Source organism: Cydia pomonella, chromosome 1 (assembly GCF_033807575.1).
Source record: "Cydia pomonella isolate Wapato2018A chromosome 1, ilCydPomo1, whole genome shotgun sequence".
Lineage (NCBI taxonomy): Eukaryota > Metazoa > Arthropoda > Insecta > Lepidoptera > Tortricidae > Cydia > Cydia pomonella.
Window position 1 is genome coordinate 11,717,250 of NC_084703.1, and position 131,994 is coordinate 11,849,243.

Here is a 131,994-nt window from a genome sequence, read left to right on the forward strand (position 1 = left end):
TTTGAAAATTGTGTGACGTCACAGTTTACGGTTTGACACATAACTACATTCACACGTAGAAGATACGAACTGTCAACTGACATTTGTCATTTGTTGTTTATCGCCTAACTGTCAACAGTGTCAATCCGAGAGTTGTGACGTCATCAGAATCTTCAAAGACGTTTCGAGTTTGGTCACGTGACGTGTGCCAAAAGATATTTTAAATTTTATATTTACAAAAATATGGTCATTACAGGTCCCCTAAAAGTAATTTAACATGTTCTTATAATCCAAATGAATTTATTGGGATACAATTCTGCCCTAAGATTTGTAGATGGAAACAACCCTATTGAAAATATCAAATTTGGTACCCAGTCGTCAGGAAGCTGCACCCCGACCCGGTACAAACCGCTTCAGTCATTTCCTCTCGGGGCGTAGAAAATGTTTTAAGAGAATCTCGAGAGCGTCAGATGCCGCGTTATTGATGGATCCAGGAATGGTAGCTAATTAAACACGCCGAAGATATATAGAATATAGATTAACAAAATTTTAAATGAATAAATCGTTCAGTGCAAACATGAGAAATCCAGAACGTACAAATAGCGCACATTGCTGCAGCAATAACTGTACGCTCTTCATATCTGACCTGAGTTGCTTTTATATACTAAATCAAGCTAAGGAGCCGCACTAAGATGACTTTATACAAGATAGCTTCTTATCTGTAATTCGACAAATTCTGAATCAGCAATAACATTTTTACCTTTCCTGAACCCACCAGCGGAGCGGCAGCTGACATTTACTAGGCTTTATGATACATCTCACATTATTACATTATATTGACTTACTATTACATTACATACCTATTATATTACATTTATTAACAAAGTAAAAAAAAGAATGCTTAATAAGACCTTCAGACTAGATAATGAGACAATCCCAAAGCGCCTTTACATTTAATATACCTGATAGGTTTCTTTCTTACAGACTATTTTTCTATCTGTCAGTTACGTTACCCATAAATCCGTTAGTTTTAGTCCCGTACGTATTGGCTTTGTGCAAAGTTCGTGGTGGGGAAGTTCAAACGACAACACATTAATTTAATACTTTTTGACTGTCAGAAATCCAATGTGTCCAATACTTGCCAGGGCGACGCTGCGCACAGAGCGAATAAGTAAATTATTATAAGAGTGAGGGATGTAAGTAATAAGAATGACTCACGCTAACTAATACGGCACGGGTTGGGGCCGAGGCGGTCACCCTAAGAAGGAGCCTTCAATGAAAACGGTAACTTTTTCAGCTAGTATTTTTTAACAAAGTCCATTTTTTAAGCAAAACCTAATTGTAATTCAAACTATTGGTCCAATTATGAGTACGAGTCGCTTAAATCACGTTTGCTTTAATGCCGAATTTCTTTTTCATCTTACGTACGTATAGTAAAAGTAGATTTTTTTAAGAACACAAGCAGCTTTAAGATTATACAAATAATAGGTACACGATAAAAAGACAAGCTAAAAGAGTCAAGTGTCGATTTTGTAACGGTGGAATGCTCCAGAAAATGAAGTGTCATACCTACGCCTTGGCCCAGACTTGGACCGTTCTAGCGTGTGTCATCCTTTACTTCTAACTTATATTGATAACGTTACTTTGCATAGAATTAATACTTATATCTAACAATGGCGGGTTTATGATTTGTACGTAATTGTTGTAATTGAGTACGTAAACTTGTGCCCTATTTGCTAAATAAATACTAGAGTTAACGTTTTAGTTTGTGTTTTATAACTTTGGGCTTATAGATTATACGCTTACAAATGTTATAATTTATAGGCGGACTCAGCTTACATTTATTTTAATTTAGTTCTAAAAAGGTTCATACAAAATGTCTTATACAGTATAGCGGCTGACTGATTATTTGTACAGGCAGTCACGCAGTTAGTAGGATTCTATCAAAAAACCTGCAGAACATGCAAATGAGCAAATGCCTGCCTCATATGCTAATACATTTTTATATTTTATACAGTACGGCTCATCACCTACGAGATCTGTCCCACCATGGTTGTATCAAAAGTGACGTTTTGATTAAAATGAAAAAAAAAAAACGAGTTATTTCGCGACAGACAACAACTGCTATGTACCCTTCTGACACTTGGGTCGCAGATCTCTAATTTGGTGGAATAATTAAAATCTGTCTCGTACCTCGGGCTAGGTAATCATTAATATCTAAATATTTAACATTTACATCTTTGTTTAAATTAGTTTCCACTTGCAACCAATTTTTTACACAACGTTTTCTCTTGTATTGGCCAAGCTTTCTCCCGCCGTTAAACCTGTAATAAATGTTAATTATAAACAGTTAACATGTGTTTTGAAATTGGTTCTCTATTATTCCTAATTAGAACAATACTTAATAAAATAAAATAAACACATTGATAAGCTTGAAAAAATCAGATAAGAAAGATATATCGAAAATTGATAAAAAAGCTACCGTCAGGGTAACTGTACCACCAAGTCACATATATGTAGTTTATTATAGCAAATCATTAGTGATACGATTCAAAATATAATGCCAAATAAAAAATTCTTAAATGCCAAATATCTTAATGGCCCTGTTGCTTAATGGTAATAATGTCCTTTATAAAACAAAAAACCATCATTAAAACATGACGGCAAGGACGTGGGTGATTTCAATTTGAATGTGACGTTTGACCACATTCACTACGAAAATGATATATTGATATTCGTATACCTAAAGTAACTAGTGTTTTTGCATCTTCGCTGTAAGTATAAAATGCTGGCAGAAGTTCAGGCATGATATTTTAGGGTGAATTTCCTGGTTCCGTTCAAGTAGTAACATGAATCAATGCAACTTAAATGAAAGCCCTCTTGCCCTTTGAATATGGTCACGAGTGTAATCCCTCGTCATCCGTAAAGTTAACGCAAACACGTCCCTCAAACATCACGACAGCGAACATCATAATTTATTCCTACGAGCATCGCACTAATGTCCCTTGGGTTAGAACGCATACCTACCAAGTAAACCCGCGAATATCGACCGATTACTTTCTTACTCTCATATCTCCGTATAATGTTCATATGAAATACAAATCCTTTGGCGCAAGGAATAGGAATAATTTTATAGTGTAAGTAATCTAGGTAGCTAACTCGGATTAATCTAATATAAGCTATAGTTTGAATGACATATAAATAAAATATAAAGGGAAATCAAACGATTCTGAGTTATCTCACTTTGATCTTAGTTACCAAGTAGCCGATTTTGAAGTTAATAAAATAATGTCGTTTGAAAACCAAACTGCCTGTTCGAACACCGTTTTGTAAAAAAAATAACGAAACGGTGGTCGTAGGCAGCATACATAGCTTTATAATAATAACATAATTGTTTAGATTGATCCTTTAATTTACGCTAAAACAACTTCCAGGTTTTTACAGATTTTACCGGCTTTGATCCCCGGTTGGATGTGAGGTTGATTTTAATCTTGCAGTTGTAGTTTAATTTATTATCTCAAAATAGGCTCTGGCTTTAGTGAAAATGCTAATTCTTATAGTTTAGGATTATTTCCTTCACTTATACTGTAGCCGTGAGAGATTCCAAGAAGTCGACGTGACAGGAAATTCGACACAGCTTTTAGTGTAACATTTATTCGATTTAAGAGTCCTTATTCCTACAGACGAGCGTATTTTGTAAAATGCTTCCTTTTTCATTCAAGATTACGACGTAACTATTAGTATTTATTCAAAAACTGATAACGTACTTAAATAATCGTTTCCTAAACTAGGGGCTCCAACAGTTCAAATTTTCATTTTCTCTTTTAAACCTCTTTTTTAATGAGGTTTTTTGGGAGTCTTTTCCAAATTTTGCAGTGAGATGTGGCGTTTCGGTTCTCAATTTTGCTATAAACAAGAATCATTTGGTACATGAATGACTACAATATGATTCAACATATCTCGTACGAGGGGCTGGAATGATTAACAATCGAAGATTCATTTGAAAAAACTGATAAAATACCTTCCGAGTTTTCTTCATTTTTTTGGCGAAAACAGGGTTTTATTATATTTTATTTCCGCAAATTGTACGCATATTTTGCTTTAAAAATAATATTATAGCAAACTGTAACTTTATGTTAACCTATAAAAAAAAAATCGTAACTATGGGACCTACATTGCCGTAAATTTATATTTTTTTAAAACACGTATAAATCACGCAGCAGCGACGTCCCGCTCTCAGTCCGCGCGGAGCGCGCTTAGAGGACGGACCTGTGCTCGATTGTCAGGCATTCGTTGCGATCGTAATCAGCTACGGAGTTCCGAGAAGTGCTATATACTGCGATTAGAAAATCTTAATAAAAGTTCATTTTTTACAGTATGCCTAACAGACTGGCTTATTGATGGATTTTCAGTGTTACTTTTTTTTAAATACTAAGTCGGTGGCAAACAAGCATACGGCCCGCATATGTACGCCTGCAACTCCAGAGGAGTTACATGCGCGTTGCCGACCCTAACCCCCTCCCGCCCCTCGTTGAGCTCTGGCAACCTTACTCACCGGCAGGAACACAACACTATGAGTAAGGTCTAGTGTTATTTGGCTGCGATTTTCTGAAAAACGCATTTTCACTTGAAATTACGTTAGGGTTTGCATTATTATTTTTGACCCGGATGAAGTCCAAGTTCTCATGATGGAGTCAGGAGTTGGTCACCAGAACTCCTAATCTACTAATTATAATCCCATCGTGTTTGGGCTCAAAAGATTTGCCCTGACGAACACCATCGATCTAGATGAGGTCCAGGGTCTCATGATGGAGTCAGGAGTTGGTCACTAGAACTCCTAATCTACTCATTATAATTCCATCGTGTTTGGGCTCAACAGAGTTGCCCTGATGAGCACCTTCAATCTAGATGAGGTCCAGGGTCTCATGATGGAGTCAGGAGCTGGTCACCAGAACTCCTAATCTACTCATCATAACTCCATCGTGTTTGGGTTCAATAGAGTTGCCCTGACGAGCACCATCAATCTAGATGAGGTCCAGGGTCTCATGATGGAGTCAGGAGCTGGTCACCAGAACTCCTAATCTACTCATCATAACTCCATCGTGTTTGGGCTCAATAGATTTGCCCTGATGAACACCATCGATCTAGATGAGGCCCAGGGTCTCATGATGGAGTCAGGAGTTGGTCACCAGAACTCCTAAACTACTCATCATAACCTCATCGTGTTCGTGCTCAATAGATTTGCCCTGACGAGCATCATCAATCTAGATAAAGTCTAGGGTCTTATGATGGAGTCAGGAGTTGGTCACTAGAACTCCTAATCTACTCATTATAATTCCAACGTGTTTGGGCTCAAAAGATTTGCCCTGATGAGCACCATCGATCTAGATGAGGTCCAGGGTCTCATGATGAAGTCAGGAGTTGGTCACCAGAACTCCTACTCTACTCATCATAACTCCATCGTGTTTGGGCTCAATAGAGTTGCCCTGACGAGCACCTTCAATCTAGATGAGGTCCAGGGTCTCATGATGGAGTCAGGAGCTGGTCACCAGAACTCCTAATCTACTCATCATAACTCCATCGTGTTTGGGTTCAATAGAGTTGCCCTGACGAGCACCATCAATCTAGATGAGGTCCAGGGTCTCATGATGGAGTCAGGAGCTGGTTACCAGAACTCCTAATCTACTCATCATAACTCCATCGTGTTTGGGCTCAATAGATTTGCCCTGATGAACACCATCGATCTAGATGAGGCCCAGGGTCTCATGATGGAGTCAGGAGTTGGTCACCAGAACTCCTAATCTACTCATCATAACCTCATCGTGTTCGGGCTCAATAGATTTGCCCTGACGAGCATCATCAATCTAGATAAAGTCCAGGGTCTCATGATGGAGTCAGGAGTTGGTCACTAGAACTCCTAATCTACTCATTATAATTCCAACGTGTTTGGGCTCAAAAGATTTGCCCTGATGAGCACCATCGATCTAGATGAGGTCCAGGGTCTCATGATGGAGCCAGGAGTTGGTCACCAGAACTCCTAATCTACTCATCATAACTCCATCGTGTTTGGGCTCAATAGATTTGCCCTGATGAACACCATCGATCTAGATGAGGTCCAGGGTCTCATGATGGAGTCAGGAGTTGGTCACCAGAACTCCTAAACTACTCATCATAACCTCATCGTGTTTGGGCTTAATAGATTTGCCCTGACGAGCATCATCAATCTAGATAAAGTCCAGGGTCTCATGATGGAGTCAGGAGTTGGTCACTAGAACTCCTAATCTACTCATTATAATTCCAACGTGTTTGGGCTCAAAAGATTTGCCCTGACGAGCACCATCGATCTAGATGAGGTCCAGGGTCTCATGATGGAGTCAGGAGTTGGTCACCAGAACTCCTAATCTACTCATCATAACTCCATCGTGTATGGGCTCAATAGAGTTGCCCTGACGAGCACCATCAATCTAGATCAGGTCCAGGGTCTCATGATGGACTCAGGAGTTGATCACCAGAACTCCTAGTCTATTCATCATAACTCCATCGTGTTTGGGCTCAAAAGATTTGCCCTGACGAGTACCATCGATCTAGATTAAGTCGAGGGTCTCATGATGGACTCAGTAGTTGGTCACCAGAACTCCTAATCTATTCATCATAATGGTAATTTGATGGTGCTCGTCGGAGTAAATCTATTGAGCCCAAACACGATGGAGTTATGATAAATAGATTACGAGTTCTGGTGACCAACTCCCGACTCCATCATGAGACCCTGGACTTCATCTAGATCGATGGTACTCGTCAGGGCAAATCTTTTGAGCCCAAACACGATGGAATTATAATGAGTAGATTAGGAGTTCTAGTGACCAACTCCTGACTCCATCATGAGACCCTGAACATCATCTAGATTGATGGTGCTCGTGAGGGCAAATCTATTGAGCCCAAACACGATGGAGTTATGATGAGTAGATTAGGAGTTCTGGTGACCAACTCCTGACTCCATCATGAGACCCTGGACTTCATTTAGATCGATGGTACTCGTCAGGGCAAATCTATTGAGCTCGAATACGATGGAATTATAATGAGTAGATTAGGAGTTCTAGTGACCTACTCCTGACTCCATCATGAGACCCTGGACTTCATCTAGATTGATGGTGCTCATCAGGGTAAATCTATTGAGCCCAAACTCGATGGAGTTATGATGAGTAGATTAGGAGTTCTGGGGAGTTCTGGTGACCAACTCCTGACTCCGTCATGAGACCCTGGACCTCATCTAGATCGATGGTGTTCGTCAGGGCAAATCTTTTGAGCCCAAGCACGATGGAATTATAATGAGTAGATTAGGAGTTCTGGTGACCAACTCCTGACTCCGTCATGAGACCCTGGACCTCATCTAGATCGATGGTGTTCGTCAGGGCAAATCTTTTGAGCCCAAACACGATGGAATTATAATGAGTAGATTAGGAGTTCTAGTGACCAACTCCTGACTCCATCATGAGACCCTGAACATCATCTAGATTGATGGTGCTCGTGAGGGCAAATCTATTGAGCCCAAACACGATGGAGTTATGATGAGTAGATTAGGAGTTCTGGTGACCAACTCCTGACTCCATCATGAGACCCTGGACTTCATTTAGATCGATGGTACTCGTCAGGGCAAATCTATTGAGCTCGAATACGATGGAATTATAATGAGTAGATTAGGAGTTCTAGTGACCTACTCCTGACTCCATCATGAGACCCTGGACTTCATCTAGATTGATGGTGCTCATCAGGGTAAATCTATTGAGCCCAAACTCGATGGAGTTATGATGAGTAGATTAGGAGTTCTGGGGAGTTCTGGTGACCAACTCCTGACTCCGTCATGAGACCCTGGACCTCATCTAGATCGATGGTGTTCGTCAGGGCAAATCTTTTGAGCCCAAGCACGATGGAATTATAATGAGTAGATTAGGAGTTCTGGTGACCAACTCCTGACTCCATCATAAGAACCTGGATGGACTTCATTCGGGTCAAAAATAATAATACAAACCCTAACGTGATTTCAAATAACACTGAAACTCTATAGCACTAATGTGCGCAAACGATTGGCATCTTGACTACGCAGCATGGGTGCGTAGCCACCATACCAATCGATACGACAACGAAACACTATCTGTCTCTCTCTCGTACTAATATGCACAAACGATTGGCATCTTGGCTGGGCAGCATGTGTGCGTAGCCAACATGCTTAACGTTTACGATACGACAAGGAAACACTATCTGTCTCTCTATCGCACTAATATGCGCAATCGATTGGCTTCTTGGCTAGGTATCATGGGTGCGTAGCCAACATGCCAATCGTTTACGATACGACAACGAAACACTACTCTCTCTCTATCGCACTAATATACGCAAACGATTGGTATTTTGGCTAGGCACTAAGCAAGTGTGTGGCCAACATGCCAATCGTTTACGATACGACAACGAAACACTATCTGTCTCTCTATCGCACTAATATACCTACTTTATTTATACCTGCAGTCATTTAGTAACTTCTTCATTTTCCATTGGTGTGAAAGAGACAGAATAAAGAGCAAGGGTTATAGTACACTCTGTAGTCTGTACACTTAGTAGTAGTGTACATAAAAAAAAAACTACTGTGCATATACAATAAAATAAAGAGTGCCCATATGATATCATATGACACTAAAATTAATGTTGCTTGAAATTACCTATATTGAAAACTATCAAGATTATTCTAGTCTGCATTGAAACGCGCGTCGCGTTGCCGGCGCTCGCGTACCGAGCGCCAACGCCATCTATCGAGCGTTATTTCGTGAAATCGGAGAACGCTCCAAGGATTAAGGGCTCTTAAGGAGAGTATAACCTAAACATTTGCAACAAACACTTATAGCCGCAGACTACGACATTTTATAGGTAGGTAGTTTCTTTGCCATGCATTTCACATCTTACTTACCATACTTATGTCATTACGATCTCACAATATTTTTTGTAAGAAAAATAACAAGATATCCTAAATATCATTAGTATCCAATACTTGCCGCTGTGACTAGGGAGTAGTTTATTTATAAGACGCAATTTCTTTATAGACCAGGTAAAGGAAACTGTATTGACAACACTTTGCAATAAAACTAAGTGCTTTTAGGTGTTAAATACTGATTTAATTATCTTAAACGAATGAATAAAAATTCACAAACACGATGTATCTTTAATTGTTTATCTCAATCCCGATTATTCCGTATATACTTACAGATATAATAATAATAAAAACCGAACGTAGGTTACCCAAAGATTAAAATAATATCAATCACTTTTATAAATAAAGCTAGAAATATCCAAGATATGAAGTTTAATTTAAACGCCCGTATGACGTTCGTTAAATGGTTTTTCTACTCGTCGACTTTCACGGTTGAATTAAGACTTCGTATACCTAACTGTAATCGCATATTTTCACTATGGGCTTTGGGCTCCCGACTTAACTACATATAATTACTTCTTTCGAAAAACGCTTTAAGTAACTGTAACGAATTCGACCAATCACGTGTCGCCAAAGGATAGAACAAAAGACATCAACTAGCTACTATTTAATGAATAAGAAATGAGTTGATGTCTTTTGTACTATCTTTCTATCTACTGATATACTTACCTAATTTATTTATATTTTATATGACTGGTAAAAAAGTATTGTACTTATACAATAGTGATATAATCAAGCTTTTCAATCTCGTAATTTACTTAGATCACTCAACGGTAGCAGTATGGTTCCATTTTTACCACCTGTCACTATGCCCGTCACTTTCGCACTTACATACTTGTTAGAACGTGACAGGCATGGTGACAAATGATAAATAGCCGACCATCTTAGCCCTACTGAAAAGCTGTCTATTATATCATGATTGTATAAAATACTATTAATTTATCGACACTAAGATATGGTTATATTATAAATAAGTATATAGTAATTATGATTAATTATATACGTGATTAATCGGCAGTCAAGTAATAGAAATTGTTTTTTCATTAAATAAATACTTTTATAAGGACGTAGGTAATTACATGTTTTTGTTTACAGCTGTTTGAAGTGGCCCCCTTGTTGTGTAGGTATATTGACGGGCTCTTTTTATTATTTTAACTTTCAATTTAAATATTTTTGTAATTGGTCATTTTATTAAAAAAAAGCTTTTATTATCTTTTAGCCTTTTGAACGCCAAGAGCCACTAAAGTGGTCGTGTGCTGTCGTGCCTACCACGCCAACGACCACTAAAGAGGTCATGGCAGACGCTGTCAAAGCAATTTTACTGTTGACAGATAAGGTTTAAATTCGTTTCTCAATAGTTGACATATTGGCGTGTATGCCACATTTTGATGCGAGGGAGAAAGCGTTGAAAAGGTTAACAAAATGATAATAGTTAAACGTTTTTGATATATTTTATATTTACAATTCAATATACAGGTTGCTTTTGTTATCATCAGATACCGGAATTCTTGTGGCATTTTGAATTGTCATTAAGGACTTCTCATTTATGGACTTTCGACATACCTAAGATATCGATACAATATAGAATACAACATATTAAAAATATGTAAAGGTTAAAGGGAAGTATCGCGATATCGGGGTTGGCTCCATAGTAAAAGTTGTTCAGTATGACCTACGGACCTATATATTCGCCCTTCAGAGTTTCGTCAGTGATAACCAGGGGTCGGACAAAAAGTGCGGATGACGTAAAAATGACGTAATCTTGCACACAGGATGATGTTTGAGGTTGTATTTAAACTTCCGTGTGACATGTAGTAACAAAGTAGTATAAATGAAGTAACAAAATAATCGTAAATAAATCCATGGAATTAATAATACAGGTGGTAGGGTGATGTAGTGAATAAAAGAAATTTCACGAAACTTGTTACCTACCATAAGGTATAATTATTTGAAATTAGTTAGAACAAGTCTGTGGGATTGCCACAATATTCGAGTAAAGATGACATTTTAGAGCGTTTTCTTATACATTAGTAAATATAAATTTTAGCTAAATATAATCGTGAAGATACAATAGCTAAACAATAACGAAGTCAATTTATTGTTCATCTGATTGACAATGTGTCAGTCAAAAACGTACTTACTCATTTCAAGTGGCGATATCGTTTAATAAAGAGGTTGATAAATGATAAGTGATAATTGTTTATGAAAATCAAAAATACTATTTGAAATCATCCTATAAGTGGTTTGACGTCATCCGCACTTTTTGTCCGACCCCTGGTGATAACAAAAGCACCCTGTAGAAACTTCAATTTTTTCCATTGAAATTCTCCAAGTCGTCTAAGGTACTTTGTATTTACTCAAATAAGGTTGTAATAAGTTATATTATCATTTCGTTTATTGTAGAGTCGGCACAAGTGATCGAATAAGTTTAAAGGAACGCACCCTAAAATTGGCCTTGGCCTTTTCATAAAGACATAAGTACTGGAAGCTCATATACATAACTATAGAGATAGATGTCGTAGTCTGGCGGCCTCAACACAGATACACACCACGTACGCGCACGCCGCCGCTTCCTTGTGTGCGTGTGACAAACAACAACATTTGACATACTGTCGGACCACGAAAATGTTCTTGGCTTTCAAACTTTTATAATACAGTCGCCTTCATAAAAATGTATTTAATTTCCATCTTATATTACAAAAATAAGGTGAAAACAATAATATACGCAAGCCTTAATCCACAGTTTGATACATTTGATTTGCTTATCATTTTCGAGGGACTGGTCGTCCAAATATATTGCCAATTGGTTGAAAAGTTGAATAAGAGTTATATTTTTGGATTCTGGTTATTTACGATTACGCTATACGATAACATTAAACAAAGAGCAATGACGGTGACGGTTGGTCTCGGAAGTTCGGTTAATTACTTGTTACCTTGTGGAACGATGGGGGTAAGTGAAATATTGTACGAGGGTTTATATGTAATTTCGCGACTGCCGCAGACTGGAGTGAATTAAAGACTCGAGTAACAATATTCTTACCCCCGGAGTTACACACAATGTTTTTCATCACACTTGCGAAGAAAAAACTAAATTTTATGCGAAATAAATGACAATATTTCAATTTTCTGACCCTATAATTTTATTGGTTCTCTACATTTTAATTGAAACGAGGAATACGCTAATAGTTTATTTTTTCCACTTGGATTTGTATTTAATTTATTATATATTTTTTAATATGTACTTATTCTAAAATGGCGTAACTCCAGTTCTTCTTCTTCCTCCTGCTCTTATCCCACGTTATGTGGGGTCGGCACAACATGTTCTTCTCTTCCATTCTCCTCTATCTTTCGTCACCTCAGCACTCACTCCTTTCTTTTCATATCCTCTTTCACACAATCCATCCATCGTTTTTTGGGTCTACCATCCGCTCTCCGTCCATCAACATTCATTCCTAACATTCTTTTTCCTATATGGCATTCATCCCTCCTCATTAAATGCCCATACCACGCTAACCTACCACTCCCTATCTTCTCCGCTACCGGTGCTACTTTCAAACTTCCCCTTATATACTCATTCTTAATTCGATCCTTTCTCGTCACTCCACACATCCATCTCAACATTCTCATTTCCGCTGCGTGCACTCTTCTTTCATCCGTCACTTTCGTCGCCCAGCATTCTGATCCATACATTACAACAGGTCTCACGATCGTCCTGTAGATTTTCCCCTTAAGTTTAAGGGGCATTCGTGGATCGCAAGTTGTTCCAGAGACCTGTCGCCATTTCATCCATCCCGCATTTATTCTATTTTTCACGTCACGGTCGATGTTGCCGTCACTTTGGATCAATGACCCAAGGTACCCGAAATCGGAGCAGACTGGTAGGGATACACCGTCTAAGGCAATATGGGAAAAACTGGATAGACCACCGAAATCGCAGAACATATGCTCCGTTTTGGATCTGCTTATTTTCAGTCCCACACTTTCCAGCTTTTCTTGCCATTTTCCCAGTCTGCTCTGGACCTCAAGTGCATTTTCTCCGACAAGAACAATGTCGTCAGCAAACAGCATACACCAGGGTGCTTCCTCCTGTATGTTCGATGTCAGAGCATCCATAACCAGGAGGAACAAATACGGACTTAAAGCTGACCCCTGGTGTAAACCTACCGCCACATTGAACTTGTCGGTTACTCCAGCTTCAGACCTGACGTGAGTACTGGCTCTATCATACATGGACTGAATAAGCCGCACATACTTCTCTGGCATTCCTTTTTCTCTCATAGCCCACCAATGGCGTAACTCCAGTTCTACGCTAGAAGCTAGGTCGATAGAAAAAAAAAACATGACTTAATTAATCTGACGTTGTCTGTCATTGTCAATGTTTTTAAAACAGTTTTGATAAAATATCAGTTTTTCTACGACGATTTGGATATTATAACGGATACGACGGATCGACAGATAAACACTAACGAATGTAATGTAATTAAATGTTTGTACCGATATCTTCATCGAATCATTTTTGATATTTTTGCAGTAGGTAAGGAACGAAACAGTATTTGGTATACTTTGGAGGAGTATATACGAGTACCTCATCTATCCATACGGCTTTGTCAATTTTAAAAACGATTAGTAGATAGTAACTTAATTATATAAATACATTTCTGTTTGTTTTGAAATTCAATCAATACGTCGTATTTAATTGACAATGTCAAATCCAATATTATGACAGCAATTTTTTTTCGTGATGAATGGCAATGGCATTTCACGTATTGTGCCGTAGAATTGGTATTTTCACAACATGTTTTTTATTCTTTTGTATTTTTTGTAATAAGTCATATTAAATTTATATTAATATATTGCAGTGTTCAGGAAGCAAAATACTTCCAAATCATTATGTAAAGCCAGGTTTTATAAAAATGAAATGTTGTCAATTCTTAAACAGTCAGAGAACAGACTGTGGAAATTGAAATAGAGGGAAAGAAAATAAAATCAAAACCAAGAACGTTTTCAAATGTAGGAGTACCTCAAGGGTCAGCGCTAGGCAACACTCTATTTTTGCTGTTCATGAATGATCTTGCAGAACTAGACATAGATGGTAAATTTATAATATATGCAGATGACACAACTATAGTCGTGAAAGGCAATACCAATCAAATAATATAGAAAAAATATAATTAATAATGGAAACTGTGCGTACGTGGTTTAACGATAATGGCCTTACTTTAAACTCAGACAAGACCCATGTTATGCTCTTTAACGGAAAGACTGCTATCAGTGATGAAGTAAAAATAGATCTTTCAAATGGTTCCTGCTTAAAAAGTTCTAATATGGTTAAAATGTTAGGTTTTACCATTGATCCCGCTCTGACATGGAAAACTCATATAGACCATGTATGTGCTAAAATGGCAACTAGCGTTTACGCCCAATTATTATTAATAAGTACAATTATTTCACGTGAGTGTCTAATTCAATCATATTACGCTTATGTACACTCCATTATGTCATATGGTATAATACTGTGGGGAAACTCATCAGACCATGAGAGAGTACTGAAAATGCAAAAGCAGGCTATAAGAGTGATCATGAATGCCGGATACAAAGACACGTGCCGAGAATTTTTCAAAACCCTGAAAATCATGACGTCAGTAGCTCAATACATATTTGAATCTATTATGTTTGTTCGGGAGAATATACACATGTTTCGAAAGAAAGGAGCATCTGAGCGCCCGAATCGTTATCCAAACGACCTCTGTTTAAGCCCCCACAAACTCACTATGTCAAAAAAATGCCAGGAGTTATTGGTCGTAAACTGTATAACAAAAGACCTACGTTGTATAACATTAATGAATTTAATCAAGTGTAAATGTTACAAATTATGACATGCATGCACTTTAGTTTAAAAATGCCTGACTAATCGCACTTGTTAGTAGTAGAGATATTATGTACATGATGTATATTTTAAATGTACCTATTAACATGTGTGATGAATAAACTATTATCTATCTATCTATCTATCTATCTAAATATGGTGACACATCAAACAGTTGTACGCCATAATGTCATGTTTTGACAGTTTACGCATTGAAGGCACAGACCTATCCGACGTTCATTTTCTTAGAAAATTGTGTAAAATTATTTTAAACGGCTATTAAATTAATCAAATCAAATATTTTTAAACATGAACAAAAATACTAAATTATAAACGTTAATATTTTAAAATATAAACTCATTTTTACTTAGTTATTTCGTACGAATTAGTAAAAAAAAGCTGTAACTCCCTACAGCTTTTTTTCACAATCCTTAACTCCCGGGAACAATGTAGGCCTTCGTCCTTCAGTACACCTGACAGTGCATGAAATAAGATCATTTTCGAGCAAGTGTGATGAAAATTTAGTTTTTTCAATTTGTTTTGTGCTCGGCTATAAACTTTACCGAGCACAAAACAAGGTGCAATATACCGATTGAACATAGTTCGATTGTACGTACACGTTGGTTAGGTACATACCTCTAGTGTGTGATTAACTTGAATTTGACTTAAAAAAATAACCATATTATTATCACAATCACAAGCTAGACGTAATTAACCTGGAAACTAAGTTGGGTAGTAATTAATTCTTCTTAATCAGACAGTATAAAGCCATACCATGTCATTTGTACATAGAACATTAAATAAGGACATCAATGATGATATTGTAACACTTTGTTATTGAATGCTTGTTCCAACTCTAATATGTACTCTTTTTACTAACTTTGTTTGACTCTATGCTCTCAGAATGAATTATCTAATAAATAAGACGTTCCAAAAACTACTGTATTTTTATAGGCGCTTCTTTAATATTTTAGCCTACATGAAGTTAATTACTTTTTAAACTAGTAAAGCTTTGTTTTTGTTGCCATATATGCAAATGATGCAACGTATGGTTTTGGCCTCGATGGAACGTTTAAATTCTTAGAGAGCGACTTTTATAAATAGGTGGTCTTTACATTGGGGGGCGTCCATTAATCGCGTCATATTGTATAGGGGGGGGAGGGGGTCAGCAAAAAATCACCAATGATCACCACAGGGGACGGGGGGGTATGGACACGTATCACGTGTATTTTTTTTTTCATCTGTGCTATACTGTATTATAGTCAATAAAATAAAAATAATAGTTAGGTTCATTTGTTAGAAAACTGTTCTTTAGTTATCGAAAAAAATACACGTCATATTGGATGGGGGGGGGGGGGGGGTTCCTGAAAATATCACCAAAGATCACCATGGGGGAGGGGGGGGTCTAAAACAAGCCAAAAACGTATGACGCGATTAATGGACGCCCCCTTGACTGCGGCGCTGCTCTAGTGCGCGAGCGTGACATTGCCTTACATATATACGAGTATAGCGCTGATTCGTTTACACACCGGAGCGGCGTGCTACTCCGCATCAATGTGTTAACCGCGTGCGTGCTAGTAGTGAAAGAGACTCAGTCTTTTGAGTTAGACTCGACTCCAATTTAGACAACTCAGAGGTTAGAGTTCTTTTGAATCTACATAAATAAAAAAATAAAACGCCTTCAAGGACTTAAAGATCTCAAGTCGTTTTCTAAACGGGTTTTGTATGATATTCAAGCACCTCAATCCTTACATTACAATGCATTGAACTTGTATACATTTGACTCAAAAAATACTGATCATACCATTTTGATATTACTGTTTCGAGTTATATTGACGCAAACGCTTAAAACGTTTCACGACTCCGAGTCAATGGCGTGAGTTCTTTTAGTTTTTTATGCCTTTGGCTACGATTCAGTCTTTTAGGCCTTTATTTGCTAGACTTAAATTAGTTTTTAGTTTCAGTCTTATGTCTAAAGACTAAAAAGGATATATAGGACTAGTCTAGTCGAGACTTTCTGATAGGACTAAACGCACTGAGTCTATGATCACTAGTGAGAGCAGAGTGTTAGTAGTAGAGGTTGTGGGGTAGGTACCTGTGAGCGCGATGGCGTCGTTAGCGCGGACGACGCGAGACACTTGCGTGCGGACGGCCACCATCACGTCGTGGTTCGTGAAGCAGAACAGGAACGAGACGCACAGGCCCTGGATCCAGACAATTGCTTTAGTGACACTATCTCGTGCTAAAACGGACACACAATAAATCATAAAGTAAACTATGATATAACTCCAGATAGTTTATAGGCGTTACAAAATTGAAGCGTACCGTACGTTCAAATTGTATAAGTTGCCTTTGGTCGCGCCTAGGTAAGCGAAAAATGTGGGCTAATGAGCTCCCACACCGAAAGAGACAAGCTAATGTTTAACGAGTATAACAAATATGAATGGTATCCAACAAAAACAGATAAATTCGAAGGTAATGAAATAAATATGGAAGTATTTTCTGTGGTCTTATGTTATGAGTATACTTAACATATGTATAGTTATGGGTATATGAAAATAAATGGATTTTAAATTCTAAATTACTCGCTAGAAAGGGAAGGTTTGAACCTCCTATTTCATAAAAGCTTTTCATAAAAGTATGATGAAAGCCTTAGTCAAAAAGTATTCAAACTATTACACAGTGGACAATAAAATATTTTGCGCTCGTTTTTCTGGACGTTTTTTTGGACGTGAAATGGTGAAACCATTTTTATCACTTCCACTACAAAGGGAGGGCGAACTACGAAGTTGATAAGTCCAAAGAGTAAAGTAAGTATATAGTTAAAGAGAGCCCTCAAGAGGGCTCTTGAAGCATTATAAAGAAACTAATTTCGAAGCGGTATCCGTTATTTTGATCTGAATATAACTATGTACCTATGTGTGCGTGCACATCTACATATGCATCCATATGTGTAGGTACTTTATATTAGGTCTACTTGGGGGCTTTATAAGTAATTTTTTTGGTTCATTTCTTGTAACTTACTATAGTTTTTTGTTTACAAGATATCAAACAACATATTGACGTGTGAGCTGCCCAAGTAGACCTAGTGTAGAAAGGTTTTAAAAGAATGACATCCACTTAAAAATACATACTTTATAGTAAATCAAGTATGTTTATTGCTTTCAATTTGCTATACAAGATAGTAATGGACTAGGTGTTGTAAGTACTTGCAGCTTCTGATTCTCTTTGGAATTTCTTCTTTTTTACCTTTGTTCACATCTGTGTACAAAGCTGCATTAGCTTCGTCTTCTGTGACTTATGTATCAGTCTGACCTAGAACTCTTTCATGTACGTATAACTGACTTGCCTAGTTCTCAACTAAGCGTTTCTTCTTTGACCTTAACATCCAACTGGAATCCAGAATCTTGCACTTGCACATTAGGAGAATTCGTGGATATTTCGCCTCGCTCTGTAGCTCCTTAAACCGTTCGCTCCAGATAATTATTCTTTAAAATAAACACATCACATGAGTAATGATGTCGTGATTCGGGTCCTTCTTGTAGCCGATGAATTTCACGCATAAGTCGTATGTCTTGACTACGTACCTCCATAGATGCACTCTAGTTCGTTTTACTTAGCGGAATTAAATCGCACAAATATTTGCAGTGTCATCGCCCATCGGATATGTTGGTCGTAAAGAATATTTCATATTAAAAGTCTTTATGAACGCCAAGGATAGTATTTTCTTCTTATCTTCGAGAATAACTAAATCTCCGGGCATTGCCTTGAGCACTAATAAAATTTAAAACCTCCAGGTTTTGTAACATTGGGACTATTGGAATTTTTTCCCTATTTGAATTTTACTCGTGTTCAATGTTTGCTCCAATTTTACTCTGCTCTGCAGTTTAGAATTAATAGAGAAAGTATATTGAATATTGGTAGATCTGTGGTCCACCTGGGGCCCTGTTATCTTACAGTTATGCCATCGAATTTAAATAACTTCGTTTATACACATTTAATGAGGGTCTACGATGACCAAAACTCGAAAGGTAACAACCAAAATAATATTTGGAATTAGGTGTTTCATTTACAATTCAACCGCCCACCTACGCAGCTCCACTTCCATTACGCATGCATAACAACCGAACGTGACATTGTATAACCTTTAACATTAAAACCTATACGAAAACCATGTTGACATATAGCATTTTTGATTTTATAAAAACGAACTCAATCGATTCATCGATTGAGTTCGTTTATACAATCGAATCGATTCATCCGTTACGAAGCTATGCCATGATGCCACCGACAACGACGTACACACGTTAATAACACCCTTATATTTCCGTCGGGGTTTAAAAATTAATATGAACTTAAAATTTTGATTGCGCATAAGTACTGTAACAAAAGTTGCATGTGTTTTCGAATGTCATTTACTGATATTTGCGTGGTGGTACAGTTTGCTGTTTCTTACTTGTTGCCCTTTCTAGTGTTACTTAGTAGTTAATGTCGCCTTACGACTTGTGAATACTATGTCGCAAGTGATTTGTTACGTTTAAACCTATTCAGTGCACGTAGGCTGTACGTTTACGGCATCTTTAATATTCGGGAAATTAAACAGATTTATTTAGGTATCGAAAACTTTTATATTTATTATCATTGCCTGCCTTTGTGACGCAGTGAGGAATAAGTAAACAAATATATCACACCACCGAATAAGTAAGTGATTTATGTTATTATTCTCACGCAGACACAAGGAAAGAAAAACAGAGAAGACAGATAGCCGTATGATATGTTACCTACAGATTGTGAATGATGGCCGATTACGAGAAGACGCTTAGCCCTACGTTATGTTGTGAATTATGGCATTGATGGCCGACTACGACATTTCAGATAAAATCTGCAGCAAGTAGACACATCCCTACTACTTACTATTATAATTGCGGAAGTAGCCTGTCTGTCATCTCTTCACCCTTAAGCAGTTTGCTGAACCGATTTAGATGAAACTTGGTGGGGAGATAGTTTTTATCAATCATCATCATCCTACGCAAACGAAGTCGCGGGCTCTGTTTTTATAATATTAGAAATTTTATAACCTCTATACGAGGTGGTAATTAACTTTTTCTTCCGAAATGTTAGGGTTCCTTTGATATCTAATATTGCGGTACAATAATATATTAAACGACACTGTAATTCAGTGCATAGGTACTCAGGTTTAAGTTTGGAGGAAAAAAGTTATACCACTACTTTTGAGGTTATAAAATATCTAATTTGAGAAAAAATCGGACTAGTTATAGTGACTTAAAAGGATAAAATGCAGTACGTAGTAGAATTATCTCGGAAGTAGTTATCTTAAAAGTAGCTTCGCTGTCAGTCTCCTCATTCCAATAAAATATCCATTCCATTATAGGGGTGTAAACTATAGTAAACACCCCTATAATGGAACAGGCACCAGTAATGAGATGGTATAGACAAATCCTGTAAAAAAAGTATTTACCATCAGTTTTTAATCACTGGTAACATCATTTTACCATAAACAAGAGTCTACAAGAGAGACGAATTGGATATTCAACTTTTAATTTAACCAAATATCAAACATACGTTAACATATATAGTATAAACATTTACTTCTATATTCTGTTTTCTTTAACATTAGAAAGAGGATCTAATCATCCTGTTTTTGCATTTTAGTACTAAAATTACAAGTCGGTTGGACAAATAGGCAATCGAACTGTGATTTTAGTATCTGGGATTTCAAAACGAGGTGTTTTTCTTTCAAGTATCCTTGAAACGAGCACGGCGTCATGGATTAGGGGCCCTCACTGGAAAAAGTGCGGTAACTGTGTAAGCGCGGTTACTTCTTACCCCATCGCCATATATTCTTGTGTTCTATAGCAGGCCCAATTGTCTAAACTGACTTTACTGCTGTTGCGTAATTTCACACGAGCAAATGTAGTTGTTCTGCGTGGGTCCTGTCATTTACAACTTTAGTCAAGCGTTTAAAAGGTTCATAATAAGAAACTAGCATCATAAGTGCGGTCTCCGGTTACACATATTTATGACGTCGGTATCAAGAGAAAAAGTGACGTTCTTAAGTAAAGTTTTGTGAATTATGTAGCTAACTTGGACAGAACTGACCATAGTCGTTTAATCGTTGGCTCGATGCCCAGTTTCGGATCATGGCACTATAGAATACTATTTTATGAACGGTGAAGACGTTTATAGAAGCGCCTGGCGATTGGAGTCGTGTATGTGTCAAATAGCAAATTTTCCAAAGGTCGACAATATAATCCAACGCAGAAATTAGCTGTTCCTAAATCAGAGATCAGTGTTAATTTTGGGATCGGATTAAGTAGGTAATACCATTTTAAAGTAAAATTTTAATTGTAGTACGTACTTATGAGTAATTGATTAAGGCGTTACGGTTTTAAAATATGAAATCGTCCCAACCGCCAATTTGCCTTCCTTTTGTTTGAAACCATTGGTTATAAAAAAAATTCGTCACAGATAGGCTGAAAAAACACGAAACCGACAATCACTATCCAGTGATGTGTGGTATCACTATCGCGTTGGAGTTACCTTGCAGTCAAAGGCTTATAAAACAACGAGAAAATTGGATGAAATGTGAAGTTACCTGTAGGCTAGTGAGCAATGCAGAGAAGACCTGGTAAACCTTCTCCCCGGCAGCGCCCGGCGATGGGTGGAGCGGAATCAGCACGAAATGTAACCCGAACAGGGGTATCTGAGAACATACATATATTGTCGAATATACTCAATTGACAATTGATCCATTTTCGCATCAATCAATTCTCAATATATCCGGTCTAGGCAGTACCTTTTCTTATATTCTGCTATCAGTACAATTTACTCTAATGGCGTACTCTAACAGCATTTTAGATTTGAAAGCTGTTTATAGCTTTCAAATCTAAAATACCGTTGAAATTCGTGTAGGTATCGTTACCAGTCAATTTTACAGGCGCCATTTTTTATGATATTGATCACCAAAACTTTAACGCATTCACTGCCACCGACGCATATATGCGTTCACCGTCATACAAGTTTGTTCCTAGGCCACGCCTCCTGGCAGTGAATGCGTTCGCATTTATGGTTCTCTAGCGATACTTAATTAACTAGAAATCCCACCAATCGCTTTACAATATTTATGTAACAGTAATAGATGGTAAACTATTGCTATTTACGATCGGACGTTTTGGTATCAACGTTCCGCAAGGCCACAACGAGCACTGCCGAGTACACAATAACACTTACAAGTATAAGCGCAGCTCTGGCGGCTTTCCGCGCGGCAAGACGAGCTTGCTGGTTGGGCGTGGGGGCCAACTTGGTAAGCAGCACGCGGACCACGTTTACAAGAAATACTGCCAAGTAAGAAAATACATGTCATTAGGTACTCGTTAGTCGTTATATTTGGCACCGAGAAAACTGAAACTTGTTGTAATAAGCTGAATGTTAGAATTGTGACGCTTAAATTCAAGCTTACTTACATTGTGACATCTAGTTTAGATTTCATTTTGATGTCACATTGTAAGTTGAAATAGGCCTCCAAAATAGGTTACCGAATAAACGCTCTGTAAATCTATGATGAGATCCCTCGAACCGTCCTTGCATGAAATCGTTCATTATGATTATTCTATTGTTGGCGTGTCCAAGCTTATTTTTAGGGTTTATTCCCGAAAATATTAACTTTATCAAAGAATGGTATTTAAGTTTCCTTTTGATAGATAGACCTATCCAACGACACTCCACGCCTTGCCAGTAAACATGATGAATACCCCTCGTATCGACCATACACGCTTTATTTACATAAACATTACTAAAACCGAACAGTTTTGTCCTTTGATCAAATTGTCTATCTATTCTACTCGTATACTAAAATACCTAACTATGCAGGTATTTTTGTTCTATCTAATCACGATGCCAACTGACTAGTAAATAACACACAGAATCAGGAATTATGTGTTTACGCGGGTCATCTGCAGCTTATACAGACAAAATAAACTACCTGTCAGGACACAGTGGTCGGGAGTGTAGAAATCACGATTAGGCGAATCTTTGAAACTACTAGTTCACTCCGAACTAAGAACTTGTGATTCGCCAAAATCGTCCAATTGAAAAAGCTAGTCTGTTTGGTCACAGAATTATATAGGCAGATATTTTCGACGAGATGGAATATAAAATTGGATATTCAAGTAGCCGTATCATGGCCGCGTAGCCAACGTGCCAATCGTTAATGCTCCGTAGCATATAGTAGTCATCTCTCTTTATCACTCTTCCATATTAGTGCGACAATGACAGTTGCGTTTCGTTCGCTACGAAGTTTTAACTATTGGCACGTTGGCTACGCGGGCATGAGCTGACACTTGACGTTTACTTTAGCGGCTGCGTAAACTCGATCGCAGTCCATCTCATCATCATTGGTATGGAAAGTGGAGGTAAGGAATGGAATCTCCATGTACCAAAATGTGTAACAATACCTAGAATACTTGAAAAAAAATCAAATCATAGACAGTGCACTTCACTCCGTCAATAACGCCTAGGTTCTTAGCTACTCTAGCGCTACTCTGGAGAGATTTGGAACTATTATTTATAGCTGACAGCTGGACACTTTTGCAACAGTTCTACCATAAGAGATGGCACTCCTTTTAATTCCACACTCCATAATCATTGGTGCGATAGAGAGGGAATGAGATCGATTTCACGCAGACGCACCCGTAAAAGGGTCTTACAAAACGCACGTCTTTCCTGTAGACATACCCAAAAGTTGCTATTATCACACTTATCCAAATAACAGGAGTACCCTTTCATGTGGATGAGGGTTAAATAAGAAAATTAACTTTTATGTCCCTTTACTTTTGGGTCCTACTTCGCCAACCTAGTGGCAGCCGTGAAGATGGCATCTGCCTGCTGCCGGGCAAACAGATCTAGATGTTCACCGTATTCTGGCCTAGTAAATTCTAGTCCACATTGTTATGCGTGGTGAGGGAGAATCTGCGCCATGATAAATTTAGGTTCCCTCTGTCCACACTCCGTAGGTATATTTTGTGAGTGCAATCATTAATTTTTCGTTACATTCTCCACGCCTCTCTTACTACAAATATGTAAATTAATAAACCTACGGTTACTACGAGTACATACGCCGCGCCGCCGGAGCACTTGTTTCATACTGGGAACGGTATTCAGATTTTAAAATATGAACCAACTTAATTTGTTATTAAGTTAATATCATCATCAATATAAGTATGTTAGTTATTGATCATAATACTATTTTTATTCTCGCACATGTTGCGCTATGGTGTAGTCATGCCAAGCGACTGTCGAGTCAAATTGGGCCCCTGATTGTTCTAATGTTAGTTTCTCGAATGACACAGTGTCGGGTCACATGTTGTTACAGTTACTTGAGAATTTTCTTCTCAATGCTTGGGCTTTAACGGGCTCAAGGGTTTTTGATAATACCTCTCATGTTACTATTTGTTTGAACTTAATCGCATCAAGTGATTAGGTTTAATTTTTTTAATTAGATCTTAGGTACAGCTTTAGTATTTTTTAGGACACCGTAAACTATAGTTAATTTGATTCTTATGGCTTTGTTGATGACGATGCTTTGCCAGGTTAAGGAGAAGAGACAATAGATGTATATATTGTAACTGGATTTACTAAATTCTTTTCGGTGTCTTGTTTTTTGTCCCGAAAAATGTGACGGCGTGTAGCTTTTTATATGAGATAAAATTTAGGTTTTAATTTCTCTCATAGTAAATGTAATTTACAGCTAAAAAGACATACAATAGCACTCGTCTTTTTTTGATGAAATACAGAAATACAAGCGTGACAGGTAGGTAGAGTGGTCCAAAACAAATCAAGAAAAATAATTTAGACCCTCAGGTAATTCCATAAAATTAATAAAGTAACATACAAGGTGTAAAAATAGTGGGGATCCGTTTAAGGGTATATTCGGTATCGAGTTCTGATTAGGAAAAGTAGAAGAACTTTTTTCTTGACGGGAAAAAAATGACCTTTGTATGGAGGGTTGGCTGACTTGCACGGACTGTCCCATAGAAAAAAAAACTTTCTTTTTTCTCGACAAATTCTTTTTTACTTTTTCCTAATCAGAACACGGTACTGAATATGCCCTTAAACGGATCCCCACTATTCTTGTTACACCTTGTATAAGATTTAAGTCAGGGGCACGCCAGCACTAAGCGATCTCGTTGTAAATTTAGGATTCATTAAAATATAATGAATGTATTTAAAATATACTAATTATATTTCTCACCGAAGGAAGATATTAATGACGCCAGAACCGGAACCACGATAATCCAGAATGTATCGCTTTGATCCATCCAGCACCTGGAAAATAGCAATCGTATAATGCCTTGTTACAACTTGGTCAGGTTGTAATTGCTAATATTTGTTTGTGTTACTTATTTAGAACGCTGGGCCGAACTATCTGAACAAATCGCAGTGGAAACGTGCTGGACCCATAACCTAAAGAATAACACTTCGTGGGTACTTTTTCAGACAACTAAAATAAAACAAAAACGTTTAGAAAATAGAACCTTTTTTTTCATAAAGCTTGAGAATGAGTCTGCCTGTGGGATAGACAGCACAAATAATAAATAACAGTATTTCATATCAATTACCCTGCATTAGTTATACTATTAATCTTACTTAGATTTTTATATGTCGGAAAAGTTTAATAGGTAATGTTTTTTTGTTAATATTAATACATTACTATAGAGACCGGGATACGAAGGGTTGCAGGCCAAGTAGATATAGAGACCGGATAGGGATACGCGGCCGGCAACCCCGTTTCCCGCTGAGATTTGTCTAATACGATTCTCAAACTTGCAATAAAATAAAATAAAATATACTGTAGTCGATTAGTTTTATTCATAGGTTTACGCAGCTAAAATAATTACGAATCTACTAATATTTCATGGTTGAATACCAAGATGTTGAGTGACAATTTGACGTTTAAAACCAAAAGAAGGTTGCTTTACAGGCCACAGGCACAGGGCACAGGTGCGTAAGGCTTACGAAACTCCTTTACATATCATCTTCCCTCATCGCACCGGATACGTCGTATTTCCGGACACAATTTGAAGTAAGTCATGTTAACATTTCATTGCAAATTTGAGAAAAAATATTTTCTATTTCATTAGTACTAATAGTTCTATTCACGTCAATTGTTTACTATACTTACAATAAAAGATTGCCTGTTATCACAGCCTTACAATTATACTTATGGAAGTATACCCAACATATATTAATAAAGAATTACTTAGTAAAGTTATAGACAACCATATTACAGACTGGTTACACAAAAATACTTCAACAAAAAAGTAAGAGTGGCAGGTGAACAATCGTTTCTGCGAATCATTCTGTAACTGAAGAGAGTATTTTATCTTTGCGGCCATTGTTTTCTTAATGCCCTTAAAAACAAAGAACAGTAGGAATACTACGCCGTGAAAGCGGTCTTTTTACACCGTTAATATTTCATTAAACTTCCATGTTTTTTTATTCAATGATATATAGATCAACATAATATGAATGAGAAACCACAGGCGACATTATCAATTATTAAAGTGTGTAGCCATAAACGTATTGTATATACTATATACGTCAACCTAATTGACGACTGGGGTTGTATACCCCTCTCTCACTCTTGCGCGGCTGCGGCAAGTTTTACAACCCCGGTGGGAAGTTTGTTTCACAGATACTAGCATGTAGGTAGTTACAACAGAGTACGGCCGAGTCGGCCTGAATAGGTGGCTCATACGTACTTCGTATTTTATACTAAGTTATTAAAATGGCTTTTTATATCATATCTACAAGTACAGGCCTTGGGTCGCGCTGTCCGAGCCGAATCGGTACAAGTTACAGTTACCCGCTGTTATCACAACGACACGACGTACATACATTTTTTAAGTTGGCGTTCAATGTTCATCACATCACAGAAAACCGTAGCAAAGACAGAAATGAAAACTGGCTGAAACTGGCTCAGACTCAACCAAATTTATTTCAATGTTGTCCATGATATTAAAGGCTCCGTGGATTCAGGTTCTTCTTTCACTCTCATTGGGCGTAAGCGAGACGGTTCGGCATTGCGTGCCCGCGATCATGGATTATATAAGGTTTTTGATTTGGTATTTTTAGTAAGTTTAACAAAAAAGTAATCGATAGGTTCGATTAAAAATAAATTTTAGAAGCAAACTGACACTTTTTGCAAAAATTGTTACTAATTTTTATGGTGCGTTTTAGACCCTTGTTCGTGATTTTTTTTCTAGCAAACGAAAGTCTCGAAATTAGGTTCCGAATCGCTTAAGTAACTAGAGAAAGGCCTCAAGATTGCTATTCATATTTTTTGCCAAACGTATTATGATCTAAAAAAGCGCCACGATTCAAAAACTTTGCTGGCTGAACCCACTGCACCTTAATTCACCGGATATCCATTCGGCGAACGGAATTTGCACTTCCAGCCACTGTTATAATTATCTTTTAATTAATTTAACTCTAGATGAAACTATGAATTGACGTCCTGCCCTGGAGCGTTAAAAACAATTCATCATTAAATTTCATTTTTAATTCGCAATCAATCAAGCCACGCCACGCGTACGGATTTAATCGATCACTCGCAATCGCAACAGACTGGTCGGAGAACTAAATCCCGTAATTCTCTAGAAACTGTAGTCGTGTGTTGCCCACAGAACACGCGCGTTACGTGCTTATAATTAGTGGAGTCAGTATAAAGTTTAAGTTATATTAAATGCAGATCCAAATTTCTCTACGTGGGTGAATTCTATATTATCATGTTGAACCGGACAGAGCGCCTACTACGAACATTGAAGTTGATCAAACGTAATTTAGGTTATAAGTAATAAAGTAATCAATAAAAGTATTATGTGTCATTCCTACAACAGTGCAATTACGTCAACGCTCGGAAATAAGCGTAAGAGTTCCGAGGTCTCGCGACAAGACTGTGGATGCAATAGGGTTGTCACCACAATTAAAAAGTTGTTAATTAAGATTTTTTATTTATTTAATAGCTATTGAAACGATTCAATACTTCCAGGAAGGTCCTTAGTTTTCTTCCAACCTGTATATCTATGCAAAACTGTAGCTCAATCGGAAATCGGGAAGTTGATCAAATTTAAACAATATTACATACATACTAACAGGGCAAGTTAAATAAAAGCTTGTAAAAAAAAACTCGTTGTTATTAGCTTGGCAGCAGCTTATACATTCGCTCTAGCATAGATGTATCATGAAACGGTCCGAACGGTTCGGGGTCTGAGGAAGTGGGAAGGCGTGCGCTGCGGTTGGGTATCAGTAGCGGGGTTGTGGAGAGAGGGGGGTGGAGATAGGGGTCAAGCGTAGATTTTACTTTTTCAGACAGTTGCCATAGGTCTCAGCAGCAATTCAGCTGCAGAGACTTATCGTACATCTTATAATACTCATGATGTCATTCCTAAATTAAAAGCTTAAATGCTGTATAGCGTTTTTATTTACATACGGGATGTTTTTTCAAACTCACATTGCGAGGTGAATATATCGTAGGTATCTTCATACGTACGTACATTCGCACCGCATTGTACGTCTTTTTACTAAGAAGAGAAGACTGACTCAATTATTTCCTAAAATATTAACTTTATTGAAAACTGGTTACTTGGGTTAAAGCGAAAAAATAAAATAAAACCTTTTAGATGGGAAGTATTTTTTTTATACTTTTTATTTTACCATTCTGTGGCCATGCATGATTTGTTTCCATACCAAATTGCAGCTATCTGGCAAAAATTATCACGGAGCAAATCCGCGGACAGGCGGACATGCCGAAACTAAAAGCCAACCAATACCAATTTTTTGTACTTTTGATTATATTTTTAATTTCGGGGTTGGTATTATATATTATATATATTTATGAATACATCATATACATCATAGTACAACTTGGTAAGATTTATATATTCACCTCGTAGAAATGGACAAGGGTTGAAAAAATATCTTATATAGCATTTCAACCCGAGAAGGTATGCACGCGGAACATGCACAAAAGAGCTCGTTAATTACGGTTAATATAAAAGCTTGTAAAAGCGCCCATAGTTCTCATCGGCGTCCATTTTTCTTCTTCACCCATTTCCCGAGGCGACAGCGCGCAATTAAAGGAACCAGTATCCATTAATATCCATTCGGGCGAACAACAACAAAAAATAAATATTTACATTTGTGCATTTTTTAAAGAGCGATGGTATCCTTCTCATCTTAGCTGTTTCCGGTTACATCCTAAAAGCTTAAGCAAACTTCTGTGAAATTATGACGTTTACTTAACACTTGCAAAGTCTGTGCTAGCTTAGTCTGACTCTAACCCAATGCCAAGAATCGGCGCAAGCATTAGGTTTTACTCTGAGTTTCCAACTCGTCGGGGATATGTAAGTCTTAATGATATTTTATGTGTAAGTGGGGTATGGGACATAGATTTTTAGGTAAGTACTTTAATTTAGTAACTTTACTTCGTTTTCAGTTATTTTTTGTAAATATTATGAGATTTATGTTGGCATCAAAATGCCTTATTGTGTATTAGGTACCCAACTGTTTAAGTAAGAAAAAACCTGATTCCCGGCAGAATTGGGTACTTGACACATGTTGAATATTATAAAAAAAATTAGTTAAATGGATAGAAAATGAGCCATCCATTATAAAAAAGTGGAATTCAAAATATTATATTGAGATTGTAAAAAAATACAAGGCTCCAAAGTCTTCAAAAAAACTTTTTGTCTTTCAAAAATAGATAAAAACATGGTACCATACGATTCCATACATTTTATTGAAAAATAAATTGTATGACAACTATACACATAAACGCAATATTTCAGAGTTAAAATGGCAATTTCCTTGATCTTCCATACATTTAGGACAGACTTACATGATGTGACGTCACATCACATTATCATTTTGTTAGAGGCGTTTCAATCGTCGAATGCGGGCGTCAGACTTTAACTCTCATTTCTGATCTTTGTGTTGCTTAAATGTCATGAGTCCCATATAGACATTTGATCCTCAGGAAAATCAAGATCGTTTGACATTATTTACAAAAAACTGTCAATTAGCCAATTTTCATTTTAACAGCCGCAGCCTAGGAATGCCACGCAACCACCAAGGAAAACTTATACATATTTAAAGTAAAAGAAAAACGCTTGGAATAAACGCGTCAACCAAATGCAATTAAAGGTATATTGGACAGTCTCAAGAGGATTTTATTTCCGTGACCTGTCGCTATTATCCTATCCAAGAAATACTGGACACGTTTCTTTATGTTATTTACCGACAGGTTCATATAAGTATGTACATTCAACCAATTTGAATCCTAGGCCACTACAGAATCTTGTCGCTTTAACTACTCTGTACGTGACATGCATCAATCAATAAGCACTGTCGTAGAAGTCATTATGACATGGTTCTATAGTGGCCTAGGAATCAAATTGGTTGACCGTACAAGATCTCAATTATAAGGAAAACCAATATCGACTATTAGCTTAATTAAAACCTCTTATGCTGCTAATTGCTGTTATAGGTACAAACTCCTTAAAAACAAATAAACCAGCGTCTACTCGTAATGATGTATGTATATTATCCTAACAACAACACCCTTAAGCGGGGCTAACGCGAAATTGTAGTATTTAACGCTAAGAAAACTATATAGAATTTTTATACGTATCAAGGAAAAATGCAATGAATTAATTTTTTAAGGAGTAGTAGTAGACTATATTTATCATAATCAGCGTGTAAATAGTAATTATAATTTCTTACGAAATATTATTTTCTCAAAATTTACTTTTAGGTTTTATTGTGTGATGCACACAGGCCTTATTAATCGAATTTTTATACGACTAATTCATAAGAAGTACATAAGATATTATTATTTGTACTGGATAGTTGTTAGCTTTTAATTATATCAGTACCTGGGCGACCGAGCTTTGCTCGGTTATAACTATTTATTGTGATATGGTGGTGTATAGGTATAGGTGATAATCTTAACTACATTTTTGTACTAAATTAAACTTGTCTAAAACAATAAAAATTAACAAATTATATATAAATTGAACATATAAAAAAAAACAAAAGTTGTTCACCGGGCGAGATTCGAACCCGTAACACTCGTTTAGCAGTCCGCGTCTTAACCCGCTGGACTAGACGGACAGTGGCCGGCAACACGAAATTAGCGGCCATATTCTGCGTTGAAAGAAAAACGCATGAAAAATCGAAAACACGCGTTTTACCAAACATAAGACTAATCTAGATCGATTGTTTACCCCCAAAAACCCCCATGTACCAAATTTCAGCAAAATCGTTAGAGCCGTTTCCGAGATCCCGGAAATATATATATAGTACCTGGGAGATCGAGCTTTGTTCGGTTATAACTATTTATTGTAATATGGTGGTGTATAGGTGATAATCTACATAAACTTAACTTAAAAAGTAAAATGTGAACTGACAATTATTATTATATACGTAATCAGTATAGGTAAATGTTAGACATATTTATGAGAAATATATATATTGTTATCTCAAACATTAACTACATTTTTTTACTAAATGAAACTTGTCTAAAACAATAAAAATTAAAAAATTATATATAAACTTGAACATATAAAAAAACAAAAGTTAGTCACCGGGCGAGATTCGAACCCGTATCACTCGTTTAGCAGTCCGCGTCTTAACCCGCTGGACCAAACGGACAGTGGCCGGCAACACGAAATTAGCGACCATATTCTGCGTCAAAAGAAAAACGCATGAAAACTCGAAAACACGCGTTTTTCCAAACATAAGACTAATCTAGATAGATTGTATACCCCCAAAAACCCCCATATACCAAATTTCAGCGAAAACGTTAGAGCATATACAAGAATTACTCGTTTAAAGGTATAAGATTCTATATGTTTCTTTAATAACCAAAACGGTTACATTGCTGTAAGTAAATTATTTTTCAGGTAGGCCTTATTAAACTATATGCCATATTACCTCAATAAGACGTCATTTTCACGTCATCCGCACTAAAAATTGGACCCCTGATCATAACATACCATAGCAGCATACCATACATACCATAGCAATATAATTTAAATATATAAAATAGCTAGTGATATAGACAAGGAATATGAAATTATTTAGAAGTAGAGAAAGTTATTATGCCGGGCAAAGTTGAAGGCACCAGACCGCAGGGCCCTCCCCCTACTAGGCGGTGTGCTCAAATTACTGCACATATGCAATTAAAACTGCACGAGACCATGCGCTTGGCGAAGAATAGAAGCCTATGGAGGAATCTGGTCTTCAATAGAAGGACATGATGCCACGCTCCTCAGCATTAAGATACCGACAGAAGAAGAAAAAGAAATCACAACTAGGTAGATACATATTTTAACAAGAAAACTCTGATAGTTGCCACTATTAGTAATATGGATTTAATATTGTATAATGCTATTAATTTAAATCAATGATAATAGTTTTAAGTACCTTCATAAATGAAAATAAAAAGAAATGAAAATGATTTATTGGTACACAATAGGTTTTAACTAGAACTAAAACAAGACAAATACTTGTGCCAGAAGGCTCCGCTTAATAGGTACTTTAAGTTTTAAACTAATTTAAATTTTAATACATATTACCATGCAATTTGACATGCGAGTGTGTATGTGTTGTTTGCGTGCGTGTGCATGTGTGTTTGTGTATGTGTGTGAGAGTGAGTGTGTTGGCGTGTGATATTTGTTTTTAACTTTTTAATTTAATTGCAAGATGGATTCAATTTCTATATATGTTAACATTTTTAGCCATTCAGTAACTATTTTTTTACAGTGTTTTTTTAGTTGTTGTGAGTAGATATCGAGTTGATCGTTTATGTAGATTAGCAGCTTGATGATGAGATTGTCTTTTGGCAAATTTAGTTTGTTGGAGGCACTTGTGCAGCTTTGCGCTTTCTCCTACGAGTTACACTATTAGTATTGTACTTTATTGTCGTGTAATAAATAGGTATAAGTACATAACATTAGCATTGATACCTCGGACAACTACAGCAAAAGCTAATTAAATTACATATTAATTTATTCTCATTGTCGTATCCGTCATCGGCTACGTAGTAATTAGTCTGCTGAAAATTTAAAATAATTAAGCTAACTACTTATGCGCTCGTATCCGACGACCGAACGACGACGCCTGCCTCGACTCGTAATGTTATTAAAGATTAGATTTGACAAACCTGCGCGTCATCGTGGATAACACGAACTTTATGGAGTTGGAGGTATATAAAAACTCGTATTGCAGTAGTATTATGCAAAACCATCTGTTCAAATTACACAGCATGTTGACTTACCGATCTGTTGCGCCGGGTGTGAGGTACCGTGCTGTCGCGTACGCTGCCACAATCACCAGCGACAGCCCCCAGCCGAGCGCCACGAATCCGCGCATCGCCACCTCGTCCTTTATGAATACCTGTTGGCCATTTCCATTCACACACGTAAATTACAAGCTTAAGGACAAACTGTTTACTTTTTAAGCTTCTGACGACTGACGTCCTACACGTAGTAGGTACATATGCTCCAATTAACTTTCATTCTGACTGATAAGTTTTGACTCTTTGTCAACAGAGTTAAATGGAAAGGGGAGGAAGTCACGAAACCGCTTTTCTTTACAAACGTAGTCCTGATTGTCCTCTCTGGATATTAACATTATTGAAACAATTTGAATGGTATATTTCACATCACCTCACCTTCTGGGATTGAGCAAACTCGAATTACACGTATTTAGGACCAAATTAAGGTGTTAAAACGATATAAAGCTTGCTGGAATTTAATTCCTCAAAACACTTTTATTGGATCTAATTGGATTGGCCTAGAAGCAATTTTCAAGTTAGTTCTTGTACAAAAATTTGTAAAACACTTATTGATGAGTTTTGTTCGTGAAGTTTGTAGTTTTTATATCGAGTGAAAGTTGTTTTATCAGGTTTCGGATCGACGAAGTTACTGATGAATGGCCTCAAGATTGCTATTTATATTTTATGGAAACCTTATTATGATCTAAATAAGCACTATACAATTTTTCAACAAGTCTGGTGGCCCACTACACCTTAATGTTCATATTAATTAATTTTCCTGGTTCACCGTGGGTTGTAATACCCCGACTGACTTAAGATATTGCGAGCAAATAATTATATTACTCTAATTATTCTTATCGCCCACCATACAAAATATATTAATCAATTTCTTTTCTGGAGGTAATAAATCAATTTCTTATTATTTTCGACTCTCTCTTAAGCCGCAGTACAGGTTCAGCACACGCCAGACTATTACCAGCAGTTTCTAGGGACTCCGGACAGAATGACACTAATTCCGTGGAAGATGGGACGGTTGCTGGCATCGGGCGCTTCTTGTGTAGACACCCTAGCCCCGTCTCATCTCCACGGCACATCTGCTAAAGTCGGCGCGGCGGCACAAGCGGCCGAAAAATTTAAAATGACCAAATATAGGGGTCTTGGCGCCGAATACAATTTCATACCTTTTGGCGTCGAGACTCTTGGCCCGTGGGGTCCAAGTGCCCTTAAGCTCATTAAGGAACTTTCAAAACGGTTAGAAAAGGTCACCCGCGACCGCAGAGCTGGCAGCTTCCTCGCTCAAAGAATTAGTCTTGCAATACAGCGAGAAAATGCTGCCAGCATCTACAACACAAACAAGGGGATATTTTTTTGTATTTTATTTTAAGTTTAGTATTATATATTTTTAGATTTAGGTCTAAGTTTTATAGTTTAGTTATATAATTGAATTTGTATTTCTTATTATGTACTCTAACTGACATAGATTGTGCTTCGATAATAACTGACATCGACTAGCGCATGTTTACGTAGGTATCGTATTGATTACTATACGTATAAAGAGTATATTTAGAGGTCGCATGTTTTGTTAAATTGAATCAACACATACAGGGTGTAAACGTCAAAAGTTTACAGGCGGTTCTTCCAGAAATATAAAATATGTATATCAAAAAACGTTTAATTAATAACGTAAGTAACTAAGTACTTTACCCGTTATTACACAGTAACTTATTTTTAATAAAGTTACAAATGTCCAATTATATTATATTTATATGTCGGGCTTTGTTTTAACAATTTTGACAATGAAGAGCGCTCGTCAATTTAGACAACAATGGTGTCACTTAGAGCAACTGTAAAGAAAAAAAAATTATTACTTCCTTAAGGAATGCTTAAGCGCTCAGTTGTAGGGCACGGCAAACGTATTTCGTTGATCATATGTGTTTAACGCTGCGTTTTCCACACAAATCAGCCGCGCGCATTATAAAAAATAATATATTTTTGCTTGATATCTGAATATTATATCGGCGGGATTATTGCATGTGAACACATTGTTATTCAAATCGCACGATTACACCATGTATATCTTGTATAATAAGCGTTTTGACTTTGGTTACTGGCTGAACGTCTATGAAATACATATAACGTATGTATTTATGTGTATATACACAATCAGATGAGAATGTAATCCAAGATTAAAAATCATGGATGAACGAATCGACGACAACGAACAACAAATTAAAATTGTATGGACGAACTCGACTGTAATGTAACTCCTCATTCAACGTTTTAGCAAACAACTCGCGGGTAAATAGATTTACATATGTTCTTTGTGCCCTTACTCATCAGTTCGTGTTGAGAGCCTCGTTTTCTCTACAACTCAAGTTTATGAAAGTAAGAGAAGAATGTGGGCACAATATTATTTGAATGGAATCAGGAAGGAATCAGGTACTTTGGGATAGTTCAGATAATGCATATAGGATGTAACGAAAATAGTGGGGGTCCGTTTAAGGGAGATTCGGTATCGTGAAGGATTTTTGACGCAATAAATTTTGGCATTTGTATGGAGGGTTGACCGACTTGGACGACCTGCCCCTTAGAAAAATAAATCATTTTTTTCGCGTCAAAAAATTGTTTCTTCTACTTTTTCCTAATCAAAACACGATACAAAATATGTCCTTAATCGCATCCCCACTATTTTTGTTACACCTTGTATACCAGCACGGCTACCATCACGAGCTTGACATTGACCTGACACCGACATATTCGCTAGCGTGTGCGTAACTTTCTATGCATCTCGCTCCTTGTGGTATATTAGTCCGAGTGACATACATAGAAAGTAAATAACGCAGAATTATTTGCGAAATATGTCAGTTTCAAACTCGTGATAGCCGTTCTATTTATATTCTGAAGTCATTAAAAACATACTCTTGGAAACCAGTGGTAAGTCAAAGTGAACTTTTATAGGAATTCCCTCGGCATACTCTTACGGAATTTTCCCAAAGCATCTTAATACCTATTGACACAAAATCCGATACATATAACATATGTATTAGGTATACGTACCACAACTAGAGCGATGTGCAAATGTAAGCCTTCGCAAAACATCCATAAGTAGCTCGTCACCATAAAGTAATTTGTGACTATGTGGAGAACTTGACACCATTCCTACGAGAAAAACATTTTTAAGCGAGAGAATGTCGAAAAAATCGAACTAAAATTTATCCCCAAAATGATTTAAAAAAATCTGTCTACTCTACGTGATTTTACAGTAATTACAAAATTAAGGTGCCCACAACCCGCCAATGGTGATACCCTAGTTTCGGGTACCTTTCTATGTGCTGTATATGATCCTACCAATTATTGATAAACTTCATAATAATAAAGGTATAGTAGGTGTATTAAATTTGCACATCCATTGACATAATTATATCGTTCCTTAATTAAAGTTAAACATTAGAAAATAGGTAAATGTCTTTCAAGAAAAAGTTAGGCTCGAGTCTACACCATGGATGGCAGGTAAAGTGGGGAGGCGGCGTAATAGGTTTCAGGTTAGTTTTTGTTCATGTCATCTCGGATATGGGTAAATATGGTATCAATTCATTCAGTATAATGTCTTGAACACAAATATATGAGATGACAAGCGCGAGAACGGTGGGGGTAGTTCCTGTGATGTCATAATAAAGTCGGCCGTACAAACTTTTTTCTTTTTACATACTATGTGTGGCACCACATGAAAGTACTTTATGAGCAGATCAAATATATAAAACATAATGTAGTTTTTTCATTATTTGGTCTAACAAATTAATAGAAACCGTTCAAAAATATCACAATCCAGAGTTGACTTTGAACTGCTCTAAACTGAAAATGAGTGAATGGATTATTCCTCATATCATACCAAATGACTGTGAATATCTTTTATATAATGTCTAAAAGTAACTAACCAGATATATCAATAAATAAAAAAGTATATCGAGTTGATAAACAGTATAATTGTCATTGTGGTATGTATATATATCTATTTATTTGGCACGTCCGACAGCCCAAACGGCTGGTCTCTTTTTTAAATATGAGCGGTTGATTTCTTCAGAATTGTTGTAGTGACATAGGTTATATAAATTTTGAAAATGGCGCCCGCAAATGTTTCTTAATATAGCAATATGGGTACTAAACGAAAGTTAGTGAAAATACCATTTCCAAATATATGTTAACAATGGGTTTTTTGTTTTTTTTTTGCAGTTTCATGCAACCAATTATACCTTTTTCAACTTGATATACTTTTTAATAGCGATTAAAAAACTCGCAAGTTCGAGTAAAAATAGCACATTATTACTGCTGATTTCTACTTACCTCATTGTTCCGGACCACGTCGACTTCGTTGACCACAGTCTTGTACCAAACGACCCACAGGATGTTGTTTAAAGCGAAGGACGTGAACAAGTGCATGTGGATACGTATTCTGGTGCACCGAAGTGACCTAAAATGTGCCTCCAATTGGTCTATAATACGCCGGAATAAACATAAACATTTTACGGCATAATAAAATTATGAGGGATTACGTTTACCCCATTTTTGAATGATCACTTTCAGTACTTTAAGAACAAATTAAATTACGTTCTATGAAAATATTTTAATATGTGTCATTTCAAGTAGACACACTACTGTTTAAAGTATCAACCAAAATAAATGTCATATATAAAGGAAAAAAATAATTCGTATATGACATTTATTTCACAATTAAAAAAAAGAATTGCTAGGATGTTGCTGTCATCCATGTAACATTTCGCAAAAAGGATCAAATTAAAGTACCAGTTACAAAATTTGCAACTGTTAATATTTAACGTCAACATGACGTGATCCAGCGGCTGTAGCACGGTCGCATTTTTATCACTTGTCACTATGCCTGTCATTTTCGCCCTTACATACTTGTTAGAACGTGACAGGCATAGTGAGAAGTGATAAAAAAACGTCCGTACTACAGCTGCTGATATGGTAAATAGATATAGTGGCGAGCACTGGCAAGTAACACTTATATATTGAAGTTTTCTTTATTCTGCAAAGATTAAACCTCTAGGAAAGCTTGTCTTAAAATCGATTAAATATCATCAACAGGCATTGACAAAGAAAACAAAGTGATCTTAATGACCCAGAATATACTTAGTTTAAATGGCATACTTGGACCTTTAGCTACGTATTACTTGTAGTATTGAAAGGAAAGGAAAAATACGTGGTTAAAGTTGGTCAGGTTATGGTCATTGATTGAAATGAAAATCTTTATTTTCAGGCAACTATGGGCCCATAGATAAATACTTACCTTAAAACTAGCATACATATTATAAATTATATCTTAAAAACTAAAACACACACTATGGCTGCGATTAATGACAACACATATAGTTATAAGTATACAAGACATACATATCATAAATAGTATTATGAAAGTGAGATAGGAAGAAAAAACCGTACAAGTGCGAGTTGGACTCAGCCACTGAGGGTTCCGTACAAATTTAGCTTATTTTTAATATTATTATTTTCAAATTTAGTTTTCAGATTTTTCCCTATACTAGTGTAAGACGATATTACTCGCCATATGTCATAGTACTAGGTCAACGGGAAGTACCCTATAAATTTTGATTCCTATGAGTGTCGAAATATAGGTTTTCTTCGGCGTTAACGTCAGTATCTCAGAATTAATTTTAATTTTTATACAGCTGCAAGGAACTGTAGACCTGAGTATATATTTAAATTTCAACTCGATATATAAATTCATAATAAATAAATAAATATTATAGGACATTATAGGGTTCCGTTTTTTCCTTTTGAGGTACGAAACCCTAAAAAGAGAAACAGGCTTGCAGCGTTTCTCTCTCTCTCTCTCTCTTTTAAGTAATAGTTAGGTTTCATCAAAAACCTCACCTTACTCTTTTTGTGTACCTAATTATAAGGTGACCAGAGACAAAATAGGCACTAGATAGTAATCAAATAAGCAATAATTGAAAGTATCAATGAATTACCTACAAGCAAACATTCTATGTCGAATAAAAAATAAGCGTTTTAACGTTAATTACACATAAATGCTTCTGAATACTTAGGACCGATGAATACGCTTAAAACAAGCGATGCACAATATACTCAAGTAAATTTATAATAATAAAATTACGTACACAACTTCAAAGAGACTAACTGAAATGGTTTCTGAGAGCGGGCAAGCGAGCTATATTCAGCTAATTGTAAGAAAGCCCTATGTGTTACGAATTCCTTTGCTTATACTCCCCTATAAATTAGGTACCGTGGTCGCATACGGTATCGCCTTTCCTTTGCAAAGAAAATGCGTTAACAAAATCCAATATGGAACCGCAAAGCGAAGGAAAACAATTTGTAATAAGTAAAGTATATGAGCATCACAAGTAACGAAGTGTGGTCACACTTCGTTACTGGTAATGTGAACAGTAATTAAATATTTATAAAATGGTTACTACTTAAGTAAATGGATATTTCCATAGATTATTAGAACCAATTTTAAGTGGTATGTAAGTGATAGTTTTGTTTGAAGGGTCATAGAGGCAAAGATAAAAAGTTGTAGCAAAAATGACCAAGGGGTTGTCACCAATCGATTTTTCTATGTACAGTAGGGTTCAAAAGTGCATGGACAAGTTTTGAATGAAACATTCATAAATTGTCCATGCAAATTTGAACCAGAAAGTACCTATCAGATTAGTATAAAAGTGCAAACTTATGCCTTTCGTGGGTGCACATATTGGTTGGCTTACCGGAAATAGAAGAAGATCATTAGCGAGAGTATGAGTGCGGCGACGGAGAGCGAGTAGCCGGCCACGTACACGTCGTTGACGATGCTCCGGAACTGTGAACACACTCGTCACGTGAAATGGCTGCTTACTCTAATAAAATAAATAACATTATTACTGTAGTAGAAATATATCGCTAATAAAGTGTTTAACTATTAATAAGTATTTTGTCTAGGAAAAAGTTTAATTGTACTGTAAATTTGCCTAAATAAATACAATAAATTATTTTCTTGACCAAATTCGCTAATATTCATTTTGGGATATAATTATAGTTATATAATTCATTGAATAAAAAAAACTACCAGTTTAAAAATGAGTATATTTATACGAAAGCCCGTTTTCAGCCTACCGTTGTCGTAGCGCAAAGGTGAGGAGATAACACATTCACACGTTCTGGGAAGAAACGAGCGAGATGCCCGCTTATTCTTTATACGTAAAGTACGTATTAAAATGATGGCATTCGCAAGAATCCTACTTATCAATAAGCAGCTTGTGATGGGTTTGACTCATATCGTGGGAAATAGCAACGAATGTCTTTACTATCGTGCTTTTTGTGTGCATTATATGTATACGTTATAGCTTTGCGTCTTTCCATTTCTCATTCTTACTTGATCATGAAAGTTATTTTTAAAGAAAAAAAAAACAACAGACGCGTCTAGTCTGTCTCAAGACAATACTAAAACGTGTCATTTCAATTTTCGTCCCCTAGTAATTCATCATCCTAAGACAAATTAGGTTGAAGTTTTTATTGGTAACTGTCAAAGGCGAAATATCAGCGCTAATCGTTTACATTGTAACAATTATTATTATTATTTGTTAGGTCTTGATTTTAATGGTAGTCGTTCGTTACTTTATCAATTTTATCATTAATCTTTTATTGGCTTGGTGTTTACTTATTAACTTACGAGTTGGCTGGAACAGAATAAGTTAATAGTAAGCGCGTTGCCCATTTTGTTTACCGGGAAAACCCGACGAGAAAATGAATAATTCTGTACCAGGGAGATAACGCTGTAAGCAAATGTTTTTACAATTTAGGCCTTGGAATTTTGTTATGCATTTTACTCCGTAAATATGAAAAACGAACCCACTTTTAGGGTTCCCCACATGTGTGCAAGCTGTACATAATTATATTGTGTATTGGGCATTATCGTCGATTGTGTCATACGTCACAAATACTTTATATGTATATTTAGGAGTTAAGAAATTGTCGGCCACTATAACAGATGATAAAAGTGCGACCGCTACTATAACACCGGCAACACAGGTTATTTGGCCAGCCATTGATACCGCCTCGTAACAAATATTGCTATAAACATTATTTTTATCCCAAAATTAATTCCCTAAAGGGGTGGAACGGGGGATAAACGTTTATGTAGGTAAATTTGAGATAGGAAAGGGATAGTATATAGGTTCTATATAGACGCAAGAAATAATTAATAGATTAAAAGAATAGGTACTTACATCTAAGTCTTCCAGGTCGACACAAGTATTGTAATTCGTCCACGGTTTTTTATCTTCTGGACGCATGTACCATGTCCCATTTTCCGTGCATCTATTACAAAAACGAGATTTGAGTAATGAGGTTGAATTCCCTAATGGGCTTATACTACCGTATTTAATGGAGATAATGAATATGAATGAATATAGCGGCATTATAAAAGTATCTATATAATCTAATCTAAATGTAGGTAAGCTTGAACACGCTTAAAGGAGAGATAGTCGATTTTGGTCCCCACCGCATATATTATGCAAACTATTATATATATTACGTATTTTATTACGGAAATAAACCTAATATTAGGTGTATATGCAACAGCGGCGGTATCATGGTTCCATTTTTATCACTTGTCACTATGCCCGTCACTTTCGCACTTACATACTTGTTAGAACGTGACAAGTATCGTGACAAATGATAAAGAGCCGACCATATTAGCCCTACAGAAATTAAAAATACACAATAAAAAGATATTGTGTTGTTTATTTCCGTAATTTAATATATTTATTTACACAAGTTTTGCCATCGTCAATATCTTTATAGCATTGACATAAGGCTGAACTCTACCTAAGCTGTAAGGTTTTTAGGGGGATTATAATCTCTCTGTAGGTACTAAACTTTATGGTGCGTAGACAAGTCTGTATTACCTATTCTAGTTTGACACTAACTGCCATAATGTATGTGTTGTGTGTAGCGTATATTGGCGTTATTCATAAACGCGTTACTGGCCTGAATCAGCTATGAATCGTTTGTCTTTATCTGTCATTTTGACTTAAGTATTTGTAAGAAAGGGATAAAACATAATTAAACTAAATCAGGCCCGTAAAGTTTTATGAATATGTGTTTAAAAGTTTGTTTCGAGTATCATTTTTTCAATGCAGGATTTTCCAAGACTCCGGTTTTTTTTTATTTTATGATTCTGTTTTTACCATCATAATCTAGAGATTATGACGATTAATAAGACGTTCGTTTCAATCCAATACGTTCCAGTGTGTTCTGGGCCCAAGTGGCGTAACTAAATCGACGGTATCCTTTGCCATGATTGCTGTAGTTTTTTTTTTGTGTACGAGAAATAAATAATAACATAATAGTTGTCAATTCTGTAAATAACGAGCTTTAAACAATGAAAAAGCGAAATCACTTTGCATAAAACGTTTTCAAAATTCGACTAGACTAAAGAAACTGTATTGCAAAAATGTTAATACATCAACAATTGATTCGTTTTTGTTTTCGAAATGTTGCGGATGAATATAACAAATAAATCAAAATAACAAAAAAATAGAAATTTGGAACATAAAGTACATAGGTGACGACTGGCCGCCTAGTGGGTAGTGACCCTGCCTATGAAAGCGATGGTCCCGGGTTCAAATTCTGGTAAGGGCATTTATTCGTGGGATGAGCACAAAAATCTGTTCCTGAATCATGGATGTCTTCTATGTAATTAAGTATTTATATATTATATATATCGTTGTCTAAGTACCTTCAACACAAGCCTTATTGAGCTGACTGTGGGACTTAGTTGATTTGTGTTATAATATAATGTCCCATATTATTTATTTATTTATTTATCAAGACCGAAATTTATATTTTGTTATCTTATAAAAATTGTGTTACATAATATTGCGACATTTGTACATTTACAAATATCGCAATGTTATATAACACAATTTTATTTATTATGAAATTATAAACAATTTTATAAGCCCAAATTTGGGCTTATTCACGCTTAAGGTAGTGGCCATATTTGTTATTTGGAACGAGTATACACCTTGCTTGTGAGATTTGTATTCTTAAATCGTAAGATTAATATAAATAAAAAACATGAATCACGCACGCTGAAAAATTTTCATAATTTTTTGGTTCTGTTCATAGTCGTTTTCTTATTTCTTTTTTTTAGCAGTGGTTAAAGGTGTAGAATACAAATGTATGCTGTGCTACAAATACACATATCCTCAACAATAATGGACATTCAAAGGACGACGCCTAATAAAAAAGACGCACTTAAACTCGTTTTATTGTGTCCTTGCCGTCTTGGGATGAGATATGTCTATCTCAACATGTTTTACGGTCCTCAAGTAAGGCTAAAAAGATATACGATTAACTGCCGTACCGAAGTCGACCGTGAAGCTCTAACAAAACACAATCTAAGATATCAATAAGTTCGTTCGAGTAAGTACTTAATCCCACCAGAAACATTGTCATATAAAATGTTGCCAAGATGAGACAAGAGAGCTCGCACTGTCAATTAGATACATCGAAAAAAGAAACGTGTCCACCTCACCTCTAACTTTTGAACCATGGGTCCAATAAATATGAAAAAAATCATGAAACAGAAGCTTAACAAATACTTTCAATGAAAACTATAGCGAATATTCTCTTCTTAGTAAAAGGACGTACAGAGCGCTGCGAAGGTACTAATAGCCATTCCATTAATAATAGCCCCCATTTGGCCTGTTTTAACTGAATGGTAACTACGAAAGTCGAAACCCACACATTGAGCATTGCCCGACATGCTCTTGGCCGATATTTACGATGACCTTTGTGAGGTATTGGAGTCTAAACTAGGTTAGACCTGTAATGATGTTACCGTGGTGGTGACAAGGGTAAAGTTAAAAGTAAGTATTAAAAAAAAACGTTTTAAGAAAGTAGGGTAATGTGCACTTTTATAGACCGTATTCTTACTTTGAGCAATGATTTCTATATTACTCAAGAGTTACGTTTGCCAGATATTCTGTTTGTGAAAACCTAGAGAAATTATATAGCGGATGTTTGCAATTCATTTCATCGTAAATAAAATCGAACAAGCTTCGTTCAGTTTAAATTTTAAACGTTAACACCATTTAATTCAATGTAATCATTCAAATAATAATTTTAAAATATTTTCTTGGAAGTTTATAATAATGTTTCTATCTTACATATTCATATTTTTTGTATGACTTGCTCAACAGTCTTCAAGTAGGTATATTAAGTACCAGAGTATGGTTTTTTAAACGATAATATTTGTGTTGAATTATTGTTACTGTAGTAAAATGATTATGCAAATTTAGCATTTATACAATTTCAAAAGTACTTACCTCTTAAATACGTAGCGTCGGGGGTCGAAACCGATGACAAATTCTGGACAGCGTTGTTTTGCGATTGCCGACGCCGGTGTCGGGTCCCAGCAGGCAAATCCGTCAAACATCGCCGGACACCAGGGACCCTCATCTAATAGTCAATCAATTTCATGTTTAAAATTATACGACAATTTAAGGATGACTCAAGCTAGTACGGTACAGCCCGGGTCCAATCGGCGTCACGTGATCACCCATCATATATACCGAAGTGTCCCGTGAGCCCGTGACCGTTCTAGCGTGTGTCCTCCTTTAGTTTGTACACAGAGTCACTTATAATAGGCGGTCCACACACTCGCTCTGTGTGGACCCGCCTAATAACATAAAAAATAAGCCTAGTGGAGGTCGATTAAATACTTATATTTCCAAGCTTTATTTTTAACAACATAATGCTATCTTCATTACAGACTTCGTTCGGACAGTTTGAGCACAGGATGGTGTTATGCGAATTATGGTGTGATGGACGGGATGGTGTTATGGAACCGGTGGCGGTGAAATGGTCATTGGAACCATTGCAGCCTATAAAAACATGTTAGATTGGCAAAAAAAAAATGCACGTAATGTTATAAACAAATAAAAATATACTCGTAGTAGTCTTAGTATAAGTATGTTTACTCATGTAAGTGAATTGTAATATTCTTATGAGTAATAAAGATTCTTTAAATCTAAATCCCAATGTCGATCACATGCTTGTTCTCGAACTGAACACTTAACTGTACTGATAGATGTTGTTGTCAATTATGCAACGTAATTTAATTTAACAATGTAGGTTAGATAGGGATATCGTAATTATATTTCTGGAGCGCGCATTTCAGTTCCGGGTCGCCTGGGACCAGGCACTCGTGTCTTTGCAGACATCGACAGGTCTCATTTGGTCTGGGTACAGATTTCCATTACTATGGAAATTGTTAAATCGATTGACAGCGAGGACTGAGAAAGTAATTTACATATTATTTGTGTACACCCAAAAAAAAAAGAAAACAATAAATGTAAGAGTTTAAAAGCAAAAAAATATCAAAATGTTTTCTATTGTTCATATAATGGTTTTCTGCTTTTATACATCCTTTAGTATAGGCTACTCAAATTAGATCCAAAAAAAGCGTTTTGAGGAATTAATTCCCAGCAAACTGGAAATTGTTTTAATACCTTCATTTGGTCCTAAATGCGTGTAATCTGAGTTTGCGCAATCGCAGGAGGATTCCCAGCTTGCTGGGAATAACTTCGTCGGAAAATCTAATTTGATTGGCCTACTTTGTTGTTTGTTGTTTATTGAAATAAAATAAAACCGGTCCACGAGATTCGCCCTTGGACGGTTACAAATGTAACGATGGTGTACATTTTAATTTCTAATTTCCTTAGGTTACTTTCCATTTTTTTCCTCACCCTTGAGATTTATTGGCACAACATGGTGATATGGAGCGATTGTAGAATGAGATGGGACAACGTGTCGCAGATATGTCGGAAGCGAAGTTGTTTAAAGGGCTGTCCGCACTCATGCACAAAACCGGGCGCGAAGCAGAGAACGCGAAGTGTGGCGTCGATTTCGCCCATTGTTCCCCGTTTTTGTCGGTTTTTGGTCCTGCGTCAAAGGAGGTGCGAAGTGCGAACTCGGCGTCAATCTCGCGATAAGTTCGGTCCGCGAAATCGCGCCGTGATTCACGTCCATAGTCTGGAGGGGGAACTAAAAACATGACCGCCGGTTTTTTTTTGATATACGCGGATATCAACCGATTACAATATTTTTGTAGAAAGTTTTGAATAAATAATATATGTATACTAATTTAAAGTCTCACGATTTTTATTTATTATAATAGCAGTATATAAGAAAATGTAAATTAGAGGAAAACTATAACTTTAGATCAATAATATTGGATATTTTTATATAATTCTTCTGCATTACTTGAAATTGTTTCAAAATTAACTGTAACCTTTACTTAAATAATATTGCAAGTAAAAAAAAACTTCATGAAAATCGGCTTTTTTACTAACTTGCGGAAATTCTTATAAAAACGTAAAACCCTCCGAAATAAATACAATTGTGTACTATAATTGTAATTTAGTATCTAGTTTGTGATTTTTATTTTAAGACCTAATTTTACTGTTTTTAGGGTTCCGTAGCCAAATGGCAAACAGAAAAAAAAACAATAAATTTTGGGGGTTCCCCATACTTAGAACTGAAACTTAAATTTTTTTTTCATCAAACCCATACGTGTGGGTTATCCATGGATATTTTTTTCTAAACTGAATAGTTTGCGCGAGAGACACTTCCAAAGTGGTAAAATGTGTCCCCCCCCCTGTAACTTCTAAAATAACAGAATGATAAAACTAAAAAAATATATGATATACCTTACCATGCACACATCCACCGAAAATTGGTTTGAAGGAGATCTAGTAAGTAGTTTTTTTTTAATATGTTATAAATGGTACGGAACCCTTCATCCGCCGCCTTTTTATTATATTACTTGCTGAATAAAAAATAGATAATATTTATGTGAAAAATAATTATATTTATATCGTCAAATTTTAAATTTGTTTGAATCAATAATGTGAAAATAAGTTATTTGTTTAAATATATGTTGAAATCTACTCATCACATGTATGGATAAGTACGAGGGAAATTCACGATAACTATACGTATGTGACGTTCCACGGAAAAGGTACCTTATGGCGGCTGGCGTTTACGCTGTTATTCACCACGCTCATATACGAATACGCTGCTACGCGTCGTAAACGCCAACAGCCATAAGGTACTTTTACCCATGGGACGTCACAAATGACATCATTTGAAAGTCATTTTGATGTCAGTGTACGAATTGGCCTGTAAACATTTTATTACAAAGTGAAAGTTAAATTCAACAATAACACGCCGTAGGCATGATATTTTTTTTTGCTGTCACTGACCTTGATTAATCTTCGTTGTCGAAGTAAATATCGTACTATGATTGACATTTCCAAAATAGCACTCTTCTACGAGTTTCGTAATCCACTGTAGTTTCGGATCCCCGCTGTCGATTGTTCGATTTGAATCTTGCATTTTCAGTTTTTGGACATTGTAGTGATTGTCCGATGCGGGACTGTTCAGTTGCTCACGCCACCGCCGGCTGTCACATCTGTAACAAAAGATTATGATAACTTGTTATCGCGGTTCAGTCAAATGTTTTCAGTAAACATTGGTACCAACCAACTTATGATATGTATATATTTATAGCTGTTCATTCATAAAAATACGCTGATATGAATCGTGTGACACATACGATGTAGCTGTGCTGTATGCCTCACAGCAAGTGTCAATTTCTTGTAAACATTTTAAATGTTATCGATCTTAGTGCTATTACATTTTTAATATTTGTTTAGTGCGGTGCGTTAATTAGTACATTATGATACAAGTGTGCTACGTTAGTCATTGCATGCGAGATGATATAGTGTGCGCGAGCTGGAAGCGAGCGCGCAATAAGAAGGCCGATATGAGTAAAATGACCAATGCGCACGCGTATCATACGACTGATATTTTAATCAAATTTTAATTATTAAAACCTACAATTCTTTATACAAGATACGTTAAGCACGCTCCATAATTGAAGTACTCTCCTTGTGACAAAATCCTCTCAGTTTGCCTGACGCAAGCGAGAGGTGTACACCGGCTAATACGTTTTCACAAATAACAAGAATTATGCAACAAAATGGCGACCTCCGTTATGTCAAAATGTTCGAGTTATCCGCAGAAGTGCATAAAAATTGATAGCGTATCACTCGTAAGTAAGCTAAAATAATCCGTTTTTCTTCGGTTTAATCTTTAATTAAACAAACCGGACGCCATTTTTGGTCGTATTAAAGAAAGAGACAGGCTTATGTTCTTTCTTATTATTAGCGAGAGCGACAAAGACGCACCATTTGCGAACGTAGATTATTCGGTTTAAAGAATCTTTATTGTCTAAGAAATTGCAGAAATTTTTAGTACAAATATTTGTAGTACAAATAAGGTAAATAGATTTTAACTTAAAATTTCTTTACTCAAACTATAACTAAGTACATCAATTGGAAAATTAATAGTACTTTACTCATCACACTACATCACACTTGCGATGAAAAAACTAAATATTAAGCAAAAAAGAAATCTTAAATACGGTGACATTTCAAACATTCGTCCGCCATTTTGTCATTCTTTGACAGGTTAGGTAACGAAGGCATAGACCTTTCGGCATTCAGCCACGAATGCCACTATTGAAAATTATGAAAAAATCATTTTAAACTGCTGTTAAATTAACCAAATTAAATATTTTGAAACATAAACAAACAGATTAAATTAATAACGGCAGTAATTTTGAAGTAAAACTCATTTACACTTTGTGGTTTCTATGAAATCGTGACATAATTTAAAAAACTCTTTAGGGAGTTATTGCTTTTTTTTTCACAATCCATAACTCCCGCAGGAACAATATAGGCCTTTGTCCTTCAGTACACCTGCTTGAAATAAGATCTTTTAAGATTATTATTGGCCATGTTATTGTCCGGGTCGCGTCAATTAAGTAAATATTGGTACAAAGTTTAATACATAATTTTTAAGAAAAAAAGCGGCCAAGTGCGAGTCGGACTCGCCCATGAAGGGTTCCGTACCATTTATGACGTATTAAAAAAAACTACTTACTAGATCTCGTTCAAACCAATTTTCGGTGGAAGTTCGCATGGGAATGTATATCATATATTTTTTTTAGATTTTTCATTCTGTTATTTTAGAAGTTACGGGGGGGGGGGGGGGGGACACATTTTTTCACTTTGGAAGTGTCTCTCGCGCAAACTATTTAGTTTAGAAAAAAATGATATTAGAAACCTAAATATCATTTTTGATGACCTATCCATAGATGCCCCACACGTATGAGTTTGATGTTTTTTTTTTTAATTTTAAGATGTATTAAAAAAACCTACTTACTAGATCTCGTTCGAACCAATTTTCGGTGGAAGTTTGCATACCAATGTATATCATATATTTTTTTTAGATTTTTCATTCTGTTATTTTAGAAGTTACGGGGGGGGGGGGGACACACTTTTTACCACTTTGGAAGTGTCTCTCGCGCAAACTATTCAGTTTAGAAAAAAATGATATTAGAAACCTCAATATCATTTTTAAAGACCTATCCTTAGATACCCCACACGTATGGGTTTGATGAAAAAAGATTTTTTGAGTTTTAGTTCTAAGTATGGGGAACCCCCAAAATTTATTGTTTTTTTTTTCTATTTTTGTGTAAACATCATAATGCGGTTCATAGAATACATCTACTTACCAAGTTTGAACAGTATAGCTTTTATAGTTTCGGAAAAAAGTGGCAGAATCGGACAGACAGACGGACATGACGAATCTATAAGGGTTCCGTTTTTTGCCATTTGGCTACGGAACCCTAAAAAACCGACTTCAATGAGGGAGACCGGTGAAAGAACGATTATTTTGATTTTAGATTTCATACAATGAAATTAAAAAGACAGCGTCCTACGCCTAATTATGTAGAAAAGGAGGTAACATGTTTTTTTTTGTGACTGCACCTTACTTGACCCATTTCAAATTTGCCCTATGGTTGACTGGTAAGGTACCCCAATAGGGTATTCGACTGTATTTAAGATAAATTATTTCACACCATGCATGAAATAAAGCACCAGAGCAATAGTTATTAAAAAAACTAAATAGGATAGAAATATAAAAAAGTGCCTTGAAAACCTAACTGCTTGGCAAAGAGAACAAATTGCCAAACGTGAACTATGCATCATTGAAGAGTTCCGTTCTGTTCATCATCAGCAGTTCCACTTCATCAAATGTCACTTCTAAAAATGTTAATACTTGATTTGTTAATGAAAATACTAAGTTCACTATATATATATATATATGCATTTATAAATTTGAGGAGTTCCCTCGATTCCTCATGGACCCCATCGTCAGAACTCGAACTTGACAAAAATTTGTCTTGAAAATCTAATTTGCTTAACAAACACAGCGAAGAGGACAAATCGCCAAACGTGTACTAGGCGTCATTGAAGAGTTCCCTTTTGATCATCATCAGTAGTTCCACTTCATCAAATGTCATTTTTTTAAATGTAAAAGCTTGATATGTTAAAGAAAATACAAAAATCACTATATGTATGCCTTTCACATTTGAAGAGTTCCCTCGATTCCTCATGGATCCCATCATCAGAACTGAGTTTTGACAAAAACGAGACCAATCTGTAAATATATCAATTCAAACAAAAAAAATATCTTCAAAATCGGTTCAGAAATGACGGAGTTATGGAGTAACAAACATTAAATAAAAACATACAACCGAATTGATAACCTCCTCTTTTGAAATCTTGAAGTCGGTTAAAAATTTGGATTTATTCCCAGATATTAGATTTTGTCACACAATAACAATTATTACAAAATATAATTGTTAGATGCAGTTAAATATAAGGGGTTTTGTTTTTGAGTTTGCTTTTGTTATATATTCATTCCTATTAATTTATTAATGAAATAAGTACATTTTAAAGTCAACATAAATGTGAGTTACTAATGAATTGACAACTATTGATCCGTTGTTATGTTATTTTCATTAAATATGTATACTCTCAATGTGTACAATGATTACTCTATATTTAGGAAAACAATCCTAATAAAAGTGACAATTATAAGTAACTATGATATATGTTTTATTTACACTCTTTACTTCGGTTGCGAGTACATTACTAAATACATACAAGGTACAAGGTGTTTGTTTATTCACCTACAATAATTTACGGGGTGAATATATAGGTCATACTTATTACTAAGCAACTTTTACTATGGGACCAATCCCGACGTCGCGAATAAAAATTGTCAGATTTATACATTTTGGCTATACCCTGTAGAACTGTACTAAAATGATTTGCAATTCAGACAATTATCTTTTTCTTTGATTTTTTTTTTCTTAAAAAGTTATAGGCTTCGCTACATCTGAGATACTTCATTCGGTTCATGTCTCATTTAATTTCTTGTCTTTTAAATATTTTTTATAAGAATTCAAGTCTTGAAGACCCTTTACATCTCTAAGGATAATTTAATGATTTTGTTTTTTATATTTTATAACTGACACATAGAGACTTATACATCTCTAAAGAATTTTAGTATTGGTTAGTTTAATTCTTTTGTGTAATTTGACATTTAGAGACAGTATACCTATTTAATAAACTATATATTATTTCATCGATTCCATATTTGTAATTGTATTTTGTAATTTTTTTTTTGTTTGTAAACATTGACACGAAAAACTGCCCCTGTTCAGTGCCTACACCAACGCATTATGTAAGTTCGCCCAAATATCGCCTCCCTTCTATGTTAAAATTAGGTTGTGAGCCAACCTGGCTTTTTTCTACCGAGCCACTGTTCCCTCCTTGACCCCACATTTTTTTAATAAAAGGTCCTCTCTAGCTTTATTTTTTTATCAGTGAATTGATATAGATATGACTGATTCGGTTTTGTAGAGTATTTAGATTAGTTACCAAATGTCATCCGCGTGTTTGAAGAATTTATCTTGGCTCTTGTAATACGGCAAACTTTAAGCCCCCTTTTAACCTCTACCAAATAAACTCTTCTTCCTTGCATTTGCCCCGGCTTATTGCCACGGCTCATGGAAGCCTGGGGTCCACTTGGCAACTAAGCTCGAGAATCGGCGTAGACACAAATTTTACGAAAGCGACTGCCATCTTACATTTCAACCCTGAGGAGAAACTAGGCCTACACCTTAAGTATTGGGATTAATCAGAAGAGACTGGTAAATATCAAATGATATCATTCGTACATACTCGTATGCTCCGAAAAACTCATTGGTACGAGCCGGGGTTCTCGCAACCTCCGGATTGAAAGTCGCACGCTCTTAGCGCTTGGCTACCAAGGCATTTTCCTCCTCCTCTACAAAAAAAACTATAATTATTTTTCCTGCATTTTAATAGATTGCGTAGGTATAGTCAGTACCAGGCAGCTTAGCATTACTTCCAGAGTCGCTTGCGACTCCATACTTGAGGTCGCGCGTGACGCGCGACATTATTATGGCGTTGCGCGCGACAGTGTAAGTCATGCTAAGCGGTATGTATGAGTATTGTAGCAAGCGACTAATTATGTAGTATATTTGCGGGAACGAAATGACAGTTACTTTTCTTAATTACTAATATTTAATTGTTATGTTTAGCACGATTTGAACCTACTTTCCCAATAGTGGATTTAGTATATGGTCAAGACATATGTGGTTCTTGCTATTTGCGATTCTGCGTAATATATTTTTATCAGTATATAATGCCTCGGTGTTTTTTATACAAACGCTTTTCTGCCTATGTGCGGTGTGCACAATATTGATTCTTCACAATAGGAAAACTGTACTGGTTTTAAGAACTTTTACATCATCGCGTTTCTGCCTAGTTACCAGCGATTACATTCCGTCCGTTTTGTATTGCGAGATTGCGGACATGCAAATATTGAAAATTGACCATTTTGAAATTCAAGATGGCGGACGTGAACTTTTTAGTATAAGTGATTATAGAACTCGTTTCCAGAATTTTTGGGGGTGCGAATATCAAAAATGATTTACTATGATGAAAACGAAAAATTTACGATAAATGACTATGACTCATCTATATAAAATATGGAAGAAGAAGTATTAAAGTGTTCTGGTGTTCCCCATCTTCCTTTATGGTGCAGAAACGTGGACTATTCTGGCTCGTGAGAGGATGAACACTTTACATATGAGGTGCTGGATGCGCATGTTGCGGAGGTCTTCGACCGCCACACGCCCCAATCAGTCAATCCTTTCGTAACTTTAAGTCATGATCCGTCTTTCTACGATATCAGAAACAAATTGCTTCTTATTTCGGCCACATAATACGAAAGGTAGATGAGAGCTTAGAAAATTTTAGTTTGGGAACACTGCAGGTAACCGCTGAGGCAAGTCGTACCAGATGAACAGGGATCAATTAAAGGCCAAGGAAGTTCACCCGTTAGTGGCCACGGTCTACACTTACATAAAAGTTCACGACCGCGCTGATGGAATGTGATGAAAAGTGATTGTATAGTAATACCTAAGTACTGTGAATAATCAATATATTGCGGGGTAAATTATTTTTTTTAACAGCTGAAACGCCGGCGAACGATTAAGCTTAGAATAAATATAAAAGTGGGAAATTCCAGGGGCCGTGAGTTCATGTCTCACCCAAGGCAGTATTTTTTCCACTTTTAAATTTATTTTAAGCTCCAGAGTAGGCAGAAAAGCGTCTGTGTAAAAATTACTACTGCGACGAAAAGGAAATGCGCTAAGGTATATTGGGTAAATGCGGATAATTCAATTATCAAAACTCAAAAACTCATAGTTTTATTTATTTAAAAACTAAGCGTTATTTTAATTTTATTACCGGCGTTTCTATCGTCTGTTCACAGCTCTGCTGATCTCATAGGAAAAATCCTAAGGGCTTTACCCACAAACTTTGAGATCTCAGACCTGGACGATGCTAGAAATGCCTGGCTGTCTGCCTGCCCGGGACCCTCCTTATAATCCAAAATCACAGAGAAGCTGGGACGATGCTTTATCGAAATTAACATATAGCACATGTCTGGATAACAACGAAGGAGCTGAACGCGCTCGTTTGATCGCAGTTAGTTGTAGGGAGGCTGGCCACTGACTCAACGCATATCCCTCTCCCAATACTGGCACTCATCTAGATGGGAACACCCTCCGTGTCGCAGTTGAGCTGCGCCTGGGGGTATCAATCTGTGCACCGCATAAATGCCAATGAGGGAGTGACGTGGACGAGCGGGAGCATCATGGTCTGTCTTGCCAGCGAAGCGTGGGGCGATTGTCACGTCACGCCGCGCTCAATGACATTATCCGCAGGTCTCTTGTCACCGTCAACGTGCCTGCGATACTCGAGTCGGCCGGTATAACCCGGGACGATGGCAAGAGACCTGATGGTATGTCACTGATAACGTGGAGGATGGGCCGAGTGTTGGTGTGGGACGCGACCTGTGTGGACACACTGGCACCGTCTCACCTTCACGGTACTACAAAGAAAACGGGTGCGGCTGCCGAGGCTGGCCAATAAAAGGCGGCAATACGGCGGTCTCGACGCCAATTATAACTTTGCTCCTTTCGGTGTAGAGACCCTCGGTCCGTGGGGCCCGGGAGCTCAGAGTTTCTTTAATGATTTGGCCAAACGGCTGGTTGACGTAACAGGGGACAAAAGAGCTGGCAGCTTCACCAGCACGCCGCACACGCCAGCTAAGCTACTGGTCGCCTTCACCGCGACCCCGAAATCTGGCCCCGCTCAAACGGTATCACCAGGGTAGGGGTCGTAGGGTTGGATAACGATCGGTAGCGAAGAGCTGGCCCACACCAGCCACACATACCGTCCCCCAAATGACGGCCAATTGACCTCCCGGACGGTGGGAAGCGACCCGCGACAGCCGCCGCAGCCGAAAGGCGGAAGCGGCCCCCCCTTCCCCCCCTAACGGGGGGTATCGAACGACGTCCAGTCCCAGCTGGCAGCTTCCGCTCTCAACGAATAAGCGTTGCGATTCAGCGAGGAAATGCTGCCAGTATCTTTGGCACTATGCCCCAAGGGCCCTCTTTAGATATAGATTTTTAGTTTTTAATTAGTTTAAGTTTGTATTGTACCTATATTTACATTTAACTCTAATTATATTTAATTGTTAATGGTTCTAAATTAATAAATAAATAAAGACACAAACAAAAAAAAAAGCGTTATTTTCGATTGAAAATCTTCCAAAACCATTCTCTTGACTTCCATGTCACACTTGGTCGCATAAATTTTAAGCGACGGGTTGTTCGTAAAAGTTAAATATTTTAAGACATTGCATTTTCATGAGTTAGCCTGAGATCCGCACTTTCGCGTGGTGAATTTCCAAATTAGAATTAGAATGAAGGTTTTCCCGCGTTTTTGTATTTATTGCACATTCATAGGTATTATTCATTAAATACGTGTTTCATACACGTAATTTCGTATAGTATGCTGGACTTATGAATTATGGTTGAAATTGGATTTCCACATTTATAAAAAAAATATTTTATATAAAAATTAAATTACGTTATTTTTATTTTCCGGGACAAGTGCGGACTAAATTGAACTGATTCCTTTATAAATGTATGAATTAATTAAGAATTCCTAGTAAAAGATGGAGTAGCATTATTGAACACTTGGTATTATTCAATTGGGCTCATATTAGGTCTCAGACTCCGACACGAACAAAGTAAGCAAACGGCCTGGAGCCCTGGACCCCATTGACCACCCCATGATCACCTCCATGACCAATCTTATATTCACCTTCATGATCAACCCCACGATCAACCCATGACCGCCTCCAGGAACAACCCCATGACCACCGCACGACCATCCTCATGACCAACTCTATAACCAAACCCATGACCACCATGTCCATACCATATCTTTACCACTACCCATTGGTCGGCACTCAAACCAACTCGACCATTTACTTCTTGGTTTTAAAGACTCTTCATAAGTAGTAAAAACCCGTCAACTGCTAAGCTGCGTATCTCATTTATAGTTTTTAACGGACAACAGGTGTTCACGACGCGACGAGTGATTCATCCCAGAGATACGAGTTACGGCCGGCGTACTATAATATGCTCTATTAGTAATTCCTAATTAATTTTATTTGCATGTTGAATAGCTAGGCCGTATGTATGAATATTGTATCCCTATTACGAGTGGAACCGTAGCTGCATAATTTCTAAGACGATTTGGTGAATAAATAAATAAATAATTAAATATTATAGCGACATTCTTATTCAAATTTACTAAGTCCCACGGTAAGCCAGGAAGGTTTGTGTTGTGGGTACTTAAACAACGATATATATATATATATATATATATATATATATATATATATAATATGCAAATACTTATATACATAGAAAACATCCATGACTTAGCCCTTTACCGGGATTCGAACCCAGGACCCTCGGCTTCATAGGCAGGGTCTACCCACTAGGCCAGACCAGTCGACTAAAATGTAAATGAGGACTACCGCGTATGAATTTGCCGCTAGAGGCGCCATTGTTACGGGCCTTTATTACAATTATCTGAATAATTCTTAATAATTTTGAGTCCTTTTTGTAATATCTCTGATTATATATTGAAAATATGAATTACGGGTCAATGAGTTTCAGTACTTTACAAGTGGAGTTAAGGAAAAGAGGTGTAAAACTAAGCGGGTCGAAAGAGCTATTTATTAATAGGTAAGCCAATAATTTTTTTTTTTTTACGTACTTAATTTTAGTAGTAGGTTTTAAGTTTTGTTATTGTACTTGTTTTTATTAGTCCTTGGTACTTAATTGTGTTTGGTGTTTGGTCGAGTAAATTAATAGGTTAGTTTTTTACATGTGGGGTTATATTTTGTAAACAATGACTTTGACAGCTTTGCTTTGGACCTTACTCAAGAGTGGCTCCAACTGGTGAGCAAAAAAAAACAGTAGTCCACATTGGTTCATTTTTCGGGTGAAATTTGTAAGAAACGTCCACAACAAATGCGGTTTAATACAAAAACTCCGTAGTCACGTTTAAGTTGTATATGTCAACTGCTCAACACAAGCCTTATTGAGCTTACTGTGGGACTTAGTCAATTTGTGTAATAATGTCCTATAATATTTATTTTATTTATTTATAACTGCTCGTGTCTTGTGAGTTATTAGTGAATTACAGTCTTGATGTCCAAAGACTGTGTCAAAGCCTACGATTTATCATTCGAAAGCCTAGATGTCGAGTGTAAGTACTAAAAAACATTACCATACCAAATACCAAGTATGTACTCGCACAATAAACAGACTGTTAAGTATATACATGCTTTCGTATGGTCAGCTTCATACGAGTCTTAACATTGTAAAAAGTGTATTACCCATTAGCCACACTCCATTAGGCTTCTATATTTAACTGAAAATAAACAATCCACGGCACTGTGTGATTGTTTGTGAGTTTTGGTTAGCTGGTCGCCGTTTGCTGTCTGTGTTTACCCCAACTACAGACACTTTAATATTATACACAACTGTCTGTGTATACGAAAGTAACAGATCTGAAGAAGATGATAATAAAAATCTATGACAGCCATCGTAAATCACGGCGCGCAGTTTATATTGAAAAATGAAAAGCGTCAGAGGCGGCTCGTCGCTAGGCCGGCCGCCCGCGTAAACATTCCCGCTCAAGTACAAATAGGAAACGTCTAAGTGTAGTTACACAAAGCAACTGAGTACCTACATACAAACTGAGTAATAAGGTATGTTATGAACTGACTTCAAAAACTATAATTGGAACGCTCTCGTGCTTTGTCCAACAAAATAAAGTCGCAAGAAAAGTCGAAGTAATGTAAAATTGATAATATTCCTCGAAGAAATTCAGGACTTTACACTCATTATTAGAAACAAAAAGTACTTGTTCCAGTAAGAACGTCTTCTTATATGTAAATATTTATTTTCCTTTTTAGGGTTCCGTAGTCAACTAGGAACCCTTATAGTTTCGCCATGTCCGTCTGTCTGTCTGTCTGTCTGTCTGTCTGTCTGTCCGAGGCTTTGCTCCGTGGTCGTTAGTGCTAGAAAGCTGAAATTCGGCATGGATATATAAATCAATAAAGCCGACAAAGTCGTACAATAAAATATAAAAAAATAATTTTTTTGAGGGAGGGAGGGAGGTATCCCTTACACGTAAAGTGGAGGTGAATTTTTTTTTGCTTCAACCCTACAGTGTGGGGTATCGTTGGAAAGGTCTTTCAAAAATAATAGGGGTCTTCAACAAACATTTTTTGATAAAGTGAATATATTCGGAGATAATCGCTCCGAAAGAGAAAAAAAATGTGTCCCCCCCCCTCTAACTTTTGAACCATAGGTCCAAAAAATATGAAAAAAACCGTGGAAGTAGAGCTTAAGAAAGACATTAAATGAAAACTATAGCGGACATGATCAGTTTAGCTGTTTTTGAGTTATCGCAAGAAGTTTCTCCCATAGTAAAAAGACTTACTTTAATTAGGTACTGATTATGCAAATTTGCATATTTGTTTAACTCGCGTGAAAGGTACCGTTTCATCCCTTGGTTAACAATTTACTATACTTTAAGCTCCAGTTTAGCTTATTGTGATGGAAGAATAACTACGGAACCCTACACTGAGCGTGGCCCGACATGCTCTTGGCCGGTTTTATTTATTGTAGAACGTACCACATTACAATCTATAAATTGTATATACAGATGTCAATCACAATGAAAAAATCAACAATGATCAACTCTGGTCAACGTGGGACTCGAACCCACATCTTTGGATAGCCGGTCCAATGCGTTACCAATTTTCATTGTTGATTTTTTCTTTGTGATTGACACCTGTATATACAATTTATAGAACGTCTTCTTATCTTTAGGAATACGATATTAAATATTAGAAAAAGGACTTATTTAATTTTTCCGATGGTCGTTTACGAAAAACCGCGTGAAGCACTGAATTGTGAGCTCGTATATGTAAATTTTGAGAAGTTTACTCTGCTAAAGGTGAATATTTTACGATACGATATTTTTCCTACATGCCTTTGAGAAAGAGAAAATCAAAGTAAAATGAATTCAATTTTCTCTTCGAAACAAGTGTCAATTCCTACGAAAATCTACTTCATATCGAAGTTATTTTCATACTCATGAAATCTGCAACATTTGCTTATACTGTCGATATGCATTAATGAATGATTATGAAATTCTACTATATTTTATTTTTTATTTTTAAAATAAACCCGAATTACGAAAATCACCCATACGTGCGCTCGTATCTCAGTACAGCGGCAGAGCTTGTAGAGGTAGGACGTGTGTCGGTCGGCCCGGCACGTTTTCAACGGTGACGACGAGGTTTTTGCTGCGGCGGCTGTGTGCGGCGAGCGCCGTGTATAGGCCAAAATCAAGAAGTGGGCGATGCTTTTACTGAGTTTCATAATTGGCGGGTGTTACTGCATCAACATTGTTTTCCAGAATATAAAAAGAAAATGAACAATAGATCAATAAAGTTAAAATGGCTGACAAACGGACTCAGGAAGTCTACGTAGTAGAAATAAGAGGCAACTATATTTAAAGAGCATACATTAAAAGAGGAACAAGTAGGCTCATAAGAAACAATACCAATTGTACAATTAAATATTAAATCTCAGAGATACAAAATTATTAACAAACAATATAATAAATGTAAGGCAGTTTGGAAAGTAATACAAAACAATGTAAGTGGAAGATTAAACATCAGTGCGTACATAAAATAATAGAAAATGAAGTGACATAATGACAGCATGGATTTTGCTGAAACATTTCATGATTGTTTTGTGAAATTAGTGACATCGGAGTCTTCAGGAGATATAAGACATAAATTAATGAAAAGTATCAAAAACATTAAGAACACCAATAACGAAACTATTTTTATTCAGCGCACGGAAGGAAACGAAATATTGAAAATTATAAGATACCTTCGTAATATTTCATCAACAGGATATGATGAACTAAATACATATTTAATTAAACGATGTGCTACATTTATATGTGAACCTTTTAGCTATATTATTAATCTTTCTTTTGAACAGAGACGATATCCAAAAGCGCTCAAACTAGCGGTTGTCTATTCAAGAAAGGCGATAAAACAGAGTTGAAAAACTATCCGAATTAGACCGGTCACATTAATACTAATTATTGGCAAAATATTTGAACGTACAATGTATAACCGGCTACTAAAATTTGTCGCAAAACATCATCTTTTAACACAGCAGTCGCAGCATGGTTCCATTTTTATCGTTTGTCACTATGCCCGTCACATTCGCACACTTGTTAGAACGTTACATACTTGTTAGAACGTGACAGGCATGTTGACAAATGATAAAGAGCCGGCCATCTTAGCCCTACAGAGCAGTTCGGTTTTCGAAAAACTGTTCAACTTCAGTGGCGTGTTTTCACTTACTAAAAATAATAACGGAAAGCTTGAATAACAAAACTCCTATCGTGGGTATATTTTTAGATATGCTAAAAGCCTTTGATTTTGTTAATCACGATATTTTGCTTACGAAACTAGAAAAATACGGAATGAGAGGTGAATGTAAAGAGTGGATGGGAAGCTATCTTACGGACCGCAACCACTGTATAGAAATTACAAAACATGAAAACGAAAGTAAAGTGACGAGTAGATCTCAACTAAAACCTATTACAACAGGAGTGCCGCAACGAAGCATATTGGGACCATTACTATTCTTAACCCTTTACCAGGCTAAGTGATATATATTTCCCACATGCGGCTCTTCAAACATGTGTTCTATTTTCGATGAGTAAGACTGACATTCGATTGTCATTTTTGAACTGTCAGCCTGGAAAAAGGTTAATGTACATCAATGACCTCCTAATTCAACGAAACATGAGTGTGTCTTATTCGCTGACGACACGATCTGCTCGTCAAATCTAGAAACGTTCGAGGAAGATATAAATACGGCTATACATAAAAATAACATGGCTTAATGATAACAATTGGAAGATCAACAAAGCACAAACAAATTTTATTCAATTTCATAATTACAGGAACAATCATTTGCCATTGAAAGTACAATATAAAGACAGAACTCTGGAACAAGTAGATACAATAAAGTTTTTAGGCATAACCATTGATGAAAATTGTAAATGGACACATCATATAGACACTATAAATATGTAACAAACTAGATCGCTTCGTATACTTACTGAAACGACTACGGCAAGATTGCATCAATAGAAACAGCGCTGAATGCATATCATGGCTATGTTTATATGCATAGCTTCGGTTTTATCATATGGCCTATTGATATGGGAAAACTCAGCCGACATAACTAGTGCCTTCAGACTACAAAAGAAATGTATACGTGCGATTTGTGGAGCATGGTTCTTAGAAAATTGTAAACCACTATTCAAGGAAATGGAAATTTTACCTCTGCCATGCATGTACATAAAAGAGAACTGCCATTTTGTCAAGACACACACACGTTCAAAAAGAGCTCAGAAGTATTTCAACGACAAGTGAAACACAAACATGCATTTTATATAACTCTTCTTGTTCAACGTTGTACAGTACATATGGACCTTGAAATTTTCGACATATCGTCGGGGATAGTGCAATACCGCGTAAATAACAAATGCAGTAAGGTCCAATTACCTTGTACATTGTTTGAATTTCGAACTCTTTCGATTTTGTTAGTGACGCGGTATTGCACTATCCCCGACGATATGCACGTATGGTGCTAGTTACCGCACTAGGGCGGTAAAGTACCATATGCACTGTAATAGTATATTACGATACATGTGCGAAAAATAGAAAATTCGCCACGAGTGGCGACAAATTCGAACACGACCGAAGGCAGTATTTTAACTTTTCGCACGTGTATTGTACAAAGTTTTAGAGTACAGTCAGCATCAAAAGTAGCGGATCAAATAACGTTTCATAAGTATCTACCATTCTGTAACAGCTCAACAAAAAGTGATGTCTTTAATATGGAACAACTAAGACTGTAAAAGATATACTTTTGAGCGCGAATTTTAGAAATGTATCTATATTTGGAAAAGGTATCTAGAATATCAGATACTTTTGAGGCGTTGTTTCATTCGCTACTTTTGATGCTGACTGTACATATGGCCTTTGAAATTGTTGACACAGTTACGTAATATGCTAATGAAAAAAAAAATAGGGCCTTATATACTATAAAATGTTGTACAATACACGCGATTAGCACGCTATTTTACAAATTAATTCAATACAGTGTTGCAAACTCTTTTTAAATTTGACGCCTTTTATACTGACGACCTGTATATTATTATGTAATGTCTTTAATAAAGTAAACACGTTAAATTAAAATAGGAGTACGCCAGAAGATAAAATAAATAACGACGTCTAATTATTTGGAGGAAGTTAAGTAAGTAAATAAATAATATTCTATCCATAAAATCTGTGCATAAAATACTTAAATATATAATAGCGCTTCCTACATCTTTTATAAATAGGTAGGTTATTTATTAGCCTATTTTAGTGTCTCAGCAAAGCTGCTGAGCAAAGACTTCCCACATTTTTAGGGTTCCGTAGTCAACTAGGAACCCTTATAGTTTCGCTATGTCCGTCTGTGTGTCCGGCAGCGGCTTTGCTCCGTGATCTTTAGTGCTAGCAGACTACAATTTAGCATGGATACTACATCATGCATGGCGATGGAACGGTAAAATAAAAACTACATTTTTTCTTAGGTTTAATTAGGTATTGATTATGAAAATTTGCCTATTTGTTTCACTCGGATGAAAGGAACCATTTCATCCCTTGGTTAACAATCTATTATACTAATAGCTCCAGTTTAGCCTATTGTGACGGAAGGGTAACTACGGAACCCTACACTGAGCATAGCCCGCATACTCTTAGCCGATTTTGTCTATTTGGCTTCGCTTGACATTTTCCACAATTTTGTCGTCAAGCTCACTATACTTATTAACCTATCGAATGAGCTAATGCTTTTACGGATACTGGAAAGCGATATGTAAAATGTACTACATACCTATACGAGGCCTGGATGTTAGTGAGATGACGATATGAGTTGTGCTGGTGTCCAACTTTATTACCTACATATAACATGAGTATCACATGATTATCCACCTAGTTTCTTGAGCTTAATAGTCGCCTCCAAACCTCCCCTTATAGCGACCCCATTCCTCACACAAAGTTTACCTTAAGTTCATACAGGGTGGCCAAATAAGAAGTATACATTTTGTTTTTAAATTTTAACTGTATTAAGTTCAAAAATTATTAGGTATTGTTTTAAAAATATATTCTTCAGGGTTGGCAAATTCATGCGAAACATAATGTCTGACATATGTCCACCTCTAACAGCAGGCAAATGTAAGCCCTTATCATCCCAATGTTCAGCATCTATTCGCACATTTTTGGCATTATCTTAGTACATTTGTGTCGAATAGTCGGTTTTAACTGTTTAAATTTCATCAGCTCGTTAGCATAGACACGTAATTTTAGATAGCCCCACAGAAATAAGTCAAGAGGTACAAAATTTGGAGAATTTGGGTGCCAATCACTGTCACTTTTTTTCAAAATTAATCGAGCAATCAACGTGTTTTAAACAACAGAAACATTTGAGATAAAATTGCTTGCTGCTAGTGGTATACATTTGGCAGAAATTATCTTCCGTATACAATTGCCAACCCTGAATAATATATTTATGAAAAAATATTTAATAAAATTTCCACTTAATGTAATTAAAATTTAAAAACAAAGTGTATCATTCTTATTTGTCCACCCTGTATTAGCCTCACTGGATCACTGTTCACTCTGAGTACTGATAGCGTTGGTCACAATATACCAGAGACACATCATTATTCTAATAACACCATAAGAACGTTGTTGACTTGATCTAAAAGCAAATATCACTGCCGCGTCGATCTGTTCGCACACAACCTCCTTTTTCCTACTGTCGTTCTCATCTACCCTCTCAACTTCCCTCAAAAAATCCCTATAACCTAGAAGCGGTTACTTAACTTAAACGTGACTACTAGCGCCATCTACTCCATGACGTTGGCAAATATTAGCTGGTTCGCAATACGTTCGCGACAAATTTTGTGTCTAATGGTGCTCCCACGCTGACTGTTATATCATACGTGGGAGCAGCTTATGTCGTCTCGCTATCTCCTTTTTGGTTTACCTTTGAGACATGCGGCAGACTTGCACAGCCCAGTCCCACTTAAATAAGCTTATATTATGCGGTCTTAACATCCATATCTACAATTCGAGTTCTGGAGCGCAGTTCCGTTTTCGTGATTTGATCAGTTCTTTAAACAACTAGAATATGTACGACGCTCCATCGCTCGCTGGTAAACTTGATTTGGACTCAAAGTCCAAACCAGATTAACTGAAGCTCCAAAAGCTTCAAATCAACTCAACCAACCAAAGACGCTTAGAGTCTGAAACAAATTGCCCAATCTCGCATAGACAGTAACTCAGCGAATATGTAGTACTCATACATAATGGTGCCTGATTTTATGAGCGCTATTGTCTGACTTTATTACAGCATGAATGAAATTATCCTTGCTTACGACGTTTTTGTTACGATGTTGTTTTACTATAGGTATATTATTTGGGCACCGTATTTAATACGAACAAAACTTCAAGATGGTGTCGCTTGCAGTAGGTACGGATTACATCAAGGCCAATGATTGAGAATCATAAAATGTTACCGATTTGACTAACATGTACGTTCAGCGATTTTTTTTTGGGGCGTCATAACTATCCTTAGGGTAGTACCCTTTTATAGATAAGAAGACCCATGAGCTAAAATGCTCAAAGTAGGGAAAATACGGACAAAATTACGAATTAAATATAATTCTTAATGCGTCTTGTTTACAATTGGACAAAATGACATGAGATACATCATTTAGGGTCGGCAACGCGCATGTAACTCCTCTGGAGTTGCAGGCCTACATAAGGTATGGAGAATGCTTACCATCAGGCGGGCCGTATGCTTGTTTGCCACCGACGTAGTATTTAAAAAAACCTACTGATATGTCTTAATTTTACTACAATGGGCGGTTATTTTAATTAAATATAATTCTTAATGAGTATTGTTTACAATTGGACAAAATGACATCATCATAAATCGACATAGTCTATGCCATACAAAGTATGACGCCAACTGTCCCTATAATAATCGCAATGAACTCAATCCCGTTCTAAGCCCGGTGAAAGCTAATTACGATGTAAAAATTGTCCTCGTTGGGCTTATGCTTCATGTGCTGATGTTATAAAGAAGACCAAACATTTTTATTGTAAACTTTGTCCTTAGAACTTTAGTATGCTATTACGTCCATGCTTAGTGTGTCATTTTACCCATATTATATGGACAAAATGTATTTTTCATTCCTGTATATTTTTCTGCATAAATCCTTTCCTATTTAATGTTCCTATTCAATAAAAAGGCTGTTTTAATGTTAGTCAATGAACCTATGATCAGCATTAATAACTGAGACTAATTATAATTACTTTAAATAACGAGATATGGTTCAAAAACAAAACACCCTGTCATTTTATCCGTACTTCTCCTATGCCTTATAACTACCGTGTGCGTGTGACAGTGCGCAAATAGTGATTCCGCAGTAGATATAGTAGTAGTGGTTCATACAAATACAAACGCTAAAGACCGATCGAGGGAAGCAAAGCAAAGATCATACGTGAAACTTAGGACACATCTCTCAGCTAGGGCTTATATAAGTACTATTTAGGTACTTATATGAGCAGGGTGGGGTTATGGAATTGTGGGGTTATCTAAGCGGATTCCTCGCGGGGCCAGAATCGGCGTGGCGACTCACCTCGTACAACTGAGACAAAGACTGGCACAACCTGATGGTTTTTCCGTATACGACATTGCATTTTAAAGACGACGATCAGAATCTATCACTGACGCAAAAAATTAAAAATTCTGTTCCGCCGGTTGTACGAGAAGGCCGCCCGTTAACCCTGAATTCGACCAAAATCATTGAAAATAAGTTCAGTCACGGAGACCTTAAAGGTGCTGCTCGCCTCCCATTTCCCGGACAACCCTGGCACTCTATTGGCCCTACAGGCTAAGCGTCCTACCGCTCCTGCGACCCCCTATTTCTTTGATCCTCCGGTACCGACCGAGTCATGCCTGCACATCACAAAATCACATCTGCACAAATTGTCTATTTTATCAGAAATAGTTATTTATTGCAACAAGAGACCCCGTGTAAGGGAACGATTTTATGTTAATTTAGAATGTTGAGCATAGCAAGAGAATCAAAAGCACCAAATATAAATCGAGTAGGTACCAACATATCACAGTTTATGAGAATATTAATTTTAATTACTTGATTTTACACTTATATCGCTAAAATTGTTTAAATATTATTGATCAATTTTAGAGCAGTTTACTGAAACACTAGTCGACATGTCTAAACGAGCAATTCTTGTATAATTGTATATTTCAAAGTTCTCGGAAACGGCTCTAACGAGTTTGATGAAATTTGCTATATGGGGGTTTAGGGGTCGATAATCGATATACATACCTAGGTCTTATCTCTGAGAAAACGCGCATTTTAGAATTTGTAACATGGCAAACATGCAAAATGCAGCAACCTCGCGCATTGGCCAGTGGTAAAAAAACTAAGCCTATCCGCGCGTCTTTTGTTTGTACGTCAGTCCTATTTGTACGCCACTGGTTTTTCTCACAAAATGAGGCCTGAAATAAGTTTAAAACGGAAATTTAAGAACGCATGATTGTTGCAGCCCTTACTTCTTCTTTTATCTCGAGACGTATGACGGTCGCTACTTATTTACCCGTGATAAGCACACTAACACATGGTAACAAATGGAAAAACAATCCCAGTAAGTAGTTAGAAGTGTTTTGGGCAGCACCCTTTAGGGTTAGGATTTTTTATAATGTGTTTATATGTATTTTGTATGTGTTTTTATATTTCACTATTATATTCACATTATAAACAACCTAATCTGAGATTTAAATTGAATCTTATTATTTATGCCTTTAAAATAGCCATTCTTCTATATTTATATATTTCGGGGATCTCGGAAACGGCTCTAACAATTTGGGTGACATTTGTTATATGGAGGTTTTCGAGGACGAAAAAAATCGATCTAGCTACGTGTTATCTCAAGGAAAACGCGCATTTTTGATGTTTTATATGTTTTTTCTAGCAAAGCTCGGTCTCCCAGATATTAAAATAGTAATGATAGTAGAATTAAGTAATTGGTCAATTGCAATTAAATAATTATTTATTTATTTAAACTTTATTGTATAAAATATATACAACAATATAAAAATGATGGACTTAATGTCAAATGGCATTTCTCTACCGGTCAACCAAGGGTCAAACAGAGATACATAAAATTGGTGTAGAGAGAAATAGTGCAACGAGAGAACAAAGTTAGTTGTTGCTACGAGTGCTTATTTTGAGTCCCGATGAAACGAAAGATTCTATAGTTTAGAATCTTGTGCGAGGCACCTTAAATAAATAAATAAATATTATAGGTCATTATTACACTAATTGATTAAGTCCCACAGTAAGCTCAATAAGGCTTATGTTGTAGGTACTAACTAACTAGGTAGGGAGACAACGATATATATAATATATAAATACACAGAAAACACCCATGATATATCCGTGCTCATCACGCAAATAAATGCCCATACCAGGATTTGAACCCGGGACCATCGGCTTCATACCACGGGGGTCACTACCCATTACCCACAAGCCACCACCTTAAGGCAAAAACTTTGATGTAGCACATACAAAAACATATAGGTAAGGGAAAAAATTAACCCATGCACCTAAACAACCATTGGCCGAAACATCCATTCTCACAAACACTCATTCACCCAAAGACCCATTCATCCAAACACCCATTCCTCCAAATACTCATGTACACTTCCACCATTCAAATAAACTTTACACTTTTAGATAAATGTTGATATTGATAATAGAGTATATTTTTCTTATCGACAGTAATAACTCCCGTTAGTACGAATATAAAAGCTCGTGGGGTCGCTTAATTACGATTCGCTAATTAATTCGGATAATAAAGAACTAGCAATCCGCTGCCACACGGTTAATGTTTAGGTCTTAAAATGGATATTTTAACGATCACTACTCTACGTCTAGGTTCTACTACCTTTTTTTTATTACGAAAAGTTAAGCATTTGACCACAATCTCACCTGATGGAAAGTGCCGATGCAGTCTAGGATGGAACATGCTTACCTAAAAGATGGCATCCTTGAGTGTACCTAACTTCCCAATAATTCCACAGTGGCGGAAAGTTTGGTTAACTATAAATCTCGTACTAAACATTTAAATAGGATAAATTGTTTGTATGTAAAATAAGTAAAATAAATCTAAAACTTTGTCACAACTGACAACGGACCTGTTTCATGAAAGCTTGTTATGAATTGGGCTCGCATGTAATTATTTAGATATATTACAAATTCATTGTATTAATCATTATTTACCTCATCAAATTAAGTTCGGATTATATTGGACATTGTTTTTATATATTCTGAACATAATATGATTTTGATATCTAAAATATAAAAAGGTTAATTATTCATTACGTAAAATGTATTTATGAGTACTTAAAATAAAGACTGTAGACAGTATGTTTTGTGATATAAGTTACTGAATACTATAGTATACATCAGATATTTAATTTAGTCGTTAACATATTTAGACTTTTTCTCGTAATAAATGCTTAAAAAGTAAAATGTTGATTTACATCAAAATAGATGATATCGATTGGGGATACATTTCCTTTACACCGGACAAATATCACGTTTTGGTGTGCTCTTGTATTTATTACATTACGTAATGCTTGAAAAATGTAATAATCAACGCGGTTTCATAAATACTCGATCTCGTGAAATTGATTGTTTTTGTCTTTAAGTTTTTGGAGAAAAAAATGTTGTAATATTACAGCAACAAAAGGAATTTCGTACATACAATCAACATTTTTAAAATATTTTAACGAAATCGCAGCGTTCCTAATAAATGACAAGACATTGTTTATTGATCTCAGTAGGAAAGTATTACGTTAATTAATCACTACCAAAATAATAACAGCCTTTAGATCGATGACAACAACAATCAACTTGAATTGTTGAAATATATTTTTTCTTGTTCTGTAGATAAGTAACGGTCCGTTGAAGTCAGTGTTTAAATTAATAGTCCGATAATTAAAAATGTACTGAAGTTATCGAAATCGCTGTATGTTATCACTAGGATCCAGATAAGTAGTCAAAAATAAATAAAGTTTACAATCCACACGGAAATCTGCCATTAACACGATAATAACTTAACCAAATTACCTTAATAAGTAGTCCAACCATTTAAGAACAAATATGAAAAAAATGATTAAGTCGAGATGTATATTGTCTGAGCAGTAAAAGTTAGACGCAACAGGCGGTCGTCTTAGGGCGGGCACTGCGCGCTTTCGCGGCAAGACGTAAACTGAGTCTGACTCATACAGAGACGAGTTTTTCACTCAGCTCGGTTCTAAGCAGAGTTGCGCGTCTATACAATATAAGCCGTACGTGTAATCGCTTACCGAACGCAAGTGAGTCCAACGATCAGGCAAACCAGCAAGACAGAGTTAAACCTAGATATAAGTTTGCAACGATTTTGATAGCACACGCAGTGGAAATGTTATTTATATACGTCATAATCTCATAGAAGTTTGACGGTTACAGTAACACTTGCACTGCGTGTGCTCTCAAAATAGTTGCAAACTTGCTTGTTTTGACTTTTAACCTCCCCCCCCTCCAAACAAGAATTGCGGCCCGATTCGAACTTCGAATTCAAAAGTGACGTTTTCGTTGGAAGAAACTCGACCTAGGTACATACCAACACTAATAAACAAAGTCAATAAAGGACGTTCGACAATTTTAAGTCTCGATTAAAAACATGTCAGAATTTTAGACGATTTTTATATCAGCTCAATAGCAAAGTTTCAGTAGGTCGGTGAACTTTTCATAATGAAGTCCATTGCTCACGAGACTCTTTAAAAATAGTATTATAAATTTATTCGTCTAGAGAATAACCTCTTACAACAGTGACGTCTCAAGCTAACATAATTGTGCGGTTTCGATTAATGATACAGATACTAACAAAAGAAATTAAAATTAGCAGATTCGCACAACAACTAGGTTTTGTTGTTGGGGTTGTAATATTTTTATTTTGATGGCCTTCTTAATAATAAATAGAAAAGTTCCAACTTGTGTCTAAGTAAGAATGGGCCATGTGCTTTTAATATTAGTTCTATTGTTAATATACAATTTAGTAAAAAATATATGCGCAGTCTGAAAAAGTTAAAAATCATTTACCAAAAATACGTGTTGTAAATCCAACATTTTTATATTCTTAAAACTCACAGTTCGCATCATAAGTGCGCTCTTCAATCAGACATGGTTGTTAGAGCTCGAGGTCATAGTACCACTGGTTTTACGCTTGGCAAGCAATCGGAATAATATAGACCAACCCAGAGTTGTTCAGATTTCCATCTCTCACTAAGTTCATTGATTCAGGCAAACCACTATAAGTACGTGTATATAAACCTACACGTACATGTGAAAACTGATCACTCGCAGTTGTGATGGGCTTCGAGTGGGCGATGGTCGCTTGATAGGCGTTGCGAATACTCCATTAGAAGTTGTGTATACGTTTCGTTGCGTTTATAAAACAAATCAACTGTTAATTAATTCTGGTAGTAAATTCGAAATGGCTCGAACATCGATCAAAATATTTAAGTGTTCCTTTTTTTTCACAATTAATATCGAATGCATATTGAAATTTAAATTGAAACCACCCTTTCTTTATTTCCTTTGCTATTTTACTAAATAGTTCATTTAAATAATTTTAGTACTTGGCACCATTGTTAGATAGGCGCCAACCTTTGTCCAATAAGAACTTACAGCTTGGTCTACTACATATAAGCGAAGAGAAAAGAAAAACCTTTCTATTTAGTTATGCCTGGCAGTTTCCATTGGCGGAGATAAGAGTCCCAGACTGGCAAATTAATATTAATAACGATAGTCTGGTACACTATCTCAGAAGTCAGAACAGCAAGATTGGGGGAAGAAATAGGAGAATGAAACTTGCCACGATTTATTGGTTTGTAATTAAATACAAAAATCTGCTAAATCATTTTTTAATTAACCAATAAATAATTTAGTTCCTGCGGAGTTTGGAATGTTTCTATTTTAAACTTGTATATCCTATACTATTAAACGAGTAACAATATTGTATTATATTCAGATATTATCTAAATCCCTAAAAGAGAGTTGTTTGTGATTAATTAAAACAGATACCCATAGAACAAGCAGGCTCTTGTAAAGGATTCTCTACAATGGATCACAACCAAGTCATCGAACAGCTTATAGAGAAACATATAGAATTTAATAGCATAATGTACATAGCTTTTATTGATTTTCAGAAAGCTTTTGACACTATATCACACGAAGCCATATGGAAAGCACTATCAGAGTATAACATTCATAATACATACATAGATATCCTAAAATACGTATATAACAACTCTACAAGCAAAATCAAACTCGAAAATACAGGTAAAAAAATTAAAATAGGAAGAGGAGTCAGACAGGGGGACCCGATATCACCAACTCTATTCATTGCTGTTCTACACATCATCACGAAATCGCTTAGCTGGAGAAGTAAAGGCATCAAAATCGACGGAAAAAGTTTAAACCATCTCTGTTTTGCAGATGATATCGCAATATTTTCGAACAAGCCCGAAGATATACAAGATGCAATCACTTCAAACAACCAGCAAACGCATTGGCCTCGAAATGAATATCAATAAAACTAAAATAATGACTAACGGAAATAGAGTCAAAATATATATCGACACAAAAGAAATAGAATATGTAGAGAGCTATATTTATTTAGGCAAGCAAATTTCATTTGAGAAGGACAAAGGAGTTAAAGAACTGGACAGACGAATAACAAAAACATTGGAGCCTAAAAGAGGTCCTAAAAAGCAATCTGCCAACAAATCTAAAGAAAAAAGTTTTAGACACTAGTTTATTGCCGTGCTTGACCTACGGCTGTCAGACTTGGACTTACATCAAAGACATAAGACACAAGATTCAAACTTGCCAAAGACCCCAAGAACGAAGTATACTAAACTTAAAAAGACTAGACAGAGTGAGAAATACAAAAATACGAGAGAGGACGAGTCATCGACGCATTAGAACACTGTCTGAAAATGAAATGGCAATGGGCGGGCCATATAGCGAGAATGAGCGACCAAAAATGGACCAAACGTGTAACACTTTGGAAAGGGCCACATGGAAAAAGAAAATCTGGCAGACCAACCACAAGATGGGTCGATGACGTCACCAACATCATACCGCACAAATGGCAAGATGTAGCGCAGGACCGCTCAGAATGGCGGCGGTTGGGGGAGGCCTTTACTCGCGAAGAGGTCCACTAATCATAGTGCTAGTTAGTAGTTAAATTAAGTTATAATAAAAAAAATAAAAATTAAGAATGTAACCTAGAGATATATATTTATTAATCATTGTTATTAGAGTGGAATTAAAGGCTTTTTTATTTATTTTTATTTTAATTACAAATTAATTAATTTCCCATTTCATGCCGTAAAACGTGGAACATAGGAGATAATGATAATATTTTGAATTAGTCGCGTTTTTCAGGTTTAATTTCCAAAATATCGATCCTAGAAGAAAAATTGTGAGGACCAAACTTGTAGCGAATCTTTCCTACAGTTTTTGTCCTCACGGTTTTACTGTAAAATAAAAAATTGCCGAGTTATTCAAGAGAAACCGTTTTTTTGGAAAAAATCTTTTTTTGAATATACACGAGCCTGATACGGTCTACTTTTCCCAGTGACACCCCCCCCCCCCCCCCCCCGAGGGACTTCCGAAAAAAAAATCCAAGAACTGATTATTCACGGGTAGGGTCGGTTTTTTGGATATATTGACTGTACTAAATCTATTTAATGAACATTCGTATTTAATGTCAATATCATTAAATGTCAGTTAAAATATCTTATTTTATATGATCGTGGGAATCTGTAGTGACGTTATAGAATCTTCTCGGCGTAATTTTTATTTTATTCATTCTAGGGGCGAATTTTATGCAAATTTTTTTTTTTTTTTTTTCAATTATTGTATATACAGTGTGTCCCTAGCCATTGGACAAAGCCGAAATGTACAAATGCATTAGGGTATTTAGGACCAGTGTACAAAGTATCATAACAACGTTTCGAAGAAATTAACAAATTACCATTTTTTACTTTGGAGCAGCCTGTATGTGTTAGTAGCTCCTAAAGTAATATCCTCAAAGAATAGTATGGAACCTTCTTCGACTTTTTTATTTATTTATGACACTAATAATAATAAGCTTCTGACTTTTGAAAAATGTCATCATTATGAAATATTTTGAACAAATTGTCAAAAACACTGCCAAAGATGAACACAGTGTGTTTCTTTTTGTTGTCGATTATTGCAAACAGTATACAGTGTGTCCCTAGCCATTGGACAAAGCCGATATGTACATATGCATTAGGGTATTTAGAACCAGTGTACAAAGTATCATAACAGCCAGTGTAGCAGTTTCGAAGAAATTAACAAATTACCATTTTTTACTTTGGAGCAGCCTGTATGTGTTAGTAGCTCAAAGAATAGTATGGAACATTCTTGGAGCTTTTTGATTATCTTTTTTTATTTATGACAATAATAAGCTTCTGACTTCAAATATTTCGAACAAATTGACTAAAATACTGCCAAAGATGAACACAGTGTGTTTCTTTTTGTTGTCGATTATTGCAAATAACTTTTGTTTGAAAAAAATATTTTTTTATCCTTTGTCCTAATTAAAAAAATATTAACGTCAGAGCATTCCCGAAGAGTAACCCTACGTGGGATTTCAGGGTTTGTCCAATGGCTAAGGTCACCCTGTATATCACATTTTATTGGGTCAGTTCGTTTACATATGGCCGGCAGAGTGATGGGTTCTTCTAGTCTAACTCCCCTCTAAGTCACCCGGCGGTGCCGACCGTCTTGCATTATCACTCCTGATATGGAGGAAGAGTACGTATTAGCTAAATCGACATCCCTTAAAAGACCCGCGATGAATTTAAAAGAGACCTCGACTGACATTCCTAAAAAAACAAAAGTAAGTCAATCCATGAAGATCCCAGCGCCAGCGTCACCCCCTATTGGTAGACAGTGCTACACCCAATCAGACGTTCGTCCATATGTGATTCACGTGGAGATTAATTCAGATCCATCTCCCTATAATGCACATGACGTTTCACTACACTTCGTGAAATTTGGGCAGTATAGTGCTCAAATAATGTTAACGTAAGGTTAAAGGTTTGCTTGAAGGGGGAGCCCGAAGGAATCGGTTAAGCCTTGCCTTTGTTAACGGTCTTTCTGCTAACAGGTTCCTAGAAACAGTTAATAAAGAAAACTGCGTTTATTCCGACCTTCAACGTGGCAAGAATGTTTATCATACGAAGTGTTCCCAAGAATCTGCCCAATGAAGAAGTAGCAGCGGGTACTTTAACGGCTGAACGATTTGGTAAGATTACTAAGGCAAGACGCCTTAATGCAAAACAGAAGGTAGGTGAAGGTCATGAATGGGTTTCCACGGACACAGTGGCTTTAACTATCGATGGGAAAAAATACCTCAGAGCATGTTCCTATTTCACAACTCTTTTCTTACTGAAAAGTACAATTTGCCGGTAATTAAATGCCGGCAATGCTGCTGGTATGGCCATGTTATGGCACACTACAGATCACAGCCTCGCTGCTCAAAATGCAGCCAGTCACACCTAAGCACGCATCCCTCATCAAAATGATCCTACGCTGAAGTTGCTGAATCTGCTCCTACATCATCTTACCAGGAAACCCAGAGCCCCTCTCCAATCGGGATATAATAAGATAGCCCAGCAAGCAATAATAAATAGTTACAGAATCCTTGATCTTCAAAATGGTTGTGCTCTCCGCGAAATGCCGAATGCAGATTTAGGATTTCACTCTGACAGTGTCAACTCTTTCTTGCCTCCTTCTTCCCGTCAACCCCAGGATTCTTCTAACTTCCCTGTTGATGTTTCGAAGTTTAGACAATTTACCGTACCACGCTGCTTCCAAAATTGAATCCCTGTGCATCATGCTTAATAAAAGACTTCAAGATGTGTACAGCAGTACAATGGAATTAACGAAGTATTTTAAACAAAAAGTCGGAATTAACATACTTACCTATACAATAAATATATACCAATGCTTTTTGCAATCAGCGAATCTTGGCTTGAACCCCAGCAACTCTTCATATTGTCGGGGCTTCTAGCACTAAGAGACGACAGAATATCCATTCTGGGATGGTACCGCCCTTTTAATTAATAACAAAATCCCTTTATTAACCGACTTCACTCACTGTCACTTTTCACTTTCACATTTCACTTTGTGTCACTTTTTTAAATGTAAATGCTTGATTTGTTAAAGAAAATACAAAAATCACTATTATGTATGCCTTTCACATTTGAAGAGTTCCCTCGATTCCTCATGGATCCCATCATCAGAACTGAGTTTTGACAAAAACGGGACCAATCTGTATATATATATAAATTCAAAAAAGAAAATCTTCAAAATCGGTTCAGAAATGACGGAGTTATGGAGTAAGAAACATAAAAAAAAAACATACAACCGAATTGATAACCTCCTCTTTTGAAATCTTGAAGTCGGTTAATAATATAAGTCTTTAAATAATTCGTATGTATACAGCTACATGCGTTTATTGTTAATGTAATATTATTTAATCTTTCATGTTATGTATATACTCGTAATTCTCTATGTTCAAAATTCTGGGCTAAATCATAAGTGCACTCTTCAGTTTGTCCCTAATAAACTTGACGTTGGCAAAGTGCAACAAAAGCCGTTCTTACAAAAAAAAAGTGATCGTGTGAACTTATTTTAATTTCAAATTTGCAAATACCTATATATAAAATTGTTGTAATGGCATTGCTATCTACAAGTCAATGCAATGGGACTATAGAAAGTGATATCGATTTTATTTAAACTCAGAACGAAAAAAAATATTTCTCGCTGAGAATCAGTTTTGTTTAACTGTACTTAACAAATGCAAATGGGACGACGATTTGGAGGTGTGTTAATAGAAGAATTTGCAAGGGTTCTGAATTCCAGCCAATTAGTAAAATTTCATCACATACATCATCTGAATCAAATCAAGAAATCCCTGATCTGCATTCTAAAGTTGGTGCCTTATATAATTGTCGTAAGAAGGCATTTCAAGTTTCAAGTGAACATTTTAAAAGTGTCAATGACTTTGTATTGACAAGTATACTGACGACACGTATTTTAATTCATGTTGTTTAAAGCTGATAACGAAAACCCCTGTCACCGCCACGGACTTTTGAGTACACGTTCGTGACATATAGACGCGTGGTCGCTTTGGTCGTGACATTCTTAATTCGTTTGATTAATATAGAGGCATATGCACTTTTAGAAATGGATGTTTATTAGCTTTAGATCATTTGCTATTATTACCTGACTGCCAAAGCAGAAAAATGTCGCGTGTATATGTATGTAATTATGTATGATGTGTATCCAATACTATCCAATTCTTTGTCACGCTGTCATTTCGTAATCATGGGAGTGACTTAGGCTATGTTCAAACTATTATTTAAATCAAAATAGTGGAGTTGGCCGCCAAAATACCGAATATCACGACTGAGGGACTCTTTGTCACAGCCGTGTTTATGTACTCATTTTATTTACCTTTCTTGAGGGTATTCAGTTTGACCATATGCATCAGAAAATTGGTTTTTTGTATGTATGTTTGATAAACGTAACAATACATATGTGAAAAATAAAAACTTCTATAAAAAAAAAGTTCTGGATACAATTTAAGAATTACCCTATTGTATCATCTAAGAGGAGACTTCCGCAAAATTGTAGTTTTTATTTTGAATTTTTACACGTTTAAGTTATTGGAAAATGTAATTATAATTTATTTCTTCTTTATTGCATCCATGGTTTGTACTTGTATAATTTTAATTGTATACCCTGCATTCTGAATTCCAAAACAGTATAATTTTAGTATAAAGTATCTAGTGATACAGCCGAGGGATTTGATTTGACCAGCGAAATTTTAATCAGAAATTATATTTAGGTAAAACGTCCAAACCCGGCCGACCATCAAATCTTTCATCGCAAGTTTCGCTCGGAGCACTGTATTTTCTGTTCCTTTCTAATTTCATGACTTTACGCGCCCTTTTGACGAATTTACACAAAACTCTTCAAAACAAAAGTAACTTTTTTTATGTATGGTAACTTTTAAAAAGGGACAAGGGACGACGGAGGCCCTTTTTAGGCCTGTCCCTTGGGACGGTCTCTACGGGATTTGTTGTCGAGTGAAAATAAACTCTAAGTATGTGACGATATATTGTACATTTTACTTAGTATTTTTTTCTAGTAATGAATTTTGTTTTTATAAAAGAGGGATTAATTCGGCAATCGGTGGAGGAAAAATGTCGGTCATATTTTCACGAGCCATCCTATTTATCTCCGAAACAAGTACTAATATCCATTGATAATGCCTGTGGAAATCTACTCAGCTCTTCGCTACACATACAAATTGTAGAAACGGGGAAAGTTCTTGGAGCTAGCGGAGCCTTCGAAACCTGGAAGCCGAGGCCTAGTAGTGTGGGCATTTGAACAATCCCATTCAACCGCATACTCCTCTCTAGTACAGTTCATAATCAATGGAGTCTGGGTTTTATTAATCTTCTTCAAAAGAAAGAGCCATGATCCCCACCGTGAAGGTGTATGTACGGTTTTTAAGTGTTAGGACTCTTCCCCACTGAACATTCCATTTTTTGCGGACAACTACTAAAACGGGATCCTGCAGAAGCCCGTACCCGCAAAAAAGGGTTACTATCAAAACGACTGAATCTCAAAATGACCTGTTTAGCATGAGGTCCAGAACGCAAAACGACCACAGTATCAAAAAGCCTATATCTCATAATAGCATGGTAGCAAAACGACTAACGAGTAAAAGGCCTTCGTCTCAGAATAGCTTAGTATCAAAACGACTTGTTCGCAAAACGACCACTCCGTGGAACGTCTACATCTTTAAATGCCTTAATAGCAAAAGGACTAGATCGCAGAAGAACTAAATCTCAAAATGGTTGAATAGCTAAACGACTTCTTGTTGAAAGGGCATGTAACACGTACTTTCATCTTGGTTTTTCTTGGTTCACGGCAGTTTTACGAAAGTGGCTTTTGGTTTTAGTTTCATGACGATGTTTTCTGGTACCAAAGAGTTTTTTTGTAATAAATTCAGTTAAAAACCCTATAATTGTTTTTAGATCTTCGAAACTTACTTTAATTTAGGCTCCAATGTCTAACCTCAGTCCGAACTATAACATGTTATAGGTGCACAAAGGTTTGATACAATATAATACTTGAATAATATTATATACTGGCCACTTAAAATTTATCATTACAAGTCCTTATGACTCTCAATGACAGGCAATGTTATATTGTCTTAAAGTTTTCTGATTGAATGCTGAATTTATTTTGTGAAAATATGGAAAGAAAAAAAATTGTGTATATTAAAAGTAACAAAAATAAAAATGCGTGCATATACGGCGACTACAAATATAATCACGTATCTAATAACGTCAACGGACCTTCTTTATGGAGATGCAACAAGCGACAGGAGTGCAGTGCTTCTATTACTGTAAAACGTGAAAATGACACAGTTCTTCGTGAATCACGTTTGTGAAGCAGATCCAGACAAAATTATACGGGATATCATTGTTCAAAAGGCAAAGGTCAATGTGTGCGAAAACATGAAATCCATCAAACAGAACTACGAAGAAGCCTGTCTTAAACATATTAATGAATGCAGCGAGCCCGAGCAAGTCCAATTTCCATGTTTTGAATCTGTCAAAGATTCTTTGCATCGAGCAAGACGTTCTTATCTGGACGTCAAAACGACTGAGTTTGCAAAGTCTGGCAGTGTTAAAATACCAAATATTATAGGCCATGACTTTTTAGGAGCAGAGTATAAGTTGTGTACTGAAACCAAATTGTTTTTGTTTTGTTATAAGAAAAACTTAAATCTGATACAATATTATGCCAGCCACAGCAAACATTTTTTCGGAGATGGTACTTTTAAAAGAGTCCCTCAACCATTCTGCCAGATTTATACTGTACACGTTGATTCAGGGACCTCTGAAATTGCAACTAACATTGTGCCGGCTTTGTTTGCACTGTTGCCTGACAAACGTCAGAAAACGTATGAAGCAATGTTTTTATTAATACGCGATGTACTGAAAATTAATATAAGAAGATATAAATGTGACTACGAATTAGGCCAAGTTAGTGCCTTTAAAAATATTTTTGAAAACTCGAGCGTAACAGGGTGTTACTATCATTTTAATAAAAATATATGGGATAATGCTGAAAACTTTGAAATGTCGGTGACATCCGAGCAAAAAGAAATCGTGAGAATGACAGCAAATCTGCCTCTTCTACCAGCGTCCTTGATTTGCGACGGATGGCAAGGTATCGTTATAAATGCTCCGACTGGCACTGAATTTGAAAAATTTAAAGAGTATGTCGAAAGATTCTGGATAAAAAAAACAAGTTTGATATCTTGTTGTAAAGAACGACATCGTACAATAAATGCCTTAGACGCGTGGCATCGGCGTCTAAATGTTAGAGTACAGCCAAAGCCCACTCTCATTCTATTTTTGGAAACTCTGAAAAAAGAAGCCGCTATCCAGAGCCTGAAATTACACAGATCTCTATTCCATTCAACAAACCGCAAAAAAAGAGACATTATATTTGATCGAAAATATAAGATGGAGCTGGAATCGCTGAAGGATGGAGATATTAGCCCATTTGAGTTTCTCAAAAGTATATCGGAAAAAAACGCCAATTAAAAATGTGCCAATGATTTTATTATTATGATATAAAAATCATTTGAGCTATTAGAGTTGGGAAACTCTGTTTAAAATGTCGTTATAATTTTAAAAATTTCATTGCGATAAGTAAAAGCAATTTTTTGTTAGTAATGAGTAAGCATATTTATTACCACGACATATATTGATTTATCTTTATTTTCTTTTGTTTTATTCCTTGCGATTTGACTATTAAGTAATTCTTTAACATACTTCATCTTCATGCATAATGTTATACAATTAGGTATCCATAGATGCCCGAAGAGAAATAGTGTTTCATGCCCTTTCAACAAGAAGTCGTTTAGCTATTCAACCATTTTGAGATTTAGTTCTTCTGCGATCTAGTCCTTTTGCTATTAAGGCATTTAAAGATGTAGACGTTCCACGGAGTGGTCGTTTTGCGAACAAGTCGTTTTGATACTAAGCTATTCTGAGACGAAGGCCTTTTACTCGTTAGTCGTTTTGCTACCATGCTATTATGAGATATAGGCTTTTTGATACTGTGGTCGTTTTGCGTTCTGGACCTCATGCTAAACAGGTCATTTTGAGATTCAGTCGTTTTGATAGTAACCCGCAAAAAAGACATGTTCAGTAGGAAAGAGCCTTTAATATGCGTTCCGCACTAGTCTAGTGACTATGAATTACGATTTTGCCTAAATCACGAGGGAAGAAAAGAGTACATCATCACATCCTGCATTTCCTGTTTCTGAAAAACCAGTCGTATGTATATCTTCTGCTTTAGTCCGATTGTTATTGAATGGTAAGTAAATTGCCAGCTAAAACAATATTAGATTTTACATCTATGATGAATTTTTAATTTCATTGTAATTTCGGAGGTGATATAGCGTCCGTGGGACTTAAGGGGGTGGTAAGATTAAATTTATATATTTGAATTTGGTAATAGTACGATGATAGTACGCTTATTTTATTTAAAGATTAAGATATTTTTTACCTTGAAATAATTGTTGTTTCTTGGTTTAGTACAATGGATTATACTTTAACTCAGGCAGTGCGGAGACTCTATGCAAATATATTTCAAGCAAATAAATCGTAAGTTAATCTTCTTCTTTTAAAAAATGGCTTCCATCAAATCTATGATGATTTTGCCAATGTCAAGTTTCGTTGTAAGTTTTAAGTGTGCTCGTAGAGCATGACGTTGTTCGGTAGTTGCTTTTAGTAAAGAGATAGCTGGACTTTACTAAAAGCCACGATGGATCGCCGGATGTTGATTAAAACATGGTTAAACGCGTTTCAAGATTAGTTTTTCATTAACTGCACACTTCCACGATAGTTCACTGCATAATAAGCTATCAATATTACACTTTGAACAACATAAATGAGCAAAACACAAAAAAAAAATTCTCGAGACGTCTTCGCCATCTTGAATCTCAACGACAACCGTAAGTTAATCATTTTATATGGAAACTTTGATATATGGAGTGTGTGTGTATCTCCTAGTGAGTATTATATTCTTTGATCTCTACCTTCCGTACTTTGATAGTTTTGCGACAATGACTTTATTGACAGCATCGACATTGCAGACTTTTGTCTACATCTAACCGGCCAGACCAAGGCCTGTCGACTTCCTTAGAAAGACGTGACGCTACATAATTGCGCATGTGTGGTCTGACATTCTGGAAATAGATACCAGTTATTAATATAAAAATATTTTGCTACAGCAACATTGCTCCTATCTGACTTTGTCTATTCAACTTTGGGAACAAATAAAATCATTATTATCAAATATTTTGATTTATGTCACACTACCATATGTAAATTATTATTATTTTATATAAATTATTACCCATTTCAGTTTGTCTTTGTCTATGTTCATAAAATCTATGGAGGTCAGAGGCACATATACCCTCCATAAAGCCTTGCACTTGGGTCTGGCCGGTTAGAACATAGACAAAAGTCTGCAATGTCAATGCTGTCAAATTCATTGACGCAAAACTATTTTCATTTTCAAAACTATCTGTTTTCATATAAAAAGATTAAATAACGATTTATGTTCTTGAAATAGATTTATTGATTAATTTTTAAACTTAAAAATCCACCGCACAGTATCTCCGCTCAGACTCGGTTAAAGTTTAATCCATTGTACTAAACTAAGAAACAACAATTAATACAAGGTAAGAAATATTTTAATCTATAAATAAAATAAGTGTACTATTGCCGAATTCAAATACATAAATTTAATCTTACCACCCTCTGAAGTCCTACGGACGCCCTATCGCATCCAAAATTACAATCAAAATTCATCATAGATGCAAAATTTAACATTGTTTTAGCTGGCAATTTAGAACTCTGGTAGCTCTTAGCAAGGTTAGTAATTAGGGAGATAGGTTATAGTATTGTTTAAAATGTGACTGTTTTGTTTTAGAGGGTGAACGTGAGAAAATAATCCTTGGCCGTCATATCATTTCCTTGGAAAGGCTCAAAATCAAAAGGCACGGATCCGCCACATAATTCCGACTAGTTGTAGTTTCCCGGTGACCATCAACAAGACCGCTGCACTGAGCTGTGGAGCAGAAAGTGTCCGACAATCGGATAGATGTAATAACAACTTTGTCTGTCATATATTCATGATATATATGATATGATTAAAATTTACACTAATTGCAATTGTGGAGTAAAATCAGATGTGCCAAAGATCATGTTTTAGATATATAAAAAGCTATATTAAATGCAATAAATAGTATAGTATATGTATATATATAAAATTGTTTTTATCATGAAGATTTTAATGACTTCTATTTATTGTTATGAAGGTAATCTGGGAATTAAAACATGTGCTAAAAATATGCGACCTAAACATAAATAACGCCTTAAAAAATCAAAAGATAATAATCACACGCACAGGATAGGTTAACTATTTGGTACCCACATCAATAATGAACCGAAATTACCGACCTGTCTCGTTGAATAAAATTCATATAGGTATGTAATATTATATGGAAGTGTCACAATTAGTTCAACAAGCCCCGTCCGATACATAAATTTGTATCGAAAATGACTTTTTTTCCTGCCTATTGTATGTTTTTCGAACGAATTAAGCTCTTTTGATCCTAATATATAGGAATAAAAATATTTATAACTTGATAATAAACTGTATTGTTACCTTTTATATTGAAAAAACTTCAAAATATAGATATTATTATCTCTTAGGACAAAAGATGCCTGTGATTTTGATTAATATGTGGCACAATATTTTTCTTTTTTGGTAAATACTAATTTGAAAACCTCACCCTAAAAAAACAAAAAGGAAAAAATACAAAAAGAAATTCCGTCGCCGGGATTCGAACCCAGAACCACTAGCTAGAACTGGATCACTACCTACCAAAACCCGCCAGGCTAAACCGGTTGTCAATTTTAGTACTGAGATACAAAGAGAGCGCCACTAGTATAAACGAACTTTTGAAAGGGACATTTTTTTGTATGGAGTTAGCGTTCTTCTCCTAGTGAGTATTATATTCTTTGGGCCAGACCCAAGTGCAAGGCCTTATGGTGGGTAGGCGTGCCTCTTACCTCCATAGATTTTATGAACATAGACAAAGTCAAACTGAAATAATTTACATAAAAAATAGTAATTTACATATGGAAGTGTGACATAAATCATAATATTTGATAAAAATAATTTTATTTGTTCCCAAAGTTGTTTAGACAAAGTCAGATGGGAGCAATGTGTAGCAAAATATTTTTATGTTAATTACTGGCAAATATATCCCCACCATTAGCGCAATTATTGAATTTCATGCTTTTCTAAGGAAGTCGACAGGCCTTGGTGAAGCTCCGTGCAACAAGTCTGCTTTTCTAATGACGCTGTCAAAACGTAGTGATTATATGCTCTTTGACGCTGTCATCGAGTCTAATTTTATTTCTACGTACCATTTTGTAATCTGTATACCTTTTATATTGGTTTTCTTTCCGATCTTCCGAGTCCCGTTTTTGCCTATGCTCCGTGATTTGTACCTCTATCTCTCGTCTGTCGTGACTATTCTGATGTTTATTTCTGTTTCCCCTATTAGGTTTCTTTGTGTTTCGTTCCTCTTCGCATACAAGCCCTTCATAGTTTGTATCTTCGTCCTCAAAATACATTTTCTCTATGACCTTATGAGTCTTTTGTGTCAGTTTACCTCGACTGTTTTTTTTTTAAAACGAAGGTCTTCCTGCCAAAAACGTGAAGATAGTTTCCGGATGGTGTCTTGTTCATCCATTTCGTGAACGATATGGTGCCATTTAATGATTTCGAAGGGCTACGTTTTATAAGGTAATTTGCCGTAGAGTCCGCTTTTGCCCAGAACTTTTGGGGAGTATTGGCTTCTATCAACAGGCATCTGGCCTTATCTAATAAGGAACGATTCTTCTTTCCGCCTATCCCGTTGATTTGGGGCGTGTAAGCACAGGTCAATCTTCTTTGAATGCCATGCAAAGCGTGAAAGTCGAATTCCTTGTTGAGGTATTCTGTCCCATTATCAGATTGCAGGTGTCGAATTTTCTTGTTATGGAGCGTTTAAATTTCATTTTTGGAAGTTTGAAAACATTTCAATACGTCGCATGTCTTCTTGATGAAGTATACGTAGCAGTTTCGAGTAAAGTTATCTATGAATGGTACGTAGTATCTTGAGCTTGTCAGTGACTCACATTCGAAAAGTCCACAAACGTCGCTGTGTATCTTGTTAAGATGCCTTTCATTTATGTGGCTTAGTTTTAAATGCCACTCCAGGATGTCACATTACCCTGATGTGTAGTTTGCAGTTGCTTCTATCTTAAATTTAAGATACTACAGTTCATCTCTTCTCTGTGCTTTCAGTAATATTTTGCCATTCTTCTGTGTGATGAGAGCTTTATCTTTGTTGAAGATGACTAAATCCTTTGTCCGTGATCTTTCCAACAGACATTAGGTTTACAGATACATCAGGGCCCAATAAGGTGTCATCTATTTTGTAATCATCACCTTTTTTCTGTCTTTTTTTTTTATACTACGTCAGTGGCAAACAAGCATACGGCCTGCCTGATGGTAAGCAGTATCCGTAGCCTATGTACGCCTGCAACTCCAGAGGAGTTACATGCGCGTTGCCGACCCTAACTCCCTCCCACCCTCGTTGAGCTCTGGCAACCTTACTCACCGGCAGGAACACAACACTATGAGTAGGGTCTAGTGTTATTTGGCTGCGATTTTCTGTAAGGTGGAGGTACTTCCCCAGTTGGGCTCTGCTCTAGATCTGGAATGACATCCGCTGTGCTGTGCCCTACCACACAGAGCGAGATGACATTCACAATGCCCATACCTCTCTTGTGGACGTGTCTTGACTGTTACCTCAGAACTATATCGAGATAGAAGGAAGGAGTGTACGTCCCTCGCCGCGCGGCTTTATGTTTGCCGCGAACATCAATTAGCTCCCGACCGTTTTCCGTGTGAAAAGTCAGATTTCAAAATCAAAATGACAGTTTGTTCAATAATTAAGTGTTCAATCACCACAAATAAAGTTGGAGCTGTTAATCCTGGTATTTTCTTTCATACGTAAATACGCTTTGTCCTAAAATAACTGTTATTTAATTAAAAAACAATTTATATTGTTTCCGTGTATTATTTTCATCATAACAGGAGCTGGCGATTGCGTGTTTTCATTGCGGCTTGAATTTGCCGAGCCAGACTTAGCGTGCGTTCAAAACCAGCGATGTATAAAGTCCATTCGTCTTTTTTTCTTTCAAAAGTACGAATAGTGATGTACGCTGTAATTTTCTCACTCGATTAGGTAAAATCGAGTTTGAAATGAAAGGAAATATTAATTAAATTTATGTATATTATTACGTACCTACATATTATACGTAGTGAAAAGCAATAGTATGTACGTTGTCTTAATAATTTTATAATTTATGGCGGTAAACAAGATTTACGAACGAGTGGAAATTGAACAAACTAACAAACTTAATACGTACGAATTCGTAATTTTTCATCACGGTTGTATAGAGTATTTTAAGTATCCGGTAACTTAAGTTACCATTATTTCTTTTTTCATACTAAATGATTAGTTCTTACTTTCAGACTTTTAATGTACTTTCGCACTACTATCTCTTAAATCTACTATCCTCTGTCGGTTCTTATCGATATCGACGCCGATGCCTAGAATCGGATTGCCGCGTTCTAATTGATGCTTTGAAATCGTTTTCACGCGGCTTATTTTACCCATCACTAAATGTCACTCGCGACGTCAAAGTGTCTTCGCAAAATGTTACACGCTCGGTCCCGTTACAAATCGATCAACTCTTTTCTTCTATCTCGATAATTATAGTTTTGTGACTGTTATTCTTCCTTTTCCTTCAATGTTACTTGTGTGTTTCTTTGATCACAACTTCAGCGTGCCGCTCTCAGAGGTTCTTTTGGAGAATTTAGATTTGTGGCCAATGTGGGAAGAAAAGCCGCGGTCTAAACACCAAATACTTCTCTGGTGCTTGAATTTACGGTACTAACGCGTACTTAATAGACAGACGTTGGAGTTGCTCGTCTGGTTTCTGTTCGTCTTCTCATTTGAAGTCTTTTTTTTTGCTCCAACATGCCTGAGTAGTGTGACCTTTCTTTTTGTAGCTCATGCAGTACGGTTTCGAGTTATTTTTCTTGAAATGGTATGCTTTGAAGCTCTCTGGTTGTTCACCACCACTCCTGGCCTGATATTCTTGTAGAATTTTTACCTTTAGGTCGTCAGGATCGGGCAGGGAAAGTTTTCAAATGTAGTTGGTAAACTGTAGAGTAGCATTATGCTGAGCAATTCCGACGGTATTTTTATGTCCACGTCGTCTAGCTTGTCCACGTCGTCTAGCTTGTCCACGATATCAATGAAATTATTTAAGGAATCACGAATATCTTCTTCTGTGATCATTCGTTTTAGAACCAATTGTTTTAGCGAGGTTGCTTTTTTCGCAGGGCCGGTGCTTTGATAAATCGCTTAAAATTTGTCACATACGGCTTTTAATGACGTGCAGATCGCAGTAGAAGCGTGCTGGGCCCATAAGAACTGGTAACAATTTTCAGTTATCATACGTAGTTTTATACCTCCTTAGCTTACTTTACTAGCAGTAATAGGGAGATTGGTCCCCTGTATTTGATAGCAAGGGCCTTTCTCCCACAAAACACACAGCTTAAAAAAAAAACCTCTTATCTTCAGTCTCCACTAAGACCAGTTCAGTCAACGGTTGTAGATCCCTCTGACCACCTATGTATGTGTGCTGTTTATGACCACTTCACAGTCACAGAGCACGGTTTGCAGCTCCAAAAGCGAGATAGATGCCTTTCCTAAGACTCGACGAAGGATTTGTTTTAGGAATCCTATCAATCTTTCTCTCCAAGGAGGAAACCTGCTGTTTTTCATTCCAATCTAGGGAACTAAACGCATTGTGCAGGTTGCGAAAATGTGTAGCGTTATCACTGTATATCGTTTATACCCGTCCTCGCCGCGCTACAAGTCTCCGCAGTGCCGTTAAAAACTCACCAGTTAACAGCGACTCCTTATCTTCTAGGTGCACAGCACGGTATGGAATATTGCATGGGATTCCGGGCTTTCTATGAATTCGGTGAGACATCCCGGATGTATGAAGCCGGCCTTATTACGGCGAAGGAAAACCTCCTTGCATTATGCCGTTATTCGGCAAGCCATAAAATATAATCTTAAACATATATATTACCTTTTCACATGCTTATCCATAGAGACACCATAGAGTAACTTATATATGTATACTGAGAATTGCTTGACATAGCCCACTGACAGCCGGTAACAAAACTGCCAATTTTTGACAATAGTGAAACATTCGACTAGGTATTGTGTATAATTCGGTTTATAGTTCGTCTTGGGACAAAAATACTATAAAAATCTAAAACTGCATAGGACGTAGAATAACTGTTACGGCTAAAATAAAAAAAAATAAACATTTCGCAAGTTTTTCATAGCTGATATTTCATAGTTGTATTATTCCAAGTGATAATTCCACACAATGTCGGCTTCATTGGATTCATCTTTGGACCCCATGGAGGAAATTCGCTTCCGAAAGAAAAATGGACAAATGTGGGCAGAGATACAGAAAGAAACGCATTTTACGTTTGATGAAATAGAACGTAAGTAGACGGCATTTCCCCCAAGTCTTCTAAAAATCTATTTTGGCACGAATCATCTCGGATATGGGTATATTTTGTATCAGTGCGTTCAGTATGATGTCCTGAACGCAAATTTATGATATGCCCAGTGCGAAACTGTGGGGGTAGTAACTGTGACGTCACAAAAAAATAAAATTATCTATTAAAGATACCATGTGGGGTATCAAATGAAAGGGCTTTGTAAGCAGATTACAAATATATAACACACTATAAAATTTTCACTATTTGGTTTAATCAAACGAACGAAACGTGTTAGAAAACGTCCAAAAATATTACAATTCCGAGATGAATTTGAACCGCTCTAGATTGAAAACGACTGAATGAATTATTCCAAAATACATACCAAAGTGACTGTGAATATCCTCTATATAATATTAAAAAATAATTAAAGAAAAACATGTATTCTATGAACCGCATTAAGATGTTCACACAAAAATAGAAAAAAAACAATAAATTTTGGGGGTTCCCCATACTTAGAACTGAAACTAAAAAAATCTTTTTTCGTCAAACCCATACGTGTGGGGTATCTATGGATAGGTCTTCAAAAATGATATTGAGGTTTCTAATATCATTTTTTTCTAAAGTGAATAGTTTGCGCGAGAGACACTTCCAAAGTGGTAAAATGTGTGTCCCCCCCCCCCCGTAACTTCTAAAATAACAGAATGAAAAAACTAAAAAAAATATATGATATACATTGTCATACAAACTTCCACCGAAAATTGGTTTGAACGAGATCTAGTAAGTAGTTTTTTTTTTAATACGTCATAAAATTAAAAAAAAATTTTTTTTTCTTCAAACCCATACGTGTGGGGTATCTATGGATAGGTCTTCAAAAATGATATTTAGGTTTCTAATATCATTTTTTTCTAAACTGAATAGTTTGCGCGAGCGACACTTCCAAAGTGAAAAAATGTGTGTCCCCCCCCCCCCCGTAACTTCTAAAATAACAGAATGAAAAATCTAAAAAAAATATATGATATACATTACCATGCAAACTTCCAACGAAAATTGGTTTGAACGAGATCTAGTGAGTAGTTTTTTTTTAAAACGTCATATAATTAAAAAAAAAAAAAAATTCATCAAACCCATACGTGTGGGGTATCTATGGATAGGTCTTCAAAAATGATATTTAGGTTCCTAATATCATTTTTTTCTAAACTGAATAGTTTGCGCGAGAGACACTTCCAAAGTGGTAAAATGTTGAACAAAATCTAGTAAGTAGATTTTTTTTTAATACGTCTTAAATGGTACGGAACCCTTCATGCGCGAGTCCGACTCGCACTTGGGCGCTTTTTATTGTTTTTCTTTAATTATTTATTTAGACAACAAAAAGAAACAAACTGTGTTAATCTTTGGCAGTATTTTTGTCAATTTGTTCGAAAGAACCTATATAAATTTGAATACCTTTTTTGGGATATAGGAAATTAAAGTACATTTTTTTTGCAGAAGACATACCCACATGGTATGGTATATAAATGAAAGGGGCTTTGCGAGTATATTACAAATATATAACAAACTATAACATTGTCAATACGTGGTCTCACAAATTACCTATTAGACAACGTCCAAACATTTCACAGTTAGTAGTCCACTTTGAACTGCTGTAGATTGAAAACGACTGAATGGATTATTCTAAGTTACATACCAAGTGACTGAATAACCTCTATAAAATAGTGTCTAAAAATAACAAACCAGATACAGATATATCATAAGAGGAGTACATCAATTTGAATAACAGTATATGTTCCTGATTTTACAACAATTACCCTGCGACAAATAACTACTATAAATTCGGTTACTTTGCCTATCAAATGTAATAACGTTCATCCATCAGTTTGATTGATTAAAATAACAAAGTTACCCCAAGTATTGCCAAGAAGAATAATATAGTAAAATAATTTACTATTCAAAAATATTTTTGTTTTCTTACAATGTAGGTAAAAGGTCGTTTGGTAGTTTCCTATAACATAAAATATAATACTATTATTCAAATTGATGTACTTTTTTTATTTTTTGATATAATTGGTAAGGTACTTATGTATTTTTAGACATTATATAGAGGATATTCACATAGACACATTGCAAATAGGTTGCCTATTGCGTAAGGACAGATTTTTTTCTTTCTAATTTTGCTGTTTTGTTATTTAATCGTATATTAAATCAAATGAAAGCTTATTTTATATATAATCTAACTGTAATAGGTTGCCATAAAAAAAATTGGTTAATCTAGGTAACCATGGACTGGACCAAACTTTTTAATAAGGCAACCAACCATTATACAGGGTGACTTTAGCCATTGGACAAACCCTGAAATCCCACGTATGGCTACTTCTCAGGAATGCTCTGACGTTAATATTTTTTTCATTAGAACAAAAGATAAAAAAATATTTTTTTCGAACAAAAGTTATTTGCAATAATGGACAACAAAAAGAAAGAAACTGTGTTAATCTTTGGCAGTATTTTAGTCAATTTGTTCGAAATATTTGAAGTCAGAAGCTTATTATTGTCAAAAATAAAAAAAGATAATCAAAAAGCTCCAAGAATGTTCCATACTATTCTTTGAGCTACTAACACATACAGGCTGCTCCAAAGTAAAAAATGGTAATTTGTTAATTTCTTCGAAACTGCTACACTGGCTGTTATGATACTTTGTACACTGGTTCTAAATACCCTAATGCATATGTACATATCGGCTTTGTCCAATGGCTAGGGACACACTGTATACTTCTATGCATAACAGACGAGGGTAGTTATTTCTTGTATCTCCTAGTATTATAATACATTTGTAACTTAATGACTATTGGACTTATTGTCTCTAGACGTTCTGATACTTGGACATATATGCGACTAAAGGCGTGTGCGAGCGAGATATCGCTATATACGAGCTCAACCCTGTAATGCTCATGGATAAGACGAATTTGCATTCTTACGAGTATAATAACCGCGTAAGACAAATCTGTGATTTTCCATCACGTCGAATTCCTCGTGTTTACGCACGACATGCACATATACACTAGGTACTAGGTAAGTAGGTACAGTCAGCATCAAAAGTAACGGATGAAACAACGCGCCAAAAGAATCTGATATTCCGTATAACTTTTCTAAATGTAGATAATTTTCTAAAATTCGCGTTCAAAAATATATCTTTTACAGTCTTAGTTGTTAAAGACATCATTTTTTGGTAAGCTGTTATAGAATGGTAGATACTTATGAAGCGTTATTTGATCAGCTACTTTTGATGCTGACTGTACCCTCTCAGGAGTTATGAATGGTTGAATCTCGATCACGAATTTGTGAGTATTTACGAGTGCAAAATTGGCTCGACATGAAGTCATGATGTCAGTATATATTATCATAGCAAATTTACCTCTGATTATTATGACTCTGTCGAAAAAAGTACCTACTTTTTGTGTTAATACTCGTACTATGACGCGCTCTATCTATGTCACTATTAAGTAAAAAGTGAAACATGGCGCGATTATATATGGCCAAATTCGACCGATAAAATGATTAAGACTTTCACGATTTTTAGGGCTCTGTAGTTAACTAAGAACCCTTATAGTTTCGCAATGTCCGTCTGTCTGTCCGAGGCTTTGCTCCGTGATCGTTAGTGCTAGAAAGCTGCAATTTGGCATAAATATTTAAATCTAACAAAAATACCCCTACACGTAAAGTGGTAGTGTATTTTTTCGCTCCAACCATAGAGTGTGGCGTATCGTTGGATATGTCTTTCAAACCGAATAGGGGTCTTCAACAAACATTTTTTGATAAATAGGTGTAAGATAAAACATGTTTATTATACTCATTTAATTGTTATTTCTCTAAAACAGTTTCATATCATAAGTAAGGCAGTTTTAGAACGAAAAAGTAAAAAAGTAAGAGGCAATCCCGCCGAGTTTCATACTTTAACAAATAATTTTTAAATTACTGCATTTTCCTATGTTTTTTTTTTATAAATATTGCATTTTAATAAATAAATAAATTAAGGGTCCAGGGAAAAATCATCTCTAGTCACAAGAGTACCATGTTGAGTAATCGCGATTTTAAAGTTTGGAACGATGTTAAAAAATTAAATAACTATACATAAGTCGATAAGGATAATATAACTTTAGGATAATACCTCTTTAATTTATTGAATTAGCTAACAATATAATTAATAAGTATATACCGAAAAAGTATTACTTGCTACAAATATAGTAAAGACAAACAAAGCTACATGAGTCAACTCGTGATTGGGATAAAACCTAAATAATGTATTAATTTATTCTTATTTGTAACGTTAGATACTAAATAAACGTACTAAATATTTTTTCACGCCAGCAACTGGGACAAGGGTAATTTGCTGCTTAAAAACAGTGACCAAAATCGCATTTTGCTCACTGAGTGAGACTATAGTTATTTGTACAACAAGAGAGCAAAGTTTGATATTTCTTCGAGTGCTTGTTTTGAGTCCCGTGCAAGCGAAAGATTCTATAATAGATTCACGAGCGTAGCGAGTGAATCAAATTTAGAATCTTGAGCGTAGTAAGGGACTCAAAAGCGCACGAGATGTAAATAACTTTGATCTCGTGTAGTACACAAAATTTTTCACGTCAATCAGCAATCAAAAAATACAACCTGAAAAAATGTAACCCAGACGGACGGATCACTATTTCACTCATGTTTTCTGAAGGTATTCTAACAATTAAGTATAATTACCGCAATAAAACAAAACGAAAGAAATTTGAATAAAATAATACGAAAATAATGAATTAACGAACATCAATTGACAGTTCAATCGACAACTTTTTTATGTAAAAAAAAAACTTTCTAAGATCCGGTCCGAATTGCGGATACTACTATTTGTCAACTATAGTAGAGATTGTTAAAAGTAGTTAAATAGAATTATTTACTGCGTAACAATTGCGTAAATTTGTATAATTTCATTGTTTTGATTGTATAATAAAATACGTAAAATATGGTGTTTTTATTAAATTTTATACTTTTATTTCATTAATTAATTATTACGAATGAAGACTCGTAGGGTGTTTTGGAACGATGCGGTCCGACTTATTTCGGGGGTCTATTATAAACCATCAATATACCGTTGAATTACGTATGCACTTTTTTTGTCTTTTTTTTTTTTGCTAATGACGTGAAAGGGATAAAGACAATAAAATCTAAATATTTCGAACTTGTATTAGGCCCCGCACGTTGAAGTGACATTCGAATCTAAAAGTCACTTGAATGTTATTTTGTCTCACTCGGTGAGCAAAATGCGATTTTGCTCACTGTTTTTAAGCAGCAAATTACCCTTGTTCGAGCTGCTGACGTGAAAAATAACATTCAAGTGACCTTCATATTCGAATGTCAATTTAAACGTGCGGGGCCTAATACAAGTTCGAAATTTTTGGATTCTATTGTCTTTGTCCCTTTCACGTCATTAGCAAAAGGAAAGAGACAAAAATAAGAGCATACGTAATTCAACGGTATATTGACGGTTTATATTAGACCCCCGAAATAAGTCAGACCGCATCGTTCCAAAACACCCTATGAGTCCTCAATCGTAATATGTAATTAATTATTGAAAAAAAAGTTTAACATTTAATAAAAACACTACATTTTACATATTTTATTATACAATCAAAACAATGAACTTAAAAAAAAATACGCAATTGTTACGCAAAGTAAATAATTTTACTTTTAACGATCTCTACTATAGTTGACAAATAGTTGATCCGCAATTCGGACAGTATCTTACAAAGTTTTTTTGTTACAAAAAAAAGTTGTCCATTGAACTGTCTATTGATATTCGTTACTTCATTATTTCCGTATTATCTTATTGAAATTTCTTTTGTTTTGTTTTATTGCGGTACTGAAACTTAATTGTTAGAATACCTTAAGAAAACATGAATGAAATAGTGATGGAAAAATTACATTTTTTAGGTTGTATTTTTACCTTCCAAATATGTTCACACTTGTGTCGTGAAAATTTTTGTGTACTACACGAGTATTCAAAGTTATTTACATCTCGTGCGCTTTTGAGTCCCTTACTGCGGCCAAGATTCTAAATAAGATTCACTCGCTACGCTCGTGAATATAATATAATATCATAAAATCTTTCGCTTGCACGGGACTCAAAATAAGCACTCGAAGAAATTTAATTTAATTTATTTATTTATTTGGGAAACATACAGCACATAATAATACAATAAGGTACAAGATAAAGTTAGAACATAAGCCAAAACAGTTTCCACTTATAGCTAATACAAAATTCCTTTGCTCCGAAAAAAAGTACAATAATTGGGTATTTTTAATTTAAAGTTGAATTTAACAGTAACATTCTGTAAATAAGATAATACACGAGCACGATTAACAATTATAACAAGCATACTTTGGAATTTTGAAAATAACAAGCACAATTTTTATTTAGACTTTGAAATTTCAAATAATAGGTACAATTACAATAACAATACAAGAGAAGCTTACAATTTTATTACGAGCTACGAAGTAGATAACGGAATTACCATTTTTTTGTTTTGATTTGTTTTGTTTTTTATTTTATTTTGTTTGTTTGATGACAGAAACAAATTTATTATAATATCAAACTTATAGTAAATATCAAACTTTGCTCTCTTGTTGTACAAATAACTATTTTAATTTTTGTTATGTGTGACATAGCAGGTTTTTTCCCTGTTTCTATGAGACTACGCACGTTATTTCCGTGTACATGTTTTTTTTAAGTACAAAGTAATATGTGTGTATCAGACAGCTATAACAGAAAATTTAAGTAATAGTTCATCGAGCTCTACATTTTGACATTAAAACCTCATTTTTCAAAAAATGCGACTAAACATGTTCTTTCCCTTCAAATATTATAGGACATTCTTACACAGATTAAGTAATTTTTGATCGCGGCCGGCAAAACGTCCCACTTTGTCGCTTACACAGGACGCCTTGACAAGTTATTCATATAATAGATACAAGCAAATCTCGTCCTTATGGCAAGCGACAAAATAGGACGTTTGGCCGGCCGCAGTCACGTTTAATGTTTTTCGGGAAGGCTTATGACTTATGACCAGACATGCAGTCTCCGATTGAAAGTAAGTCCTGACAAAAAATCATGGCCATTCGTCTAATACTTTAATCACTGATTATGCAAATTTGCCTTGTTTATTTGGTTTCCTCGTATTCGATATGAAAAATAGAGTGTTTAACTCGGATGAAAGGCATCAAGCATCATTTCATCCCCTTGTTAACAATCTTCTAAGATAATAGTAGCTCCAGTTTATCCTATTGTGACGGAAGGGCAACTACGGAGCCCTACACTGAGCGTGGCCCGACATGCTCTTGGCTGTTTTTTTATTATTACACATTATTCATTACGAAAACGGGACTTAGTCGCGTTTCGAGGACGACATTGTCCCCGTGGTCTCGGAAAATGACTGGCTTAAGTTGACATTAACATATTCTTGCTGTGTAGGTTTTTGAACTACCCGCATTTAGTCTTGTTTATCAATTGGAACGTTTTTCACACTAGGTATGTCAGTCGGTCGACCCACATTATTCATCACACGATATTCGTTTCCGCTTACATTTACTAATGACCGGATTCCATGTGGATGAGATCCTAAAACCATCGCCCGATTGAAATTGCAATGTTATTTGATTTCTACTATAGAGATGGCAATCTGTATAAAGGATTTTAGGGTCATGCCGAGACCATGAGTACAATGCCGACCTCGAAACGTCAGAGGTAGGTAATTTTAAAACTTAATCATACGCGACCAATTCTCGTTTTTTTTTTATAATTATAGGAAAAATGTAATCTTGTTTGAAACACCAACCTTCATTTTATCATAAGGTATATCATATGGCTTATTATAACAGACAGACACGCAGAAACGCGCTATAAATATGTAACCTTGCATAGATTGCAGCGAGAGAAGCTTGTGATATTTTATTGAAATATAAATATTTTTCTCTTGTAACAACTTGTAACTAAACAATGCATATGTATACATACTGTAACCCTATATGAGTGACCTTTAAATATGTCCATTAAAATTCTTTGTTAAGGTGTTTCTGGTAAGCTATTTCTTAAATATATTGTCCTTAGATCTTTATTGAAGAGATCAGTCCTGACATAAAACTAGTGGGTGTCGTCACATTGTAGCAAGCTTTTAAATAAATGCATCTTAGCTTTTTGATAAGCTCTTTGTTACAAACTGACACTAATTGTGTAATTGTTGTGTCATCATAATAACATGAAATGTTTTGTTTCAGAAATAATGGTGATATTTTTCAAAATACAAAAGCGTGATGAGAAACCTGCCGGGCCCGATTTGATTTCACGGTTAGTACCTACTTATGGCAACGTAGGATTTTACAGCGGCAAATAAGCCTTAGGGGGCTTTGTTCGCTGTCATAATTTTTCGAATGTATATATGCTTTGTGTTAATAAATTAAAATATATATATATTTACATATTTAGGGCTAACTTTACAAGAGTACTTATCTTCCATTAAATTTTAGCCTGGGTATGTAAATTATTTTTGCCTTAAAAGCTGGAACTCTAAATTTAATTATTGTATAAAGAAAACGCACCATTTCGTTTTCACAATATGAAATGTTAATGACCGCAATCAAATACGAGCCCCGATGTGAATGAGTTCGTCGGATTGGAAAGAAATATTAATAACCTAACAACAATATAATATTAATAACTTAAAAACAATATTTTTTACTTATTAAAAAAAACTTTTCACAGTAATAAAAAAAAACCTTGCCAAATAAAACAGTCACAAAAAAATCGTCTTCAGTTTAGACGACGCAAAATAGAAAGTCTATCACTTGGTGACGTCACAAACGGCTTTAATCCTGAACGGCATTGAATCTACCAACTCTCTACATTCTTCAGGGGCTATTCCATTCCAGACAGGAAAGTTTTTCCTTAAGATCAGCATTTAAATTAGAAGGGTCCTTTTGCAACTCGTTCTTCATTTTCCACCACCATTTTCTTTGGGAATAGGAATAGGAATGCAAAAGGTATGGCATGAAATAACGTCTTGTTGAAACTTAAATGCATTTCTATGTTTTAACCTCGGTATATACTGCAGCAAACTCTCTTGCAAGATGCTTTTATTTCTTTGTATTTCTTGGCATGGACAGTTGCATCTATAAACTGCTTGCCTAAAGCCCACACCTTGTACCGACATGCAGCCCCTAATCATTAAAGATGGTAGAAACTTCATCTCATTCAACTCGCGCTTAAGCTTGTCTTTATAAAATGCCTCTTCTTTTTATGTGACCTCAAATTTAGATTCGTCACTTCATATTACTGTTTACAACTGGTCGGCAGTCCAGTTTCTGGTTTGCCAAACCATCACTTTGCAAATAATACTGTCCTCCAAATCTGAAATATTTTGTTTCATACAAATCGCAGTTAGATCTATCAACTCATCTACCTCCCCTGGATGCAAACGTTGCTTTTCAAAAAGACCCCTAAGAATATCCCCATATGACACATTCGTATACAAACTGTCTACATCTAATGAAAGAAGGACAGCATTCTCTGGTATGTTAATATCTTTTATTTTCTCTATTAACTGCAAGCTATTCTTCAAACAATATTTCGGCTGGAACCGAGACTTCTGTCTAATAATACAATTCGACCTCTTAGCTAGATTATAAGTTGGCGCACCCAAGTAAGAGACCACTGGACGAACCGGAATGTTATCCTTATGGATTTTTGGAAGTCCGTAAAGAATAGGAGCTCGTGGATTCATAGGCACAACCATGTTCTTTTGATGCTCGGTTTCAAAAACAAACATAGTTTTTTTTATTGCATGTCTGAGATCTAAAAATTCTGTTTGTTTTTGAAACCACCACCAAGAGTGTAATGGAGGGAATGGACTACGGTTTTTACACTGCTAAAGAGAAATCATAACTTACTCAAAAGCAGAGAACCATCACTTTGCAAATAATACTGTCCTCCAAATCTGAAATATTTTGTTTCATACAAATCGCAGTTAGATCTATCAACTCATCTACCTCCCCTGGATGCAAACGTTGCTTTTCAAAAAGACCCCTAAGAATATCCCCATATGACACATTCGTATACAAACTGTCTACATCTAATGAAAGAAGGACAGCATTCTCTGGTATGTTAATATCTTTTATTTTCTCTATTAACTGCAAGCTATTCTTCAAACAATATTTCGGCTGGAACCGAGACTTCTGTCTAATAATACAATTCGACCTCTTAGCTAGATTATAAGTTGGCGCACCCAAGTAAGAGACCACTGGACGAACCGGAATGTTATCCTTATGGATTTTTGGAAGTCCGTAAAGAATAGGAGCTCGTGGATTCATAGGCACAACCATGTTCTTTTGATGCTCGGTTTCAAAAACAAACATAGTTTTTTTTATTGCATGTCTGAGATCTAAAAATTCTGTTTGTTTTTGAAACCACCACCAAGAGTGTAATGGAGGGAATGGACTACGGTTTTTACACTGCTAAAGAGAAATCATAACTTACTCAAAAGCAGAGAACTAAGAGGTTAATATTCATTTAGAAACAGAAACTGGACTGCCGACCAGTTGTAAACAGTAATATGAAGTGACGAATCTAAATTTGAGGTCACATAAAAAGAAGAGGCATTTTATAAAGACATGGGTTCTCCGCTGAGTCCTTTAATGGCGGATATTTTTATGGACCATTTTGAGAACCAGTACATTGTAGGCAATAATAATATATTATAATATTTTAGATACATAGATGATTTGATTATTTCTTGGACGGGGAGCATGGGCCAGCTGGATGCTTTTATTGCTGAACTTAATAGTAAGCATCCGAAAATCAAGTTTAAAAAGGAACTGGAGCAAGACAACTCATTGAATTTTCTGGATTTAACGGTTTCGAGAGTGAATAATAGGCATCGTTTCCAAATTTACCGTAAGCCTACACATACTGATTCGGTTATCCCGGCTTCTTCGACGCATCCATGGCAGCATAAGTTGGCTGCTTTTCATTGTTATGTGCATCGGATGTTGACTGTGCCTCTTTTTGATGAACACTATCGAGCTTAACTAAATAATATTTATCATTTAGCAGTTTCAAATGGTTATGATAAGTCTGTTTTGGATGGAATCATCAGAAAAAAGCGAAATAATATAGTCAACAATATGTTGATGCTACACGATCCTCTGAGCTGATTAAGAAATACAAAGCGAGCATAGCTTATGTTGGCAAATTGTCAGATGCAATTTACAAAATTTTAAAATCTAACGACATTCCTGTGGCTTTTAGGATAAACAACACTTAGCACTCTAAACTTTGCAATGGGAAAGATAAGATCGAGAAGGGAAAAAACCTGGAGTTTATAAGCTTACTCGTGATAATTGTAATAAAGTGTATGTGGGGCTAACAGGCCGTAATTTCACTACCAGGTATAAGGAGCATGTTGCATCATACAGACAACCACCCAGAAAAGTCTAATTTTGCGAAGCAATTAATAGACAGTGGCCATGCTTTACCTGAGAATCATTCTTTTGATATTTTACATGTTTGCGAGAAAGGATTGCGTTTCAGTGTTCTGGAACAGTTGGAAATGATTAGGTACAACAATAGGGGGATGATTCTTAACGAACAGTTGAATGTTGCGTCATCGCCGTTATTACGAATTTTTCCATCTCACTCACACTTGCACAGTAGGGGGACTGGTCAAGGTATAAATATGGCCGACGATTCTAGACAGCTCATTCAGTTGTCGGGTGTCAGACCGTCAACATCTCCAGCATCTCATGAATGAGGATGCCTCGTAGAGAGGCGAAACACGTGTCGAGTTTTGTACTTTTGGTGGTGGGTTGTTATATTTATTTGCGTATTTATTTTTGCGGTAGGAGGGTGGGAACATTAATTGCATGTAAAAATACGCAAGTAAGTATAACGGGTTAGCACTGATTGACTAACACGTTATTTTCTCGCGGATTAGCAAAGTAATATTTCTTGCTTTAATTTGTAAATTTTATGATGTAATTATTAAATTGAATAACATTATTACACTTTTAACGACTTTGTGTGAAACGTACTCTATTAATCATCAAAGTTAATCTGGGTTTAAATATCTGTCCTTGAAATGAATACGAGTATTGTACTTTAAAGTGCAACTAGACGACCTAATACTCGTAATATGCATTGGGGCTCGTAGGTAAATGCATTTTGTCTCAAACATACTCGTAAATGCCAGTATTCTGTTCGTAGAATACACTTCTCGTCCTATTTATCTAATATTGATAAAATCTGTTACCGTTTCAAAAACTGTCACGTCATTGAAATCTATGCTGAAATATATCGATTCAATTAAGTTTAAAAGTGAAAATAGCGGGGACAAGCTCTTATTAGGTATGGACAGATTACGGGTACAAAACCAAAAAGGCAAAAAAACTACGGCTCGCTAAAACGAACTGTGCGAATGAACACCTTCGTGTGTTTGAACAACTGTAATTAAAATAGCGGCCAAGTGCGAGTCGGACTCGCCCATGAAGGGTTCCGTACCATTTATGACGTATTAAAAAAAAACTACTTACTAATTCTCGTTCAAACCAATTTTCGGCGGAAGTTTGCATGGTAATGTATATCATTTTTTTTTTTAGTTTTATCATATTGTTATTTTCGAAGTTACAGGGGGGGGGGGGGGCACACATTTTACTATTTTGGAAGTGTCTCTCGCACAAACCATTCAGTTTACCTATCCATAGATACCCCACACGTACGGGTTTGATGAAAAAAAAATGAGTTTCAGTATGGGGAATCCCCAAAATTTATTGTTTTTTTTTTATATTTTTGTGTAAAAATCTTAATGCGTTCATATAATACATCTACTTACTAAGTTTGAACAGTATACTTCTTATAATTTCGGAAAAAAGTGGCTGTGACATAAACGGACAGACAGACGGACATGTGACGAATCTATAAGGGTTCCATTTTTTGCCATTTGGCATTTACGGAACCCTAAAAACATTATTCAAGTATTCGGTTTTGACATTTATTTTTTAATTGTTTTTAGGTGGTAAAACAATATTGAGTGTTTCACAGCAAAATTCTCGAGTCTCTCAGTTATTAAGCCTTTAACGTGTCTAATGATTTTCTCTCAAGATTCGTGTAAATGAATTAGTGTGAAGAATAATCAAATCAAAATAAATGTAAACAAATATTGAAAGCCGCATATCTTAGGTAAGATAATTAAATGTATGTCACACTTATAAGAATATCTCATTTCACGAAGGCGGGTATAAGCGGAACCGAGATCCTAACACCTTAGAATAGGGATCAAGATTGCCGACTTCGTGATATGAAACACTCCATGGTTTTTAAATGTAAATAATAAACCTACTTATATAATATTATAGAGTGTAAGAGCGATTACAGCGGCAGTTAAGCCCTAGGAGGCTTTGTTCGCTGGAGTTATCTTGAAAATGTATAAATTTTTTGTGTTAATAAATAAAAAAAAAAAAAAAACAAGTATGTATAATAAATAAAGGTCTCCAAACACACTGTTACTGTCTATGCGCCTGTTGTATCGAACATATTGGTGCAGCAATTAAATCTTAGAATTGGTCATTCTACAGATTTGTGCCTGCGTCTAAACTCCGTCAAACCATATTAAATGCATGAAAAGTTTGACGGAGTTGGTCTGACCGCAGTCATATAATTTGAGAATAACCCAGGTATGGGTGGCTTAATGAAAGTCTGGTATCCCGTTACTAGGGTAGATCGCATGTTTGTTACGACTACATCAAGGTGTTATGAAAGTAAGTATGCATGCAAAATGTGGCTTACATACATCAACTACATTCTTCCTTTGTTTAAGTATAACAAAATCCTATTTTGTCGGTCAAAGAAACCTGAATATATTATTTTGCGGTATGTAATACATAATCTTTGGGGCTTACAATATATTCACTATAAAACAAGTTGTTGGGAAAGCCGTGGGAGTTTTTTTACAACACTAGATGACTCTTAAACATATACCCTTTAACCAAAATAAATATATATGACCAATAGTTGGTTATTTAACCCAATAATGAAGTACCACGCAGGCCCACTGCAAACCGGGAATCTAGGATTCCCATTTCGGAGCCAGTTACGAAACGTAGGTACTCACCAAACTGTACAAAATTCTCATCACTCATCCTCCCAGGAAGTCCTCCTGAAGATATACATGGTGCCCGCGAGGAAACGGAAATATTTTAATTAACAGTATATTCCGAATCATATTTAGAGATAAAAATGTCATATAAACTTTTTTTTAATCCGCCTAGTTTCAGAGTTAAATACTAATTTAAAAAATAAAAACGTTTTTTAACTGTGTTTCAGTTCATAACGCCTTCTTCTTCACTATGGGACCTAGTCTAGACGTCTATTGACAGATATCAAAATGACAAGGAACACTTTGAATAGACTGGTTTTTACGAAAAAAAAAGTACTAATTGATTTTAATCCATTAATTTTTGCAAGAACACGTACTTATTATGTATAAAAACAAACAAAAAGTAAAAAAACCGGAATTAACTTAAATTTGTATAATTATTTTTCCTTCTTATGACTTGGTTAATTTTTTTTCCGTTTCCTCGCGGGTACCTTGTATAAAACGAAATAGAATAGAAATGAGCTCCTGTTTTCAGAGGTCACTTCCGTGACGTGCTTCATACGGGGTTGGGAATGACAGACGCATACATGATGGAGCGCGTCATGGTAGCGTTGGACCGAGGCACGTCGCCCTACGTCACGATGGCCACCTTTGCTAAGGCCATGTCGTTATACCTGCGAGGAAACCTGGAGGAGCGTATCACATACGCATTCACGGTAATTATTTTTTAATTAATAAAAAAAAAGCCTTTTATTTCTCGCAGGTACTTAATTAACAAACATAATTAGCGAAAGCAATACACTTGAATTAACTCTAGGTTTAGTATTTAGTTACAATGTTATAATATCAAGCAATTAAAATTTCGTTTAAATTTGCTTATTTTTTCTTTTTATTTTTATTCTGCAAGAACCCCTCCTGTGAAGGTGAAGGTCTCCTCCAGTGATGACCAGTGATCTCTGTCTTTGGCAACATCCATCCATTTTTAGGGTTCCGTAGCCAAATGGCAAAAAACGGAACCCTTATAGATTCGTCATGTCCGTCTGTCTGTCCGATTATGTCACAGCCACTTTTTTCCGAAACTATAAGAGCTATACTGTTCAAACTTGGTAAGTAGATGTATTCTATGAACCGCATTAAGATGTTTACACAAAAATAGAAAAAAAACAATAAATTTTGGGGGTTCCCCATACTTAGAACTGAAACTCAAAAAAACTTTTTTCATCAAACCCATACGTGTGGGGTATCTACGGATAGGTCTTCAAAAATGATATTTAGGTTTCGAATATCATTTTTTTCTAAACTGAATAGTTTGCGCGAGAGACACTTCCAAAGTGAAAAAAAGTGTCCCCCCCCCCTGTAACTTCTAAAATAACAGAATGAAAAATCTAAAAAAAATATATGATATACATTACCATGCAAACTTCCACCGAAAATTGGTTTGAACCAGATCTAGTAAATAGTTTTTTTAATACGTCATAAATGGTACGGAACCCATGGGCGAGTCCGACTCGCACTTGGCCGCTTTTTACCTCCTGTTTGGGTGATGTCGTATGCCCACCCTGTGATAGGTTTGCCATGTTTCCTGGTTCCTGTTGGTCCTAACCATGAGGTTATTCGTAATGTCCAGCGGTCATCAGTCAATCTGGCTATGTGGCCTGCCCATCGCCATTTTAATTTTTGCGCGTAGGAGAGCGCATCGGTAACTTTTGTTTTTTGGCGTATGATGGTATTGCGTATTTTGTATATTTTTAGTATGCTTCTCTCCATACTCCGCTGACATGTATTTAATTTCTTTTTTGTCCGTCCAGTAAATTTCCAGGTTTGGCACGCATATGTGAGAGATGGTAAGAGGCATGTATCCATAACTTTTTTCTTTAGTCTCAGTGGCAAATTACCTTTCAGGACTTCTCTAAGGCTCCAAAACTTTTTCCATGTGCAAGATATTCTCCTGTCTATTTCCATGTCATTGTTTTGTTTAAGGAAAGATATTTGCTTTCCTAAATAGATATAGCTATCAACATATTCTATGGGCATGTTACGAGTATTTAGAGTAATTTCGTCTTTAGTGCTGTTTGTCATCAATTTTGTTTTAGTTAAATTGATTTCCAATCCGGCTTCTAAGCTTGCTTGTTTTAGACACTCTATCATGGTTGCTAGTTCGGAGCTTTTTTCTGAAAGTAATACAATATCGTCCGCGAATCTTAGGTGGCTTAGGTATTTATTTTTTATTTTTAGGCCGATGTTGTTCCAGTCTAGTTTTCTTGTAATATTCTCCAATACAGCTATAAATATTCGCGGAGACAGTGGGTCGCCTTGCCTGACTCCTCGTTTGATTGGTATAGGTGGTCCCGTTGTCTCTAGCTTAACTTTGCTTATGCTGTTATGGTATAGATGTTTCAAAATATCGATGTATTTTTTGTCTACGTCTTGTGTCTTCATTGCCTCCCATATTGAGTTGTGATTGATAGTATCAAAAGCTTTTTGGTAGTCAATAAAAACCATATAGAGTGGCCTTCGAAACTCTTGATACTTTTTAGGGTTCCGTAGCCTAATGGCAAAAAACGGAACCCTTATAGATTCGTCATGTCCGTCTCTCTGTCCGATTCTGTCACAGCCACTTTTTAGTTAATACAGTTGCTCAAAAAGTGCTACTTTACGTAGCTGTTTAGCGTGCGGAAAATTGTATTTCGCGAACTAGTGCTTTTTACTTTTCCAATTTTTTATACTTATTCCAATACGTGACTACTTATTAATGAGTTTTAATGTTAGTTTCCTTTAAAAGTCTTAATGATCATTATTATAACATGTTTATTTTTTAATATTGAAAAACCGTTCTTGATAAGTTGTCTGAATGGAACGGAATAGCTGCCGAAACGCCTATCAAAGAGGCGTTTTTGGGGTTCCGTAGCCAAATGGCAAAAAACGGAACCCTTATAGATTCGTCATGTCCGTCTGTCTGTCCGTTTATGTCACAGCCACTTTTTTCTTACTGCGAGCATGTTTTAAGTTTCCAAAGGCAATATTCGATTAGTATTGTTATTGTACAATTTAAATATACGATACGCAAATAATCAAAATAACGATAGTTAGGTAATAATATCATATTTACAATTGTTTCTCTTATAGAAAATATGCATAAAAATAGTTTTTTGTTAAAAATACGTTGTTTTTCTTATTTTTTCGCAACTGTATTAAAAAACGTCGTTCGATACACGTGCGGAAATATCATTCTTAGTAAAGTAATGACATAATTTCCGCACTAGCATCGAAATCTACTATATCTGTATAGTTAGATATAGGTAAAAAAAAACGTTTATTTACGTTTCATGCCTTATAACATAACTATTTACAATATACTTCTGCCAAACCACAGAGTGGTTTGTTGACAGACGAGGCTCCTGTAATAATTGTGTAATAACCTAGGTAGTTTATAAGTAAATTAAACTTATATTATTATCTATTTAACCCCTTACCGCTTGCGCAACCCTAATAATGCGTATAATTTTCAATTCTATTGATACCTATTAAAGAGTACTTATTTTTAAAATACTTTTATTTGCGACATGAAGTAAGGGGTTAACGCTACAATCTGAGCGGTAAAATAAGCTGACGCTAGAAAATAAGTAATCGATTTTAGGTATCAATGTAACCGGTACATCGTCGTCTGTTCTCAACGGTAGGTACAGTAAGCTGCAGTGGTAACTGATCCCCCTACATAGAAATTTGTTTGCAGAAGTTCGCAGCTTACTGCACATACGTATTTGATCATTATATTGCTGCTCTTAACCCACAACCGTTGCTATAGGAATTTTGAATTTTGCCGCTGAAATTAACCGATGGCAGCGAATATGAATAATGTTAAACGTCACTTCTTTTTAAACTCCTGGCAATGCTATATTCAAATTAAATCTCCCCTAAAACTACCCCAAACCTAGAAGACTTTAAACTTAACGATCACTGATGAACTGTTGTCAGATGCCTGGACCCATAAATAAGGATAGTAGAAATAAAAATACTATCTAGTTTCGTTTCTCTTGAAATCGTAAACTATTTCCCAGGGGTAGCTCTCCGTTTATATAAGTAAGGAGCTGTCGGTATATATTTTTTATCATTAGTCTATGTAATTAAGTAATTACTGAGCTTTTTAATTTTGTAAGAATATAATAACTAATAATTTTATACTTTTGGTTCACGGCAGTGCTACGACTTGTTGGGCGAAGGACACTTACGAAGAGAAACAATGTACCAGCTCATGAAGAAAAGCCTGGCAAAAGCATCCCGAGACGACGATGTAGAAGAGGCAGTTAAGGTAGATTTTTCTCACTACACCTTATAAAACAAAATGCCCCGCCGCGTCTGTCTGCCTGTATGTTCTCGATAAACTTAAAAGTACTGTCCGGATTTATAATGCGGTTTTCAAGAATTAGAGGTTTTCTTAAGGAAGGTTTAGGTATATAATTTGTTAAGGTTCTTACCATTCGAAGCCAAGGCGAGTCGTTAGTATCCAATTTAGATCACGAGCTAGCAGTTAAATACACCATTCCCCAACACTTCATCAAACCCAGGACTCTAAAATATACGCCCTTTAAATGGCATTTATTCTTTGACCTTCACTGATGAACTGATGCCAGATGCTTGCCTGATTGTCACGTTTCGTTGCTGTCATTGTCTTATAAGAACCATGTTCTGGGGTTAGCTCTCGATCTATGTGTATTATAAGAATAATATAACTATAAATTTATATCTATTTTGATTATTACATTATAATATTAATAAGGCTTTATATAAATAACTAAATTGCAGTACATTCGCAGGGCCCATAGTATATGTAACTAGCTTCCACCCGTGTACCTACGTAGAAATATTACTTCCATATCCAACTTCCATACTAAATTCCAAAATAATTTTTACACCCTTAACTTAGGATTAATTTATTTATTATAACAAAGAAATAATGACAATAATGTTAATAAAAAAGTAATAATAATTCACATCTCTGCAATGCATGGTCAGGTGAAGTTAGTGGTGCTCCGTCATCAAACCCCAACAGTATCGCTGCAGGTTTGAATTTGTGACGTGTGCCTCGTATGCACATACTGGTGGCTCGAATTATAGCAATGCATATATTCCAACGGTTCGCGTGGGCTTCGTCCATTTGTTTGACAAAGGATCATCTGTGATGCGAATTCACCATCAACAGAGGTCACGAGAGCGCTGAAGGTAGCATGTTTCGCTTCGCAGGCAGCGGAGTATTTTTTTTGTTTTTCAGTCTCGGCAGATTTTAGGACAGAAGTGACATGGCGTGAAATGTAAGAGGGAGCGTCAGTGTCTACGACACGGATATCAAATAACGCCTCTCTCTGAGCATTCCATAAGCCACGACAAGATAATTCACCACGTAATCCAAGGTCCCCTTCTGTGATTATGGGTTCTATTGTGACGTTGCTCTAAGATTGGTGACATAGTTCAGCAAATAAGTCGCGTATTTCGTTGTGGGTGTTGAAATTAGCCCCCAGTCTTGCAACAGAGAGCGCATGGTCAATATTAAATTGGCTATTGCCGCATCCATCACATGAGGGTGGCATTGAGTTTGGGGTTCTGTGATAGCGTATTGCCAGGGCGTGTCTGAATTCATGAGGAGACAAATCGAAGTTATTGTCCTGAATACCAATAAAATAATAAATAAATAAATAAAATATCTTTTTTTGTGGGTATAGCAGGTACTCGTAGCCAGGTTGAGGACTTTGTTTTCATTTTAACTTAGGATTGATTTCAATGATAAAAACTATCCTACTTATGTCCTTTCCGTCGCCTAAACGTCCTTAGCTGTCATGCTGTGAAACGAAAGTTTTTTTCGTATTATTAGAAGCTCATTCTCTCAAAAATTGAGGTTCCTTACCTGGTCATATTATTGTCAGAAATTAAAAATTATTCAAAAAGTTTCTCAAATTATACAGCTATGCGGTACAGCTCTTTATCAAACATTTTGTTATCAAATGCCTGGTCCAGTTGTTTATATGTGTCATACCGGGATTCATTGGCTTCTTCGGTGTTCAGTTGTCTTCGTTGTCCTTTGAAAGCGGGCGTTCTTACTCGGTAACCTTTCGATTCTAAATAATTTTAAAGAAAAAAACTGATTTCAATGATAGAGACCGGTGAAAGAAAGATTATTGTTGATTTTGGATTTCATACAATGAAATTAAAAAGAAAGCTTCCCACGCCTAATTATGTAGAAAAGGAGGTTAATATGTTTTTTTTGTCACTGCACCCACCTTGACACATTTCAGATTTGCCCTATGGTTGACGGGTAAAATACCCGCAACACATTCAACTGCATTTAAAATAAATTATTCCACACCGCGCATGAAATAAAGCACTAGATAATAAACAAAGAGAGCAGCTGTTCCTTAACACAAGTTCTATGTAATAAATATATACATCAAATATTTCAAAATAAACACAGACTAACTTAAGTCTAGTCAAAAAGACCCCCCCGAGTTGTCCCCGGCGCAAAAGTACCCATAACGCTAGCCGCGTTGCCACGTTGAATGGCGCTGGATAACCTGTAATAAATAGGATAGAAATATGAAAAAATATAATAATAATAAAAATGGCTATAAGTAATGCTTAAAAGAGTTCAGAAGTACCCTCAATTCCTTATGGAATCCATCATCAGAACTCAAGCTTGACAAAAATGTGCCTAGAATACCTAACTACTTGACAAACATACGAAGAGAACAAATTGCGAAACGTGAACTGTGCGTTGTTGAAGAGTTCCTTTCTGTTCATTATTAGCAGTTCCACTTAATCAAATGTCACTTCTACAAATGTAAATGCTTGATTTGTTGATGAAAATACTAAGATTACTATATATATGTCTTAAACATTTGCGGAGTTCCCTTGATTCCTCATGAACCCCATCGTCAGAACTCGAACTTGACATTTTTTTTTCTTGAAAATCTAATTTGTTTAACAAACATAGGGAAGAGGACAAATCGCCAAATGTGAACTATGCGTCGTTAAAGAGTTCCATTCTGATCATCATCAGCAGTTCCACTTTATTAAATGTCACTCTTTTAAATGTAAATGCTTAATTTGTGAAATAAAATACAAAAATCACTATGTGTATGCCTTTAATATTTGAGGAGTTTAGTCGATTCCTCATAGATAACCATCAGATTTCGAGCTTGACAAAAATGTGTCTGGAAAACCTAATTTGCCTAACATACATAACGAAGACGACAAATCGCCAAGCGGGAACTATGCGTCGTTGAAGAGTTTCATTCTGCTCAGCATCAGCAATTCCACTTCATCAAATGTCACTTACAACCGAATTGAGAACCTCCTCTTGAAATCTTTTGAAATCTTGAAGTCGGTTAAATAACAATAACGTCCTGGAAGCCTCTATTCAGGTCTTACAAGATTGCCACACTCGGTATGATTATCCTCATAATGTTTGCATCGTTCTCAGCAGTGTGGAGAGGTCCTAATACATCTAAATACAATGAAACCATCAGTTGTCGAATAGTGAACGGCTTGCATGTGTGTGTTGTCTTCTGTTCAGAGTATGATTTGCGTTGGTACTCATTACGAGTATTCTGATATTATTTGGTATCTTGAAAGTTGTAGTAACGTTCCGATCAAACTGTTACGTATTGCCTTTTGCCCTATTGCTTGTATCACGCCACAGTGGTTCTTGTGCAGTGTGCTTTGAATAATAAAAACATGTTCCCGTTAAAACAGCGAAATGTTCATCGGGCATAGATTTGTTAATTATTTTCTCACTTAGAGGCCCTTGTGTTTTAGTGACTAAACAACCAAACAGCTCTGCCGTCTCTGTAACGTTTACGGCGGATGTGCTATAATAGACTACGATGAAGTCTAAAACATATTCATAGAATTTTCCATTAATTAAATGTGGTGAACAGCCTTCTCTGATTAAATATAAAATTTTATTTTAATGTAAACATGTAGTCTTACTTTTTTAAGCACTATTTATAAGTTGTTGGATGTATAACGGAAAATAAATCAGTAGACGCTGTCCGTGGAACTGGTAACTATCCTGAGGTCACAATTTTCATTTCAATAAAGCTTGTGTTGAGGGTACTAGACAACGATATATATATATATATATATAATATATAAATATTTATGAATACTTAAATACATAGAAAACAGCCATGATTCAATAACAAATATCCATGCTCATCACACGAATAAATACCCTTACCAGGATTTGAACCTTTGAAGGCTTGAATCAACAGCATACTAAAATTTCGTGAGTTTTGACCGAAACCACTTCTTCCCTATATTTGCCTCGAAATAATAATAAAAAATATATACTAAAGGATTAGTATATATATATTTTAATTCGAGACTAAGATTTCCCCTTTAGGTAAACGAATAATAAATCAATATCGTAGGAATATTTACAAAAATTGGTAATCAGCCCTACGGTAAGCTCAATAAGGCTGCTGTTGTGGATGTGGGTACAACGAAACGATATTTATAATATATAGATAAATACATATATAACTCAGGAACAAATATTTGTGATAAACAATAAATAAATGCCCATACCAGGATTCGAAGAAACCTGAGATTTCTGCTTCGAAGGCAGGGTGACTACTACTGAATAGGTTAGAATATAAAACAGATGGTAGAAACCATTACTACCACATCACAGTACGACTATAAAAATAAAAGTAATTTTAAAATGATTCACCTACTTATAGCACAATCGGAATAGAACAAACCTCGAAATTTCTCGGACAGTCCTGAAATTTGGTATGTATGTAAATTAAAGGCCCCTTATTCATATCCATACCACTTGACATTTGGGGACCTATAGCAAACGCAGCCATCTTGGAAAATGTGTACCGTCCTGGAGAAATTCGCGTTTTACTCAAAATTTACGTTATGTAGGAAAATATGGTGTAAGACAACATTAAAGCTTATTAAATTCTACGCAAAAAAGTCCAAGATATCTTTGTTTCTCTATTGGGGATCGGATTTTCTTTTTCACACTCTAAACTAAAGATTTGTTCACAAGAAAGTGCAAAACTTAATTTATTTAATTTGTTCTAAATCTTAATCTTAATTTGTTCAACTTGTTGTGTTTGTTTGTTTATTGCTGTATGATGTCTGAAAATAAACGCATTTTTTTATAAAAAATATTTTTTAAATAATGGTGTTGCATGGACACCCCATGGGCGGCTACCATCGCTAATCGCTTAGCATCAGGTGATCCGTCCGCTCGTTTGCCTACTGTATCATAAAAAAAAATCATAATGGGACCTATGTTGACAAGGTTAAAATCTGTCGGGTTTTAATAGCCTACGGTGTATATATGTATATCGGTTCGTTACTACTGCTGCTACTCGAGAGAGTATCGGACCTGTTATTTATAGCTTACAGCTGGACACTTTTGGAAACAGCAGCGGTGGAAACTGCACGCAAATCGATTACATCCTGGTAAACAGAGAAAATCTTACGATGTTGAAAGATTGTAAAGTGACACCACGAGAATCTCTGACAGCACAGCACAGGATCCTAGTTGCAAATCTTCTAATGAAAAAGTCTATAAAGGTAAAGAAAAATAGAACACCAAGAATAAAATGGTACAGATTAGACCGAGAAGGACCTAAACTGGTCAACGAAATAAAGGATGAAATGACAACAACGCTGAAACAAATGGAATGCCTTCCAAAGCCTCTGCAACCAGAAAGCCGCTGAGCATCTTGGCGTGTCGAAGGGATCCCTGAGCAACGACCATGACGCGAAATAGTGAAATGGCGATATGAGATATAAGGTCGCGCGAAAAAAGACCCTCTTTAAACAGTTGCAACAAATCATTGATGCATCTGATAACGCTGCGTACAAAGAGGCAAAAAAGAGGTAAAGCGGGCGGTAGCGCAAGCTAAAGCTTCTTCTGATAGCGATCTATACGCAAAGCTTGAAGCAACCAGTAATGCACCGAGAGCTATTTAGGATCGCAAAACACAGAAATGCCAACACCAAAGACGCGAAGACCATCAAATACATAAAAAACGAAAGGGGCCAACTGCTTACATCAGACTGCGATATCCAGATGAGATGGGAAGATTACTACTCTCGATTTCTCAATGAAATATAACCGAGCACAACGCCCACAGACCCGACACCCCCAACAGCAGGCTCTATTCCTTGTGTAAAACCTGACGAAGTACACGCAGCCGTCAAAGCTATGGCCAACTATAAAGGATTGGGACCGGACAATATTCCTGCCGAGCTGTGGAAGAAGTTAGGTCCGAAAGGGGTGGTATTTCTGACCAATCTTTTTAACACGATCATAACTGACGGTATACCAAGCGAATTGAAAAAAGTCACCTCATCCCATTTTATAAGAACAAAAGAGATTAGACTATGCGAAAATTACAGAGCAATAAAACTCATCTCAAACTCTTAAGATATGGGAACGCATAATAAGTAGAAGATTACTCCAGTCTATTGAGATCACCGAAAACCAGTGTGGCTTTGTTGTGGGAAGATGGACCACTGAAGCAATTTATACCATTCGAATCCTAATCGAAAAATTCAGGGACAACAGGGCTGACCTATACAACGACTATGCGAAAATTACAGAGCAAAAAAACTCATCTCAAACTCTTAAGATATGGGAAAGAATAATAAGTAGAAGATTACTCCAGTTTATTGAGATCACCGAAAACCAGTGTGGCTTTGTTGTGGGAAGATGGACCACTGACGCAATTCATACCATTCGAATCCTAATCGAAAAATTCAGGGACAACAGGGCTGACCTATACAACGACCTACTTCAATACCGTAAAATATATGTACAATCAGACATAGAGATGTCACAACCAGAGTGCGCTGTCCAGCAGGATTGAGTGACGAGTTTGAAGTAAAAGTCGGCGTCCATCAGGGGTCAGCAGCACCCGTCAAATTGCAACAACCACCGCCGTGAACCCTACTCTACGCAGATGACTAAGTCCTCATTAGCGAAACATCTCACGCGCTACTAAAAATGCTGGAGCCATTAAATCAGGTTAGCAGCTTTAAATGTCTAGGCTCGGTCATTTCCAGTGATGGTACTATTGATGTCGATGTCTCCCATAGAATAACCACTGGTTGAATGAAGTGGAAAGATTATAAAGCGGCAGTCCGTCCGGCCATGGCAGCAAGATGGAGTCTCAACCAGGTTCTTCGCAGGAACAGGAAACTAATTTCCTTAAAAGTTAAAGCCAAATTGGGCTCTTTTTCCAAATAAGAAAACAATAAATGTGAATATGTATAAAGGAATAATAGGGGTTTGGCCAAAACCAGAAGATTGGAGTTATACGACGGACTGTACCAAAAAAATGCGGAATTGACCTCTTGTCTCTTGTCTCAACACTGACCGTTCACTTATAAAAGAGAACTACTTCTCTACATATTTTCAAAGTTAGCATTATTATCTCTTACAGTTACATGAAAATCTGACAGAAATTGTAGATAGTTAATTCATATCAGCAATAGTAGCAATACTACTATCTTTAATTCCTCAGACACCACAATGAAACGATGATTTTCTTAAGTGATTTAAGAATGGCACTTGAAAACGAAAACAGAATTGCAGAATTTTTGTCGAAATCTATATAAAAACAGTTTTTTCGCTGGTCCATCTGTTGTGGAAATCTCTTCCGATTCGTCGCAATCAATATCTGAATTTACTGTTGATGACTTACTGAAACTGACGTTGTAACTTGTAATTGCGGCCTTAACTGATGAAACAAACAACACTGTCGATGGTGTGCCATTATTTGACTCAGACGACTCTGTAGATCACCAGAGTAAATCCTAACCATCATTAGTTTTTACTAATAATGTAAATCAAGAAAACGATCCAGAACTACGGGACATATTTTCTCATTTTGATATAGAGCGCTGGCTGTCTCTCGGGCCTAATTCGTACTAAAACTATAAACGGCCATTTAAAATGTCTAAACGGACTTTTGGTTCAGTCGTTCGGTACTGTAATGAAAACATGTTTGTGGGTCATAAAGTTAATGGGGAGAAATACATAAGAGACTGGTCGATTTATTCAAAGAGTACAGGCGCTGTCTATTGTCTTGTGTGCAAGTTAGTTGGCACTGAAAAATTATCTACATTTGCAAAACCAACTGGATTTAATAACTAGAGGAATCTAAAATTAATAGAGAGTCATGTAAATTAATAGAGAGCCCGAACTATAGAAATGCGCTGTAATCTTACTTAACGCGAAGTCAAAATATAGGTTTAAAAAATGGGTTTGGAAACCAAATAAATGAAGAGATTCACTACTGGGAGCATGTACTGGAGCGAGTGGTCGCTGTTATCTGTACTTTAGCTGACCGAGGCTTAGTGTTCCGAGGTTCAGAAGAAAAATTCGGCTCACCTCATAACGGCAATTTTTGGGTTCACTGGAATTAATTTGCCAATTCGACCCATTTTTGGCTAATCACATCACATTAGGGAACGCAGCTTAAGGAATGTTTTATTTTTGTCAAAAACCATTTGCGAAGTATTACGATACTAAAAAAACGACATAAATAAATTACGATAATAGCTGAGACAGTCCACAGCGAAATTATATCACAAATTAAAAAAAAAACCGGCTAGTATAGTACATCCGTTGACTTTACGCCAGATCTAACGCACACTGACCAACTTAGCGTCGTTATACTCGTACGTTATTTACATAAGGGACAACCGATTGAACGTTTTTGAACGTACATCGATCTGCAAAAAAGACATTGACATAGAGTTAGCAAAACAAACCCTGGAATATCTCACAAAACACTGATATTTTGATTTTGCTAAGTGCAGAGGGTAGTCATATGACAATGCTGCCAATATGTCAGGTCACTACAATGGTATGCAACAATAAATTAAACAAGTTAATCCGCTAGCCATATACATTCCCTGTGCAGCCCATTCTTTGAATTTAGTAGGTCGAAGTGCCTTTGATGCCTGTGTTTGTGCCGTAAATATTTTTTCGTTGGATCAAACGCTTTTTAATTTTTACTGGCATCGACATATAGGTGACAAATTTTAAAATCATGAATGAAAATATACTCAAGAGTCTCGCAGACACTAGATAGTAAGCGCACGCCAAAGCCACATGCTATTTCTGAAGCTTTCACCCAAATTATAGACGCTTTAGAGAAATTACAGATAACGACACTCAGAAAGGTGAGTCAAGAAGAGAGGCGGGAAACTTGTCGCAAAAAGTGCAGGAACTAGAGTTTGTGTTATGTTAGAAATGTGGGATAAAATATTCCAACAGGACGAGCCAATGATTACAAAAAGTAGATGTGATGCTCGAAATGTGCGCGTGTTTTAAACACACTTGGAGACGATTTTGAGGAAATTGAATCGCGTGCAAAGGTGAACCTCACCTTTACACGCATTAATTATACAATAAAATTACGCTATAATGAAGAAGGCGAAATATGCCCAACGAGGGTCTAGCTGCAGAAATAAATCTCAGTCCTAGAGATCAGCTAAAATTCACGGGCTTTTATCAAATAAATGATGAAATGCGGCGAAAGTTTTCGTCCTTGTCGAAAATTCCTGATTTTAATTTAGAAACCATTATTGCATAAAGCATGTACAGATGATTTAGACAATGAATTGTAAAGTGAAATTGGACAATTTCATTCATATGTTGTACATAGAATCCGTTCCAGTTCCACTGACTAGTATAACCACCTCAAATTTGTCACATCAGCAATCTACTACAAAAAAATTAAAATGCCAGAAAGGGAAAGAAACGAAGGACGGAGCGAGATGGCGCCAAAAAAAAAATTTAGGAGTTCAGGTGACACGTTTCTCGAATACGGCGCACGCTTCACGAGAAAAAACTATGAAAATCTATTGTTTAAGAAATTTTCATAAAAGTCTTCATTTTACGACGATCAGCCATTTTCGGCAACTTTCGGTTGGTTTCGGTGGTTTCGCTACACATCTACAAAGTTTAAGTAGTCCAAATTATGTTCGTCATGTTGGTATGCTGTTTTATCCGTGTTATTTCACTCGAAGTAAAATTAAATATGAAAAGTGCTGTCAACCTATGACCAAATTTAATAACGTAAATTCAAGTAACCTAAAGTATGTTTGTTCTAAATTATTAAATTAAAGTAACCTAAAGTATGATGTTGGCGCAAGATGTTGGGGATTTATTGGACGGCGCGCCGGAATAATGCGTCAATCCTGACGGAATTAAAAATCCAATGCCGGTTGTCATCCATTTGTCTCCAACGGATCCTTAGTTACTTTGGACATGTAGCCAGACAGGAGCCGGACAACTTCGAAAAGCGCATTATGTTTGGCATGGTTGATGGAGGACGGGGTAGTGGACATCCACTAACCCGCTGGGTGGACATTGTAAAGAAAGCCTGCCAGGGATCTACACAGGTGCCTATTATTGGGAAGGCGAAAATCGTGCAGAATGGAGAGCCTTGGTGCACAAAATAACGATCTCATGTGATCGCGACCCTCAGTCATGAGGAAACGAGTTTGTCAAACTGATAATTTTATCGCTGTTTTTTACTCGAAGCGAAATAAAAAAATAAAAAGTGTTATCAACCTTAGTCTTTGCCCATACAAGAAGTGTGATAGTTTGTGGAAAATATTCCTTCCTTCCGATCTAATACCGCCTTTAATGGATGTTTGTACAACTGTACATTAAAAATCAAAAGTGATATCAACCTTAGTCTATGCCCATACGAGAAGTATGATAATTTGCAAATATATGAATGAAAAAATGAAAAAAATTGTAAACTAACCCCGTTATTCATAAAACTTAGTAAACCTCTGTTAAATTTTCCCACTTTCTAACAAACACAAATGTCAATATTGCAGACAGGGACTAACAATCATCAACGGCATTTTAAATTTAACAGACGTTTATGCATCATTGGCCACACCATCTGTTGTAGATGCTTGTTGCGGCGCTTGTGGGTTTATGGGGCTGGGCATCGCCGTTGGTGGCTATAAAGTCCTATAGCAGCGCGACATTTCTTTCCACATCGATCGCATACAAATCGTGAGTTCGCAGGAGGTGGTAGAGCACGACGAAGATTATAAATATATAGCTTTTGAAAATAAGAATATCGCCTCTGAAAATCAAGCTTTAATCAATATTATTTAAAGATAAATTAAGTTATATCGATCTCCTGGAAAATCATACCCAATGTAGTAATGTTTGTAAACATCCCTTCAATTATACTTTACATAATAAGGCTGGTATTTAAACATAAGACAAACTCTTTATATCACTTACGCGAGCGGTGTCGCGGGCTCGTTCAGTTATATACTTAATATATAATCCATGATGACAATTTGAACAGCGCATTCCCGAATGTAGGCACAGCACTGACAATATTCTTGTGCACAATGTAATTTCACGGCTGCGGCTGAACGTTCGTTCGCCAAATAAAAAATATAAAAAAATGAGAGAAGAGAGACAATGACTAAAGAGAGGAACTAATTACCACATTACCACACCGTCATCTTCATCATCGCTGTCATTCTTTGGTTCATTTTTTCCGGCTGAGCTTTATTCGCAACAACAGTATTTTCTTGTTTTTGTACTATTTTTTGTACTAATATTTTCGTCTATTACTGCCAAATTGAATTGCATGTGCAAAACAAAGGTATGATAAGCTGGTGAAGACTTTCCGCGCTTTATCATCACGCTTGCTTCATCAGTTGTAAACTATGTCCTGAAATGGCAGGCCAAAAATTTCCAACCAGCCCTTTAAATCTGATGCCAGTTTTGTTGCAGGTGCAGGTCCGTTCATGCCAATTAAACCCAAATTCAAAAATTTGGCTGCATTGTTAGTACATAGATAATGTATGTTTACATTAATGTATCACCGATTTCTTGTCGAAGTCCATTCGTCAGCAGTAACTGAAAATTTGTAGCCTTTAGTTAACGTCCTGATCTAATGGGAAAATCCATCCAATTTGATTACCGCCAAATATTCTATAACTACAATCTGTATTATGGTATGTAGAGACTCTGGAAGCTGGTGACCACTTTCAATAAATGATTCTCTTAAGTCAGGTTAGGTAGCTCAAATTATTCTTAATAGAATATCGACCACAGCCACCTTCCGTGAAATCCTTATTTCCAATGAATTTAACAAACATGGAAACTATAGGTCTAGATTAAGAGAAGAAACTGTAATAATATATTTTGTATGACCGTTTGTTTCATATTTAAATAAATAAGTAATGTTATGAGCCTATCGTTAATGCCTTTAGGGGGCTCTAATAGCATTCGGGCAATGTTATTCCTGATCGCAAACCCGACTCCACTGGCAGCTCGTTCATTAACAGGCTTGCCTATCCAGTAATAGGTATATCCACCCAAGTCTTCACAGAGTTCCCCGCTATCTGCTAGGTGTGTCTCACTGATCGCAGCAATATCTATATTTTATCGGGATAACTCGCGTGCTATGAGTGCAGTTTTTCTTTCAGGACACTGATTGTTTTCGTTATCTAGTAGGGTTCTTACATTCCAAGCTGCAATATTGAAAAATTTATTAATTTTCATTAGTTTCTTTCGACCGCTGATATTGGTGACCAGTCGACCGCGGTTAGCCGGCTGGGATAAAAAGAGACGAGCTTTGTTTAGGCCACCTTTTCTAGGCCCTTCCCCGGATTGGGGAAAGCAGTGCGATCCCTAAATAGGGCTGCTTTGTCGTCAGGCGAGCTGCCGAACCAGATCTCTCGTCTCACTTCCGGAGTTCCGGAGCGATCATCACCGCCCAACCGCGTGCGGAGAGCCAGCTAAGAATTAACTCCCCAGTTCAATCCCCACTACCAGTCCCCATCGCCGTAGGACATGCACTCATTTTCCGGGCCGTGGAGAGTATTGGATACATTATTTATATTACAATGGGCACGTGTCAAATACATAAGTAAAGTCTCGTAAAAGTTCACATTCAACGCTTCTTGAATTACTTTTTGTGATATTAACTTGCAATTTCTAAGCCTTATTTTTAGTATCTCGCGAAGCTCTTTCGAACCTATATTGCCTTAAAATTATTTTAGTAAAGTCGAATATTTAGCAAGTACTGCTTTTTTTTTAGCTTTTTCACGGCGTTAAGATACACAAAGCATTATTTTATGCTTCATCTTTTATCACAAGCTCCTTGCAACTTCTACACGCAATCCTAGACCGCTAGCGCCATCTTTCCATCGAGATGTTAACTTTCTAAACTCGTAACTTGCCGAGCATCCCTTTTCTACGCATAGCTAAGATTCCCCTTCAATCAAGGAAAAGATAACCTTAACAAACTGTTGAGGGCGTTAGTGAGACTTGTGAGGATATTTACTAAAACATAATTAAAATATATATACATATATGAGATGGGCTTTATGTCTCTCATAAGGTCTCCCGAAAAGATACGAGCCATGCAACACGCAATTGAATGTCTTTAATAACAGAAATATAACAACATTTCAAAACCTTATCATCATTATGCGTGAAGACTAGTGTGTGATTTTTTTCTTATTGTTCGTTTAGGCGAGTGGCAAGACTCGGGACGAGTGAAGAATGACATTTCCGCACGTGTAGCGAACGACATTTTTTAATACAGTTGCGAAAAAATAAGAAAAACAACAAGTATTTCTTTTATGCATGTACTATATTTAAGACAAAACCCAAGAAATTACCCCTCCTGTTTTAATCGTTAATAATGTACCTTACCGTTTCCTTTACTTTTCTTTAGGTGTTGAGAAGGGAAGCCTAAGCGGAATTAAATATTTTGTCAGTGGGGGACTAGGTACTTATATTTTATTATGATACGGTATCAACATATTTCGTAGTACGTTTCGCGCGCAATAAACAGCACGAGCGAGGTCATAATCTTAAATCAAAATCTTAACAAATTGTAAATTCTGAATACCGCTCCTAGTAGCGTAATTGAATTATTAAAGTAATTGGTCTGACTGCGCTGCAGCCGATGATTGCAATCAGCGCAGGCAGGCGAATTAATGTAACATTAATGTCATATGAGTAAATCGATGGGCATGTTCATTACCATTCGGATGTCGAACAAACGATTCAGTATTTAATTAATATTTAGAATTTAAAGGTATAATTAAGCAATCATTCTCATAATCTTTTAAACTTAAGCGTGGTTTTGTGGTAACTTTAACATCACTACTGGACATTAAAAATATCCTCCTAGAACGTTTCATGGTCACAAAATTGCACACACTTTATTTTTTTTTTTTCTTTAAACTATATTTGTACACCGATAGGTACTTGATAATATTGTTTACTTGTTGCAACGGCACTTGACCTCAGATCTAGATAAACTGAACTAAACTCTAGTGCGGCTGCTATGAGGTCATCAGGTATCAGGTCCGATCGGGATGATACCTACGCTTTTATAGTACCGACGAAAAATATTCAAAGCGATAGTTGATCATCGGTTCTTTTAAACTCGATACCGCAATTAACTTTTTATACTTTTTCTTTACTTTTTAATACTACATCGGCATGCGGCATGCGGCCCACCAGATGGTACTCGTAAGCGGTCTCCGTAGCCTATGAGCGCCTGCAACTACTTATACGAGTATACGCGTTGCCCACCCTTTTGAATCATGTTATTGTGTACAATGATATAACAGGAGGTAGGTTCAATAGGAAATGAAACTTTTTGTGATGTGTGCCATTTAACACACCTTCCATTATAAACGAGCAGATAAGTGGGCCCAACGCGGGTAAGCTAACAACAACCGTCAATAAATCTACGATTTTATTGTATTAATGTAGCGAAAATACAGTCATTAATTATGAATTTTATTGAATTTCAATTTAGAACATCGTTTTTTAAGTTTTTACATAAAATCTTCACACAATCGAAGAAAAATAAAAGGTCTGTTAAAACTCGCTTTGCCCAGACTTGGGTTTAAAGTGGGTTGGTGCTTTGGGAAAAACGGGTAGTGGTTGGGCAAAGCAGGTATTTTTAAAATTAAACTTATATACCTTATATTTAAAGTAAATATATAATCACAGAATTGTTACATAAACAATGTACTATGATAATCACTACCAAACGGTATCGTAAAATGAGATTTAACGTCATTGAATGTCCCAAACTACTACCTTTAGAAATTTTGATTTCTTTGAGGTTTCGACGCGAATCTTTAACAATTTTAAGTTACTTTATTTAGAGATCTTACAATTAATATAAATGTGTACATTACATATAAACTTAGTAAGTGGGTGGCTACCCACTTTGCCCTACTCGCTTTGCCTAAAACCACTTATTATGACTGACAAGATATAACTTTAAAATATGGGCAGAGATGTAAATGCATTCAATCTAATTTAAATGGTAAATCTAGCTAAAATCATACAGTTAAACTAGCTATCTGCTGCGATATCTGACTAATCAGACAACACTTACCTTGATTTTTTATACAAAAACACCACAAAACTTTAACGGCATACAGCCAGGCGTCCTCTGAATAGTGCGGATTGCTGGGACCTAATTGGCCGAAACTCGTTGACGGTCGATCTCTTAGGGTGCATGCATACATTCACAGTACGGTTACATACAACGATGTATGCCTATACATCGTTGTATGTAAGCGGGTAGGCGCCTGCCTACCCGCTTTTGACCTGGTTACCTTATAATGTATGCGGAGTGAAATCGGCACAAAATTCAATATCGTATTAAATAAAAACAACATGCTTCTTTTTGTTTATAAATATTCATGTTTTTTGTGACGTATTTAACAATATTCAATGTAAGATAAAGTTAGAGGGCAGTTATGGTACTTTAAAACCATCTATGTTGAAAACACAAATGTTATCATTTTTTTAGTTACAATTTTATCTTCCTTGGGAAAACCTTTTGTTGGGAAACTTTATGTGCTCGACATACTTCACATTCTCACCCGTTGAACCATTGGTGTTCTCAAAATAATAGTTACCTTGCCATGAGTTTCTATTTTAAGTAACATACGATTAGTCCCCCATAAATCCAATAATGCAAAACAGCTGTTTTTTACATTTTTGACCAAATGACGTTACCGCATTTTCAGGGCCTTTTTTGTTTTCGGAGACGGTGGGCTTAACTTTTCTTAAATTGTTTGTCGATGCCCATATCATTAAGATATTTTTAAACAGTTTTACTGCAACATTTGAATGTTCTCGTGACCTCTCTGTAAGATTTTGTGAGTCACCGGGTCTACCTTTTTTTTAAACGATCTCTCCCAGAAAACTAGCTAATGCTGGAATGGTTCCCAGAACCAGACTTTCTAGCGGTAGTTTTTGAAAAGAAAAAGGACGCACAAATATTAAAAATAGACCATCAGCTCTAACCCGTTTCCACAAAATGTTCCACTATCTTCGCTTCCGGTGTAGATAAATAGTACTGGAAAAATTACATACAGTTTCGCGACAGTGTTCTTCTAAATTGACCATAATTTCAAGAGAGAGTGCAATGCTCATCAAACTTGCCGGATTAATTGACATATATATAGACTTTAAATTGGCAGTTAGATATAATTTCAGTTTATTTTATTTTTTTACTTTTTACATGTTCCAAACTTTGTGCAGATTTCACTCCGCATACGTTAATAAAGAAGTCAAAATTTAAGTAGGTACACAGCGTGCGTTCCGTAGCCCTCGGGTAAAAACTGCACCCGTAATAGAAAAATTCAGGGCAAATCGCCTAGTATGTAAATGGTATACATATGACGAGAAAGGAATTACCTTGTATGTTCACAGACAACAACATACACACACACACAACACAACACAATAAAAGTTCTATTTTTTTATGATACACAAATTTATAAATTCTTTACTTAATAATAGTTCATGGAGACTAATTAACAACTGCAAACTATTATTAGTCAAAATGACTGCCTTTCGATCGCGGCACTAATCTGTTCCAGTGGGATTTCCTTTGTTGCTTTGACCAGGACTCGTTTTAGAGATTCCAAGTTTGGGTGAACCTTTTGGCAGGCCCTGAGCTCCAATTCATTCCATAGAGAATAGTCAAGGGGATTGAGATCAGGACAGCAAGTCGTTCTTACAGACCGCGGCTGACCACTTCTTTGACGATCTTTTGAAGAACGAGTCTCCTGGTAACGTTTTAAAGTGTAATAAACAAAGTTACAGCTTACACCAAAACTTTTTATGTCACGGATAATCTCCATTGATTTTTTACCGCATTATGTAGCGAAAAAAAGCAAATTTTTTGTTGTGTTCATCACGAGAAATAAGAAATCAAACCGCTTCGATAGACCATGGACATTCCAAATTCATTGAAAAAATAAATTAAAGCTGTCATTCTTCTTATAATTTTTTTCTTGAGCAGGCAAACCAGGAGGAGGTGGATGGACAGGTGTAAGAGACGATAATTATGAAAATAAAGGACATAAATTATGAAATGATGTACGACAGAGAAGTTTAGAAGAAAAATACATGTTGCGCCAACCCCAAGTCAAATCAAGTCGGGCTGTATTTGTATAATTCAATTTTGTTTAGTTACCTAACCTTGCATCTTATTTATAAATTTGAAAATTAACTATTATCTTGGCTTAGTATTCATGAAATCACCCTTACTTTTTAGGTTGCTACCGGGCAAAATGTTTTTTCATTATTCGGAGTTTTGGCGGGTTCTCTGTTCGTAGTCGCTTCCCTCTACAAATATTGTTACAAATGTGTAACAATATTTAATTCCACAAATAAATGTTTTTTTTATCGTGTCTCGCCATAGTACAGTATATTCTTCTGCTCTTGCACGGCGATTTTTCTTGATGATCTTCCTCAGAATCCTGGTTTCTGGTTTGCTGGTTATTCATAGACTGCTAGCATTCTATAAAGGTGCGACCAGACCGCAGCGTAAAAAACGGTCACGATACGGAATCGCAGTGACGCGTCGTATGCGTACCGTTTTTGACGCATGGTCCCCACATCGCTGCTTAAAATACGCTGACGCACCGTAAATTGATCTGCGTAATAATCGCAAAAAATATTACACGGAGATCTTATGGCAGACACCACACCGGTGACGTAAAAGACGCAACTGTTTTGCGAACAAAAAAGATTCGCGTGAAGCACGTCACTGCGATTCCGTGCCGTCATCGTTTTTTAAGCAGCGGTGTTGGGAGCATGCGTCAAAAACGGTACGCATACGACGCGTCACTGCGATTCCGTATCGTGACCGTTTTTTAAGCTGCGGTTTGGCGCACCTTGAACCGGTGACTGTTCCGTTTTCCGGTGATGCTCGATGGTCGTTTGAATTGTAGATCTTGGTAACGAAAGGTCCTTGGATATTTGGTACGTAGACTTGCCGTTATTGTTATTGGAAGTTATAATTTTCCGCACTTCTTCCGTCACTGGCTTAACTCGTGCCATTTCTATACAATAATCATTATGGACAAAATAAAATTTACTTCGAATTCAACTTTTTATATAGCCTCTATCATTTGAGATGACTGAGAATATTTTATTTTAAAATGTTTTTATCTCAAATAGACGAGCTGTTTTGCCTCACATATGAATTAGACGTATATTTTTGATTGTGAGATAGTAATTTTTTGACATAATTATATTAAATTAAATACCATTACTTTGTACCACGCAATATTAAACTGGTTTAATGACTTTGTGTGTATTGGCTACCTGCAAAGTGCATGGTTGGGGTAAGTAAAGCGATCGCAACGACTGTGAAAATTGGAACTAACCAAGGATAGCGTTTATAACATTTCGTACAAGTTATATGACTCGAATGGTAACTTTAATTTATGATTAATCCTGAAATATTTATTTAAACTGTATGATGTAAGGGGCCATTGTAATCTGTATGGAATGCATAATATAACTAACGTATTTAACTTAATAATTATTAATATTGTATCCGTGTAAATAGCTGGGCAAATGCTATTTCTATAAGACGTTAAGAATGGGTATGGTAAGTTATCCTTCAAAGATAGACTTTCACCATCGCGGATTATTTTGTAGACCCTTAAAAGAAAGACAACCTCACCATTCACTGTTTTGTTATAGCTCAAACGGATTAGGCAGCGTTTCCGATTAAAGCTCCTAGACAGCGTGATTTTTTTCGACAACATTGTCATATTTCATTTATTTTCAATAACAATATACATAATGGATATATACAGATGATTGATATAACTAGCTTATATCTAAAATAGGCCCTTGAGGAATTGTACCAAGGATGCTGCCGCATCACCTCGTTGTATCGCAATACTGATACGTTGTGCGAGGAAGCCGCCAGCTCTTCGGTCACCAGTTACGTCAACCAGATGTTTCGCGATTTCTCCAAAAACACATTCCATCTACATTTCAACCAATTTACACAAAACCTTAAAGTTATATACCTACCTAAACCTTCCACAAGAATCACTCTATTGCGTGACAGTCGTGCACACAGCCTGGGTTTAAATACTCGTACCAGTCTTTGAAACAAGTAGCGTACTTTAAAATCTGGCTAGACGACTTGTAAAAAATAACATCCAACCAGAGCGACGCAGGCTTTAATCAAAATATAATTTGTAGATAAAAAATATTCAAACCATCAGCGGAAGCTACGGACTAATCATGAGCAGATTCTTTAAAAAATAACTGCCCCGCTGGAAAACTATCGAATAAGTATTATTTTAGCCTTGAGTTTTTATCAGATTGTAGATTTTTTCGCGCGAAAATTATAAAGAGTGATGAGAATTGAATTGAACCATTTGGCTTAAAAAGCCAGTATACAAATTAGCTATCCACTTCTTTTCTTACTTAATTAAGAGATAAATAATAATTTGGTTATACTTTCACTAAACGTTAAATCGAAAAGTAACCAAGTGCATATCGCGGATTCTATTCTTAACCCCTGACGCAAAAAAATGTTTAATGAGTTTTGCATTTATATCTTAGCCCTCAAACGGATCGAAAAGTCTTGTCTGTCTTCTTATCTTAGCCATTGACACTAATCAGTTTTACATATTACTATATTACGAGTATTATTCGAGTTTATGACAATATTGTATTGTAAGTCTATAAATGACTATAGTGCCTATAGGTTATAAAAGTTAGTACATTACGATACAAGTGCGAAAAGTAGTAAATTCGCAACAAGTGGCGATAAATTAAATCACGCCCGAAGAAAGTTGCGAATTAAATATTCCGATCCCATGCGTAACGTACAGCACAGCGTTTTAAAGTACATAATATGGCCCTTTAGTTTTTCGATATAGGCATGTACTCGTAAAGTGCTAGTGCGGTAAAGTAATTGATTAATACTTAATTAATTCTTCTCTCGCATGTGTATATACCGTACAAAAACGCATTTTGTATATTATTCGACATTAGCAACTATTTCTGTTTAATCTTCATGAAAAACAAATTATAAGTGGAAAATATTAATAAAACTTCTTGGTAGTTAATAGTCTGCAAACTTTACGTCGTAAGGTATTACCAATTTCAAATATAGGTACTACTAAACTTTATCTCATTTAAGCTACTAGGCCAAGTTTGGTCATAGAGAAATAAGAAGTAATAGAGTGCTCACTCCATACATTAGTTTTGGTACCAAAATGCTTAATATATACGCAAGCGACATCTAGCATCGAGTAGCGGAACTCTCAGTACTGCTACTCGACAATAGATATCGCGGCAAACAAAAAGTCTAATGCTCAACGATTTTCAGCTAATATTTGACACCACATCGCCTGAATGCCTAAACTTCAAATTGATGTGGTATAACACTACCTAAAACTCAAATTACTTACATTAGAATAGAATAGAATAGAATATTTTTTTATTCGTAGACACAAACAAGACACATTACACAAGAGACATTAATGACTGCTGTGAATGCTGTGATATCCCATTGTCTTTAATTTCAGCAGATCAAAGATTTGATAATACGACAAAAAAGTTTAAAAAATGCACATAAGAAACATGTAAATTTAATGTACCTACTTAAAAAATAAGTCCTATCGTCAATTTGGTATTTGTAGAAATGAACATTTGAATATTGTGACAACGATATGAATTAGCCTTGTCGTATTATGGTCGTATTAGACATTTGGCCATTTTAAGAAGGAAACAATTTGACATGTTTGTGCATTTTGGGACTAAATTGTTTTGAAATTTAAGACAAATAAAGACAGCTGATATATGATATTTAGGCGTAATGAAACCAAAGCGTTTTTAGCAGAGAACGGAAATAAAACATGGAATCCGCATTTGAGAACATTATCGTTTAAGTTCTCGGGGCAATTAGCGCACATACACAATTACGCCGACATTTAAATAAGACGATACGTTTACAGAGCCTGTAATCAACACTGATAAATGAAATAATGGTCATCAGTAACCAATCAGTGACATTAATCTGCTAATAACCTTCTTGCTGTACGTACTGGCAGCTGAGAGTTCACGGTTCATATTTTGATTAGAATATGACGTGAACAGGGATAGGTTTAAGCCATAATAGTTTGAAGAACTAGTCAAATAATCCACGTATATTAAGTTTAAAAAATAACTAGTTAAAATGTTGTTATGAAATTAGAGACTAACGCAACATAAGTATAATATTCATTGTTCTGTTAACATATTCCGCTATAAAAAGTATTTTTATCTATATACATCATAAACCCTCTATGATGCCTTCAAAATCCGTAAATAATGGCCAACATTACGATAAACTGTTACAACAAATTTCTTATTTGTGATAATGTGGTAATTGCTTCATAACTACATCAAAATCGATTTAGTTATGACATGACATTAATATTTGGAACATCTCTGAAAAAAAAGCAATTCGATTTGACCTCTATTCTAATATCAGTCGAGATGCCTTTTTGTTCAAAATTAAATGTCAATTGCATACAATTTTGACATCTCTCGCAGATTAGTTTATATCTTATATCGAATGATACGGAAATAGGCCCCGACTCTAGTTTGTCTCAGAATAAAAAAAAAAACTCCGAATGCGTGATATGCGTAAAAAATGTTTTCATTTACTTACTCGTACCGCCATTTGACGTACAGTTTATTTTTTTACTATAAGTTTTAAGTATAAAATGAATATGTTTTGTTGTTTTTAAAGTAACTATGGCAAATACTTCGTGTAAAATGAGCGATAAAAATATTTCGGTGACGGCACCACATATCCGCGAGTTCCGCCAAGAGAGCAACGATGCCCCAACGTTAGCTGTATTTTGGGTTAGTGAATATATCATAGAAAGGTTATAATATGTGTGTAGATAAAATAGTGTATGTAACTGTACATAATTAGGCATTAAAATACTCGTTTCCAAATAAACTACTATTATGACTAGATACATTTTATTATGAATCTGTATGGCAGAGCGTAGGCACGTTCAGGTACTTCAGGTACAGCCAGCATAATTCTTAGGGTTACACGAATCGGGAAAAAAATATTTGAAAAGACTGAGTGACAATAAACGCTTATCCCCACTTTCAGTTCCAACGGAAGTATTTTTTTAGGAAATAGTGACCTATGAGTGACCTCTACGTGCTCTGTGACTTCATCTGCTCTATTCCAAATTTTACTGAAGTTATCAGTACTCCTAGTGTAAATTTTATCGACATCATAACGTGACGAACGCGTTTGCGTTAAGTCTCATTTTGTATAGGATTTTGAGTTTCCAAAACGTCCCGCTTGGCGCGCTCTTTCTAAATCCAATACAAAATGAGACTAAACGCAAACGCGTACGTCACGTTTCAAAATCGAATTTATTTACACTAGGGGTACTGTTTACTTACACGTGAAAAGTTATCCTACTGTCCTTGGAATGTTCAGGATAACTTCTGCACCACTTCACGATACATAAAGACATTTTCAATTATAAAAAAAAACGTTTTTATAAACCGATTTAGCCATCTATCACTGACTGTCATATCGGTCGAACTGAAGTTGCTAATCGAGTAGTTTGTTACCCCCGCCCACCTTAGGGTAGTTTACGTTGGGCTATAATTGGGCGTTCAGAATGCTTTCATGTTTTATTTCCGTTCTCTGGTTTTTAGAACTTATACAACCAGTTATAAAATGCACGCCACGTCATGACGTCAATGATTTTACGCTCATACGTTGTTAGGATTTGCAATCCGGATTAACATACATAATAGTATGGAATTATATGGATTTCCGTCGATTAGGACCCAGATTACAAAACCTAGTGGAAGCTCGTGAATTCTAGGAATATCGTTTAATTACGAGTTCGATTTTGTAGGAGTTCGTCGATATAATGTTGAAGAGGATGGACGTAGACCTGGACGGGGTGATCAACTTCCAGGACTTCCACACGGCCGTAGTGAAGACGCCCTCGCTATTGGAGAGCCTAGGCTACTGCCTGCCGGAGCGCACAGCGGTCTACTCCTTTATCGCCACCTGGTGCCCTACGTGGGAAAAAATGTGAACTTTATAGCAACTTTTATTTTGAGATTATTCGATTTGCATTTTGATTTCGATGATTCTGTATTTCGACTTCAAACGACCACCAAAATGGCTTATTAAAGTGACATGTTTTTTATACTGTAAATTATACATATTATCAACAAAGTACCTTGACATTATTTGAATCGACACTACGACAAAATAGTAAGAAGGCAGTGATCTTGGACACTACACGAAAAGTCCGGCGCTTCCTCTCTGCGGCCCTGGCACGCGGCACCATAGGTTAGGTTTTTTACAATGTGTTTATATATATTTTTATTGTTTTGTGAAGCTTTTTATATTTACTTTATAAACAACCTAACCCAAGAAGTTAAAGAAAAAAAAATTATGCTCGTGTCGTGTGAACGTTACTATATTAGCATGTGTACTAACAACGAGATCCTGCAAAATACTTGTCTTATTGTATTGTAATCAATATTTGTTTTTTGCCTAAATGTATCAAAAACCGTCGTTCATAGTACGTGTGCACACAGTTTACGCCAAAAATGCCATAAAATGTAGTATTTTTCGGCTACAAAATGATCAGATAAACCTAAATATAAATAAGTATATCACAGCAACATGTCTTTGGGGAATGGTTGGCCAATTGCAATGCGTATTCTGTTATGTAATGCAACATGGAACCATTCTGTCAAAATCACGACTTGTACGTAGGTAACAACTCGATCGGAAATCAGAAATGACTTGGTAGCAGATAGGAAATTAGACGCAAAATTACCGGAACTATCATAACTCCATCACGTTTGTATGTGATTGCTGCAACCGATTTTATAAATTTGTTACGTACTCGATTAAACAAATATTTCGTCATTATTATACTTATAAAAAAAAGTTATGCTTATTTAAAAGTTATCTTACTTGAACTCTGTTAAGTTTAGTAGGTACTTTGGATATTTTGTTAGGTACATAAAAATAAGATTTTGTTCTAAGCCCTAAGGCAATAAACATTTTTCATATAATAACGACCTCGGCATAAGTGTAAAAATCTAAAATTTAAAACTTCTTGGTGCTACTTGCGACTTGCATTAAATAGTAGCTAATAAAGCTAGTGGTGGACGAAATTAAAGTACGCGATTTTTAAGTTCTCGAAAATATTTTCTCGGTTCACGCGTTTCACCGGCGTCGACCGTCGTTACGTCGTCAACGGAGAAAATTTTGTATGGAGGAGTGGGAGGAAATGTCGGCCCGCAGCTCGCGGTGGTGACAGACGTGCGAGCGGAGGCGGGGTCACTTCTTAACATTTTCTTCTCATTTCTTCTTAGTATATTATTGACACAATAAAAACTAGGTTTTTTTAGGTTTACCTTTTTTTCTAAAATTGCAAAACAAAAAAAAATGCTGAAGCGATCGATATCAAAATCAAAGTGATTTGTAGACCCCGCTATACGGAGCGTGCATGAACTGTAGGAGGCAGCACAGGAGCCGTCAGATTTTTGGCGCGAGGCGTAAATGTGATGTTTATTGTTCCGATGGAGCCCACAAGATGGCAGAACCTACTATGCACAAGAAAACACGTGACGTGTAATACCTACCTTTCTATAATGAATGTTGTCTGTTTAGTGTGCCTTTCAAATAAAATAAAATAATTCACCAGATTTCAAAACGATTATAGTATTTTTCAAACTCTATGGGTAGGCTGACTCAATAAAGTTTTGCAAGATTTGGCGTTTTTAGGTTATAAATTACATGAAAGTGGCATGTGTCACGCTACCCATCAAGTTTGAAAAATACTATTAGGATGCACTAAAATGAATAGTAGAACTGATATTTTGAGTTAGTTGTTCTTCAGTTTTAACATCGGTTATATTTGAAATAACGCAGGAAGAAAATTTCCCTTAGTAGGTATCTGAGTGCGTAGACAAGATGTCAATCGTTAACGCTCCGTAGCGAACGAAACGCAACTGTCTCTGCCACATTAATAAGAAAGAGTGATAGAGAGAGATAACTACGCTACGCTACGGAGCGTGAACGATTGGCATCTTGTCTACGCAGCCTGGGCGTCTCGATGTTCGAAATGTCATTGACATATTCCAGTTTTCATTATGCTTGATTTACAAA

General features: G+C 36.1%; 2 protein-coding genes across 5 annotated transcripts; one reads left to right on the plus strand and one right to left on the minus strand.

Moving 5' to 3' along the window:
- Window positions 1-680: 680 nt before the first annotated feature.
- LOC133534821 (calcitonin gene-related peptide type 1 receptor-like) lies at window positions 681-69,937 on the minus strand. Its single transcript, XM_061874113.1, has 13 exons — window positions 69,492-69,937; window positions 47,484-47,692; window positions 44,544-44,676; window positions 41,436-41,526; window positions 39,939-40,030; window positions 37,519-37,645; window positions 36,235-36,336; window positions 33,178-33,296; window positions 25,090-25,163; window positions 22,071-22,177; window positions 21,436-21,543; window positions 16,915-17,023; window positions 681-2,303 (listed from the first exon to the last, which is right to left on the minus strand). Exons 2-13 carry the CDS (start codon window positions 47,614-47,616, stop codon window positions 2,254-2,256), a joined length of 1,245 nt encoding a protein of 414 aa, XP_061730097.1. The 5' UTR covers window positions 47,617-47,692; window positions 69,492-69,937; the 3' UTR covers window positions 681-2,253.
- Window positions 69,938-86,383: 16,446 nt separating this feature from the next.
- LOC133534831 (calaxin-like) lies at window positions 86,384-130,041 on the plus strand. 4 transcript variants are annotated; one of them, XM_061874131.1, is made up of 6 exons: window positions 86,384-86,625; window positions 87,084-87,177; window positions 96,573-96,642; window positions 102,975-103,155; window positions 106,638-106,748; window positions 129,713-130,041. In XM_061874131.1, exons 3-6 carry the CDS (start codon window positions 96,578-96,580, stop codon window positions 129,896-129,898), a joined length of 543 nt encoding a protein of 180 aa, XP_061730115.1. In that variant the 5' UTR covers window positions 86,384-86,625; window positions 87,084-87,177; window positions 96,573-96,577; the 3' UTR covers window positions 129,899-130,041. The 4 variants fall into 4 exon arrangements, with proteins under 4 accessions (XP_061730115.1, XP_061730132.1, XP_061730123.1 ...); XM_061874139.1 differs by having other exon boundaries at window positions 86,595-86,610; XM_061874148.1 differs by lacking the exon at window positions 87,084-87,177 and having other exon boundaries at window positions 86,384-86,610.
- The last annotated feature ends 1,953 nt before the right edge of the window (window positions 130,042-131,994 follow it).

Coding starts and splice junctions, on each gene's coding strand:
- LOC133534831 (XM_061874123.1), top strand. CDS start 88,148: ATGTCGGCTTCATTGGATTCATCTTTGGACCCCATGGAGGAAATTCGC. Junction 96,643..102,974: donor GGGCCCGATTTGATTTCACG/GTTAGTACCTAC, acceptor TCCTGTTTTCAG/AGGTCACTTCCGTGACGTGC. Junction 106,749..129,712: donor ATGTAGAAGAGGCAGTTAAG/GTAGATTTTTCT, acceptor TCGATTTTGTAG/GAGTTCGTCGATATAATGTT.
- LOC133534821 (XM_061874113.1), bottom strand. CDS start 47,616: ATGCAAGATTCAAATCGAACAATCGACAGCGGGGATCCGAAACTACAG. Junction 41,527..44,543: donor CGACGCTACGTATTTAAGAG/GTAAGTACTTTT, acceptor TTTTTGTAATAG/ATGCACGGAAAATGGGACAT. Junction 37,646..39,938: donor ATGATCTTCTTCTATTTCCG/GTAAGCCAACCA, acceptor GGCACATTTTAG/GTCACTTCGGTGCACCAGAA.